General features: G+C 39.2%; 6 protein-coding genes and 1 long non-coding RNA gene across 9 annotated transcripts; 2 read left to right on the top strand and 5 right to left on the bottom strand.

Moving 5' to 3' along the window:
• Positions 1–64,061: 64,061 nt before the first annotated feature.
• On the bottom strand, positions 64,062–65,760 carry LOC122020660 (venom phosphodiesterase 2-like). The gene has a single exon (XM_042578671.1). The coding sequence runs from the start codon at positions 65,702–65,704 to the stop codon at positions 64,226–64,228; it is 1,479 nt and encodes a 492-aa protein (XP_042434605.1). The 5' UTR covers positions 65,705–65,760; the 3' UTR covers positions 64,062–64,225.
• Positions 65,761–89,845: 24,085 nt separating this feature from the next.
• LOC121996864 (villin-3-like) lies at positions 89,846–90,969 on the bottom strand. The gene is made up of 3 exons (XM_042551021.1): positions 90,876–90,969; positions 90,534–90,662; positions 89,846–90,097 (listed from the first exon to the last, which is right to left on the bottom strand). The coding sequence occupies exons 1-3, from the start codon at positions 90,888–90,890 to the stop codon at positions 89,846–89,848; spliced, it is 396 nt and encodes a 131-aa protein (XP_042406955.1). The 5' UTR covers positions 90,891–90,969.
• A 23-nt stretch (positions 90,970–90,992) lies between these two features.
• Positions 90,993–91,316, bottom strand: LOC122001028. Its single transcript, XR_006117269.1, has 3 exons — positions 91,270–91,316; positions 91,121–91,189; positions 90,993–91,009 (listed from the first exon to the last, which is right to left on the bottom strand). It is a non-coding gene; the product is annotated as an uncharacterized LOC122001028 (long non-coding RNA).
• Positions 91,317–91,642: 326 nt separating this feature from the next.
• LOC121996862 (heat shock protein 83-like) lies at positions 91,643–93,653 on the bottom strand. The gene is made up of 4 exons (XM_042551006.1): positions 93,516–93,653; positions 93,233–93,433; positions 93,094–93,167; positions 91,643–91,646 (listed from the first exon to the last, which is right to left on the bottom strand). The coding sequence occupies exons 1-4, from the start codon at positions 93,651–93,653 to the stop codon at positions 91,643–91,645; spliced, it is 417 nt and encodes a 138-aa protein (XP_042406940.1).
• Positions 93,654–98,602: 4,949 nt separating this feature from the next.
• LOC122020643 (putative transcription factor bHLH041) lies at positions 98,603–101,423 on the bottom strand. 2 transcript variants are annotated; one of them, XM_042578659.1, is made up of 8 exons: positions 101,057–101,423; positions 100,842–100,967; positions 100,662–100,767; positions 100,557–100,571; positions 100,402–100,467; positions 99,703–100,326; positions 99,246–99,620; positions 98,603–98,881 (listed from the first exon to the last, which is right to left on the bottom strand). In XM_042578659.1, exons 1-8 carry the CDS (start codon positions 101,161–101,163, stop codon positions 98,768–98,770), a joined length of 1,533 nt encoding a protein of 510 aa, XP_042434593.1. In that variant the 5' UTR covers positions 101,164–101,423; the 3' UTR covers positions 98,603–98,767. The 2 variants fall into 2 exon arrangements, with proteins under 2 accessions (XP_042434593.1, XP_042434587.1); XM_042578653.1 differs by having other exon boundaries at positions 100,842–100,973; positions 101,057–101,413.
• A 4,376-nt stretch (positions 101,424–105,799) lies between these two features.
• LOC122020629 (serine hydroxymethyltransferase 3, chloroplastic-like) lies at positions 105,800–110,814 on the top strand. Of its 2 annotated transcripts, none has more exons than XM_042578643.1 (12): positions 105,800–105,958; positions 106,621–106,849; positions 106,964–107,159; positions 107,253–107,427; positions 107,514–107,631; positions 107,724–107,836; positions 107,990–108,112; positions 108,207–108,311; positions 108,442–108,528; positions 108,674–108,781; positions 110,110–110,182; positions 110,278–110,814. In XM_042578643.1, the coding sequence occupies exons 2-12, from the start codon at positions 106,636–106,638 to the stop codon at positions 110,550–110,552; spliced, it is 1,587 nt and encodes a 528-aa protein (XP_042434577.1). In that variant the 5' UTR covers positions 105,800–105,958; positions 106,621–106,635; the 3' UTR covers positions 110,553–110,814. The 2 variants fall into 2 exon arrangements, with proteins under 2 accessions (XP_042434577.1, XP_042434570.1); XM_042578636.1 differs by having other exon boundaries at positions 105,801–105,960; positions 106,624–106,849.
• Positions 110,815–122,346: 11,532 nt separating this feature from the next.
• Positions 122,347–123,914, top strand: LOC122020619 (zinc finger CCCH domain-containing protein 2-like). Its single transcript, XM_042578625.1, has one exon. It carries the CDS (start codon positions 122,425–122,427, stop codon positions 123,565–123,567), a length of 1,143 nt encoding a protein of 380 aa, XP_042434559.1. The 5' UTR covers positions 122,347–122,424; the 3' UTR covers positions 123,568–123,914.
• The last annotated feature ends 20,265 nt before the right edge of the window (positions 123,915–144,179 follow it).

Raw genomic sequence — 144,179 nt, 5'->3', positions numbered from 1 at the left:
TCTTTATTAAGCAGGAAGTTCATGTTGGCACAGTAGAGGCTGGCAAGAGAGGATGAATTGCTTGAAATCAAAGTTAGAAAATTATCTCATGCTTTTTGCTTAGCAAGGATGCACAATTTAATTAATCAAAATAAACTGTATAAAATAAAATAAACAACTTATAAAATGAAAAAGGCACAAGAATTACTTTGCTAGATGATTGTTAATCCAAGGCGGTTGAAAAGCTCACTAAAAGTACTCCTTCGTTGAAGGAGGAGTAGCATCTTACACACTTTTAAACTCAAAAAATACTAGAAAAATGAATACAAGAGTTGTTGTTCAAGTTGTATTAAATTCTTAGTTCCAGGGATCTTTTTATAGTCCTTGAAAAAATATAGTCATTGCTCGAAGGCGCCTCTAAAGAGGTCTAGAGCACCTTGAAGAGGAAAATGTCTTATCCTCTTCACAACAGTAGCCTAATGTCTACTGGAGGCGCCTGAAACAGCTTGAGGGTGCCTCCCATAAAGGTGTTAGGGTGCCTTGAATACTTTGAAGACACCTTAGTTGTCTAGCCTGGGCAGGGCACCTAGACAAGCAACAACGTCTCCATTTGCTCTTCCGTTGTTCCTTTCGTTTGGGTGATTTCGTCCATCCTAAATTGGGATCACTCGGATTCATCTTCCGATATTCTCCTCGAGCAGGTTTCCTCTCTGACTTCTTGTCCCTTGAACTATTGTACACATCTTTCTCGTCCACCCGTGTACGCTTCCGTAACACCTCGTCCCTTTGACGCACCAAACCCGTCGACTTCCTTCTCATGCCATCCATCTCGCTAGTTGCGTCTTCAGCTCAACTTCTTGTGTTCCTAAGCTTTTGCACACTTAGACATAAGGATAAAAAATAGCATGACCTAACTTAACTTGCTTGATCATATCAAAATCAACCTAGGTTACTTACAATCTCCCCCTTTTTAATATGCATAAACTCAAATTAAGTTAGAGTTAAATCAAAATAAAATAATTAGGGGTTTGTGAACAGATTTAATAGTAAATTGATGTTTTTCAAAAATATCTTAATTTTACTAATTAATTCTTTATTTTGAAAAATATAATTTTAAAAATTATTTTTTGATTTTAAAAAATCCTAAAAAAGTTTACCAAAATCAAACAGAAGTAGTTAAATCAATAAAAAAATTATTTTATAAAAATTATTTTTTTATTTTAACATAAATAAATTATTTTATCATAAAACCCTATTTTTAGATAAATAAATTTTAAACGTAGATTTTTATCTCTAAAAATTCCCTTAATTTTTTCAAATATATAAAATAGAATGTATAACTATAAAAAAATTTTAAAATTTTCAAAATTCAATTTATAATAATTTTTGATATTAAAAATTAATATTTTCAGTAAAAAAATTCATGAAAAATTTATTTTTAATAAAAAATTAAGAAAATTTTTATTTCAACAAAGAAGTTATTGTTCAATCGATATTCAAAATTTCAATAGTAAATTTTAACAGAATAATTAAAAAAAATATTTTGCTAAGTTAAGAAATTATATCCTTATAAATCATTAAAAAAAAATAAAGATTTAATTTAAACATGTTTTTGGAATCTAATAAAGATTTTTATCTATTAGATTTAGCAGGAATTTTGGTAGAACATAATTTCTCATGGATTTTTTAAATTTGACCCCTATAGTGCTTAATATACCAACCAAGTCTTTCGTATTTTTTAAATTTTGAATTTTAAGAAACACTTGTATTTAAGCGTATATAGTCATTTCTTAAATTTTCTAGTTGATCTTTTATCTTTTCATTTTCCACCTTTAGATTATCATATATTTCTAATGGATATGTTTTTGTTAAAATTAATTTGTTCTTGTATTCTCTTTATCTAACTTACACATATTTCTAAAAAAGCATTTTAATGAACTCAAATAACTATTCAGGATATTAGGAACGTATCTTACTTATCATGATGATTTCATTATCTGATGCTTCCCTTTCATCGTTGCTTTCTTCCGAAGACTCTCTTCCTTCGTCAATGTTCATTTCTGAGGTACTTTCTTCATCCCTCTGATCGTTTGCCATTAGTTCCAGTCCGACATAGGCTTCGATCTCGGACTCAGAAGACGATGATTCATCCCACATAGCTTTTAAGTTTTTCTTCTTTGTTCGTTTTGGCCCTTTTTCTTTTTCTTTCTCCTTCTTCTTTAGTTTAGGGCAGTCATCCTTGATGTGCCCTTCATCCTAGCAGTTGCAGCATTGAACATTCCTTTTGCTTTGAAGGTGTGTCTTTGCATGCGACCTATGAAATTTGTTAGATTTAAGAAATTTACTGAAATTTCTTACCATAAGGGCTGCTTCGTCTTCGTCAATAGAAGCTTCAGATTCTGGTTTGTCCATTTTTGCCTTTAGGGTAATATTTTGATTCAGCTCCTTCCTTAGTTCTGCATATCTAGATTCGTGAAGTTTTAAAGTAGATAATAAACTTTCTAACAAACTTACCTCTAGATCCTTGGAGATATAATAAGAGTCAATTATGGATGTCCATTCGAGTGTTCTTGGGAAAGCATTTAATGCATACCTCAGTGAATCTCAGTTTGTTACCATTTCTCCAAGATTCACGGATCGATGTGTTGGTGCAATCTGGGTACTCTAGGTTTTGATGTTTGGGTAAAGGTTTAAGTTAGGTTTATTGTTGTATTTAATATACATTATGAGTGTGCAAGATATAGGTACAACAAGGAGAGTCCAAGTGTGATCTTGGCAAAGGAGGAAAGTCTAAGGGTGAGTCTTGGTAGTGCAAGTCCAAGAATGTAGTATTGGCAACGTAAGTCCAAGTGTGACTTGATAATGGATAAAGTCCCGGAGGCGCGACCTCTTGGCAAAGGAAGACCTGACAACAATGACAAGGCCGATAGAAGCTTCAAAAGGCAAAGCGTGAAGGATGAGGAGGCATCTAAGGGACGTGAGGCTAATGGAGGAGGCTAGAAGGCTAGGTTTAGATTATGCGAGTAAGGACGAGTGCATGAGAGATTATGCTTAGGATAAAATTTTAGGTTACTGTAGTAGATACTATAGTGTTACTGTAGTAGTTACTATAGTGTTACTATAGCGTTATTGTAGTATAACTATAGCAGTCCATTGGTATTTTCATCAGTCGACTGGTATCGAGTCATTAGCCTGTAACTATCGAAATCCATGAATGCCAATCGACTAGTAAGTATGGCAGTCGACTAGTGGCAGAAACATTGTTTGGATGTTTCTATCCGAGCTCTATTTAATGGAGCTTGGGATGCTTGAGCAAGGTGACGAAAATAAAGGTGGTTAAGCCCTATTAGAGTCTTCCAAGCTCTCATGTGATTAAGCGTACTTGTGCGAGGTTGTGGTGAGGTTTCTCCACCTATAATGAGTTACTTGAGGTAGCCAAAGTTTTTCGGGGAGTATCCACTGATGGATCGAGATAGTCCACTTTATGGATAGCTGTGGAGTAGGAGCCCTAATCTCCGAACTATGTTACATAAACGTGTCATTGGGTTTGTGCTTCTTGTCTTTGTTTAGGGTTTAGCTTCCTTGTTAGTATTTTATTTTATATTTTCGTTGCGTACTAACGAGTATAGGAAGCAACAATTTAACTGATCGATTATTCACCCCCCTCTAGCCAGGCATCAAGATCCCAACACGATGATCAACTCCTTCAGTTTGTCATGTAGTTAAGCGACCAATTCTCCTTCTTTCAGCCGAAGGTTCGTTAGTTGATTCTAGAGCAGGTCCCTTTTTATGATCTTGGCTTCAAAAGTCCCTTTGTGCAGCTCTAGGAATTTCTCCTAGAGTTATTTTGTTGATCCATAGGTGCCGATCTTGTTGACTTCCTACGACGACAGCACACTTAGGAGGTGGAATTCCGCTTGTCATTTTGCTACGAAATCAGCTTCTTCCTTTTTTTGGTCCACAGATATTCTTCTTTTTCTTCTCCTTGTTGATCTTTCGGAGTTACAAAATAGTATTTGATTATTGGTAAAATTTTAAAATTGATTTTGAAAAAAATATCTCCATTTTCTTTTTCCATATCACGAACTCCTCGTTAAATTTTGGTGGGTAAATTCTTGGTCCGACCATTATTTAGTACTTCAATCGACGGTTAGTCCTTCTGAGGATGTTCGACTCTGATACCAATTGTTGGCGCAACAGAGGCTGACAAGAGAGGGTGAGTTGCCTAAAATCAAAGTTAGAAAAATATATCTTGCTTTTTTACATAGCAAGGATGCACAATTTAATTAATCAAAATAAATAACATAAAATAAAATAAAAACTCATAAAATGAAAAGTGGCACAAAAATTAATTGGTTACAACCTAGAAGGTTTTTAATTCAAGACGGTTGAAAAACTCATTAAAAGTACTCCTTCGTTAAAGGCGGAGTAGCCTCTTGCACACTTTTAAGCTAAGAAAAAACTAGGAAAATAAATACAATAGTTGTTGTTTAACTTGTATTGAATTCCAAGCTCCAGGGATCTTTTTATAGCCCCTAGAAAAATGTTACCATTGCTCAGAGGTGCCTCTAAAGATGTTCAAGGCGCCTCCAAGAAGACAAAGTTTTATCCTCTTCGCAACGGTAGCCTAATGGCTACTAGAGGAGCCTCAAACAACTTGAGGGCGCCTTCAATACTTTGAAGATGCCTTGGCTGTCCAGCCTAGGCGGGGCGTCTGGATTGGATCGAGGCAGCTGGAGTCCGGGTGCCTGGACCCTGTCTAGGTGCCTAGATAGACAAGAACATCTCTATTTGTTATTTCATTGTTCCTTTCACTTAGATGATTTCTGCCATTCGGAATTGGGCTCACCCAAACCGATCTTTCGACTTTCTCCTTGAGTAGGCCTCCTCCCCGGCTTCTCGTCTCTTGGACCGCTGTGCATGTCCATCTCATCCACCGGTGTACTCTTTCACAACACCTCATCCATCAGATGCACCAAGCCCTCGACTCCCTTCCTGTATCATCCTTCTTGCTAGTTGCACCTTCCGCTTGACTTCTTGTATTCTTAAACTCCTGCACACTTAGATATAAGGATCAAATATAACAAGACTTAACTTAACTTATGATCCTATCCGAATGCGAGCTCACTGGACGCTGGGCACGTGGCGCTCTCCTAGTCGATGACGTAGGTCTCCTCCTGGTCGCACGAATCTCCAGCGAACCTGCACAGAAGTCGGGCCGGGGAGATCTCCGGCGACGACCCTCCGACGCTCAAGTCAGGCAAGGGGACAGACGAAGAAGGTGGCTGCAGGATGAAGACTGGCGTACCTCCGATGAAGAAATGAGAGGTCTTATATAGAGCACCCAGGGAACACCAAGCACCTACATCGGGAAGTCCACATGCCCTGGGCCATACCGCGGTATGGTCCTGTCAGGGGAGCATGTCTGAGGCCGCGGTATGGTCCTGTCAGGGGAGCATGTCTGAGGCCATACTCCTATAGTTTAGACCATTCCCTTGATGGGACGGTTAAACCTTTCTCCTCATGAATATAAATAATACCTAGCCATGGAGCATGTGGGCTTCTTCCTCCCGAGCCGAGAGCTCACCCGCCCGGCTGAAGCTCTTCTCCCGACCGGACATATGTGCCGGCCTGGCTTAGGAGACCTCTAGTGCTTGAACACCTTTTCCCCTGTTTCCCTGTGGAACGGCCAGGCGGTCTAATCGCTCGGCCTCTGCCTCCCTTCCCTGCCTCGGCCGGGCGGTTCTTCCGCTCGGCCACTCGATTCCTTGCGTCGGAAACCCGGTCGGGTCAACCAGGCCATTACTCGATCGGCTTACCTTTGGATTGACCTTACCAAGGACCCTCCTTAAAGCGGGGCCCCCTCTTCTCAACACCGGATCAACTTGATTGACAATATCAAGACTAACTTGGGATACTTACAATTCCAATCAGACCGACATTCGAGTCATACACCATGTCTCCAATCTCTAAAGCATTTGAGTCATATATTGTGCCTCCAAAATCCAAGGCATTTAGGATCATATACTGTTCCTCCAATCTCTAAGACATTCGGATCATATGATGGTGGTTTGAGGTCGCAGAGGGGAGAGAATTAAAACTTCTCTAGAAATACACATAAGTTATTTTAGTTAATAAAACATAAACTAAACCAAAAAAAGCTTTGAGTTTTCTTGGTTTGCAACCGGAGAGGTTGCTAATTCAAGGTAGTGAAAGCTCTAATAGAAAGATCTTTGTTAAAGGCGAAGAAACCTCTTACAAAGTTGAGAGTACAGTAATTGAAACTAGAAAGATTACAAAGTTATTTTTCAAGTGTTGTTTCGAAAAGGAGAACAACCTTTCCTTTTATAGTCCTCTGGTCATATTTGACCATTGGCTGATGTGTCATCTCTGGGCGCCTAGAGCTAGTCTGGGCACCTCCAATAGTGCACCTTATTTGTTTTGCAACATCTCTTTAACAGTTCGGTGATAACTTTTTATCCTCACCCGAGCGCTTGGATCAGTTCGGGCGCTTGGAGTGTTGCTGATGCTGACTCCTAGAGTTATCCTTGTCGTAACAGCAAAGGGATGCCTATTCGATACCAGGGTGGTTGGGGAGCTTGGACAAGTCAACACTGAGTTGATTTGTCCGACTACTGCTCTAGTGGCTTGGGTGATTCTCTGACCATTTAGAGTTGAGCTCACCCGAACCCAACTTCGGTCTTCTGCTACCAGCCTTTCACTCTATCTTCTCGTCCCTTGGAAGCATCGCGCACATACTTCTCATATGCCAGTGTACTCTTCCATATCACATCATCCCTCGGATGCACTAAGCCCGTCGATTCGGTTCCCGTGTAATCCTTCTTACTATACGTCTTCTACTTAACTTCTTGTATTCCTAAGTTCATGCACACTTAGCCTCTGTTTGGATGGGGAGAGCAAAGGTTTATTAACGGAAGGGGAAGAGAGGGAAAGTAAAGTATTTATATTATCTTTATTTAGGAGAGAGGAAAGTGACATGCATTACCGTGTTTGGGAGGAAAGTGAGGGTAATGAAGGTTAAATATAAAAATTACAAAATTATCCTCACTTTTATTAAAAACTTACGTGTTCAAAAACCTAGTGCATCTTGCATACATTTATTAGTTAAGACTTATACATTCAAGCAATTGTAACTCATTTGTTGAAGTCGACATCAGCGTTGGCATCGGTGACGGTGTTGAAGTCGGTGTCAGAGTCGTTGTCGAAGTCAGCGTCGACATCGGCATCGAAGTTGGTGTCAGCATCGACGTTGACAGAGTGTGGGCATTGAGAGGTGCGAGTTGGGCGGTGCAAGTGTTTTTCGTTGCGACACAAAGAATATCTAAAATAATGATTTTTGAAATTAATATAATAAAATAGGGATAAAATTATAACACAAATTTTTTTTAGTACCCCTTACCCTTCCTTACACCCCAAATTGAGGTGTAAGAAATTCTTTCGTTTCATGAGTAAGGAAGATTAAACCTTATCCTTCCTTACCTTTCCTTTTCGTAGCCCACTTCCTCCCAAACAGAGTTTCAAGTTTCCCTTCGCCTTCTTTATCCTTTCCTCCTCTTCCCTCACCTCCTCCCAAACAATGTGTTAGACACAAGGATTAAACACAACATGACATAACTTAACCTAATTTTCTATATTAAAATTATCCCGAGGTACTTATAATTACTTCTTTTTTTATGTGCATCAACTCGAGTTAAAGTTAAGATTAAAGGAAAAAGTATGAAAATTAATATAAAAAATTTGAAAAAAAATTCTTACTAAAATAGAGTTTCAAGGATTATTTCTTTTGTCAAAATTAACATAATTAATTTAAGTATGATAACAAAAATTATATACAAAATCTTTTTATTTTGCCCGTAGAAAATATTTTAAACACAGAATTTTTTTATTAAAAAAAAAATTACAAATAGAAATCATCATCTAAAAATCTTACTGATTTTTCTCACAATCCAAAATACAAGGTTAACTTTCCAAAAAAATTAGGTTTTCAAAATTAATCTTTAAAAAATTTTAAATTTTAAATTACATATTTCGATTAAAAATTTATAATAAATCAGATAATTATTAAAAATTTTGAAAATATTTATTCTAACAAAAAACATAAATTGTTATTAAAAAAAATTATGTTTTTGAAAAATAATTTTTTTAAACATTTTTAATCGTCAAAATTTATTTTTCAAAGAAGAATTTTAAAAATAAACATAACAAACAAAAAATTTTAAAAATATTTTTGTGTGTAGATGATGCTTTTATTTTTCACAAAAAAAAATTCAACCTAAATTATGAATAGAAAGTATACAAAACTATTAATTTTGTAAGCAATGTTGGAAATTAAAATAGATTAAATCTAAAGCATGCATGGAAATTAACTTAATCATGCTAAGCATGATTTAAAAATCTAATATAAATTTCTATCTACTGGATTAATAAGATAATTTTTTAAAATATATTTTTAGTTATTTTTCTAATTTGGCCCTTATAAAATTTAAAATACCAATTTAACCCTCTAAAATTTTTAAAATTATTTTGTGAGGCATATAAGCTTGAATATGAAAAATCTTTTTCTGATTTAACTTTTCTATTTGTTCAGTTAATTTTATATTTTTATTTTTAATTCTATGAAAATCTTCTAATGGACATGCTTTGGCTAAAATAATTTTCAAATCTATATTTTTCTTTTTAAATTTGATATTCTTAGTTTTGAGTTTACATAATGATTTGGACATTAATTTTATACCTTCATAAAGTTGGTTAGGAGGAAGAAAATATACCTCACTTACCATATTGGTCTCGAAGTTTGACTCTCCTCCATCGTTGCTTTTCTCTGAATAGCTCCCACTTCATCGATACTCTCCTCTTGGTAACTCATCATTAATGCTAGTTCGACATGCTCCTCGAGACATCTCATCCCAAGTCGTCTTGAGGTTCTTGTTCTTTAACCGACTTTACCCTTTGTCCTTCTCTTTCTCCCTTTTCTTTAGCTTCGAGTTGTTGTCTTTTACGTGTCCTTCTTCATTGCAATTATAGCATTGCACCTTTTTTTTTTGTTTTGTTGAAACTTCTTAGCCTGAAACTTGTTGAATTTGTTAGTTTTAAAAAACTTTGAGAATTTTCTTACTACATAAGCCTTTTCATCTTGATTGAGGGATGTGTCGAAATCTGATTCATCCTTCTTGGCTTTCAGAGTTTCAGGGCAATGTTGTTATTTGACTTCTCTATATTTTTAAGACTTGTATATCGAGATTCGTGAAGTTCAAAAGTTAAAAACAAATTCTCTAGCGTACTTATCTCAAGGTCCTTGGAGATATAGTAGGAGTCTACTATAAATGTTCATTTCGGTATTCTTGAAAATACATTTAGGGCAAACCTTAGAGAATCTCTATTCATTACCGTTTCTTTGAGGTTGGTTAGTCTGGTGATCAACTCTTTAATCTTCGAATATAGTTGAGTGAATGACTCTCCATTTTCTAGTCGTAGATTGATGATCTTGTCGCGGAGCACATCTCATTTCGCCAATTGGGTTTTTGAGGTTCCTTCTTGCAACTATAAGAATTTTTTCTAGAGTTCTTTTGTTGAGTTGAAAGTGCTGATTCGGTTGACATCTTGAGATGGTGGTACACTCAAGAGGTGAAATTCTACCTTACCGTTCGCCAAAAGCTCGGTCTGATGCTTTTTGTTCCAGTGATGCTCTTTCTTTTCTTCTCCATTCTCATTAATAGGCAATTCAAAAATCATATTTCATAGTTAGTAAAATATTGAAATCAATTTTAAAGTATACCTCCATTTTTCGCTTCCATAACGTGAATTCTCTCTTGAATTTTAGCGGGTGGATGCAAGATCCATCCATCATCTTCTTGCTTTAGCAAGCGGTTAGTCCTTTTGAAGTGATTCAGACTCTGCTACCAATTGAAGGTCCTGATAAGGCCGACAAGAGGAGGATGAATTGCCCTGCAATAAAGAATAGGCAATTCAAAAATCATATTTCATAGTTAGTAAAATATTGAAATCAATTTTAAAGTATACCTCCATTTTTCGCTTCCATAGCGTGAATTCTCTCTCGAATTTTAGCGGTTGGATGCAAGATCCATCCATCGTCTTCTTGCTTTAGCAAGCGGTTAGTCCTTTTGAAGTGATTCAGACTCTGCTACCAATTGAAGGTCCTGATAAGGCCGACAAGAGGAGGATGAATTGCCTTGCAATAAAGAATTTAAAACTTCTATTGTTTTTCAGCTTAGCAATGAACACATGTTAGTTAGTTAGTTAGAAATAAAAACATAAACTAAACAAAGAAGAGTCTCTGAGTTTACTTGGTTTGCAACCGGGGAGGTTGCTAATCCAAGGCAATGAAAGCTCCAATAGAAATATCTCTTTTGTTAAAGATGGAGAAGCCTCTTACAACATTGAGAGTATAGAAATTAAAACTAGAAAGATTACAGAGTCATTTTTCAAGTGTTGTTTCAAAAGGAGAACAAGCTCTTATTTTATAGCCCTCTGGTCAGATTTGATCATTAGTTGACATGGCATCTTCAGGCGTCTGGAGTGGATCCAAGTGCCCCCAACGATGCACCTTATCTACTTTTCAACGGCTCTTTAACGATTCGATGATAACTTTTTATCCTCTCCTAGGAGCCTCGACCGGTTAGAGCATTTGGAGTGTTGTTGACGTGGACTCCTAGAGTTATCCTCATTGCAACGAGCAAAGGAACACATATTCGAAATCAGGGTGGTCCGGGTGTCCGGACTGGTCTGAGCGCTTAGAGTTTGGGTGTCTGGAATAGTTAACACTTAGTTGACTTGTCTGGGTACTACTCTAGTCGCTTGGATGATTCTCCAGCTATCCAGAGTTGAGCTCACCCGAACCTAACTCTGGCTTTCTCCTTGAGTAGTCTTCCGCTTCGGCTTCTCGTCCTTCGAAAGTGTCGCACGCATCCATCTCGTCAGCCGATGTACTTTTCTACAGCACTTCGTCCCTCAGATGCACCGAGCTCGTTGGCTCGCTCCCCGTGCCATTTTTCTTTCTAGTTGCATCTTCCGCTCAACTTCTTGTATTCTTAAGTTCCTGCACATTTAGACATAAGGATTAAATACAATAAGACATAACTTAACTTTGTTGACCACATCAAAATTATCCAGTGGTATTTACACAATCTCTAAAGCATTCGGGTCATATACTGTGTCACTACTCTCTAAGGCATTCAAGTTATATACCATGCCTCCAACATCGTGCAACTACTCTGTAAGGCATTCTGATCATACACTGTGCCTCCAAAACCATGCCTCCAATCTCCAAGGAATTTGGGTCATACATCGTGCTTCCAAGCTCCAAGGCATTCGGGTCATACACCGTGCCTCCCATTTCCAAGGCCTTTGGGTCATACACCATGCCTCCACTCTCTAAGGCATTTGGGTCACACGCCGTGCCTCCAACGTCGTTCCTCCACTCTTCAAGGCATTCGGGTCACACACTGTACCTCCAACGCCATGCCTCCAATCTCCAAGGTATTCGGATCATACATCATTCCTCCACTCTCTAAGGCATTCGAGTCACACACAGTGCCTCCAACGTCGTGCCTCTAATCTCCAAGACATTTGGGTCATACACTATGCCTCCAATCTCCAAAGCATTAGTACACTGTACCTCCAAAATCTAAGAGATTCGGGTCATACATCACATCTATGTCCCAGTCTCTCATGCCACTCAGCCGAGTTATAAGTAAGCTTGCTCTCACGCCTGTCCTAGACTCTCATGCCACGCGGCTGAGTTATAAGTGAGCCGCCCATCCGAGTTGTAAGCGAGTCTGCCCTAGCACATATGCCCCATGTTCTCACACCACCTGACTAAGTTATAAGCAAACTTGCCCTCGCGCTTATGTCCTAGACTCTCATGCTTCTCGATCGATTTATAAGCGTGCATAGCTCACGCGTACAATGACCATCTGATCGGCTATCCCAGACTCTCGCCTCATCTACGAGTTATAAGTATGCATAGCTCATAAGCACAATGACCATCTGGTCTGCTATCCCGGACTCTCACCTCAGCTGAGAGTTATAAGCGTGCATGGCCTTAGTTGTGAGTTATAAGCATGTATAGCTTACACACACAATGACCATCTGATCAGTTGTCTTAGACTCTCTCCTCAATTGCGAGTTATATACGTGCATAGCTCACTCGTCCAACGACCATCCAGTCGATTGTCCCAAACTCTCGCCTCAACTACGAGTAGTAAATGTGCATAGCTCACGTGCCCAACGACCATCTGATCGGTTGTCCCAGACTCTCTCCTCAGCTGCGAGTTATAAGTATGCTGTTAGAATGTATACTAAAAGCCTAGCTTTTGGTATAAAACATTTATCTAGAAATAAGAATCACATTGGTCAAATGTCTACATTTGTGATAAATGTAGTTGTTCAATTAATTTATATTGTAGATAACATGGTGTGTTGTGTCACACACAGAAGATCATGTTATCAGTACCTTATAAATTATAAACAGTAGCTCACGACCAAGATGGAAAGGAACAAACCATTGGAAGGTCATAGTGTAATTAGGTATTAGTTTATCTTAACTATATAATTATACTAGTACACTTAGAGTGTATTGAGTAGAACCATTTGAGGTCGTTCCTTTTATACTGACTTTATGAAGGAACAAAGACCTCAGTTATTATGGAAGTGTGTGCTCTTAATCTTAATATAATAACAAGCACATATATTTGATATTTATTTCTTTAATTTATCAATGGGTGAGATTTAGTTCGATAAATCAATAAGCCCGATAAGTTGGGAAATGATATCACTTATAGTGTGTGTTGTTGATTATAGAAGGAAACTAGTAATCTAGGTTGAGAATGCCCCCAAGAGGAGCTCATAAACCCTGCAGGTGGACTTAGTCCGACATGACAATGAAGTTGAGTGGTACTACTAGCTAGATATTAATTAAGTGAGTTGTCGGTAACTTACTTAATTAGTGGACATTGTTATCTTAAACACGGGAGACTAACACACTCATAATAAGAAGGAGCCCAAAATGTAATTTGGGATTGGTGCGATAGATCAATAATAGTTCTCTAGTGGAATGAATTATTATTGATAAAATTAAGTTGTGTGTTCGGGGCGAGCACGGGATGCTTAATTTTATCGGGAGACCAAAATCAATTCCTCCTCTCGGTCCCTATCGTAGCCTCTAGTATATAGAGATTTATACCCACCACATACCCACCTTCTTACCCATCCAATGGGGCCGGCCAAAGCTTGGGTCCCAAGCTTAGGTGGCCGGCCACTAGAATATTAAAAAGGATTTTTATTAAAATTATTTCTTATGTGGATATCATGATTTTAAAAGAGAGTTTAAAAATTTAAAAAATTTCCTTTTATAGCTTTTTACAAAAGATGAAGAGAAGAGATTAATCTCTTTCCTTATTTGTAGTTTAAAAGGATGGTTTTAATTTTTGATAAAAACTTTCCTTATTTGTAAATCATCTACATGTTTAAAAGAGAGTTTAAAATTTGAAATCTTTCCTTATTTGTTGATTAAAGGAGGATTTTAAATTTTAAGAAAATTTTTCTTTTTAACCATGTTCATGATTTAAAAGAAAGTTTAAAAATTAATAATTCTCTTTTATTAGTTTCTACAAAAGATTAAGAAAAGACTTGATATCTTTCCTTATTTGTAAATTAAAAGAGATTTTAATTTTTAGAGATAACTTTCTTTTTATCCACATGTTTAAAAGAAAGATTTTAATTTATTAAATTTCTTTTTTATAAACCAATCATGAAGGTATTAAATTATTAGAGAAATTTTTATAAATTTCCGGAAACAAATTAGGAAGTTTTAATTCTTGTTTTAATTAAAACTTTCCTTGATTTGGGGCTTGAGGTGGCCGACCATTGTATTTGAAAAAGAAAATTATTTTTAATTAAATAATTTTTCTTTTCAATGGAAAAAGAATTAAGGAATTTTTTTTTAAATTTTCCTTATTTGCCAAGACCAAGGATTATAAAAGAGGGGGTAGAGGAGGCTTCAAGGTGAACGACTCTATTCTATTTTTCTTCCTCTTTTCCTTGGTGGTGTGGCCGGCCCTTCCTTCTTCTCTTCTTCTTCTCTTTGTGGCCGAACCTCTTCATGCTTATGGAGTTTTAATTGGTGGCCGGATCTAGCTTGAGGAAGAAGGAGAGAAAGCCTACATCCCTTGGAGCTTGGTTGGTGGAAAAGATCTTCATCTTTTGGAAGCTTTGTGCTTGGCCGAAATTTGAAGAAAGGAGAAGGTGCTTTGGTGGTTTCTCATCTCGGAAGATCGTTGCCCACACAACGTCCGAGGTTAGAAGAGGAATACGGTAAAAGATCAAGAGGTTTTTCTAAAAGGTATAACCAGTATTTTTTCTTTTCGCATCATACTAGTTATTTTTGGAAATAATACTAAATACAAGAGGTATACGATTCTAGAGTTCGAATTTATTTTCGATATAGTGTTCTTTTGTTTTTCTTTTCCTTGTGATTTGATTATTCTTTTCGGTTAACCTAAAGTTATTTTAGGAAATTAAATATTAGCTTTCCATAAAAGGTTTTGTCTAGTCGGTGGTGGTTGCTCCCATATCCAAGAAGGCCATGTGCCTCGCCACGTCAGTACTGGGAACCAATTATGGAAATTAATATTTAATGGAATTAATAACTTAAGGTGACTTGGGTCGAACGTGTTAAGTTCCGCAGGAGATCCAAGTCAAAACCTAAAAGAACAAATAGATTAAGTTTTGGATCAAACGTGTTAAGTTCTGCAGGCGATCCAAAATTTAATTTAAAAGAACACATGGTAGCTAGGAAAAGGTTCAGACCTTTGTACAAAATTTTTGTACAGTGGAACCTCTAGGTTTTCCGAGTAGCAACCAACAAAGGAATCACGATTTGTTACTATTTCTTCAAGTTGTTGAGCTGGGTAATCAGATCTTTTATCCCTGCATGAAGTTGAGCTACCTTTTCTCCCTTATTTATCTGGAGGCTCGTTAGTTAACTTCGGAGGATGTCTCGCTTTGCAAGTTTGGATTTTGACGTACCTTCGTGAAGCTTAGGGATGACAATTTTCTCCGCGAATTTGGGGCCCCGCGGGGAAAACCCGAAATGGGGATGGGGATTCCCGATTTTTTGGGGATGGGGCGGGATCTAGTTATATGTACATTCCAATATGGAATATACAGGACTTATGGATGTAAATTTATTTATTGCTCGATCTAGTTTATATGTACATTCCTTCGAGGAATATAGGATCAAATGTAAAATTCATTTATGTCATGATCAATCTTTGCAAAGGAACCTCTAAGGACCAGAGGCGCAGCCGAACTAGAGCAAGATGGACGTTATGTTTGACCTTGTGGTGTACACAAATATTATGAAGAATTTTGGGATGACAACACACGAGGATAACTAGAGATAAAATAGGTTTTGAAAAATTGAGATTTCGATTATCGGCTTTTGAGATTGGTGTCATGTTACTATGGATATAGGATATTTAGTAGGCTAGCATAGTTAAAATTCCTCATTTATAAATAACTAAGTGGGAGAGGGATTTTAAGTAAATTCCATGGTCTCCATTATTGGTTTGTAAGTGATGCAAACAAGCTTGCGCGTTGGCTCTGAGTGCCTTCCTCCATAACGATGAGCTTGTTTGTGGATCACTAGAATAGACTTTCATTTTGAATGACTATAAGAAGTTAATTAAGAGCGTGTGATCTTCCCAATGGAAGGGCATAATCTTATTAATGGACTTAGTGTCAAGTAATGGTATACACTTAGACACATCTAATAGTATCCTCCCATCGGAGTTACTTTGTGTGACCAAATGATACCAACTATTAATTTTATTTGTCAAAAGTTAGGTTGACAAGATAATAAAATTAATGTGTTAAACCCCTCCTTTACAAATGTTGAATATGTCCACACTAACGTGGCATGCAAAATCACACGGTGTTTGAGGTGTTGGAGAATTTAAATAATATTGTTTGAGGAATCAATATTTTTTATTCAAAAGTTTTGACCAAATATTTGATCAATGATCAACTATTCTATTAATTTTATTAATAAAGTAAAGTGACGAGATATAATAAAATTAATGAATAAATCTTCGATTTTGTATACTCCACACTATCGTAGGCATACAAAATTCATGGGGATTTTTAAGGAGTTGATCTTGACCAAGTAGTGATTTAGGTTTTAAAATGTTTGTCAATAGTCATACTATAAGAAAGACTTAGTAATCCCAATTGTAATGATTGGAAATAGGACTTGGACAGTCTTCTTAGAACTAAGAACAATATAGGTGTATTTAATTCATTAGTTGAAACATGTTTAGTTGGTGTTATCTCCGTAACCCGGAGGTAGATACAAATACCATTCATCAATTATATTGCAGAGTTCCAAGAAACCCGACAACTAAATGAAAATTAAAACACCATCTACATGGCACTCTCAATAAAATAGATGTTGCAGTGGGAGATGTTTATCTTTGATAAGAATAAAACATGGATTTTTGAGTAATTGTCTTTACGCACCAAGTTTAGAGAGAACTAGTTTTCAGTTTCTAAACTATTCGAAACATTATTACTTTTAAATAACAAATATTAAGAAAAGAGAGAGAAGTGATGGTACGTTGGTTGGCAATTTATAAATCCAATAACTCTCACGATGCAACAAATGGAAATTAGTAACACATCTACTAACTTTAAGAGAAAGTAACCTTCGAAAATGAACCAATTATATCTTTGGCTTCTAAGGCTAGGTTATATTAACTTGAGTAGGATTCATTGGTAGCTGATAAACTTTTGGGTTCATTAGTAGTGCAAATCTTTCCAACCTACGAGTCTTACTTGGAAGGAAAAATAACCAAGAAGCTTTTAAGTCTAAGAGGTATGGAGTCAAAGATATATTGGAATTGGTTCATTCTGATTTGTGTGATCCTATGAGCATCCAGGCAAGAGGTTGTTTCAAATATTTCATCTATTTTATAGACAACTATTTGAGATACGAATATATTTACTTGATGTGCCGCAAGTCTAAGTGCTTTGATTAGTTTAAAGTGTACGAGGCTGATGTGGAGAAACGACAAAGTAAAAGTATCAAGACACTACGGTAAGATCGTAGTAGCAAGTACCTCTTGGGAGAATTTAGGAGTCATTTATCAGAAGTAGGGATTCAATCCCAACTAGCTGCACCTGGTACACCCCAACAGAATGGTGTAGGAAAAGGAAGGTACAGGACTCTTATGGAAATAAGTAGATTGATGAGTTATTAAGAATATTATCAAAATCATTTTAAGGATATACTCTGGAAACGGGAGTAAATATAGTACCTTCTAAAGTCAGAACTCTCTACTCATATAGAATTGCTGAATAGGCGTAAGCCTATTTCGAAGCATATTCGGATTCGGGTAGTCCAGCACATATGCAGAAGAGAGACAATGATAAGTTGGACAGGAATTCACTTGTTTGTGGGTTATCCTAGTGAAATGAAAGTAGGTTTATAGTCTTAAAAATTAGAAGGTCATTGTTAGCATCAATGACCGATTTTTAGAAAAGGACTATGTAATAAACCATCTGCCCATAAGAAAATTTGTTCTTAAGGAAGTAATAAAAGGCATGTCTAATTTAGTACCAACTGTACAAGATGAGATACCACAAGGAAACTGCAACACGTATCACAAATGATACACAATTGCAGAAAGTGCCTTGTCGTAGTGGGAGGGTTGTTAGACAACCTAAAAAGATTCATGTTTTGGGAGAGTTTTTGGACTCGATCCCTGGAGGACATGAACCTGATCTCTGGACATATGACGAAACACTCCAAGATAAAGATGCAACATCTTAGCAAAAAGTAATGAATAACAAAATTAGAATATATGTATTCTAATAAAATCTGGAAGCTTGTAGAACCACCAAATGGTGTAAAAGCCTTTGGGTGTAAAAAGGTCTATAATAGGAAAAGAGAGATAGAAAGGAAGGTAGTAACTTTCAAAGCAAGGCTTGATGAAAAAGAAAACTTTTTCACTGGTAGCCATGCTTAAGTCTATCCGGATTCTTTTATCTATTTGGCAAGTGGATGTCAAGACAACATTCCTTAATGGAAGTCTTGATGAAAGCATCCATATAAAGCAACTAGAAGGGTTCATTGCAAAGGCTAAGAGCATCTTGTGTGCAAGCTCAGTCAGTCTATGGACTGAGGCAAAGCTTCAAGGTCTTGGAATATCCGGTTTATCAAAGTAATCCAGATCTATGGATTTATTGAGTAAACGGATAAGTCTTGTATACAAAAGGTGTGATGGAAACGTGGTGGTATTTCTTGTACTATACGTAGATAGCATTTTTGGTAGTTGGAAACAATATCAAAATGTTGTCAGAAGTAGGGGTATGGTTGTCCAAATAATTCGATATAAAGGACTTGGGAGAATGTATATATTCTTGAGATCAAAATAATAAGGGATCACAAGAAAAGAATATTTTACTTATCCCAAGCTTCATACATCGGAAAAATCCTTGCTCGTTTTAAGCATGCAAAACTCCAAGAAAGGTTTCTTACCTTTTCAGGATGGAGTAACTTTATCTAAAGATATGTCTCTGTAGACATCAAAGGAGATAAAGGAAATAAAGGCAGCTCTTTATGCTTCGGCTGTCGGAAGCTTAATGTATGCTATGCACGAGATCAGAAATCTGTTTTGCCAAGGGCATAGTTAGCAGATATCAAAGTAACCCTGGACAAGGACAGTGGACTGCAGTAAAGCATATATTGAAGTACCTTAGAGGCACTAGAGATTATATGCTAGCTCACAAGGCAGTTAATTTGGTTCTTGTGGGTTGCATGGATTTTGACTTCCAATCGGATAGGAACAATAATAAGTCAACCTCGGGGTTTTGTGTTTACTTTAGGAGGAAAAGTCATAACTATGGAAGAGTGATAAGCATAGGTGTTTTTCTGGACTCCACCATCGAAGCTGAGTATATGGCAAGCCTCTGAGGTAGCCATAAAAGCTGAATGACTTAATAACCTCAAGATAGACTTAGATATAATTTCTAGTTTGTCCAAAGATTATTACAATTTATTGTAATAATAATGGTGCAGTAGCAAACTCGAAGAAACCATGAGTCTATAAGGCAAGTAAACACAATAGAGCGCAAGTACTACCTAATACGAGAAATTGTATAACGAGGAGAAGTTGTTGCCGCCTAGATTGCATCAGATGATAACCTAAGGTCCTTAAGGCAAGAGCTTTTTAAAAGGCATGGGAATCAGATGTATGGCAGCAGATATGACAGCTTAGTCTTTTAGTATAAGTGGGAGATTGTTAGAATGTATACTAAAAGCCTAGCTTTTGGTATAAAACATTTATCTAGAAATAAGAATCACATTGGTCAAATGTCTACATTTGTGATAAATGTAGTTGTTCAATTAATTTATTTTGTAGATAACATGGTGTGTGGTGTCACACACAGAAGATCATGTTATCAGTACCTTATAAATTATAAACAGTAGCTCACGACCAAGATGGAAAGGAACAAACCATTGGAAGGTCATAGTGTAATTAGGTATTAGTTTATCTTAACTATATAATTATACTAGTACACTTAGAGTGTATTGAGTAGGACCATTTGAGGTCGTTCCTTTTATACTGACTTTATGAAGGAACAAAGACCTCAGTTATTATGGAAGTGTGTGCTCTTAATCTTAATATAATAACAAGCACATATATTTGATATTTATTTCTTTAATTTATCAATGGGTGAGATTTAGTTCGATAAATCAATAAGCCCGATAAGTTGGGAAATGATATCACTTATAGTGTGTGTTGTTGATTATAGAAGGAAACTGTGTCCTAGTAATCTAGGTTGAGAATGCCCCTAAGAGGAGCTCATAAGGATTGTCATGTTAAACCCTGCAGGTGGACTTAGTCCGACATGACAATGAAGTTGAGTGGTACTACTCTTGGAGCTAGATATTAATTAAGTAAGTTGTCAGTAACTTACTTAATTAGTGGACATTTGTTATCTTAAACACAGGGAGACTAACACACTCATAATAAGAAGGAGCCCAAAATGTAATTTGGGATTGGTGCGGTAGATCAATAATAGTTCTCTAGTGGAATGAATTATTATTGATAAAATTAAGTTGTGTGTTCGGGGCGAGCACGGGATGCTTAATTTTATCGGGAGACCAAAATCAATTCCTCCTCTCGGTCCCTATCGTAGCCTCTAGTATATAGAGATTTATACCCACCACATACCCACCTTCTTACCCATCCAATGGGGCCGGCCAAGCTAGCTTAGAACCCAAGCTAGGGCCGGCCAAGACCAAGTGGATGAGCCATGTAGGTGGCCGGCCAAAGCTTGGGTCCCAAGCTTAGGTGGCCGGCCACTAGAATATTAAAAAGGATTTTTATTAAAATTATTTCTTATGTGGATATCATGATTTTAAAAGAGAGTTTAAAAATTAAAAAATTTCCTTTTATAGCTTTTTACAAAAGATGAAGAGAAGAGATTAATCTCTTTCCTTATTTGTAGTTTAAAAGGATGGTTTTAATTTTTGGTAAAAACTTTCCTTATTTGTAAATCATCTACATGTTTAAAAGAGAGTTTAAATTTTGAAATCTTTCCTTATTTGTTGATTAAAGGAGGATTTTAAATTTTAAGAAAACTTTCCTTTTTAACCATATTCATGATTTAAAAGAAAGTTTAAAAATTAATAATTCTCTTTTATTAGTTTCTACAAAAGATTAAGAAAAGACTTGATATCTTTCCTTATTTGTAGATTAAAAGATATTTTAATTTTTAGAGATAACTTTCTTTTTATCCACATGTTTAAAAGAAAGATTTTAATTTATTAAATTTCTTTTTTATAAACCAATCATGAAGGGATTAAATTATTAGAGAAATTTTTATAAATTTCCGGAAACAAATTAGGAAGTTTTAATTCTTATTTTAATTAAAACTTTCCTTGATTTGGGGCTTGAGGTGGCCGACCATTGTATTTGAAAAAGAAAATTATTTTTAATTAAATAATTTTTCTTTTCAATGGAAAAAGAATTAAGGAAATTTTTTTTAAATTTTCCTTATTTGCCAAGACCAAGGATTATAAAAGAGGGGGTAGAGGAGGCTTCAAGGTGAACGACTCTATTCTATTTTTCTTCCTCTTTTCCTTGGTGGTGTGGCCGGCCCTTCCTTCTTCTCTTCTTCTTCTCTTTGTGGCCGAAATTTGAAGAAAGGAGAAGGTGCTTTGGTGGTTTCTCATCTCGGAAGATCGTTGCCCACACAACGTCCGAGGTTAGAAGAGGAATACGGTAGAAGATCAAGAGGTTTTTCTAAAAGGTATAACTAGCATTTTTTCTTTCCTCATCATACTAGTTATTTTTGGAAATAATACTAAATGCAAGAGGCGTACGATTCTAGAGTTTCGAATTTGTTTTCGATATAGTGTTCTTTTGTTTTTCTTTTCCCTGTGATTTGATTGTTCTTTTCGGTTAACCTAAAGTTATTTTAGGAAATTAAATATTAGCTTTCCATAAAAGGTTTTGTCTAGTCGGTGGTGGTTGCTCCCATATCCAAGAAGGTCATGTGTCTCGCCACGTCAGTACTGGGAACCAATTATGGAAATTAATATTTAATGGAATTAATAACTTAAGGTGACTTGGGTCGAACGTGTTAAGTTCCGCAGGAGATCCAAGTCAAAACCTAAAAGAACAAATAGATTAAGTTTTGGATCAAACGTGTTAAGTTCCGCAGGCGATCCAAAATTTAATTTAAAAGAACACATGGTAGCTACGAAAAGGTTCAGACCTTTGTACAAAATTTTTGTACAGTGGAACCTCTAGGTTTTCCGAGTAGCAACCAACATATGCATGAGTCACGCACCCAATGACTATCCGACCGACTATTCTAGATTCACTTGGACATGACTCCCTACATCAATTCACTTGGACATGACTTCCTATATCAATTCACTTAGACATGACTCCTAGCACTCATTCACTTAGACAGGGCTCCCAATAGCAATTCACATGGGCATGACTCCCGACACTCATTCACTTTGGCAAGGCTCCCAATAGTAATTCACATGGGCATGACTCCCACCCGATTGGCACTCATCATCAATCACCACCCGCTCGACATTCCTTACATATCACCGCCCACTTGGCACTCAAATATCATCGCCCGCTAGGCATCCCTTATATATTGCTGCCCACTCAACATTCCTTAAATATTGCCACTAGCTAGGCAATCACATATCGCCTCCCGCTCGGCATCCCTTACATATCGTCACCCGGTCAACATCGTTTTCACTAACTCACTCGGCACCGTTACAGTCGCTTGCTCGGTCTCGCTACAACTACTAGTTAAATGTTATGAAATTGGCCCAATGGTCTGGACCGATTTAGTCTTACGATAAATTGTTTAGTTAGTTGGACTCACGTCTCCTTCGACTAAACTTGAAGGAGAGACTTATGATACGACGTGTTGTGAGTAACCCCAAAGGTAATATGGGGTTGATAGTCAAGATGATATTGTAGAATCAAAAAATGCTAGAAGGGGGAACATAGTGCTTGTGACTTTTTCATATTTTTTACAAGAACTCAGAGAGAATAATGCAGATAATAAATGTAGCAGAATAAAATAAAACTTGACACGAGTTGATTTTACTTGGTTCGGAGCTTATGACGACTCCTACTCCAAGGTTCGCGATCGTCGATTACTTTTGTTGAGAAATTCACTATAAGCTTGAAGAATTACACTGAATATAGAATTTAACTTGTATGAAAATAAAATAATATACCGACAACTTAATGAAGAAACTTGAGCGTAGTCGTTGAAGAAGCGTTCCGGTGTCGTAGTAGTTTCCGAAGCAGCTCTCAAGTATGAAAGTAGTATGAGTTGTTGCTCTTGAGGTGTTGCTTGAACCCTCCTTTTATAGCCCTGTTCAGACACCTAGACTGGTCCCAGGCACCTCCACAAGGTTGACGTGGAGTCACCTCAGCGAAGCTCTATCCGGTAAACTTTATCCATCTCCGAGCATCTAAATCCATCAGGGCTCCTGAACTGTGACGTATGCTGGCCAATTAGCGTGCGCTACCTCAGCTCTTGCTAGTCGCCCATTCAGTCCCTTCCTTGGTTCCTAGACCAACTCTAGGCGCTCGGACCTTTGGGCGCTTGGATTGTATCTGGGCGCCTGGAGCTCCTTTTTCAGCTACATGATTTCTTGCATCACAAGGTTAGCACAACAAGAAATATTATGGAAAGAAGAGTAATAAAATATTTGATAGTCTCCAAACTATCTTGTTCCGACTTTCGAATTTTTGTGAAATCTTAGGTCTAAACAATGTCTAATGTTCCCTCAATGGGGAATGCGTCCTCACCTACTCCTCTTAGGAAAGTTTACCCGATGTCAAATCGGTCCTCCAGACCATTTGGACTTTTGCTTAGCATCCAAGACTTTAGAACTTTCTGCTAAACATCTGATCCATGACCCATCCAGACTTCTATCTGGTGTCCACGACTTCCAAGACTTTCACCTACTGTCCTTGACCCATAGAATTTTTCAGTCGATGTCCTCAACCTACTAAAACTTCTGCTTAGTCCCTCAGACTAAGACTTCCTTGCCTAGTCGCAACTAGGGCTTTTCACCTACCTAGTATTCACTAGGACTTTTACCTTTCCTAGACTCACTTAGGACTTTCCTACACACTCAATCAGACTTATTATAACCATAATAATTTTTAACTTTAAACCCTTTTCCATTATCAAAATTTGTGTTCAATCATCTGGTGCTTCCAGTACCAACATATGTGGCAGTCAAAGTCAAGATGAGGTTGTAGTAAAAGTTCGGGTGTATGTATTCGAACGAACCACCTCTCAAAAGCAGGGCTCCCAGCATAAACTCGGATGGACACTTAGCCGGTAGGATCTACGGGGCTTAGCTCCTTACTCATGAGCAGGACTCTCGGCATAAACCAATGAACATAGAGCCGACCGGATATATGGGTCTCAATTTCCCACTCATGAATACGGCTCCCAATATAAATCCGGACAAACACAGAGTCGGCCGAATCTACGGGACTCAACTCCCCACTCATGAACAAGGCTTCCAACATAAACATGAGAGGCCACAGAGCCAGCCGGATCTACAGGGCTCAATTTCCCTCCTCACTCCTCATGAGAAGGGTTCCCAACACAAATCCGGGCGACCCTAGAGTCGACCGGACATACGAGGCTCAGCTCCCTACTTCTCATGGACAAGACTCCCAGCATAACAGGGTTCAGTTTCCCACTTCTTATGGGCAAGACTCCCAGCATAACCCGGACAACCCTATAGTCGGTTAGACATATGAGGCTCAACTTCCTACTTCTCATGGGCTTAGCTCCCAACATAAACTAGGGCAGACACAATGTTGACCAGAATCCCTCTAGGAGATACCATTGTCAGAGAATTGCAATAATATGTTAGGGAATAACGACTGCTTACTAGAGAATATTCCATTCCTCTAACATATACTCGCAAGGGAACCTTAATTCCTTCACCTAGAGGAATGTTGTTATACATCCTCCATCACCTGACATATTCTGACATTTGAAATTCTTTAACACCTCATTATTACAGAGGTTATTAGAAGTGGTATAGAAGAGAGTTCTCTCTGTTTAGAAGATACACGGACATACACATCTATACTAGAGTTTACTGGTTATCTTTTTCCACACTTTTTCACTAGGACTACTATTCTGACTTAAATGTCAAAGTGTATGCGGCAAGGATCCCCTCCTTGATTCTCACTTTAACGTTTCAATTTACTCTGTCTGTGGTATGTGCAAGCCCGTGATTTTCCTCCCCCAATCCCTCCTCCGTCGACATTCCTACCAGCTCATCGGTGGCTCATCTACTCAGCTTCTAGATGGTTCAATATTATTGATCTTCTTTGTGTTGTACTGTTGTCAAGATTTATGTAGTAAAAATATAAAGATTCTTCACATCATCCTGCATAATAGGTATGAACTTATATGGAATCACCCTCTTATATATGAAGTGTATATATGTATGTAGATACATTTCATGAGTTTATGAATATATTTAAGGTATATTTGATTTAAATTAGCATAATATTGATTATATAATTACCCGATAATCACAAAATTAAAATTATAAGAATAAAAATTAATCTAATATTATTTTGTTCCATGTTTGGAATATTAATTTTGGGAAGAAAAAAATTAAATAAAAATTATTAACCTTAAAATCACATACAATTTCACATTTACAAAGTAATCATATTCCATCTTATATCCCTCGCTTGCTTATATGACAAACATGCTCTATTACTTGGGCATCACTTATTATTACAATCAAACAAAATTAAATAATATTATCTTAAACAGATTATCAATAATAATCTTCAAGTGATTAAATTAGACGGATAATCTTCAACCAAATATACTTTAAATTAAATATTTTAAAATATTCATACAATAATTTTAATTAAAATTAACTAAATGACTTAAAATTAATAAAATAATATTTGAATAAAAATTGCTACATCATATTTAAAATAAAATAAAATATATAATGCATCACTAAAATGAGTTATATATCAATTTTTTACTCATTTTGTTAATATAAGATATTTCAATTAAATTTGTTTAATTTAGATTATGAATTTTTAAAATAATTAAACTAATAAAACTTTTTTAATTCAATATTAAAATATTAATATTTTTATTAAACTAATTAAGTTTTTATTAAAAAATTTACTATATATTTTTTTAAAAAAAATAATTAATTCGGTTACCTGTCAAATTAATTATTATTTTTATTAATTTAGTTTATTCGATTTTAATTATAAAAAAAATCAATGGTGTTGATTGATAAAAAGATTATTTAATTTAATTTTAACAAATTCAATTCCATCTATTATATTTTAACCCATTTCCTAGCTATGGCATTATATTTTGACATTGATTCTGTAGTTAATTAAAGTCTACAAAGTTATATCTTAACCTTTGTAATTGTTTTAGATTTTTTTAATTAAATACATGTGGTTAACTGACTACGACACTTTAGTTGACCGTTGTCGGCAGACAACAAGACACTTGGACCACCCAGCCAATAAGCCACCAGCCAGCGATGGGGGCCGGCCACTGACGGAAGCACTTCAATGTAGCATGATGTCACATTAACATCACATATTATTTTATGGGAAAATTCACATGCAACCCCCATTAGTAAATAACTCTTTACATACAATCTTCATTCATGAAAATCTTTGTTTTCACTCCCCAGTCAAACATATTTACCTAATTATCCATGATATTTTTAGGTACAAAAAATCCAAAAATCAGTATAAGTTCTCTTAAATTCAATATATTAAATTAGAATTTAGTATATTTTCTATCAAATTGAATACGCTTCTTTTTTCACCTCAAAATATACTCAATTTTAATTTAATGTGTTGAATTTAATAGGAATTATACTCATTTTTAAACTATTGTACCGAAAAATATGAGGATTAATTTCGATAGAAAATATACTAGATCCTAATATAAAATATTAGATTATAGTGTAAAGTGCTGAATTTAACAAGAATTATACTTATTTTTAGACTTTTTATACCTAAAAAATAAGAGGGACAATTTTGATAGAAAATATACTCAATTTTTAATATAAAGTACTGACTTTAAGAAGAATTATACTTATTTTTGGAATTTTTTACTCAATTTTGAACTTTTTGTACCTAAAAAATCTGAGGGCAATTTAGGTATCAATATTTGCATGAGGGAGTTGAGACAAGTAATACTTTGTATGTAGGAAGTGGAAATAAAATTTTTTAGACATGGGATTGCATATAAAATTAACATTGTGATTAGATATTTTTCTCTAATTTATCATTATTTTATTCATTTTGTCAGTCATAACATAAAATCCTTCGACAACTAAATTATACTTTTTTTAGCGTTGAAACTAAGAGTTTTTACGTATTACAAATCTTTTATATTTGTTATTGGTCGCGTCCTCATATGGGATACCGATGACGAGAATATTAATCGAGAGAAATTTGGGGTCTGGAGATATGTTGTAGTCCCTTTTTGTTTTTTTTACGGAGCAGAGGCGACAGTGAAAGATGATGCCGATGCTGATGCTCATGAACCAAACACTACAGGATCAATTATCCGAAAATGTTAAAGTGAGAATTAAAGAAAAGGTCCTTAACATAGGTCTTGAACACTCAAATCAGAAAGAGGGTCCAGCGGAAAAAAGTATAAGAAAGTAGAACTATAGTAGATGTAAGTATGTGACTATGTCCGTACGTATTTAATCAACGGAGATGATTTTTCTTTTTATATTATTTTTTGTAACTTCTGCAATCATAAGACATTAGAGAATGTCGGGTGTCAAGGGATATCAGGTGATAGAGGATGTACAACGGACTACCATTAGATAAAGAAAGGTTCCACGGTTTGCATATGATAGAGTATTAGAATATTTTCTAACGAATAACCGTTATTCAATGATAAGTTGTTGCGATTCCCTGACAGCGTTATCCCTTGGCGAAAGTCTGTCTGAGAGTAGGTAGTGCCCAGGAGAAGTGAGGGGATTGAGCCCCGAGGGTCCAATTGGCTAAGATGTCGATCGGGAGTAGACTGGGGCGGTGCCTAAGAGAAGTGAGGGGACAGAGCTCCGGGGGTTCAGCCAGCTAGTAGGCTGGGGCGGTGCCTAGGAGAAATGAGGAGATTGAGCCCCGAGGATTCAGCCGACTAAGAAGCCGATCAGAAGCAGGTTGGGACGGTGCCCAGGAGAAATGAAAGGACTGAACCCCTAGGTCCGGTCGGAAGAAGCTGACAGGGAGTAGACTGGAGTAGTGCCTAGGAGAAGTGCGGAAACTGAGCTCCGGGGGTCCGACCGGTTAAGAAGTCCAACAGGAGTAGGTTGGGACGATGCCCAGGAGAAGTGAAGGGACTGAGCCCTGGGGTTCGGCCGGTTAAAAAGCCGACCGGGTGTAGGCTGGGAAGGTGCCCAGGAGAAGTGAAGGAACTGAGCCCCAGGGTCCGGTCGTCTTCCGAGGGTTCGACCAGCTAAGAAGCCGACTGAGAGTAGGCTGAGTAGGTGCCTAGGAGAAATGAAGGGACTGAGCTCCGGGTGTCCGATCGCCTTCTGAGAGTCTGACCAACTAAGAAGTCGACCGGGAGTCAACTAGGACGGAGCCCAGGAGAAGTGAGGGGATTAAGTCTCGGGGGTCCAACTGACTAAGAAACCGACCGAGAGTAGGGGTATAGGGTAGTGGCCTGCGTCCGATCGGCTAAGAAGCCGACCGAGAGTACGGGGCATAGGAGAGTGACCTGCTTGGACATATAAAAATTATTGTTTTCTGATTTTTGACTATGACGTCCTCTTGATTGTCGTCCCGCTCTATCACTGGGGTTGCCCATTATTCCCCGTATCAGTTATGTAAAATTTAAAATCGTTCACAAACTGGTACACATGAAGCTAGACATATTTCTTCGAACATACTTTACAGTTTTTGTCCACTTTTAATTACTAAATTATTAATGGGTTTGAGCTCGCAATGAACAATTCTAATCTACAACCAACTAACTAAACTTAATAAAACTAAATTAACTTTTATTTTGTTTCCGATTAAAAGTAAGTCAGCATGATCACCCAGTGCATGATACATCATGCATTGAAGGGGAAAAACAGTAATAAAGAATCAAAAGGTCTTGAACGGATGGGGATGGAAATCTAGGAATCTTCAAAGAGAGAGCTCTTAGATCTCCTCACCCTTCGTGGTCACAGACACACACAGAATGGACCCTGCCAGGCATCAGAAATCCAAGAAACCAAAAGAGGAAGGTTCTCAGATTTCGTTCCCTTTTCGCAGTGACCGGATCGGTTGAACACAATGGAATTTAAAACTTACAGTCAAACTTGGTTCTCCACCGCGACAGGGTAATCCGGCGCCGGCTCTCCAGCCACCGGAGTGTTGCTTTCTCCCACCTTCAGTGGCAAGAAACAGAGCGCCGCCACTGCCACCGCAGCGAAGCAGAGAAACAGGAGACTTATCAATTCCATTGAGCCATTGAGGCCATCGACAAGAGGAGGAGGATCTGGAGGACGAAAGCCACGAGCAGGACCCCGACGGAAAAAGCCATAGCCTTGTGCTCGGTGGCCTCGACGGCGGCGTCGCCGTTGTGATTTTCGAGGGCGTAGATGACGGCGGAGAGGCTGACGAAGACGGCGAGGCAAATGCAGGCGACGAGGGGGTCGTCTAGGAGGAAGGTGCGGTGGTCAATGGTCATGCTGGATGCTGCCGTATATATGATAATTTTCGAAGCAGGATTTGATCTCCCTGATCCAGCAGATAAATGATAAATCCCATGGTTCCTTTTCTTAATTTCATCTCAGATATATGCGGACTGATCGTTGTTCCGAGCAAGCGTGGAGACGAAGAAACTTAGACCTACGAGGGACGTGATCAGCTGTCACCGGCTTCAAGAACGGAAATATATTATTTAGCAAATTGATGAATAGGGGTTGATTTGAAAACGGAAATACGGAATATTCCACAGTGGAAAAGCACCCAGACACGCAAAGTCTTTCGACGGTGGCTTTCACATATGATTTTGGACGGTGCTCACCACGTCAGATCGAGTTCTCAAGCAAGTGACGATGTCGCCATGGTCCAGAGGATTATTTGTTCCATATATAATATGTGTGTGTACAAAGTGAAAGGAAACAATTTATTTGCAGTGCGTAGCAATTATCCACCCTCCCAACTCTTCCCACGCCATTCGCCTGCCGGAAGCAGTCTTCCTCCTCTCCAATCCCGGAGTCGAAGGGAAACAAAGATTTCGGGAGGTTCTTGTCGGAGGGCTTCCGGAACCTCCCGAAATCGTTAAGCATTATAGTAAGGACATGTTCAACCAATTAACTATGAAAATAAAGGGGTTGAAAAATAGTTATTTATAACCAATTAACTATGAAAATTATTTTTTTTTAACTAAAATAAAAGTATAATAATAAATTGGTAATAATAAATAATGAGCCATTATTAAGCATATAACACATTTCTGGTTTTGATCTTAGTTTTCTTCGATCAATTGAACTATTTTCCTTTAAATCCATTTTTTTTTAACTCCTTTAATGCCACATGATTTAAAGGAGTTAAAAAAAATCGCATGTGATTTAAAGGAGTTTAAGGAATTAAGCCCCGAGCTATATTGTTATGGTAAGATATTCAAATTATCATTTAAATACCTATGATTTAATCCTTAATTATAGTATATTTGTAAAATTTTTCTTCTAAATAGGGGAAAAAACCAAAGAATACTGGGTTGATCATCATGCGTGCTTCCCGATTTATTTTGATGGTCAGTGAGAAATTTTCGTGGGATCGAACTGATCATCCCAAGGATAGTCAATAAGGCTAACTGGGTTTATCATATTTTATTTAAAGGAATTAAGTCCCCTTGGAACGATACAGTGGTTAAGACATGGGATGTTGCCATATAAAATTTTGGGATCGAAATTCAATGAGTCTGAATATATACCTTCTTGATCCGACGGTACGAGGGGGCCCCCGCCCTGCAGAAAGTCCTGAGCCACGTAGGAGGTCAAAGTCAACGGCTAACGCCGTGAGTATCCAGTCGAGCGGACGTGTGTGTCCGATTCTGGATTATAGCTCGGCCTGATGCCGAGCTTCCGACGCTCAGAAGACTCAAGCATGACTCTAACAGGAAGGAACGAGGGTCGAGCGCCCCCTGCTTGGTCGAGCGGGGAACGCAGCCTCGGCCTGGCAGATATGGTTTCTTCGCTCGACAAGATGGAGCCAAGACAATAGAATGATTAGCCGAGCAGGAGGCCGCTCGGCCCGACCAGGAGGCCGCTCGGCCCGACCAAGAGGTCGCTCGAAAGGCACTAGCCGAGATGTTCCTCCGCTCGGCCCGGTAAAGGACAAAAGAAGCAGCTGGCGATATCTTCTTAGGGACCAATGTCGCCGAAGGTATGCTCACTTCTTTACTGTAGCTACAGTTTCGCTTCCTCTTTGCTCTACTTCTTTCCGCCGAAAATCTTACTTGAGCGTCGGAGGGCCATCGCCAGGGAACCCCCTCCCCGACTCGATATTGTGCTTGCAGGTCCACGGCAGCGGAAGATCTACACCTTCTAAGTCTTCGACCAGTCAACAGGAGCGCCATATCCCCAGCGTCCATCGACTCAGCTCTCGGATAGGATCAAATTTGACGTCATCTGTGGGAACGCACCTAAATCTTAGCTGAAGAGATGGAAGAAGCTGGATATCAGCACACTGTGACGCTCTCTCAGGAAGAACTCGACGCTCTCATCCAGGCAAGAGCAACCAAGATAGTAGAACAACAATAGAAGGCATTAGCCGATCAGCTAGCGCAACAAGCAACATCAGTGTTTGGAGGCCAAGCGGCGCATGAAGACTAGTCGGAGCTACTCTCCATATGGGGACAGAACAAGATGCCAACCAACACTCCTGGAGAAGTTCCGCCAACGCCCATTCCATTTCATTAGGCGTTATTTCAGACGCCCTAAGAGATTGCTCAGGCCAACCAGGATAGGGGTTCCTCAGATGAGGCCCCCGCTCAGGACAAAAGAAAAGGCAAAGCGCCCCGAGCTGATTCGTCGCCCGAGCGGATCAACCGATAGTTCTCTGAAGCCATTTTGCAAGATCCGCTGTTGAGGCACTACGCTCCCTTGGCGATCGAGGAGTATAACGGGTCGACTGATCCAGACGACCACCTCAGTAAGTTTGATAACGCCACCACTCTTCATCAGTATACAGATGGAGTCATGTGTCAAGTGTTCCTCACCACTCTCTCTGGCTCGGCTCAACAGTGGTTCCGAAGGTTGCCGGACGGGTCTATCCGAAGCTTCAAAGACTTCCGAACGACTTTCCTTCACCATTTCGCGAGCAGCAGACGCTATCAGAAAACAAGCGTCAGTCTGTTTTCCATAAAGTAGGGTTAGAGGGAAACTCTACGAGCCTACATATAACGCTTCAACCAGGTGGCGATGGATATCCCCTTGGTCTCGTCCAAGATCATGATGAGCGCGTTCATGTAAGGGGTAGTGGACGGGGACTTCTTCCGATTGCTCGTCAGGAAGCCGCCTCGCGACTATGACCACATGCTAATGAAGGCTAATGAGTACATAAACATGGAAGAAGCACAGGCGGCCCGGAGGAAGGAGGCTCCATCTGAACCATAGGCGCCGACCGATCGACGGTCGCTGTCCAGCCATCAACCTCTAAGAGGGCCCCGAGTTGAGGGAGTACGCCCACACCAGGAAACAAGGCCACATGCCGTCCAGCATGTTGCAACAGAACGACCGAAGCTCAAGGGGAAGGTATGGACCCCTTTGTTCTACTCATTCCACCAGTCTGCATCTCACAACGACTATCGCGGGTTCGATCCTGTCGCCCAACCGACGCCTAGGAGTTATCAGCGCCGATCCCCTTCACCCGACTGGCGACACGAGCATCATCAGGCTGATCGACGAGAAGAAGCAAGGCGATCACCAAGGCGGCCTCATCATAGAAGCGCGGAGCTGACAAGAGCCGGGCGCGAACGAAGCAGGCCGTCCGCTCGGGAGGAGGAAAACTGGAGTAATGTTGCTCGAGGCGAGATCAACATCATAGCCAGTGGGCCGACCGACGGGGATTCCAACCGGGCCCGGAAGTCACACGCTCGGCGGTTAGAAATTCATGCGGTGGGTTGTAGTTGGGAGCAGGCCAGCGGACCCGAGATCAGCTTCGGTCCCCGTGATCTCGAAGAAGTCGAAGTGTTGCATGACGACGCACTCATTATTCGACCAACTCCAAATTGACAGAGGCGAACTGTTGCCAATGACGACCCCTCTATACGGGTTCACCGGTAATGAAGTATTGTCGATCGGCCATATCAAGATGGCCATCTCGCTTGGGGAGGAACCACTCCGGAGGACAAGGGCCATGAACTTCATCGTAGTAGATGCCCTCTCAGCCTACAATGTCATTTTGGGCTGCCCGACCCTCAATGAATTCCGAGCAGTCGTTTCAATCTTCTACCAGAAGATTAAGTTCCCGGTAGAAGATCGAGTTGGAGAAGTAAAGGGGGATCAGCTGGCTGCTCGAAGATGCTATGTCGAAATGGTCAAGACTGAGGCCAAGACCGCTCAGAAGACACCCCGGATGGAGGTAAACACCATAACCGAGAAGCCCCCTACTTTAATTTATGAAGAAAAGGAGGAAGTACAGATACATCCGAGCCTAGCGGAGGCGGCGACTTTCATAGCGTCTGACTTGGAGGCCGAACAGAAGACTGACCTGATCAGATGCCTTCAGCAGAATCATGACGTGTTCGCTTGGTCTACCCATGAGCTGCCCGACATTTCCCTGAACGTCGCACAACATGAGCTCCACGTCTGACCGGACGCTCGGCCGGTGAAGTAGAGGAAGAGGGACTTTAGCACCGAGCAAAACTTGATCATTCGAGCGGAGATTGAGAAACTGTTGGAGGCTGGCCATATACACAAGGTCCAGTTTTCAAGCTGGCTCGCCAATGTGGTGCTGGTCTCCAAGACGGGCAACAAGTGGAGGGTCTGTATCGACTTTCAGGATCTTAACAAGACATGCCCGAAGGACTTCTATCCCTTGCCCAGGATCGATCAGATGGTAGACTCCACGACCGGGTGTGAGCTGATATGCATGCTGGAGACCAAGAGAAAGTTAGATTCATCACCGCCGATGGCACGTACTTCTACAACGTAATGTCGTTCGGCTTGAATAATGCGGGAGCCACCTACCAGCGACTGATGAACAAAGTCTTCCGGCAACAGATCGGTCGCAACATGGAGGTATATGTCGACAACATATTAATTAAATCTCTCCGAGCCGCCGATCTCTGTGTAGACATCAAGGAGACCTGCCAGATCCTTCGGACGTACAGAATAAAGTTAAATCCTCAGAAGTGTTTATTCGACACTAAAAGCGGGCGCTTCCTAGGGTATATCTTCACCGAATGGGGCATTGAGGCAAACCCCAGCAAGGTAAAAGCACTCCAAGATATGCCACCACCAAGAAACTTGAAGGAAACGCAACACCTTATCGGGCGGATAACAACATTGTCTCGATTCATCTCCAAGTCATCCGACCGGAGCCTTCCCTTCTTCAAAATTCTGCACCGAGCCACCAAGTTTCAGTGGGACGAGGAGTGTGACCGAGCTTTCGAGGAACTCAAAGTATATCTGAACTCACTACCTGTACTAGCTAAGCCTACTGTCGGTGAACTGCTCCGGATTTATTTGTCTTCAACCGAACAAGCTGTCGGCTCGACGTTGGTTCGACAGAACGACGAAGAACAGCCAGTGTACGTCTTGAGTCATATATTAAAGGATGCTGAATCTCGCTACACCAGTCTTGAGAAGCTAGCATTTGCATTGGTACTCACCGCTCGGAGGCTTCGTCCTTATTTCCTCGCTCACACTATCGTAGTGCTGACCAACAACCCTCTGGGAAGAGTCCTTCTTAACCCAGAGGCATCCGACTGGCTGATCAAATGGACAACGGAACTCAGCGAGTTTGATATCCAATAACATCCCCGATTGCTATCAAAGCGCAAGCCTTAGCCAACTTTGTCACGGAAGTGCAAAACCCTGAGCCTGACTCAGTATGGCAAATATGTGGATGGGTCGTCCACACGGCAAGGTAGTGGGATCGACATACTGCTTATCTCCCCACAATAAGAGCGGGTGCAGTTGTTCGTTCGGCTAGAGTACCAGGTAACTAACAATGAAGCCGAGTATGAGGCTCTCATAGCCGGCCTACAAGTCGCTCGGCATGTCAATGCCGGCAAGGTTCTTATCCACTCGGATTCTCAATTAGTTGCTAAACAGCTGACTGGAGCATTTGAGATCAACAACACGCGACTCAAGTTGTACGTCGAAGCCTTTGAAAAGCTGAAGGCAAGCTTTCAGGAGGTAATCATCCAGAAGATCCCTCGAGCGAAGAATCAAGCAGCGGACGAGCTGGCCAAATTAGCGAGCTCACTCTCACCGATCATCATTACTCAACCAATCGAGCAAGTATCCTTGGTAGCACACATTGATCGGATGGAGGAGCTCACTTTCCCCGGCGATTGGAGAACAACCATAATAGAGTTCCTACGATCGGGAGCTATGCCTTCCGATCGGGAGGAAGCTCGCTTACTGAGAAGAAGGGCCGGTCGCTTCACCTTAGTCGGGGACCAGCTCTACAAGAAGGCCTTCTCCAGGACATTGCTTAAATGTGTCGGATCAGAGGATGCCGATTATATACTACAAGAAGTGAACCAAGGCTCCTGTAAAGGGCATCCGGGCGGTCGATCGTTAGCAAGGAAGACCCTGCTGGCCGGGTATTTCTTGTAGGGACCTTTGTGCCTGCTAGACGGGGGAGGGGGGGTGAATAGCGGTTCTTCGCGCTCTTGCGTCGTTTGATTTGTCTTGATGGTTTGCAGCGGAATACAACTCAAAGACAGACTATACAATGCTAACAAGTAGGATTTACTTGGTATCGACCTCAAGAAGAGGTGACTAATCCAAGGATCCACACACCGACTCACTCCTCTGTTATGAAACACTCCTTCTCGGTCATAGCCGGAGGTGGAGAAGGCTCGTACAAACACACACAACACCACAACACTCACACATGAAGAAAATATAAGAATACAACTGAAATACACACTTCTTCTTGCTTACTTGTTGCTTGTTGTTGTTGCCTCTTGAATCTTGGAGATGCACTCCAAGAACCCTCAAGAACTGGCAAGAATCTCGGAGGAGATCGCTGGTGAAAATCGTAGAAAATCACAGGAGAAGAACACAAAGTTCTACGGAGAAAACGCTCAGCCCAGGCTTTAAACAGTGCTCCCAATCGATCCAATCCATCCCCAATCGATTGCCACATCAGCACCGCTCCATCGCAGCCGTCCATCACCTGCATCCTGCCCAACGGTCGAATCCCAATCGATCGGCCAATCGATTGAGACAATCTGAATCGATTGGCCAATTGATTGGGATAGTCTGAATCGATCGGTGGATCGATTTAGATGCTTTCTGTGTTCTCGCGATCGCGCGAGAACTTCCCTGCCCAATCGATCGGCTGATCGATCGGTAGCTCCCAATCGATTGCCCGATCGATTGGGAAGGCCTCTGTGCTCGCGAATTATGGTCCTAATCGATCAACCAATCGATTGGGTTATTCCTTCCTTCGCGGCACACTCCAATCGATCAGTTGATCGATTGGACCCTGGTTCAATCGATAACCCGATCGATTTGTTAGTTAGAGCCCTAGAGCCAATCATTTGATGATTGTTGTATGGACTCGTTGTATCATATTCTTGTATATAAATAAATACATTTATTTTTGGTTATTATACTTACTTGTATTGGTGCCAAATAACTAAGTATAATAGTGTCCTTGAGTAGAAGGTTCTTACCTATATCAATCGATTGGTTGAATCGATAGTGAGATGATATAGGGAACACTACTCTTAATCATTCCTAGTCAAGTATTAGCATTCAAGGACAATGTTAATGTGGCGAGACTAGCATGTAGGTCAACTCGATGACTTGATCTCACAAGTTATGGATATGGAGATATCAAGTTGACACATGGGTATGTATTGGAGAATGTATACTGAATGACCCGCCATGAGAAAGTATCATGGATCGTTATATGAGTGTCATATACTTTTTCATGTGGCTATTATTATGACTATTAGTCCTTGGACCTGAAGTCACCATGGTTCCCTACATAAGGAGTTACATACTTTGGCTTCATCAAATGTCACCCGTAACTGGGTGGACTATAAAGGCGATTACTGGGTATGTAATAAATTATGCGGAGGGATGCGAGTGATGTAGATGGGATCTATCCATCATATATGACGGGAGTGACATCGATATTCTTGATAGAGTGAGACCACTAAGCGCATGGCCATGCCCAAATGAGTCAATATGTGATATTGAGCTCATTTGATTGAGTGAGTCTACTTGGGATTCAAGATTTAGATTAATTAAAGGATGACACGGTCTATGCCTCACATTGATCAATCTAGATGTCAAGGATAGAAGGACACTTGTCATATATTGTGAGGGGTCACAATTAGTAGTCACAAGGTGATGTTGGATCTCAACATTCTTGTAACTTGGGTAGTAATGATGTGTTGCTAGATACCGCTCATTACTTATGCTTCTAAATGGGTTTAGGAGCATTGCCAACGTTACAAGAACATATAGAGTCACACACAAAGGATAATTAGATGAAGATTAGGTTCATTTGATGTACCTAAAGGATTAGGTTCATGTGATGAACCAAATTGGATTAAGAGTAATTCAAATTGAGCTAATTGAGTTGGACTCAATTTGGTTCATGTGTTAAGTGAGTCTAATTTGGACTTAGACTCATTTAATTAATTTAATTCAATGAATAGAGATTCATTAAATTAAAATTGACTTGAACCAATGGTTAGATTAGATCAACCAAGGGAGAGAAGTGGTCAAGTTTAACTTGACTTGAGAGGAAGATGAAGAGTTAAGTTTGACTTAACCATTTGCCACCTCATTGGTGAGTTGGCAAAGAGTGGACCAATGATAACGCTCCACATCATCATGGTTGCTTAAGTGGGATGCCACCTCATGGGAGTTACCAAGAGTTGTGACTCTTGATATCCCATGGAGTTAAAACTCCTCCATGAAGTGGCCGACCATTTTAATTCTTGATTGGGTGTTTTCATTTTGTGGAGTAACTCTCATCTTCTTCTCCCTCTCTTCCTCCTTGCCGTGACCATCAAAGGTGCTAGCACACCTTTTTGTTTGGTTTCTCCATCTCTTGCTTGTGTGGATACACATAGAGGAGTATCTACTTTGATATTCTCGAGATCCGACGAACCTTGGACGAGCGGGATTAAGCGAAGGGCTTCACATCAAGGGTAAATTCTTATCTTGTAGATCTAAAGTAGATCTAGGCTTAGAAAACTCGTACATGAATGTTTTATGAAATTTTATTTCTTCTCATGGATCCGGTGGCGGGGTTTCAGGGTTTCCGCAACGCAAAAAGCGATTTTTGCGGCCCGAAAAATCCAACAGTGGTATCAGAGCCACGTGCGAATTTTATGAAATTCTACAGATCTGTAAGTTTCTGTGTTTTTATTATTTTTATAGATTTTATGGGTAATTTTCTTGTAGAAGTGAAGCACAAGTGTTTAAACACTTGTAGTCTTCGACTACCGAGAAAATATTTCCGAAATGGCAAGGTTTCGCCCCAAATCGTTTTGGGACAGCGGACTAAGGCGTTGTAGGATCTCTTAGGAACACTCGCAATGGTTATATCGCGGGTAGGGGTGCTGCCCCTGACCCCGCAAGGAGCTTCGTTCCGCGATTGCGCCCAAAAATTGCTAAACGGGACCGCCGGGAATTTTTACTCATAAAAATTATAAAAATTGTAAGAAAAATTACAGAAATTTATAGAAATTGCATAATTTAGAATTATGTATTATTTTGTGATGGTCATGGCCCAAAAGACCCAATTTGATTGGATATTGTGTGTTGTAATTCATAATACGACCTGCGTGCCGTCATGTGATTGTGCGTGTTGTATATTTGATTCGCGATCTGCGCGTCGTGCCCTTCTATTTATTTATTCCTGTTGTAAATAGTTTAGACTCGAATATAACTCAAGTTTCACTTTTGTAATGTACAAAATGGAGCGGTGGAAGGTCCACTCGAGACGGAGTTATGAGGAGGGTGCGAGCAACACAAGGTGGTCAAAGGAAGGAGCTTGAGAAGTTGTTGACCTTAGGTTGACCATCTGATCTTCTCATTGGCTTGAGAAGATCGTAGTAGGGCCATGACTAATCACAAAATATTTAATTAATTGCTTGTGCGTGTATATGTCATGCATGCTAGAATAGTAATTAATTAGCGCCTTAACGATTAGATTAGATATAAATCGCGTATATGATACACCTCAACTATTAGATTAGATCTAAATCGCATACATGATGCGCCCTAACGATTAGATTAGATCTAAATCGCGTATATGATACACCTCGTCGATTAGATTATATCTCAATCGCGTCAACTCGTAATGTCTACCATGCCGTGATACCTATCACTACCTCAATCGCATGTTGTTGTTGAATCTGCCAAAGCAAAGCAACACATATTATCTTGGTAGGGTACGGAGGGACAATCTTGGTCCCGCCTATCAACGCATGGATGAGTACAACTCAATTAGTTTGAGTAACTAGTTAACTCAATTGGATCGAGTTTAACTATAGGCATTTTCCAATGGTTGGAAGATAGGACAAAATCACGTTTATATTAACTCTTGGGCATATTAGCCAAAGCTAACTCGAGTTTTAATATAAATGCGGATCTTGATCCTATAAACAAGAGTTGTATAGAGATGTAATTGGTAATTAGTTACCTACCGATCATGCTAAGTCTTGGGCGATTTAGCCAAAGCTAACTCAAGGCGTAGTATGATGTGGATCTTGTCCCACAAGAATTATAGCTAGTTGGTTGGAATCGAGTAAGTGTGGTTTGACCACATCCATGACTTGATTCTACAAAAGTTCTATAATTCAGTGGGAGCATCGTTTAATTAAAGGCCTAATTAAATGATTACTAGAATATGATGTTTATTTATTTTTTGTAATTTCTGTTGTAGATTGCCATGACGTCAAATACGAACTCTTTCTCCCTGCGTTCTGTCCTTAAGAAGGACAAGCTCAATGGAGCTAATTTCCTAGACTGGTGCAGGAATCTGAGAATTGTTCTCACACAAGAACGTAAACTGTACGTTATGGAGCAGCCCATTCTAGAGGCACCTCCTACCACTGCCACGCAAGCTGACCGAGATGCTTACAAGAAGCATCAAGATGACGCATTAGATGTGTCTTGTCTCATGCTCGCAACCATGAACTCTGAGCTTCAGAAGCAACACGAGTTGTTGGGTGCTTATGATATGGTTGAAAATCTTCGTCAACTGTATCAAGGACAAGCAGGGCACTGGAAGAGGAACTGCATAGGATACCTGGAAGATCTTAAGAAGAAAAATAAGATTTCTACTTCAGGTATACATGTTATAGAAGTCAACCTCTCTATTTCTTCATCGTGGGTATTAGATACCGGATGTGCTTCTCACATTTGTACTAATATACAAGCGCTGAGAAATAGCAGAGCATTGGCCCAGGATCAGGATACAATTTGGTATGAATTTCTATTGCTTCTATCTTTGTACTAAAATTAGATGAATGTTGTTATGTATGTGCTTGACTAAGAACATTATTGTTACTCCTTTTTAACTTTTTTTATAGAACAAAAATTCTGATGATTGCTTAAATTATTTATCCTATTGGATTAGTGCTCTAAGATGAATGGACTCTATATATTCTAGACCTTATTATATCATATATAAGTACCAAGAGGTTCAAGTCAATGACATCGACCTATACCTATCTCTCGCATCGCTTAGGTCATATAAATGACAAACGCTTATCCCAGCTCCATAAATATGGTTTGCTGGACTCATTTGATTTTGAATCATATGAGACATGCGAGTCATGCCTTTTAGGCAAGATGACCAAGACTCCCTTTAGTGGACACAGTGAGAGAACGACTGATTTGTTAGGTCTTATACATAGTGATGTATGTGGCCCTTTCAATGTCACTGCTAGAGATGGTTATAGGTACTTCATTACATTTGCTGATGACTTCAGTAATTATAGTTATGTGTACCTGATGACATATAAGTCAGAATCCTTTGAAAAGTTCAAAGAATTCAAGAATGAAGTACAAAACCAGCTTGGCAAAAGTATTAAGATACTTCGATCAGATCGAGGTGGTGAATACCTTAGCCATGAGTTTCGTGACTATCTAGCTGAGTGTGAGATTCTATCTCAACTCACTCCTCCTGGAACACCATAGTGGAATGGTGTATCCGAAAGGAGGAATCGTACCCTATTAGATTGGCAAAAAGCGATTTTTGCGGCCCGAAAAATCCAACACGATTGACCAGCCTGGACTTGACTCAAACTCAAGTCCAAAGTCTCTAACCCAACTTTCAGTTAACCGTGACCTGTTGGGTCTCCATGCCTAGTATTTGGTCACACCCGACCAACCTCGAACTAGCCTTCTAGCCTCCTCCATCAGCCTTGTGTCCCTCGGATATCTCCCCATCCTTCACGCCTTGCATTCAAGAGCTTCCTTCGGCCTCATCCTAGTTGTCAAGTTCTCCTTGCCAAATCACACTAGGACTTACCTTGCCAAGACCACATGCTTGGACTTACAACCTTTGCCAAGATCACACTTGGACTTTCCAATTACCTGGCTCCTCACCAGGACTTTCTCCTTTGCCACTTGGACTTTCCAATTGCCTGGCTCCTCACCAGGACTTTCTCTTCTACCAAGATCACACTTGAACTTTCCAATTGCCTGGCTCCTCACCAGGACTTTCTCCTTTGCTAAGATCACACTTGGACTTTCCAATTGTCTGGCTCCTCACCAGGACTTTCTCCTGCCTAGCTCATCATTAGGACTTTCCCGTTACCTTGTTTCTCACCAGGACTTTCTCCTGCCGAGCTCCTCACTAGGACTCTCCCGTGGCCTGGCTCCTCACCAGGACTTTCTCCTACCTACCTCCTCACTAGGACTTTCCCGTTGTCTAACATCCAGTTAGGACTTTCCTAGTCAAGTCTCCTGTCAACCTTGTGTTGGTGCAATCATGCCCTGGAAGTTCAATGTGTTGACAATTATTTAAGTTTAGGTTAATACGATGGAACTAGCATGCATTGTGAGTTTGCAGGAGGAGTTTCTTGCAGGTCAGAAGACCAGATGCAAGAGAAGTCCAAGAAGGTCGAGGACTGAATTCTTGGCAAAAAGAGTTCTTGCGGGTCAGAAGACCAGATGCAAGGCAAGGGAAGTCCAAGAAGGTTGGGGACCGGATTCTTGGCAAGAGAAGCTCCTGCAAGTCACAAGATTATGTGTGTGTTAGGCTCACTATCAGAGATCGACTGGTAACTCGATTCAGACATGGCTGTGCGGCAGATTGCCTCTGAATCGATCAGCCGATCGATTGAAGGTAAGTCAATCGATCGGCTGATCGATTGGTAAGGTTCTGCGCAGCACAGACTGCGTCTGGATCGATCAGCCGATCGATCCGTGAACATTCTGTGCGAAGCACAGAATCATTCTGAATCGATCAGCCGATCAATTCAAGGGATTGAATCGATCAACCGATCGATCCATGAACATTCTGTGCGAAGCACAGAATCATTCTGAATCGATCAGCCGATCGATTCACAAAGCTGCGATTTCACGAGCAGGTGTCTGGATCGATTCAAAATCTGCTCCAATCGATCCAAGCTCAATGAAAGAATCTGCGTCGTTGATCTTGACGCTATAACTTCCAACGGATACTTGTGAATCGATTGGGATATAATCCCAATCGATCCACGGCGACGGCGGCGTGAAAAACGGCTAGTTTTTCTCAACGTTTAAAGCACGAAAGAAACTGGAAAACATATTATAACGAAAAATACACTGTTCCATTGCTCTCCAAGTCTTTTGAAAGCTCTCAAGTGATCAAGATTCAAGAAAAGGGTTAAAGCTCCTCTCCACTACTTACTGAAGTCTCACCTGCAAAGAAGAAGCCGATTAAAGCTTGTAATCCTTCTCTTCTTCTTCTTTTGTAGTGTCTGTGATATTTACTTTGGAGAGAAGGGAGAGCTGTATTTCTGTTAAGGTTTCTCCACCTTCAGTGTGATTCCGAGAAGGAGGATTTTTGATAGTGAAAGAGTGTGAGTGGTGTGGATCCTTGGACTAGTCACCTCCTTGAGGAAGTGGATACCAAGTAAATACCGGAGTTAGCATTGCCTTCAGATTTCCGCTGTGCAAAACAAAGTTGGTCAGAAAAGAAGTTGAGCCATTCACCCCCCCCCCCCCTTCTAGCTCAACCGATCCTAATAAGTGGTATCAGAGCAAGGTTTGCTTTTGAGGATTCATCGTCAAGAAAGCACAAGTTAAAGAGCTACAAGATGTCATTGAAGGAGGGACTTAGCACTTCACGACCACCATTCTATGAAGGCAGCAATTTTGCTTATTGGAAGAGCCGCATGGAACACTATCTCATGACCGAAATTGATATGTGGTTCTCAATCACGGAGGGATTCATGACGCCAACTAAAAATGGAAAAATGCTTGAGTCATCAAGGTGGACTGTTGAACAAAAAATGAAGGCTCAAGCAAATGCAAAGGCGATTGTGACTCTTCAATGTGGATTAAGCTCGGAACAACTCAACAAAGTTGGACCTTTTAAGAGTGCCAAGGATTTGTGGGATAAGCTTATTGAACTAAATGAAGGCACCAAGGATTCAAGAATTGCAAAGAGAGATTTGTTGATAAATCAACTTCAAAACTTCACCATGAAGGATGGAGAAACGGTAAGCTCACTACATGGGAGATTCAAGGAACTCCTAAATGGTCTTTATTCAGTTGGAGAGAGTGTGGAGAATCGAGATCTCATAAGGTATGCTTTGAAATCTTTCCCAAGAAACTCTTTATGGTCATCCATGGTGGATGCTTATAAGGTTTCAAGGGATTTGTCAATAGTGAAATTGGATGAATTATTTTGTGAACTTGAATTGCATGAGCAAGCTAACACAAGCCATAAGGAGAAAGGTATAGCTTTGGTTGCAGGTGAAAAGAGCAAAAAGAAGCACAAGGAAAAGAAAAAGGAGAAGAAGGAGTCATCTTCAGAATCCGAACAAGATAGTGATAGTGATAGTGATGAAGAGCTATCATCAAGTGAAATGGCAAACTTCGTTCGACGAATGATGAGACATTCAAGGAAGTTTGACAAGAAGGATGTTAAGAAAATCTTCAATGATGAGAAGAGAAAAGGTAAATCTCTTGTGGATTCTAAGAATAAGACTGATGTAATTTGCTATGAATGCAAGAAAAAGGGGCACTACAAAACGGAGTGTCCAAAGTTGAAGAAGCAAGAAGAAAAGATCAAGAAAAAGAAGAAGGCGTTGAAAGCCACATGAGATGACTCATCATCAAGCTCATCGGAAGAAGATGAAAGGAAGAGCTCAAAGCACATAGCTCTCATGGCCTTAAGCCATGTAGAAGATAGTAAAGATGAAGATAGTCATGGAGAAGATGTGGAGTCTTCAAGTGAGTCATCATCTAGTGATGATGAGGTAATTTCTCCCAAGCTTGATAAGATGTATGCCACCATTGCATGCTTAACCAATGCACTAGCTAAATCAAAAGGGAAGGTTAAAAGATTGCAAAATGAATTGAAATCACTCAAAAATGAAATTGTGCCATGTGAAAATTGCATGCTCCATGAAAATGACAAAAATGATGTTGATGATCTTGAAAAAGAAATTGCATCGTTGAAATTACAAGTAGATGATCTTAGAGGTGCCCTAGTAAAATTTACTTCAAGCTCAAAATACTTAGACATGATTCTAGGAGCTCAAAGAGGCGTGTACAACAAAGCGGGACTAGGTTTTAAATCACAAGATAAGGAAGTTAAATTCATGTCTCTAATTAGTAGAACCATGCTTTAAGGGTTAAGGTTGTTCAAGCTTGGGTACCCAAGCAATTTGTTATTGATGCTACCGGACCCAAAGTGTGGGTACCAAAACATTTGGTTCATCGTGTTTAAACAGGCATGCGCAAAGGGGGAGCATCCAACAACATGGTTCGTAGATAGTGGATGCTCTAAGCATATGACGGGGGACTCATCAAAATTTTCATCATTTAGACACAAAAGTAAAGGTACCGTTTCTTTTGGTAATAGTGGTGAGTTAAAAGTTATAGGAATAGGAGATATTAGAATTTTCGAAAAATTTGTAATAAAAAATGTGTTACTAGTAAAAGGCATGGCTTTTAATCTTTTGAGTGTTAGTCAACTATGTGACTCGGGGTATAGAGTTGAGTTCAACTCATCTCAATGCCTAGTCAAGCATAGTGAACTAAACACCAATGTTCTCATAGGCCATAGAAAAGAAAATATTTATCAAGTTGAACTATTTGGTGCTACTAATGTGTTTGCTAAGTGTCTCATGTCCAAAGAAGAGGAGACGTGGCTTTGGCACCAGAGACTCGCTCACACCAACATGAAGAATATCAAAAATCTTTCAAAGAAGGAGTTGGTGCACGGATTGCCAAAGTTGAAGTTTCAAAAAGACAAAATATGTGATGCATGTCAAATGGGTAAGCAAACCAAAGCTACTCATAAAGGTAAAAATGTTGTAAGTACCTCAAATGCTTTAGAGCTCATTCACATGAATTTATTTGATAGTAGTAAATATATTTCTTTAAATGGTAGTAGATATTGCTTTGTGATTGTGGATGATTACACTAGATATGCATGGGTGTTTTTCTTGAAACATAAGGATCAAACTCTAGATACCTTGATTGCTTTTTGTAATAGAGTAGAAAATGAAAAGGTTCATAAGATAAACAAAATAAGAAGTGAACATGGAGGTGAGTTTGACAATGATAGATTCACAAGTTTTTGTATGGAAAAAGGCTATAAACATGAGTTTTCAACCCCTAGAACACCTCAACAAAATGGAGTTGTTGAGAGAAAAAATAGGGTGTTGCAAGAGGCCGCTAGGAGCATGTTAAATGAATATTCACTACATAGTTTCCTATGGGCCGAAGCAATTAATACGGCTTGTTATGTCTAAAATCGAACTTTAATACATAGGTTTCTAGGAAAAACACCTCATGAATTGTGGTTTGGTAAACAACCTACAATTAAGCATCTTAGAGTATTTGGGTGTAAGGTCTATATTCTAAACACCAAGGATCACTTGGGAAAGTTTTCTGCTAAGGCGGATGAGGGAATTCTTGTAGGTTACTCAAGTCATAGTAAGGCATACCGAATTTACAACAAAAGATCAAAACTAGTTGAAGAATCACTAAATGTTGTATTTGAAGAAAATCCTTCTCTAAACTCTATAAGAACAAACGATGAAGAATTACAATTTGAGTTAGAAAAACTAACACTAAATGAGGTAAATCATCAAGGAGAAGAAAATCAAGAAAGTGATGGTGAGAAAAATGAACCTTTGCCACTTGAACCCGAAATTATAACAAATCAAGATTCAAGACCTACTAGGACTCATGTAAATCATCCCTTAGATCAAGTAGTAGGAGACATTACTCAAGGAGTGAGAACTCGATCTTACTTTAGAAATAAAGGAAGTCAAGTTGCCTTAATATCTCAAATAGAACCAAAAATCATTGATGATGCCTTGTTTGATCCGGATTGGATTTTAGCAATGCAAGATGAATTATCTCAATTTGAGAGAAGTCAAGTTTGGGATTTAGTTACTAGGCCCGCCAACAAATCAATTATTGATACAAAATGGGTCTTTAGGAACAAACTTGATGATAAAGGGATAGTGGTGAGAAACAAAGCTAGATTGGTCGCTAGGGGTTTCAATCAAGTAGAAGGGTTGGACTATGATGAAACTTATGCACCCGTATCAAGATTGGAGTCAATTAGAATGATGTTGGCCTTTGTCGCCCACAAGGGGTTCAAATTGTACCAAATGGATGTAAAATCAGTATTTTTAAATGGTGTTATAAAAGAAGAAGTCTATGTTGAGCAACCACCGGGATTTGAAAATTTGGAGTGTCCAAACCATGTATATAAGCTTTAAAAGGCCTTATATGGGCTAAAACAAGCTCCCCGGGCTTGGTATAAACGGTTGTCAACCTTTCTAGTATCGAAAGGTTTTTATAGAGGAAAAATTGATCCCACTTTATTCTTGAAAAATAGTGGTAATGATATATTTGTGGCCCAAGTATATGTAGATGACATCATTTGTGGTTCCACAAATAAAGATTTTCTAAATGAATTCATTAATCACATGGAGAGTGAATTTGAAATGAGTTTGGTTGGTGAGTTGACATTTTTCCTAGGATTACAAATTAAACAAACAAAAGAAGGGATTTACATTCATCAATCCAAATATGTCAAAGAGTTATTTAAGAAATTTAGGATGGAAAATGCAAAGGAAATATCTACCCCCATGGCCACAAATACTAAGTTGGATAAAGACATTGAAGGGAAAGAAGTTGACTCCAAGGTGTATCGTAGTGCTATAGGAAGTCTTCTCTATCTCACGGCTAGTAGACCAGATATACTTTTCGCCGTAGGTATATGTGCTAGGTATCAATCTTGTGCCAAGGAGTCACATTTGAGTGCCGTTAAGCGAATTCTTCGTCTTTGGTATCCTAGAACCGAAACTTTTGACCTAGTGGGCTATACCGATTCCGATTATGCCGGATGCAAATTGGATCGCAAAAGTACTAGTGGTAGTTATCAATTTCTAGGATCTTCTCTAGTAAGTTGGTCAAGTAGAAAACAACATTGTGTAGCTCTCTCCACAACCGAAGCAGAATATATTGCCATGGGAGAGTGTGTATCACAATTATTGTGGATGACTCATACTCTAGAAGACTATAAACTTACCTATAACAATGTTCAAGTTCTTTGTGATAATGTGAGTACAATCAACTTAACCAAAAATCTCGTTCATCATTCAAGAACGAAACACATATAGGTTAAACATCATTTCATTCGTGATCATGTAACTCGAGGTGATATCATTTTAAATTATGTTGGATCAAAATCAAACTTGGCCGATATCTTCACCAAACCTCTTCCCGAAGTTGAATTTAGCTTTCTTAGAAGAGAATTGGGAATGTGTTGTATTGATTAAATCAAATCCTCCATGGTCACTTTATAGGTAAAGCTTTTAGGTTCTTCACCTTAATTTTTGCCTCTCACAAACACATAGGGTTGCCCTCTTTGTATGATTTAGATGGGGGTGAGAGGTTAGGAACATTTATCTTGGTCATAATGCTTGTTATGATGCATTAAGTTGGTCAAGAAAAATGATTTTCATATGAAACATTCATTTGTCCAATCATAGGGAAAGCAAGTGTACAACTCATGTGCACGTTGCTCTACGATTATGATTGGAAATTTTCAATTTACCATATAAAAACTCACTTCTGAAACATTGGTTGAAGTGTGTTATTGGATGGGGATTATTGTGAAACAGGTAGATACAACCTTCCTCATATCTTTGAAGTTTTCAATAATTTTTGATTTTGTGTAAGTTTTCACTAAGACGAGTTTATTTTTATTAAACTTTATTTTTCATTGATAATATGGGACATATATAGTGTCTATGCAAAATTTCATGATTTTTGGATTAATGTACAATTTTCTGTTTTTGTTCGAATCTGGGTTCTGAAAGTTCTTCAGAAGTGCAGAACTATCAGGCTTCTCAATCGATTGGTCAATCGATTGGGAGGCTCGCACTTGGTCACAGAAGGCATCTGAATCGATCCATGGATCGATTCAGAGCACCTCGATCGATCAATGGATCGATTGAGACGCCCTTTTGGTTTTCCACAGAAGGCATCTGAATCGATCAATGGATCGATTCAGAGTACCTCGATCGATCAATGGATCGATTGAGACGCCCTTTTGGTTTTCCACAGAAGGTGTCTGAATCGATCTATGGATCGATTCAGCCGTTTGTTCGATTTTCACAGAAGCATTGTGAATCGATCGACCGATCGATTCACTTACTCTCAATCGATCGGTCGATCGATCGAGACCTCAAAACCCGTCTTAAACCCTTAGATCCGAATCGATCCCCCCATTCTATTTCTTCCTTTTTCTCTCTCTCGACGCGGTCTTGCCCTAGGCGACTTCCCAGGCGACGTTTTTCGTCTGTCTCGATCGTCACTCCGGCGTGCTTCTCCGGCGAAGGGGAGCTATTCCACTTCTCTTCCAGTTCTCTCTTGACGCACTGGGCAGCTCCTTTCCTCGTCTCCGCGTCCTCACACAAAATGCGGACTCCAAACCCTAACCCTAAGTAAAGTTCTTAACATTTTTTTTCTAAGTGTTTTTCCTTGGTTATTGCTCTTATATTTGACCTAATCCATGCGTATCTTGTGTGTTTTTGTTTTCTCCTCATGCATTGCATTCGTATTCTGTTCTTGCATTTGTCTTCCCTCTATGTTTCGTTGCAAACCCTTGCTATCTCTTGTTCTTTTGTATTTCTTTTTCAATAGAAAGAAACGCAAAGTGGGTGAATCGGGCGAAGGATCGTCTGTACCTCCCTCACATCCTCAACCTCCCACTGATCCTAGGTTTCCAAATGCTGCAATGCAACAAGCTTTCACCAAAAACACTTTCAAACTTATTCCCCCTAGATCAGTGGATTTGCAATACTATAGAACATCTTGTTTTGATACCTATAATAGGTTCAAGCATTATAAACTTGACTCTCTGTTGACTTGTGAGAGGGACATCAATATAGGTCTTGTCTCCGAATTTTATAATAATTTACACACTTCAGATGGTGTAAATTATCGCACTCGTGTAGCAAAACGGAGCCTAGACTTCTCTTATGAGATTCTTCAATCTTATCTTGAATGTCTACCTTCAAATAATGATTTTGTCTTTTATCCCAATCTTCCTGATGAGCTCCCTCCACCTTTTGAGCATATTAGCATTGCATCCATGCATCAATTTCTCTTTGGTCGTCCGCGTCCAGATGGGTCAGATGCTCATATCACTAAGTTCTCTTCTCTTGAGTTATCGGCTGAAAATGCCGCTTTGTTTAAAGTGATCATCAACTGCCTTTTCCCGATTGTCTCTCGTGCCCTAGCCGCTCTACGACCATCTCATATGTTTGCCCTCTATGTCATTCGTCATTCCCTTGACATCAACATCCCTCTGAATATCTTTCATTGCATTATTCATTTTACCCAACCCGTGCAGCAGACGATACATATGCCTTTCGGGCATCTTATCACTGATTGGCTGGAGTCCCAGAAGATCGATGTCTCCCGGGGACGGCTGGAGCATATGACCGTGGCTTACTCTCGGATTTCTTCCCGCTCTTTCAAGAAGACGGGCCTGATTGGTGGTCCAGCTGGAGTTCGATGGATCGATGGCCGTGCTTTTGGCGAGGGATTGAGGGCTCGTCACAGGGGGGATGTACAGGCAGTGGCTCCTGCGGAGGATGAGGCTGAGGAGCTGACCTTGGAGGTAGCCAGCCTGCGTACCACGTTGGATACCGTGGTCCAGCAGCAGACTTCGATGCAGACGACTTTGGATACCGTGGTCCAGCAGCAGACTTCGATGTAGGCGACTCTGGATACACTAGTGGACTTAGTGGGCTCGTGGGTGACAGTTCACCCGTCTCAGTCTGGTCCATCCACCGCCCCTGTTCCCCCTGCTGAGGATGCCCCTGCTCCTGACTCTGTGGCGGTTCCGGCTCCGGCTACTACATCCGCTCCTGCTGTTGATCCTGATCCCACTCCTCCGGGAGACGAGCTTATCAAGTTTTATATTCCTCTGTGATATGTTTTTATGTGTAGTATGGATGGTTGTTCTGGAGTCCTTTTTGTGAACTCTCTTTCATTTTGAATGTATGATATACTTTTATGATAAGCTCTCCTTTTGGTTCTACATTTCAGTGTTGTTATGTTCTGTTGATATATGTGTGTTTTAGGGGGAGCACTCCTCGGATTTATCGTATTTGCTTTGTGCACTTATTGAGGGGGAGTTATTTGCTTTTGATTTTTGACAAAGGGGGAGATCTATGTTGAAGTTCATGCTTATTGCTTATGCTTATCTCAGTAAATTAAAATCAAGCTTACTGCAATTATGCAATTATTATTTCAGCAAGCTACAATCATTATTTATCATTGTTTTGGAAATTAGCCTAAACTTAAATAGATTGTCAAACATCAAAAAGGGGGAGATTGTTGGTGCAATCATGCCCTGGAAGTTTCAATGTGTTGACAATTATTTAAGTTTAGGTTAATACGGTGGAACTAACATGCATTGTGAGTTTGCAGGAGGAGTTTCTTGCAGGTCAGAAGACCAGATGCAAGAGAAGTCCAAGAAGATCGAGGACTGGATTCTTGGCAAAAAGAGTTCTTACGGGTCAGAATACCAGATGCAAGGCAAGGGAAGTCCAAGAAGGTTGGGGACCGAATTCTTGGCAAGAGAAGCTCCTGCAAGTCACAAGATTATGTGTGTGTTAGGCTCACTATCAGAGATCGACTGGTAACTCGATTCAGGCATGGCTGTGCGGCAGATTGCCTCTGAATCGATCAGCCGATCGATTGAAGGTAAGTCAATCGATCGGCTGATCGATTGGTAAGAATCGTTCTGAATCGATCAGTCGATCGATTCAAGGGATTGAATCGATCAACCGATCGATCCATGAACATTCTGTGCGAAGCACAGAATCATTCTGAATCGATCAGCTGATCGATTCAAGGTATTGAATCGATCGGCCGATCGATTCACAAAGCTGCGATTTCACGAGCAGGTGTCTAGATCGATTCAAAATCTGCTCCAATCGATCCAAGCTCAATGAAAGAATCTACGCCGTTGATCTTGACGCGATAACTTCCAACGAATACTTGTGAATCGATTGGGATATAATCCCAATCGATCCACGGCGACGGCGGCGTGAGAAACGGCTAGTTTTTCTCAACGTTTAAAGCACGGAAGAAACTGGAAAACAGATTATAACGAAAAACACACTGTTTCATTGCTCTCCAAGTCTTTCGAAAGCTCTCAAGTGATCAAGATTCAAGAAAAGGGTTAAAGCTCCTCTCCACTACTTACTGAAGTCTCACCTGCAAAGAAGAAGTCGGTTAAAGCTTGTAATCCTTCTCTTCTTCTTCTTTTGTAGTGTCTGTGATATTTACTTTGGAGAGAAGGGAGAGCTGTATTTCTGTTAAGGTTTCTCCACCTTCAGTGTGATTCCGAGAAGGAGGGTTTTTGATAGTGAAAGAGTGTGAGTGGTGTGGATCCTTGGACTAGTCACCTCCTTGAGGAGGTGGATACCAAGTAAATACCGGAGTTATCATTGCCTTCATATTTCCCCTGTGCAAAACAACGTTGGTCAGAAAAGAAGTTGAGCCATTCCCCCCCCCCCCCCCCCTTTAGCTCAACCAATCCTAACACCTTGACCTACTTGACTTGTATTCTCATCAACCTGGTCAACCCTTTGACCATCTCCATAATCGGACGATTGCTCCAGCATGTCCTTATATTGTCAATCTCCTTATATTGTCAAACATCAAAAATCAAATCCTGACTCAACCTTGACTCAATTCAAGCTTAGTCAAACTGGTCAAACTTGACCAAAGGAAATTACCCCAACAATCTTTCCCTTTTTGATGTTTGACAATAACTCTAAGTTAGGCTAAATCTCATAGCCTTAACCTCTTCTTTATACTAAGGCTAAATCCCATAACTTTAACTTCTTGTTTACACCAAGGCTAAATCTCATAGCCTTAACCTCTTCTTTACTCCAAGGCTAAATCCCATAGCCTTACCTCCATGATAAAGCATGGATGAAGGTTTCCTTCATTCTCTCCCTTTCCTAGAGGGTAAACTCCCCCTGCTTGAGATGAAGGCCTAACTTAACCTCCAATTCTCCCCCTTTGTCACACATCAAAAACTGAAAACAAACTCTTCTCCATAAGAGTTAACACTACGTTGTTTACAACCTCATATGTTGTTAACAATCCCACAATGAAGATCTCATACTCTTCATTGCCGCCTAAGCTCCCCCTTGAGCTCTACTTCACTTTATAATGCTCATCCTAGAGCATGCATCAACTTCCCAATGAAACTCCCATTCATTGAATTCAATGTTCCCCCTTGAGCAATAATCTTCTTCTCAATGCTCATACAAGAGCATTTTTCACTTTACCAATGAAGGTCTGATCCCCTTCATTAACCCTATGCTCCCCCTTGAGCAGTAATCTTCTTCACAATGCTCATCCGAGAGCATTTTTCACTTTACTAATGAAGGTCTGATCCCCTTCATTAATCCTATGCTCCCCCTTGAGCAGTAATCTTCTTCACAATGCTCATCCGAGAGCATTTTTCACTTTACTAATGAAGGTCTGATCCCCTTCATTAATCCTATGCTCCCCCTTGAGCAGTAATCTTCTTCACAATGCTCATCCGAGAGCATTTTCCACTTTATCAATGAAGGTATGATCCCCTTCATTAATCCAATGCTCCCCCTTGAGCAGTAACCTACTCCAAAATGCTCATCCGAGAGCATTTATCATCCTAGAAATGAAGATAACCAATCTTCCATTGCTCCCCAATACTCGACCCTGAGTATTAATTCATCACGAATATTTAACCTCCTTCCAAGGTCTTTGAAAATATTTTTATGTTTTCAAAGAGTAACTCCCCCTAAAAACATGGTCAAACTTCTATCATTGCACCAACAATGACTTGGGGTTCCTAAATAATTAGGAAAACCAAAACTCGAAGTTTTGAGGTTCAAAATTCAATAATGAAACTAAACCTCAACCTAAACTTCACCTAAGTCGACATTAACCAAACCATGCTTGTTTTCATCATGAAAACTCCCCCTAAGTGTATACAAATATATATTCCAAAGGGTTAGGAATAGTTAATGACCCTTGAAAACCAAAATTTGAAGTTTTAAGGTTCCAAAATTCAGAATTGAAACTAAACCTTATCCTAAACTTCACTTTGGTTTCTCTTAACCAATCCATACTTGTTTTCATCATAAAAAACTCCCCCTAAATGTATACAAATGTATTCCAAGGGGTTTGGAGTGGTTAATGGGACTCAAAGTGACATGAAATACTGAAATTAGGCTTTTTAGGCCAAAATCAGACTTCCCAATCGATTGAAGTTAGGACTCAATCGATTGAAATCACTTCAATCGATCCATTGATCGATTCCGCAAGCTACTGCACGCAGAAATTCCCTCTGAATCGATCGACTGATCGATCCAGACTGGGTCAATCGATCGGCTGATCGATTCACTACCCTTCTGTTCATGGGAATTGGCTTCCCAATCGATTGGCTAATCGATTGAACCCAATCCAATCGATCGGCTGATCGATTGGATTTCTGATTTCTCTAAAATCCAATTTCAGCGAAATTCAGAAACTCCCTAAAAATTCTACAAAAATCTAAAAATCATGAAAACTCATGTAGACATTATTTAGGGTATACTTTATCAAGAAAAAATAGTTTTCTATGAAAATACTTCCTATTTTCAAAGATTGACACAAATTTGAAAACCCTTAAAAACTTCAATGTTTTCTCCTAGTTTGTGTCTAACTTTCCAATGATGATTACTATCAAAAGATAGTCTTCACCAAAGTTTTTCAAAAATATTTTAAAATAATTTTCAAGACCAATATCCAACCATGTTCTTTGGGCTCACTGCACATGACTTGTACATTAGCTTTCCCAATAATTGGAAAACGCATAATTATGTGTTTTGATGAATTTAAAACTCAACAAGATGCACTAAATCAATACCTTGAGTTTTGTTCACCATTCTAACATCCCACTTGCATCTAATGTGTATTAAAACACATACACGTCACTTTATGGTCTTTTGTGAGATGTATATTTTGGTTTTGCCCTAAGCTAGGGGATCATGCATATCTATCTAGGCATTATGAAATTTATGATCATCCACCTAAAATGTCATTTGGTATAATCCCACTAATTGGGATATTTAGTATTCATGATAAATGTCTTTTGTCCTTAATTACAAGGAAATTGACATAATGCATGATGATTAATGACATACATCAACATAAGCAATTTTCAAAATAAAAACATGCTATAGCTACATCATGTATGTATGACATGACATGATATTTTGTGTTTTTCATAATAAAATGAATGCAACACATGATGTCATGACATATAATATGCAATTAATCATGGCATTTTAGCATAAATAAAATATACCTAGATAATCTATCTAAGTATCCTTAAACCTTAGCTAAAATCTTAAAATTAAGCTTAGATTACTTATCTCTTAGGAATGCCAAAACCCAACTTGGCATTTCTTTTACTCTTTTTTTTTTATTTGTGCCAATTAAAATTAAGAATTCAATCCTCAAATATTTGTTTGACACATATTACTCTCTTTAAGGATCAAACATTTAGATTGAGACTTAATTTTGCTCTTAATCCCTTAAGAACATACTAATATCTCAACTAGACATTTCTTATCCTTTCTCCAAGTGTGCCAACTTACCTTTGATGTGATTTCTCAAGGTTTGATACAACTTACTCTTCCAAAGAGTAATTAATTTTCCCTTAACCCCTCAATAAAATACCAAATTTCCAACTTGATATTTCTTTTTACATTTGTGTCATTTTAAATTAAACAAATTCCTCAAAGTATGACACATTTTACTCTTTCAAAGAGTAAATGAAATCAAATTAAGGCTTAGATTCGCCTTTAACCTTCTAAGAAAATGTCAAAACCCCAACTTGGTAGTTTTTATCCTTTTCTAAATATGTCAATTTAAATTAAGTTTAAATCCTCAAAGTTTGACACATTTTACTCTTCCAAAGAGTAAACATCTTACATTAGGACCTAGATTTTCCTTTAAATCACTAAGAAGATACCAAAATCTCAACTTGATATTTCTTATAGTTTCCTTAAGTGTACCAATTTTAGATTAATTTCAATTCCTCAAATTTTGGCACGTTTTATTCTTCTCAAGGAGTAACACTTAATCCTTCTCATTTTCAAAGGTTAGTAAAACCTTAAAAATGCTCTCCAAGTGGCAACTTCATCAAGGTTGGGTTGACTACCCTTCCGATTAGAGTTGACACTCTCTAAACCCATCTAGGGTATAGATAATATGCTCCTAGGAACCCAATACCTATTGGTGCTCCTTGGATGCTCTAGGTACTCACTAGGGATAACTTCCCTAGATACCTTCCTAAGGACCTTTCTTGGTTTCTTAGAAGCCTTGGTCACTTCCACTAGGTCACTTCTAGGGCTAACTTCCCTTGTAACCTTCTTTGTGACTTTATTTGTCCTTTTTGGAGCCTTAGTCACCTTTACTAGGTCAACTCTAGGAATGTCGAGCCTAGCCAATCAACAATACTCCGTTGTCGATGAACCTATATAAGGGAGTTGTCATGGGTTGTAGCTCGCTCGATTTACAGTTGATCGAAAGCTTTCTTGAAAATGATATTCACCGAACTGCCTGTATCTATAAAAATATGGTGAATATTGTAATTAGTGATTACCGCTTTGATGATCAGGGTGTCATCATGCGAGACCTCTACTCCCTCTAAGTCTTGAGGATTGAAACTGATTTTTGGTCATTCTGCTGCTGCTTTTGTTGCATCCAATAGCATGAATTTCTAACCATCGGCATGCGATTTCCAAGCCAAATTAGAGTCACCGCCAATCGATCCTTCTGCAATCATCCCAATGTCATCCCGATCGGCATTGTTACAATTTTCTTCCTCCCGAGCCAATGAGCGCTCTCTCTCGGTAGAAGCTCGAGTTAGCCTTTGATAGTCTTCACAGCGATGCTGTTGCCAATGCTCTTCGATCGTTGGCCTCCTTTCTTCACGTTGTTCTCCTCTCATGGGCGACATTGTCTATCAGGAGAGTGGGATTGGCGGTGGAATCTCGATTCAGTTTGAAATTGTAGCAATCTCTAGTGTTGTGCGTTACTGTCCAATGATACGAGTAGAAGAGTGGGGTCCACTGCCGAGGCTCGGTGGGCCTTCCCCACTCGACGTCTATATGTTAGACCGCATGGGTCCGGGGTTCTTGGTCTTAACCAGGGTGAGCTTTTTCTATTAGTATATTTTCCCTTTCTCTTTTTTACTTTGTCTTGATCTTTCCTTTTCTTCAGTTTTGGGTGGTAGGGTTGGCCCTATGCCAAAAGATGGTGGAGATGAGTTACACCTATCAGACCCGGGGGTCCACTCAACAGAGGCAGGAACTTCCTCTACCTCTCTCGATCAACTTCACATACAGATGACCCATCTAAAGAAGGATCTGGAGGTCTAGGCAGACTCCTACTAAGGGCCGAGAAGATCCTCACCGAGGAGAAGGAGAGAGGACTCGTGATGGTATCCAAAGTGGAGAAGCTCCAGAGAGAAGTACAGACCGTCGAGCCCTGTCTTAAGTCCGAGACTACCTGCAAAATAAGGGTCATGTCTGATCTGGACCAGAAGAATGCCAAGGTCAAGGCACTTGTCGAGAAGCTGAAAGAAACAAAGACCACCCATGCCTCTGAACTAGCTAGCAAGGCAGTCAAACTGACTACAAAGGAGTTACAAATTAAGAAGAAACAACAAGCCATGGATAGCAAGGACGTCGAGCTGGAGGTATTGAAAGCCAAGATGGCCAACTATAAGGCAGGGGAAGCTGATCGACTTGAAGACCATAGAGTGGCCTATCTCCATTCCTGTAAATTTAATTTCCTCCTCAACCGGTAGACTTCAAAGATGTTCACCTTTGCCGCAGAAGGCATGACAAAGCAGCATAGAGAGCTTGACCACCTTATAGTGGACCTCCTAGTCAACTTCATCCGTCGACAAAAGATCTTAGAAGATGTTCCGGATGATACCTTCCCGGACTTTGATAAGGTCTGTAAGAACTTTTACCTTCAGGGTTTTATCCCCTTGGTGTTATAAGAACTTGTGCTTCTTTGTTGTGAATATTTTTTATTGCCCTTTGGCTATCGTATTCTTCTATTTATGTTGTGTCAAGCTATATGCATGAATTTATACACGTAGCACTTAAACAGATGTCGCAAGACTAAGCATCGCCCTGACCAATCAGAAAATTTATGCTTTAGCTAGCACGTGCAACCCTTGGCTAGGCAGACTTCTAAGCTGCATGACTTTTACAAGGGCTTATAAGGGAAATACTGAATAAGCGAACAAAAAAGTAGCTAACTTGGTTGCCTCCACTTTATCACCATGAACACAAGATGCTTGACCCCTTAGGCATTTTTTTAATGAGCAGGAGATAGTGGAATTTTGGACTAAAACCTGAACCACACCCCGACTTTCCTCCTCCTAAGCGAGTGGCAATGCATCGTTAAGCATATGATCGAGGAATGGAGAAACTATACTAGTAATTTTCCTCTTTAACGGGTGAGCTTCTGGTGTAGTTGAACCTCCGACTAGCTAGTCGAAGGGCACGGGGAGATCCACTTATAACTCGGCACTAAGTCACAAGAGTCTGAATTGAATCTCTAATCGGATGGTCGAAGGACATGGAGAAATTTGCTTATAACTTAGTGGTAAGGCACGAGAGTTAGGAATTGAACCTCCGATTGGATTGTCAAAGGACACGAGAAAGCCGCTTATAACTTGGCGCTAAGGCATGAGAGTCTAGAATTGAACCTCCGACCGGATGGACGAAAAGTACGGGGAAATCCTCCTATAAATCGGTGCTAAGGCACAAGAGTCTGGAATTGAAGCTCTTATTGAATGGTCGAAGGGCACAAAAAAACACGCTTATAACTCAGAGCGGAGGCACAAGAGTTTGGAATTGAACCTCTGACTGGATGGTCGAAGGGAACGAAGAAACCTACTTATAACTTGGTGCTAAGGCTCGAGAGTATGGAATTGAACCTCTGATCGGATGGTCGAAAGGCATGGGGAAACTTGCTTATAACTCAGTTCTAAGGCTTGAGAATATGGAATTAAACCTTCGACCAACTGGTCGAAGGCACAAGAAAACTTGCTTATAACTCAACACTAAGGCACGAGAGTCTGGAATTTAACGTCCAACTAGATAGTCAAAGGGCACGGAGAAACCCACTTATAACTTGGCGTTAAGGGTCAAGAGTCTGAAATTGAACCTTTAACCGAATGGTCAAAGGGCACGGAGAAATCCACTTATAACTTGACGCCAAGGCAGAAGAGTCTGGAATTGAACCTCTGATCAGATAGTCTAAGAGCACGGGAAAACTCGCTTATAACTTGATGCTAAAGCTCAAGAGTCTGGAATTGAACCACCGACAGCTGGTCAAAGGGAATGGAAACCCCCGCTTATAACTCAGCGCTAAAGCACGAGAATCTTGAATTGAACCTCTGACTAGATGATCGAAGAGCACGGAGATACCTACTTATAACTCGGCGCTAAGGGTCGAGAGTCTAGAATTCAACCTCTGACCGAATGATTAAAGGGCACAAAAAAATCCGCTTATAACTCGGTGCTAAGGCTTGAGAGTTTGGAATTCAACCTCCAACTTGATGGTCGAAAGGCACGAGAAAACCCACTTATAACTTGGTGCTAAGGCTTGAGAGTTAGGAATTGAACCTCCGACCAAATGGTCGAAGGGCATGGGAAACTCGGTTATAACTCAGCATGAAGGCATGGAATCTGGAATTGAACCTTCGACCGGATAGTCGAATGGTACAGAAAAACCTGCTTATAAATCGACGCTAAGGCTCGAGAGTCAGGAATTAAACCTCCGACCGACTGGTCGAAGGGTACTGAAAAATCTGGTTATAACTCCGTGCTAAGTCACGAAAGTCTGGAATTGAATCTCTGACCGAATATTAAAAGGGCACTAGGAAACTTGCTTAAAACTCGGCACTAAGGCTCGAGAGTCTAGAATTGAACCTTCCATCATATAGTCGAAGGGCACGAGGAAACTCAGTTATAACTCAGTGCAGAAACACGAGAGTTTGGAATTAAAAATCTGACGAGATGGTCGTAGGATATGGGGAAACCTGCTTATAACTTGGTGCTAAGGCTTGAGAGTCTGGAATTGAATCTTCGACTGGATGGTCAAAGGGCATGGGGCAACCCGTTTATAACTTGGTGCTAAGGTACGAGAGTCTAAAATTGAACCTCCGACCAGATGGTCAAAGGACACAGGGAAATCCGCTTATAACTCAGCGCTAAGGCTCGAGAATCTAAAATTGAACCTCTGATCGGATGATCAAAGGACTTGAAAAAATTCTCTTATAACTTACTGCTAAGGCTCGAAAGTCTAGAATTGAACCTTCGACCGGCTAGTCAAAGGGCATAGGGAAACTCACTTATAACTCTATGTGGAAGCACGAGAGTCTGGAATTAAACTTTCGATCAGATGGTCAAAGGGAATGGGAAAACCCGCTTATAAATCAACGCTAAGGTACAAGAGTCTGGAATTGAACCTCCGACCAGATGGTCGAAGGGCATAGGGAAACTCGCTTACAGCTCAGGGTTAAGGTACTAGAGTTTGGATTTTTTTTATCTTTTGAGCTTAGTTTGCCTACATTTCATTAAGCGTGAATACTCAAAAGGATATATAAATGCATTACAAACATACTCTTAGGCCCGATAGGGTTGCAAATACCCGATAGGGTTGCAAATAATTTATGCTCCACAGCCGATCTAAATTCTTTCCTTCAGCATCTTGGAGATAGTAGGAGCCCAATAGAGTAATCAAGAACACTCAACACTTTACATCATCCGTGTATTGATAGAGGATGACTGCATTTTCAAACTTGAGCAGGTGATCCTCCGGGTCAGTTGTGCCTCCATACTCTTAAATGACAAGGGGTCAGAAATGGGGTGACAATTTATCCTCCAATATTTCCAGGGAAAATAGCATACTTAGCCATTCGGGGGATCCACTAGGGGCTGGAGCCTTCCCTTGCCGCGGATCCCGAGTGGGTGCATCTCCCAAGGATGATCCTTAGGGCCTCTCTAGGCGGCTCATGTCATCGAGAGGCATACGGAACAACATCTTGTGGTATACGATTCAAGATGGGGGCACGGGAGGAAAATTGATCGGTTGTACGGGTACCTGATTGAAACCGGCCAGAGGAGGGACAGGGGGAAACTCTATCGGCCCTTCTACCCTGGTCCTCCGCTCAGTGTGAGGTTCTGTCACTGAGAATGCTAGGTCATTCGATAAAGGGTGTCCAACAACTTGTTATTGCGCTATCTTTTATGCCTTGGCGGTCACGAGCAAATCCAGGTCCTCTTGCGATAAGGTAACTGTTGTGAATCGTCTAGCTTCTTCTATCTTTGCATTTCAGAAACAAACAAAGTTTTCACAGATGATACCAAATTTGATCCTATCTGAAATTAGGGAAAATTGTGAGCTAGTGAGGTGGCTTCAAAGTTGACGATGAGAAGACTCCGAGCAGGAAGAACCTGGTGTCGTGATCAAGTTTCCATGTCAAAGAGAAGAGCTAGAAGAAGAAAACGTCAGTAACTAGGCCAGCGAGGAGTCTCCAATGCATGCTCTCCGATGCTCAAGTTAGACAGAGGAATGAGGGAAAAATGAAGAACAAGGAATGATGATAGTGTAGTTTAATATAGCATTGCCTTGTGTACCTATGTTATTAGGAGGAGACCCCTTATATAGTATTATTTTTCCCTCTGCATGAATATCAATGCATTGCTAAAATAGGATCAACCATTTTGACACTTTATAGTCTTTCCTAAATTGGGCCTACCAGTTCTAAGCTTGCAAGGTGGAAACTTCCACCGTATGGACTGCATAGGGAATATTCCCTTGATTCTCTGACAACGGTTACACAAGATGTCAAAGAGGGATATTGGGCTTTTGGGATGACGGGTCATACTTTAATGGGTGAGCTGGCCGAGTCATCTCTGTTGTTTGGTCAGACATTGCTCTTAGACAAGTTAAGTCAGCTACGGAAGATTGACCATCTCGGGGACTTGACATTTGATCGGACAAGAGTCCGGTCAAACCTTAATTATGTCTAGAAGCTCCGATCAAGATGAGAGGACTCTGTTCTCCATTGAGGTAGGAGGATTCGATTCTCCATCGAGCTAGGAGGACTCAGGCTTCAATTGAGCCTGGAGGACTCGGAAGCTGATCAGACAATAGTTCCGATCGGCTGAAGTACTCGGTCGGCCATGTTAGTCCCGAGTGTTGATCCCTCCTTAACTTTGACCACCACATCAGCTATCCTTCTTATATTGGCCACAACTTCGGGAGTCCTACATTATTCACCTTATCAAACGTGATTGTAAGACTCATTTTATTAATAGTGAAGTGCTCTCCCCCAATAGCCGATATTATAGTAGGTTCTTTAAATGAAATTTGGGATTGGTTCTCACTTGTCAGCATCATCACACCTTCTGCCATTGTTGGTTTGCCTTTGATATTATCTTGTACACGTAACAAACTCATTGGATTTCTATGGTTAGATATGAGCAATCTAGTGCATTATCAAGAATCTCTAATGATCTACCTAGCTTCCTTCCAAAGCCTATATGCTTGTGGTAACATAAAATCAAAATTTGAATTCTGAGCAACACTTTAATATAAAAATATGAATGCATATATTGAGATTGAATTGTCTGTCCTAAAAGATTCAGACTTGTATCTGTATGATTGATTATTTTATTCCTCGTGCCGTTAAGGATGCCTAATACTATGACACTAAAGTTAAATACATTTGATTTAAATGAAAATACTCACATATATCCACTGCATTTGAAAACTTCAATAGATTGTCCAATAATTTATTATTTGACTAAGATATATATAAGAGGTAAGAAAAGAAAAGATGATAACTTTGCACATAAAACATAAATAACACAATGTTTATTTCTTTATTAATTTCTATCATATGCTACTCTTAGTCTCTTATATCTTTTCACTCGAATAAACTTTATCCTTAAGTATATACTTACATAAATTGAAATCGACGAGATATATCGTTAAGCACAGCACTATAATCCTTTTTAACATTCACACTCCTGGTAAGGTCAGTGAGTGATGATGTTATTGCTTATGGAAGATCATATATATATATATATTGCATATTTCCTAGTACATTGATCACATTCAAGCATTTGCAAGAAGAATATTGCTCAGAAATGATGTAATAGTTAAATTTTTTTAGTGAATAATCAAAAGATAATCTCAGCTCTGGCACTACAAGATCATTTCCAACTCATAACATCATATTTGGTGTAATTTTCATACTAAAATGATGCAGTTTCAATATCAAACATTATTTTAACTTTAACTCATTCATACCCTATCACACACAAAAAAAAAAAAATCTTTAAAATATTTTATTTTTCTTATTCATAATTTAATTATCAATCTACTTTTAAATTTATTAACATTTTTATATGATAATTATTATATTTAAAATTAATACTTTATTAATATTTGATAGATTAAATTTTTTAAAATTCACCATCCAATTTATATATATATAATAAAATTTAAATATGTTACTAAATACACTTAATTTAAATTTATAATAAATAATAATTACAGTTAATTATCATATAAGTAAAGACAAAGAAAATAATAATTATAAATTAATTATATAATAAAATTAAAAAACAAAAACTCTTTTCCTCACTAAATATGGTGTGAAATTTGATGTATGAATTGAAGTATTTTGATACTAATTTTATACTAAATTTGATATTTTGATAATAGATTGACGATGCTCTATGTGATTTGTCTTTCGGTGAAAAACGAGCCTAAAAAATTTTACCGTTTGAATATACATCCAAGAATACTTTTCGGTTTGCTAGGATGGTCAGTGGATAGATTCCGGATGATTGTCCCGCTATGACTTACCCACCACCAGGCGTGCCCCGCGTGAACTCATGCCTTAGCCGACATCTTTCATCGACCAGCCATCCAGCACAGTCGAATAATTAAGAGAATCTCCCCTTATATGGTGTAGAGAACAGTCGTCAAACTGTCTGGTAGTTATGAATTCATGTTATTCCCATTAGATTTTAGTCTTTTTGTGTAGATAAACTGTCGTCGAACTGTCCATATCAAGTTTTAAATAACCTGGTGGCAGATCACCCAATTTTTATAATCTGCATCGTGCACAATGGGTTCCATGTGTGTGAAGGAAGTGAAACACGAGCCATGAGGTCAGCTATGACTTTCCTGGATCTTTACAGATCTTATTAAAAAAAATGAAACTGGAGATGAGGCCTTATTATACAAAACAATCTTGATATCTGACGAAGTGAACTAATTATCAGTTATCTGGTCTTACTTGAAACTGGTGGTTGTCATGACTAGGTGAGAACATAAATCCGAGTAAGATGGTTTCTATGATAAGGATCGTTCATGTTTGTGTTGGAAATTTCGACAATGGGGACTACTGAATCCCAATCCCAAATCAGAAACAGTGACATAACTTATAATGCATTGAGTAAAAGAATTGAAAACAACGAGATCGATAAGCACTATATCCCTTTTAACGTTCACTCTCGTGGCAAGGTCGGTGAGTGATGATGTTGCTGCTTATGGAAGCTCATTGCATATTTCCTAGTACATTAATCACATTCAAGCATTTGCGAGAAGAACAGTGCTAGGAAACGATTCCGATCCATTGTTGGGAGCACCCTTCAGCTTCAGAATGGAGGTGATCACATTGTAAATCTCTATATTCTCAAAAGATGGAATCTTCCTTCCCCTTGCAAACTGAGGACCGTGCGCAATAAAAATTGTCCTCATGGAGAATAATGCGTTGTCATAGCCATGAGCGCCACCGCACTCGCAGTCTTTCGTCTTCTCCAGTTCCACCTTGTAGCCTTCCGCCAGCAATCCAATTATGGGCGGAATCCTGTAGCTCGCCGAGTAATGGAGCCTCTCTGGCAAATCCTCTTTCAGGTACATCTTTAAATAATTTCCGTGTTCCACCTTGCCTGAACTCAGTGCCTCGTTCATCTTCGCCACCACTTCCGACGGCGCCACGTCGGCAGGCGGGCGAATTGCCAACAAAGGACTAGTGGACTCGACCCAGTCTCGGGGAATTTTGATCCACGGAGACAGAGCATCAAGAAAGATCAGTTTTTTATCACAAGTTCCCACCATTCCATGATCACCTAACAAGATTATGGTCACGTCCTCGAAGATCCCCCTTTTCTCCAGGCCGACGATCAATCTCCCGATCATGTCGTCGATTCGAGTTACTGCAGCGGTGATCTCTGGATCGTCCGCACCGACCTTGTGCCCTTGCTTATCTGGGTCCTCGAAGTAAAGGGTCATGAACACGGGTATCTCATAGCTTGGGAGATCGAAGTAGCTCAAGATGGTGTCCACGCGATGCTCGAACGGCACCGAGCCGTCGTAATGCCTGCAGAATCTGGGAGGGCAATCCCAACGCCCCTTTTTGACTTGGGATCCGGGCCAGAAGAAGGTGGCGGCGTGGAACCCGTGGTCGACGACAGTCTCCCAGAGCGGCTCCCCGAGCCACCACTCCGGTTCGTTGCTCTTCATCGTGAAGGAGGCGCCAGAGATCGGGTCGATGAAGTGATTGTTGATGATGCCGTGGTAGGGCGGGTAGAGGCCGGTGACGATGGAGTAGTGATTTGGGAAGGTGAGGGTGGGAAAGACCGATATGAGCCCGGGCGCCGCCTCGGTGCCATTGGCGATCAGGCGGCGGATGTTGGGCGCGTCGGTCTTGAACTGGTAACCGTAGCGGAACCCGTCGGAGGATACGAGTAGAACGACGGGGCGGGAGAGCTTGGCGAGTGGCCGCGCGGCGTGCGACAGATCAGAGGCGGAATCTTGGTCTGCAGCAGCGGGGGAGGAGGAGGGCAATAAGAGGAAGGCGAAAGCGGCCGCGACAGCCACGGAGGCGCAGGTGACGACCACGAAGGCAGAGACGAGGTAGGTGGTGTTAGATCGGCGGAGGCCCGAAGAGGAATCGGAGGCGACGGCGGAGAGAAGAGCGGTGGTCTGGTTGGAAGGATCATATTCAACTCCTATGGGCTGGGCAGGAGAGGGAGGAGTCGATATTGAAAAGGGAACAGAACCCATCGTAGAATATCAAAAGGTCCCTCCTTTAATAATAATAATAATGTCATCTGTTCTCTTCTGTTTTCTTCTGTTCTGCGCTGTGTGCTTTATTCCCCGAAGGGAGAAGGAAGAGAAGACAAATTTCGGTTCTTAGAAGTCAAATAACTGAGACAGGTTGGCCTGTGACTTAGGATTGCTAATGGTCAAAGAGCTGAGATAAAATCCAATTAATTAATTTACTGAAATGAGTTAAATGCCAATTAATTTCCTTTTTCATTTACGATAAATAGCAAATGCCATGCATACAACCAAAATTAGTGAGGCAAACGTACAGATAACATCTTACTATAAAATATAAATCCTCACAAACTTTGTCGAGTAATTATTGGATGGTCAATTATTAAAAGAAAATAAGAATATTTTTTTAGAATAAACTTAGGCCTCTCAATTATATTGTTGTGAAGCCGAGGATGAGAAACGTTTGAGATGAAAAAGTTATTTTTTTACCACATGTTAGGTGAATTAATTACTGAAAACTTGTTAAATGAAATTACTCTTCGCTTAAAATTTATTTGGTGAGATATTGATGATCTCCTCTTGCAGTTACAACCTCTCCTATAAATGTAGTTTATTATTAATATTTTTAAATAATATGGTTATCGAGTAATCATGCTGGGATAAAAGAAGATCTATTTATCAACTAAGTTTATCAATATATATATTTGAAGGTGATGTTTGATTAAATGATTAAAATAAATATGAATATGTGTTTGATAGTAAAATAGAATAAAAATAAAAATAAAAATAAAACTTAATTATTTAAGTTTAATTGAATTCTATAAATTTAAAATTATTTTTAAATTATCATTCTTAAATTTATCATCTAAACACTTTCTTTTATAATTATTCTATTTTCTCAGTTTTTAAATCCACCAACCAAACCCCTGTTAATCTTTCAACTCTCGACCCTTACGTTCAAAGAAACATTTTTCTCACGTGCATTTGCTTTTTGTTTTGCCTTTCTTATCCTCACACCATTATTAATAAGTCCACTTTACAGGTACCCATTAAACTCACCTAATCATTGTCTCCACTTGGTCGGTTCCAAACTTGCGCCACTTGCGTGTGCTTTAAATGCCATTATCTAATATTAAAATTCCATTTTTCTTATTGGTCCGCAAAAGAAAGGTCACAAGAATTTTCACGTGGCTTGCTTCAACTGCCTCTCCACTCGATTTCATGTTGATATTCATAAACATGCCTTCTCAATTCCAGCCGGAGAAGCCTATTACAAGCTGCTTATTGGGCTTTTTAGCCCAACTGAGGCAATATTTGAACAGTCACCTCCTTATTGGGCATGTTTTCAAAAAGTAAATAATATGTTGTTTGGTAAAATGGGTTAGGGGTAGAATTAGGATGGATTGAGAGTGGGATTCATAATTCCTAAGCATGGGAAGTGATTATTAATCCTACCTCCAATTCTATTCTATCAACCCATTTCTAATCCTATCATCTCTACCAAACGGAGCCTTAAAGTTTAATTTGATGGATTGGCTACTTATTCCACTCAAGTTAATGAAATCAAATTATGTAATAGGCTAGTGCACTTGTCTATGATTTAATAGATATGTTGGCAGGTCGGATTTTTGCGGTCCAGAAAATACTCTCTTTACTTGTATTAGTGAGGATGCATGATCCCCACTTATAAAATAGGTAGGAATCATATATTTCCACCAATACATAAAAAGGGAACATCCTCTAGATCGTAAAAAGTGATCTAGAGGATCTCCTCTCGTATGTTGGACTGATTAAAGTAGTTGGTATATGTATAAATTGTTATTTCAATACATCTTTAGATCAATTCTAAGAGGATTTAAAATATTGTTGGATATTGGGGCCTTAAATGGACCAAAACGATTTAGAGGAAGGAAGCCATCAATTGTTGAAAGTCGTAATTGACTTCAAAATTGAAATCTACGATTCGTGTAGATAGATTTAGACTATTAATTTGCTCAAAACCGATTAAGGGTGAATGAGAAATTAATGTTTAAAGTCAACCCAAAATAACATTTGTTATTCATTAATAAAGTGCATAGGAGAATAGTCCCACATCGGAAATTCTCGATGTGTATTCTCTACTTATTAATGAAGATGTGTTAATGGAGTTAACACAAAAAAATAAAAGGACAGGTGACCCCTTAGCCCAGGGCGAGCAGGTGCTCACACCAATGGGCGCTTTGTAGGCGCACTTTGCACTTCGCACGTACGCATCATCGCGAGGAGCTTAAATTTATGCTCCAGGTGACATTGCAGTGCCTGCGTGGCACTCGGGTGACGTGTCAGGCTCTTACCTGACGTTGATCAAATAGATATGATGGATCGCTTGTGATGCGATCTAGAGCGTTGGATCGCAAAGAGTAACAATCTGACGGCCTGGGATGAGGCTTGATCTGAAGCATCGAATCAATGGATCCAGATCCGATAGCTGATGACAATAGGCGGGATCTGAGGGTCACAACTCCTCAGATTTGATGGATGAGATTGAAGTGGGCTTGGTGAAGGGTTACAACCCTTCAGAATAGATGATCTAGATCGATCCAGCCCAAGGAACACATCCACTCACCCAAAGGACACTCAACCTCTTCGTTCAGTATAAATAGAACCCTCCAGATGATGGAATACTCACTCAATCTTCTCTTCTCTTCCTCAAGCATTCATCTCATCTTGTGCATTCAAGAGTCCAAGAAGTCTACTAAAAGGTTCGCTGGTCTCGGACTACGATTTCGAGACGTCGTCGTTGTATCTTGGGAATGAATTGCAACAATCCGTTAAGCAATATCGGAGATAGTGTCGAACACTAGCCTCGACGATCAACTCAGTTTGATATGGCTACCAACGACATTCCGACGGCCGTTCCGACCGCCATTCCGACAACCATTCCGACAAAAGCCGGAGAAATTCACCGGAACCGACTTCAAAAGATGGCAATGAAGATGTTGTTTTATCTAACAACGCTAAACCTTATACCCGCTACGGAAGGAAGTAAGGCTGCTAGCGATGTGTGGTCTCATGGAGATTTTCTGTGCCGCAATTATATACTCAACGCCTTGGACAACACGTTATATAACGTATATTGTTCTCTGGAGACGGCAAAATCTTTGTGGGAATCCTTGAGAAGAAATACAAGACCGAAAATGCTGGATTGAAGAAATTCATCGGTCGATTTTTGGATTTCAAGATGGTGGACTCAAAAAGCGTCTCATCTCAAGTCCAAGATATGCAATTAATACTGCATGATCTGGACGCCGAAGGCATGAAGCTGAACGAGACATTCGCAGTTGCTGCGGTAATTGAGAAGCTCCCTCCGTCATGGAAGGATTTCAAGAATTACCTAAAGCACAAGCAAAAGGAGATAGGGCTGCAAGACCTGATCCTGAGGCTACGAATAGAGGAGGATAATCGAAAGTTATCCGACTCCAGAGGAACCAAGCGGACTATAGACGAAATGTCCAACCTGGTCGAGCCGAACGCCAAAAAGCCGAAGCAGTTCAAAAAGAAGGCTCAAGCAAAGAAGTTCAAAGGCTCCTGCTACAACTGTGGAAAGGCAGGACACCTGTCCAAGGACTGCAGACGCCCAAAGAAGCCAACCAAGGGGCCAAAGGATGCTGCGAATCATGTCGCAACCTCTCTTGAGGACTTGGATCTCACTGCGGTTGTATTTGAAGCCAACTTGGTGGATACCAATCCGAAGCAGTGGTTCATTGATACTGGAGCAACTCATCATATCTGTTCCGATAAGGCGATGTTCTCCAAGTGGCAGGAAGCTCTATATGGGTAATTCCACGACGTCGCCAATTGTTGGACTCGGAAAGGTTGTTCTGAAGATGACGTCCGGAAAGGAGCTAACACTCATTGATGTACTCCATGTTCCCGACATCAGTAAGAACCTAGTTTCTGGAGCGGCATTGGTCAAGGCCGGATTTAGGCTAGTGTTCCAGTCAGACAACTTTGTACTTACGAAGAATGGTGTCTTCGTAGGAAAGGGGTACCTAGAAAAGGGTCTATTCAAAATGGTTGTAATGCCTGTACTCCGAAATTTTGATGGTAATAAAATAAATGCTTCCAGCTATGTTGTTGAGTGTTTTAATTTATGGCATGATCGACTCGGACATGTGAATAATAATACTCTCAAACGTCTCGTCAAATTAAATTTATTACCAAACGTCAATGTTGACGGAACACTCAAATGTGAAGTGTGCGTGGAAGCGAAAATGACGAAACTACCTTTTCATTCGGTGGAAAGGACGACAACTCCTCTAGAGTTAATACATAGTGATCTATGTGACTTGAAATTTGTGCAGACTAGAGGAGGTAAAAAATATTTTATTACTTTTATCGATGACTGCACAAAGTTCTGTTATGTCTTTCTTTTAAGAAGTAAAGACGAAGCCCTAGAGGCGTTCAGAACCTATAAAACAGAAGTTGAAAACCAACTTGACAAACAAATTAAAATAATTCGAAGCGATAGAGGTGGAGAATATGGTGCACCGTTTGATGAATTTTGTACAGAATCTGGCATTATCCATCAAACAACGGCACCTTACTCACCTCAATCAAACGGTGTTGCCGAACGTAAAAATCATACACTAAAAGAAATGATGAATGCCTTGTTGATAAATTCAGGCTTACCTCAAAACTTGTGGGGGGAAGCAATATTATCGGCAAATCACATTCTCAACACTCATAAGAAAAATGATAAAACTCCATATGAACTATGGAAAGGCCGCGAGCCATCGTACAAATACCTGAAAGTGTGGGGGTGCTTGGCAAAGGTCGAAGTACCTAAACCAAAGCAAGTAAAGATCGGACCTAAAACGTTCGATGCGATATTTGTCGGATATGCCCATAATAGTAGTGCATATCGTTTCCTAGTTCACAAATCAGATATTCCTGATATACATGTGGGAACAACCATAGAATCTCGAAATGCGATATTCTTTGAAAACGTATTCCCAAATAAAAGGGAACGTTGAAAGTGATAACAACGGAAGTTCAAACAAAATGACGTTACCGAACTTAGTGTTATAAAAAGACTATTGACGATCAGTGAAGAGCCACGTCGTAGCAAACGGGCGAGTTGAGAAATCGTTCGGGCGATTTCATGACTTTCATGTCGAAATGGAACCAAGAACATTAAGTGAAGCTCTCTAGACCCGATGCTCCAATGTGGAAAGAAGCATCAATAGTGAAATTGAGTCTATCATGAATAATCATACTTGGGAATTAGTAGACCTTCCTTCGGTAATAAACCATTAGGTTGTAAGTGGATACTAAAATGTAAGTATAAAGTCGATGGATCAATTGACAAGTATAAGGTCAGACTTGTAGCCAAGGGGTACAAGCAAGAGGAAGGCCTTAATTACTTGATACATACTCACGGTGACAAGGATTACGTCCATACGAGTGCTAATAGCCATTGCAGCATTGTATGACCTTGAAATACATCAAATGGATGTTAAGACGCATTCTTAAATGGTGAGTTGGAAGAAGAAATTTATATGGAGCAACTCGAAGGGTTCATGGCTCTGGAAATGAGAAAAAGGTGTGTCGACTTGTTAAGTCGTTGTACGGACTTAAGTAAGCGCCTAAACAATGGCACGAAAAATTTGACAAAGTAATTGTCAAACGAATTCAGAATAAATGAATGTGACAAATGCATTTATGTCAAAAACACACCTGAAGGCTATGTAATTATCTGTCTATACGTAGACGACATGCTAATAATGGGCGTAATCATGATGTAATCATGAGTACAAAGAAAATGTTGACCAAGAATTTCGATATGAAAGATATGGATCTAGCAGATGTTATATTAGGAATTAAAATTCTCAGGACATCTGATGGGATAGTTTTGACACAATCCCATTATGTAGAGTCAGTGTTGAAAAGGTTCAATGCGTACGATCTCTCTACAATAAAAACGCCTATGGATGTAAGTCAACACTTAGCAAAAAACCATGGTAAGCTTATATCATAATTGGAATATTCTCGGTTAATAGGCATCTTGATGTATCTCTCAAACTGTACACATCCAGATATTGCTTATGTGGTAAACAAACTGAGTCATTTTACGAGTAATCCAAACGACACACATTGGAAAGCACTTATGCGAGTTCTTAGATATTTAAAATATACTATGAACTACAGATTACATTACGGAACGTATCCCGTTGTCTTAGAGGGATATTGTGATGCTAATTGGATATCAGATACAAAAGATTCCAAATCCACTAGTGGGTATGTATTCACAATCGGTGGAAGAGCGGTATCTTGAAAATCCATAAAGCAAACATGCATTGCCTGGTCAACTATGGAATCCGAGTTTATAGCACTAGACAAAGCAGCAGAAGAAGCTGAATGGCTAAGAAATTTCTTGGAAGATATTCCGAGCTGGACGAAACTCGTGCCCGCCGTACTTATACACTGTGATAGTCAATCGGCGATTGGAAGGGCACAGAATAGTATGTATAATGGTAAGTCTCGACATATATGTCGTAGACATAAGATCATTAGGCAGTTGATCTCGAACGGAGTGATTGCAATCAACTATGTCAAGTCCAAAGATAATTTGGCAGATCCTCTTACGAAGAGTAAGTCGAGATCAAGTATACTGCTCATCGAGAGGAATGAGATTAAAAATATACAACTAAAAATGACTGTAGCGGTAACCCAACCTTGTTGATTGGAGATCCCAAGATCTTGGTTTAATGGGACAACGAAGTTACAGAAATTGTGTTACAGCACACGAGATATATTATCATTATCTCTATCCCAATCCTAGGATGAACTTGTGTTGTCCTAGCACATGTAGTGAGGATAAGCTTATGCTTTTAATGACTTCTATACCTTTATAAGGTGGAGTATGGTAGGATACTCTTGATAGAAGTGTCACCTATGTGAGTGTGAAAACTGGCCGTTTTAATGAAACACTCATGAATCCAAGATGGTATCCATGGCCAAAATGGAACCAACCATGAGAACCCAAAGTATGTGAGATAAATCTTTGTGCGGGTATTATTGTCCTAGTATACATAAACAGCTGAGCAGTTCAAGACATCACGTTCACTGCGCAGCCTAGTATACTCGATAGCATTTCACTACGGAAGGTTCAAAGCCACAAGCTACCTCTCCCGATGCAGTAACTTATCGATTGGACTCTTGTAAAATGTCAGCATGCATACACGCATTGCATTAATTTCCATTCATGTGGGGGATTGTTGGATATTGGGACCTTAAATGGACCAAAACGATTTAGAGGAAGGAAGCCATCAATTGTTGAAAGTCGTAATTGACTTCAAAATTGAAATCTACGATTTGCGTAGATAGATTTAGACTATTAATTTGCTCAAAACCGATTAAGGGTGAATGAGAAATTAATGTTTAAAGTCAACCCAAAATAACATTTGTTATTCATTAATAAAGTGCATAGGAGAATAGTCCCACATCGGAAATTCTCGATGTGTATTCTCTACTTATTAATGAAGATGTGTTAATGGAGTTAACACAAAAAAATAAAAGGACAGGTGACCCCTTAGCCCAGGGCGAGCAGGTGCTCGCACCTGTGAGCCCGCCACCCGCCACGTGCGCACGTGCGCAATGGGCGCTTTGTAGGCGCACTTTGCACTTCGCACGTACGCATCATCCTCGTGGGCAAAGGGAGATGACTGGACAGTTGACTTAGGGAATGGATGGCTACCGTTGATCAATGTTGATCAAATAGATATGATGGATCGCTTGTGATGCGATCTAGAGCATTGGATCGCAAAGAGTAACGATCTGACGGCCTGGGATGAGGCTTGATCTGAAGCATCGAATCAATGGATCCAGATCCGATGGCTGATGACAATAGGCGAGATCTGAGGGTCACAACTCCTCAGATCTGATGGATGAGATTGAAGTGGGCTTGGTGAAGGGTTACAACCCTTCAGAATAGATGATCTAGATCGATCCAGCCCAAGGAACACATCCACTCACCCAAATGACACTCAACCTCTTCGTTCAGTATAAATAGAACCCTCCAGATGATGGAATACTCACTCAATCTTCTCTTCTCTTCCTCAAGCATTCATCTCATCTTGTGCATTCAAGAGTCCAAGAAGTCTACTAAAAGGTTCGCTGGTCTCGGAAGTCGGAGTGCTACGATTCCGAGACGTTCGTCGTCGTTGTATCTTGGGAACGAATTGCAACAATCCGTTAAGCACCGTAGCGGAGCAATATCGTTTACGGAGATAGTGTCAAACACTAGCCTCGACGATCAGTTTACATACTCCAGAAGCTACCCGGAGATAACAAATATCTCATTAGATGTTTAACTTTCTCATGTAAAAGATTATTATGGTAGAATAATATCCTTTATAATTTATTTCTTTCTAGAGTGCATGGAATCGTTCTGATTTTTACATCAATATGTATGTTAGAGTTGTCCATGGAATTACCAGAGGAAAAGGTTAGAGGAATCTGAAGTTTGGAAAGTAAGTGACTCTACAAAGTTGAGTATTAGTGATGATGATTTAGCATGACAAATCGATATGTTTAGTGATTTGGAGGTTTATAAAAATTTAAAAAAAATGTTGAAAGCAAATCTAAAGCAAGAGGCGACTGATTTTCCTGAACGATAGTATATTGTGCTAATTAGAATTCGACTACTAATTTGAAAATTCTGAAATTTTATCAGATTTTATTTGGTTTTTAAAAGAAGAAAAATCTTCAATATTAAATTTTCATGCTTGGTGTAGAATTTTTCGGATATTTTGTTTTTTCTTTCAAGGCTTTTATTTTTTAAAATAAAATGTTATGACTACAACGTTAAATAAATTTTATTTATTTAATTTATTTTATACATTTAAAATACAGTCAATATTTAAAGTATTTAATACTTAATTTGCTACTCTTTACAAACTATGAGAAAAAAATTCGTTTAGGGACGGAATTAATTTTTCATAGCTAAATTTAGCAATGGAATAACAAGTATTCTTCGTTAGTTTTAGCGACAGAATATTTATTCTATCACTAAATTTAGTGGTGGAAAATTAACTTCCATCGCTAATTATCGATGAAACTACAATTCCGTTGCTATATTTGTAAACAAAATTTACTGTTATGTCATAGTTCTAGCAACAAAATTTTAATTCCATCGTTAACCGTAATGACGGATATTTAAATATCCATTGTTAATTAACAATGGAAAATTAAATATTCTTCTCTATCTCTTTGTCATAAAAAATTTGGTATCACCTCTCTATTTTCACATTTTCCCTACTTGCGCATTTTTCCTATTTACATATATAGAACCAACCAATACACCATCTGTTGGGACTTTCGAGTCGCAAAAATCATTTTTTGTGTTGCGGAAACTCCGAAGTCCCATGGCACCGGATCCGTGCGGAGATTAAAAACATAATTTCGTGTACAAGTTTCTCTAATCCTAGATCTACTATAGATCTACTTGAAAGAGAAGTATACTTTTGATGCGAAGCCCTTCGCAAATCCCGCTCGCCCAAATGTTGTCGAATCTCGAGTGTGTTCAAATGTACACACCTCTAGTAGTATTCACACGAACAAGAAGTACTTCTCGAACCACTCTAGATGGAGAAGAGAGCACCACAAGTGTGCTAGCACACCCAAGGGCTCTCGGATGGGATTGCAAGAAGAAAGGAGAGAAAAAGAAGAAGAAGATTCTCATACACTTCTCTAAACTCTCTATGTGACTTTCACTTACCCTTTCTTCTTGGATTAAACTCACTCACCTTCACCCTTCTTGCTTGGAACTCTCGGCAAAGAGGAGAATGAGAACAAGAAGGAGCTAAGGAGGAAGAATAAAATAAATCACCAAATCAATGTCAATGAATCTCATATTCATTTGGCCGGCCACACATGGAATGTTAATAAATTGCATTCAATGTTAATGAATCTTGCATTCAAATGGCCGGCCACACATGGAATGTCAATAAATTACATTCAATGTCAATAAATCTTGCATTCATATAGCCGGCCACACATGGACATTCCATGCCTCTTGCTCTCCCTTGATGATGTGGAGATGATGTGGCAAGAATGTATTTGTTGGTCATGCCATGTAGGATGAGTCATCCTTCATGAAGAGGCATTTAGTCAAGTCAAACTTGATGTTTCAACTTCCCATTTAGTCAAGTCAAACTTGACCACACATCTTCCTTGTTGAGTTAAATCCAATCTTTAATTCAAGTCAATTTCAATTTAATGAATCACAATTCATTAATATAAATTGGCTCAATGAATCAACTCTAAATTAGACTTATTCAACAATTGAATCTAATTGAGTCTAACTCAATAAGTCTAATTCGGATTACTCTTAATTCAATTTTGGTTCATATGAACCTAATCCAATTGGTTCATCATATGAACCTAATCTCCATCTACTCGTTCTTTGTGTGTGACCCAATAGATTCTTGTTACGTTGGCAATGTTTGTAAATCTTATTTAGAAACATAAACATTGAGCGGCATCTAGCAATACATCATTACTACCCAAGTTACAAGAATGTTGAGATTCAACATCACCTTTGTGACTACTAATTGTGATCCTTCACAATATATGATAAATGTCCTTCTATCCTTGACATCTAGATTGATCCATGTGAGGCATAGACCGTGTCATCCTCTGATCAATCTAAATCTTGAACTTCAAGTAGACTCATTCTAATCAAATGAGCTCAATATCTCATATTGACTCATTTAGGCATGGTCATGCACTTAGTGGTCTTACTCTATCAAGAATAACGATATCACTCCTGTTATATAGGAGGGATAGATCCCATCTACATCATTCACATCCCTCCGCATAATTTGTTACATACCCAGTAATCGTCTTTATAGTCCACCCAGTTACGGGTGACGTTTGACGAAGTCAAAGTATGTAATTCCTTATGTAGGGAACCATGGTGACTTCAGGTCCAAGGACTAATAGTCATACTAATAACCACATGAGAAAGTATATGACACTCATATAACGATTCATGATACTTTCTCATAGCTGGTCATTCAGTATACATTCTCCAATGCATACTCATGTGTCAACTTGATATCTCTATATCCATGACTTGTGAGATCAAGTCATCGAGTTGACCTACATGCTAGTCTCGTCGCATTAACATTGTCCCTGAATGTTAATACTTGACTAGGAATGATTAAGAGTAGTGTTCCATATATCATCTCACTATCGATTCAACCAATCGATTGATATAGGTAAGAACCTTCTACTCAAGGACGCTATTATACTTAGTTATTTAGCACCAATACAAGTAAGTATAATAACCATAACAAATGCCTTTATATACATAGGAATATGATACAATGAGTCCATACAACAATCATCAAATGATTGTCTCTAGGGCTCTAACTAACAATCTCCCACTAGCACTAGTGTCAATCAGTGTAGGCTCTAAGCCCCAATGACCTAGTGTGACCACCATTCTTTCTCTGTGCCAAAGCCTTGGTCAAGGGATCTGCGATGTTAGCCTCGGTGAGTACTCTGCAAATCTTCACATCTCCTCTATCGATGATCTCTCGAATGAGATGGAAGCGTCGTAGTATATGTTTGGTCCGCTGGTGTGAGCGAGGTTCCTTAGCCTGCGCAATTGATCCATTGTTGTCACAATAGAGCTCTATGGGATCTGCTATGCTAGGAACCACCCTAAGCTCAGTAATGAACTTACGGATCCAAACTGCCTCCTTTGCTGCTTCTGATGCAGCAATATACTTGGCCTCTGTTGTAGAATCAGCGATTATATCCTGCTTCGAACTCTTCCAGCTCATAGCACCACCATTTATGCAAAACACGAACCCAGACTGCGATCTATAATCATCCTGGTCAGTTTGGAAGCTGGCATCATTGTAACCCTTTACAACTAGCTCGTCATCGCCTCCATATATCAATAAATATTCTTTAGTCCTTCTTAAGTACTTAAAAATATTCTTGACCGCTATCCAGTGACTTTCACCTGGATCTGACTGGTATCTGCTCGTCATGCTCAAAGCATACAAAACATCAAGACGAGTACATAGCATGGCGTACATGATAGATCCTATGGCTGAAGCATAAGGGATCTTATCCATGCGATTTCTCTCCTCTCTAGACGAGGGACTTTGAGTCTTCGAAAGACTCACACCATGTGACATAGGCAAGAATCCCTTCTTGGAATTCTTCATGGCAAAACGTTTAATCACCTTATCAATGTATGTACTCTGACTTAGGCCAAGCAATCTCTTATATCTATCTCTATAGATCTGTATTCCTAGAATACGGGATGCTTCACCTAAGTCCTTCATTGAGAAACAATTCCCTAACCAAGTCTTTACAGACTGCAGCAAAGGGATGTCGTTCCCAATGAGTAGTATGTCATCCACATACAACACAAGGAAAACAACTATGTTCCCTATAACCTTCTTTTAGACACAGGGTTCATCTTCATTTTTGATGAAACCAAACTGTTTGATTGCATCATCGAATCGAAGATTTTAGCTCCGAGAAGCTTGCTTTAGCCCATAAATCGACTTATGCATCTTGCATACTCTACCAATATACTGTGGATCTACAAAACTCTCAGGTTGTGTCATGTACACATCCTCGAGCAAGTTTCCATTCAGAAACGCGGTTTTGACATCCATCTGCCAGATCTCATAATCGTGGTATACTGCAATAGCAAGCATGATCCGAATGGACTTAAACATCGCTACTGGAGAAAAGGTTTCATCATAGTCAATATCATGAATTTGGTTGAAACCTTTAGCTACTAGACGACCCTTATATATAAGTCCATCCATGTCAGTCTTTCTCTTAAAGACCCACTTACACCCAATGGGTTTTACCCCTTCAGGTGGATCAACCAAAGTCCATATTTGGTTGGTGTACATGGATTCAATTTCGGATCTCATGGCCTCTAGCCATTTCTCAGAATCTGATCTTATCACAGCTTCCTGATAGGAGGTAGGCTCATTCTCAATGAGCATAGCGTCATCATGGTTAAACAAGAGAAATGAGTATCTCTCAGGCTGACGACGTACCCTATCAGACCTGCGAAGAGGTATGTCTACTTGAACTGGTTGTTGTTCCTCAACTCTTTGTGGAACAATCTCATCATCCACAACACTTTGTGGTTCCAGTTCAACTTCCATCAAGGCTTCAGTGCTATGATCCATATCTTGAACTTCTTCAAGATTGAACGTACTCCCACGAGTTTTTCTAGAAACAAAGTCCCTTTCTAGAAAAACTCCAGTCTTAGCCACAACTGTTGGGACCTTGACGTTCGCTAGAGGGGGGGTGAATAGCGTCTCACCCAAATCGTCGCTTCCTACGCTTGTTAGTGCACAGCGGAAACAAAAATACTAACAAATAAAAGCAAAGCTAACCCTAGAAAACAATAAACAATAAGCAAATCCAATGACACGTTGTTTAACGTGGTTCGGAGATGAAGCTCCTACTCCACGGCTGCCCGTAAGGTGGACGATCCCGATCCGTCGGTGAATGACTCCCTGGAAAACCTCCGGCTAACTCATGTAGCTCCTTGTGGGTGGAAAAACCTCGCCACAAACTCTCACCAAGGACTCTTGAGAAGCTAGGGCACTAGTAGACTACTAATAGGGGTTAACCACCTTTATTTCGTCTACTTTAACCAAGCTTCCAATGCTTGGTTATATAGGTCACGGGTTGGAAAACTCCGCCTACCAGTCGACTGCCAAAACATGCAGTCGACTGCCCTTTGTGGAAATTCGACCGTTGCAGCCCAACGACTCGATACCAACCCTCTGTTCGCTCTCAGTCGACTGCACTAGTCGACTGCATCAGTCGACTGATGAAACCACCAGTCGACTGCTACATTACTGCTACAGTACTGCTACATTAACGCTATAGTAAACCCTAATTCTAGAATTTTACTCCAAGTACATTCACTCAACACTCATTCTCGCCCGACTGACCTAGACCTAGCCTCCTCCATCAGCTTTGCGTCCCTCGGATGCCTCCCCATCCTTCACGTCTTACCTTCTGGAGCTTCCATCGGCTTTGTCATTGTTGTCGGGTCTTCCTTTGCCAAGAGGTCGCGCCTCCGGGACTTCATCCATTGCCAAGTTACACTTGGACTTACGTTGTCAAGACTACATGCTTGGACTTACACCGCCAAGACTCATCCTTGGACTTTCCTCCTTTGCCAAGATCACACTTGGACTTTCCTTGTTGTACCTGTATCCTGCACACTCACAATGCATATCAAATACAACAATAAACCTAACTTAGACCTTTGCCCAAACATCAAAACTTAGGGTACCTAGATTGCTCCAACAATCTCCCCCTTTTTGATGTTTGACAACCTGTTTAAGTTAGGGAAACAATATAGCAATAATAATGCAAATAAATATACAATCTACACATGCATAAATCATGGAACCTAATCCTAGACTCCCCCTTCACCTAAGCTCCCCCTTGAGCTAGGATTTCTTGCAAAGATAAACTTCTCCCCCTTTGCTAATAAATGAGCAATCACTGTTAGGATCGATGATCGCGGCTAGAGAGGGGGGGTGTGAATAGCCGACCCCAAACCGTTCGTTTCTTCCTACGAATTAGGTTAGCGCAGCGGAAATAAACACAAGAAACGAAAACAAGAAGATCAAACCTCAACGCATCGATGTAACGAGGTTCGGAGATGATACTCCTACTCCTCGGCGTGTCCGTAAGGTGGACGAAGCCTACCAATCCGTCGGTGGATGAGTCCCCGGAGAATCGGCTAATAACTACTCCTTGTGGGTGGAGAAATCTCGCCACAATACTTGTAACAACAAGAAAGGAGTACAACAGATACAAGAAAGCAAAAGACAATATGAAACACTTGCTTGCCTTTCTTGTTGACTGGAGTGATGAAGCAGCAACCTCACACCAGCGGCAGCTGACGAGAATCCAGTCGAGAAGCTCACGCGAAGCTTCAAGAATAAGAGCTCAAGAAAGCTCGATAGGCGTAAGAGGCGAAACTCTAGAGCACCGTAACAGCGCCTAAGAAGGAAGCGATGAGCAAGCGAAGCCACGTAGCTTCTTTTATACCGCGAAAAACGAAGAAACACGGAAGAAATCTGGCTGTCTCACACGGGCAGTGCTCGATCGATGCGTGGACCGATCGAGGCTCCATGGATCGGTCCACGCACCGATCCATTCCTAAGCTCGCTTTGTTCCGCTCGATCGGTCCACGCAATCGATCAGACCTCCGATCGGTCCGTAGACCGATCGAGGCTCTCTTCTCCGAACTTCTTCTCGCCTCGACGTCCGATCGGTCCGGCCTGCATCGATCGATAACTCCAGAGGGCTACTCGATGGTTACTGATCGGTCCGTGACCGATCGCTATCCATGTATCAGCGATCGGTCCCAGATCGATCCAAACTCCCGCCCCTAAACCTCGGCTTCTACACCAACATCCGCCAACCTGACATGTTGGTTCATCATTCCTAGCATCCGGTCACCCCTCGACTGCTAGAATTCTCCACCAAGTGTTCGGTCAATCCCTTTGACCCACTTGGCTTTCCTCTTCGTGCCAAGTATCCGATCACCCTTGATCTACTTGACTTCCCAACACCGGATGTCCGATCACCCTTGATCTATCTGATTTTCCCTGCCCGCCACTCACGGGACTTTCAAACCGCCTCGCTTCACTCACCGGACTTTCCAATGCCCGGCTTCACTCACCGTGACTTCCACTTTCACCTAGCTTCACTTGCTAGGATTTTCACCGCTTCACTCACCAGATTTCCAACGCCTGGCTTCACTCACTGGACTTTTCCCGTGCAAACTCCTGTTTGGACTTTTCCGCGCCAAGTCTCCATACTTGGACTTCCGTGCAAGCTACCGCTTGACTTTTTCCCGTGCAAGTCTCCGTACTTGGACTTTTCCAGGCAAGTCTCCATACTTGACTTTTCGCGCCAAGCTCTCGCTTGACTTTTCCCGAATCAGTCAACCAGTCAACCTTGACCTAAGGTTGCACCTACAATCTCCCAAACACCTATTCTTGTCAAACATCAAGAATACAACTCTTCCACATTGTCAAACATCAAAACACAACTCGAGTCAGGTCAACTCGAGTCAGGTCAACCAGGTCAACTATGACCTAAGGTTACACCAACAATCTCTCCCTTTTTGATGTTTGACAAAATCCAAAATCAAATTAGGTTAACCCGATAACCTAACTTAGGTTTTCCAATGTTCTTCCTTGAACATTCTTCCAAAACCTACACTCTCCCCCTTGGGACATCTCTCCCCCTTTTTGACACACATCAAAAAGAGGGAATCAAGGTCAAGAGTTTCTTCCTAATGAAAGTCCCATACCTTTCATTGAAACCCTTAATTTCCCCCTTGATACTAAACTCAACACTCAACTTAGTGACAATCCCATATCACTGATCCTCAAAAAGTCTTAAAAACTCCCCCTAAAAGTCAACTCCCCCTTGACAATTAGTTAAGACTCCCCCTTGACCATTGCACCAACAATGTCTTGGAGAGTTTCAAACCTTTAGAAACCCGAAACTCAACTCCCACAGCTGAAATTTCAGACCACAGTCGAAATTCAGCAAATTCAGCGCGCCTGATCGGTCACCGGACCGATCAGAACTCCTCTGGATCGGTCCAATGACCGATCCAAGTTCAGATCAGGCGGTTTCTGATTTCTTCTCTCCCGAAATTCAGAAACTCACAACAAATTCCAGAAAATTCGAAAAATTGTGAAATTTTGAGGATACATTCCTCATACCATATACTATCAAGGAAAAATAGTTTTCTATGAAAATAACTTCCATTTTCAAATCTTGATACAAAGTTCAAAAACTTTGAAATAGTTCAAAGTTAAGTCAACTTTGTATCAATTTGCTCAATGATGAATGCTATCACTAAAATGGCTTCATCAAGGTTTTTCAAATCAATTTCAAAATGATTTTAAACCTTTTAATTTAGGACCATAATCTTAGGGCTAAATGTACATGACTTGTACAAAAGCTTTCCCTATGATCCCCAATATCGAATTAGGCTCATCTAGGTACAAGAACTATGCACCTTGATCCTAACTCATGATCCTAATATCTCACACACATCTAAGGTGTATAAAACACATCCAAGTCAATTTTGATGTGAGATATGGGTTTAGGTTATCTTAGGCTAAGTTTTCATGCATTTTCTAAAACAACAACTTGATCTCCATATCAAATTGTGTTGTTTATCCTTAGATCAATTTCATTGAATATAGATGCAAGAGATGATGACATGGCATAAAATGATGTCATAAATAGAAGCATGTTCCAAATTCATGATGTCATGGCATAAAGTATAAAACTTAAAATAAGCATGACATATAATTAGCCTAAGCATGATCATGATATTTCAAATGATAATAAGTTAAACATGATGTCATGGCATGGTATATGGCAAACAACCATGGTAAGTTAGCACAAATAAAATACCTAGATTACCTATCTAAGTATCCTTAACACCTTAGCTAACTTAAAATCTAAACCTAGATTGCTCAAAGTGCTTCAAGAAAATGCCCAAACCTAAATTGGCATTCCTATTTTTCTTGATTAATTTATGCCACTTAACATTAAGTATATCCTCAAATATTGGCATATTTCATATTTCCTCAAGAATAGCACCTTTTTAATTAAGGCCTAGATTGTCTTAAATTCCTAAGAGAGTACCAAGACCCCAACTTGGTATTTCTCTAGGTTTTCCTAACTTGTGCCAATAAAGATTAAAGTCGATATTTTTTTTCAAATATGGCACAATTTACTCTTCAAGGAGTAAATGATAAATCCATTTCATTTTCAAAGATTCACAAAACCTTGAAAATGTTCCTTGAGTGTCAATTTCCTCAAAGTTGGCTTAACTACCCTTCTAATCAGAGTTGACACTCTCTAACCCATCTATGGGGTAGAGAAGATGCTCCTAGGAACCCAATACCTATTAGAGCTCATTGGGTTCACTAAATATTCACTAGGAATAACTTCCCTAGCAACCCTCCTAATGACCCTCTTAGGCTTTAAAGCCTTGGCCATTTGGGACTCATCAAGATCAACTCTAGGGGTGACTCCCCTTGTGACCTTGGTGTTGGTCTTCCTAGCCCTAGGTGTTGTTCCATAATCGAATGGAACATTATGATAGGTGGGCTTGACCATTTGGGACTTAGGTTTGTGACCCAAACCTTTCTTGTCCTTGGGCTTTGAAATTTGACCCTTAGACCCTAGAGTTGACTTCTCTAAATTCTTTAGGGCCTTTTCTAGAGTGTCAAGTCTTGACCTCAAGACTTGATTTTCTTTTTCTAAAACCTCAAGTTTTAATTTATCATTCTTTCTTGAGGTGTTCCTAGGCATATGTCTAGTTGTCTTGGGGTTTCTACCTAGATTTTCCTTAGCCTTAGATGAGTTGATCCTAGGGTTGGCTTTCCTAGTGTTATCCTTATCTAGGCTAACATGTTTAGCACCTAAGCACATATATTGGTTCCTTAAGTTAACATGCTTATCATTATTAGCAATTGCAATAAAACTACTAGCATGTGTCTTATTAGAATTGCAATAATGAGCTTTAAATGTTACCTTAGGGTTTGCCTTCGCTCCCCCTATTGACGTGCTCGGTCTCTTGTCCTTGTGAGGTTGCCTCCCCCTCGGACATTGACTCCTATAGTGTCCCCTTCGCTTGCATTGGGACTCCGGCTTCCTTGACCTTTGGCGCCGGTGGAGACTTTCTAATCCTCTTTGGACACTTACTCTTGTAGTGCCCAAACTCCCTACACTCAAAACACATTATGTGTAATTTGCTTGAAATTAAAGTGCTTGAGTTACCTAGGGTTGAGGATGAATGTAGGCTCTCTCCTTCATCCCTTCCGGAGGTAGATGCTTCTTCTTGCTCCAATCTTGAAGAAGTGCTCTCCTCCTCTTCTTCCTTAGATGTTGAGTAACCTTCAACTTCTAATTCCTCTCTTCCATGGTGTGAGCTACTTAGCTCACTTGACTCCTCTTCATGGCTTGAAGTGGAGCTCTCCTCATGGAACTTGGCCAAGTTGTTCCACAACTCCTTGGCATTGTTATAACCACCTACCTTACACAAAATAACATTAGGTAATGAAAATTCAAGAATTTTCGTTACCTCATCGTTGATTATGGATTGGTGGATTTGCTCCTTTGTCCACTTTTTCTTCTCTAGGGTTTCTCCGTCTTTATCCACCGGATGAGTAAACCCTACCTGCACACAACTCCAATTTTCAAGGTTAGTCATAAGAAAATACCTCATTCTTACCTTCCAATACTCGAAGTCGCAGCACTCGTAGAATGGTGGAAACGTGATGTCTTCTCCGAGTCGGTCCATTCTCTAGCTTGTGCTCCCCCCGGGTGTTAATCCGACGAAGAGCAACCTTGCTCTGATACCACTTGTTAGGATCGATGATCGCGGCTAGAAAGGGGGGGTGTGAATAGCCGACCCCAAACCGTTCGTTTCTTCCTACGAATTAGGTTAGCGCAGCGGAAATAAACACAAGAAATGAAAACAAGAAGATCAAACCTCAACGCGTCGATGTAACGAGGTTCGGAGATGATACTCCTACTCCTCGGCGTGTCCGTAAGGTGGACGAAGCCTACCAATCCGTCGGTGGATGAGTCCCCGGAGAACCGGCTAATAACTACTCCTTGTGGGTGGAGAAACCTCGCCACAATACTTGTAACAACAAGAAAGGAGTACAACAGATACAAGAAAGCAAAAGACAATATGAAACACTTGCTTGCCTTTCTTGTTGACTGGAGTGATGAAGCAGCAACCTCACACCAGCGGCAGCTGACGAGAATCCAGTCGAGAAGCTCACGCGAAGCTTCAGCAGCGAGGAGCTCAGCAAAGCTCTGATAGCAGGTAAGAGCAGAAGCTCTAGAGCACCGTAACGCAGCGGTCTAAGAAGGAAGCGATGAAGCAACGAAGCCACGTAGCTTCTTTTATACTGCCAAGAAAACGAAGAAACACAAGAAATCTGGCTGTCTCGAGCTGGTAGTGCTGGACGGATGCTGGACCAATCAGTCTATGTGGATCGTCCACGAACCGATCCATTCCTAACCTAGCCTTATTCGTTCGCCTCGATCGGGTCCATGGACCGATCGAGGAATCTCGATCGTCCGTAGACCGATCAGCCTTCTTCCCGAACTTTCGCGCCTCGATCGGTTTGTCGATCGGCTCGGATCCGATCGATAACATACATCTGGGGCTATCGATACCGATCGGTCCGTGACCGATCGTGCTATCGAGTCATCGTGATCGGTCCCCGGATCGATCCAAACTCCCCCCTAAACCTCAGTGCTTACACCAACATCCGGTCAACCTTGACTGTTGGTTCATTATTCCAGATCCGTCACTCCCTCGACCGCTAGAATTCTCCACCAAGTGTTCGGTCAATCCTTTGACCCACTTGGCCTTCTCTTCAAGTATCCGATCACCCTTGATCTACTTGGACTTCCCAACACCGGATGTCCGATCACCCTTGATCCATCTGGATTTTCGCCTTGCCCCTTCACCAGGACTTTCAAACCGCCTGCTGCTTCACTCAGACTTTCCGAATGCCCGGCTTCACTCACCAGACTTCCACTTTCACCTAGCTTCACTTGCTAGGATTTTCACCGCTTCACTCACTGTGATTTCCGGCCTGGCTCCTTCACCACGGGACTTTTCCCGTGCCAAACTCCCTCCTGTTTGACTTTCCCATGCCAAGTCTCCATACTTGCAGACTTTTCCGCTGCCAAACTACTCTTTGACTTTCCAGCCAAGTCTCCAGACTTGGTTTCCTCGCCAAGTCTCCATACTTGGACTTTTCCGCTCTCCTTGACTTTTCCGAATCAGGTCAACCAGGTCAACCTTGACCTAAGATTGCACCTACAATCTCCCAAACACCTATTCTTGTCAAACATCAAGAATACAACTCTCTTCTTGTCAAACATCGTCAAACATCAAAACACAACTCGAGTCAGGTCAACTCGAGTCAGGTCAACCAGGTCAACTATGACCTAAGGTTGCACCAACAATCACTCCCCCTTCACCTAAGCTCCCCCTTGAGCTAGGATTTCTTGCAAAGGTATGTAGGTTTCCCACTTAAACCTAAATTTCTCTCCCTTTGCCATACATCAAAAAGAGCTCCAAAAATATCCCAATTATTGGACTCTTTGACCTCTAATGACCATAAACATCATGTATTAATCCCCCAAAAGATTACATACATGTTCACCACTATTTTGGTCATTTTCTAATGCTGAAAAATATTTTCAGACCGTATCAGTCGACTACTATAAGTATCAGTCGACTGACATCATCAAAACGAGCTTACATAGACATTCTATGCTCATGAACAGTGCTACCAATCGACTGGTAAAATCATCAGTCGACTGGCCTCGTCAAAATGCTGAAAATTACTGTTACCAGTCGACTGATAACTGTACCAGTCGACTGGTACTCTTTTTAGGCAAAAATCAGTCTTTTTACCCACTTTCAGAAATACGCCACAAATTCCACAAACCTCTAAAAAAACCCCAAATTTTGTGGAGAGATCTATTTTATCTATGTCTACTTGGGAAAAATATATATAAAAATATATTTATCACACATTTCAAGATTGACACAAAATTCAAAACTAGCTAAATAGTTCAATTGAACCTTAACCTAAAGTCCTAGTTTTGACTTCCTCTTGATGTATTTGCCCATACTAAACCATAATGCATTCCTAGCATTAGTTTATATGGCATCTATACATCAAAAACTATTTTTCATGCAATATGAACCCAATTCACATTTCAATGCATGAAATACATCTCAATTGTGTCAACCCACTATGTTAGAGACTTGAGTCTGTCTCCTAACCACTTGGTACATTTGATAACCCATCTACCATGAGTCCCAAAGGCTCTTCCTAACCTTAGGAATCTTAACCTTAGTCACTTCCCTTGGTGACTCATCCACTATGGCTAGGCCACTTTGGTGCACCTCGGGTGACACTTGGCCTTCAAAACTCACCTTCTTAACCTTAGACACATTGTCTTTGGTTAATTTCTTCTTGTCCTTAACCTTGGACATCCCATCCTTGCCATAATTATATGTCACCCTAGCATATTCCTTCTTATTGGCCTTGGATGACCCTCCCTTGTCCTTGGTCACACCTCCCTTACCAATGTCATGTGCTACCTTAGCACTTGACCTCCTTTTGGTCTTGGAGGGACCTAATTTGACATTTTTGGGTCTTTGACCACCCAAATACATGTCAAGTCCTTTAGGTCCAATAATGAACCTCTCCAGGACTTTCTCCATTTCCTCAAGCTTTGTCTTCAAGGCTTGATTTTCTAATTCTAGGGTTCTAACCCTAAAATCAACATGTCCATCATGGACATTCCTAGACCTACCCTTCCTAGGCATGTGTCTCCCCTTCTTGAGATTAATGCTTAGGTTTTCACCCACTTTCCTTCCCTTAGGCAAAGTGGTTTGGGTCTTATTAGGTCTACCCTTGGTGTATGATTTCTTAGGGTTATCTACCATGTTAACCCTATTTCTATCATTATACCTAAATCCATGATTATGCTTAGGTAAATAATCTACATTATTTCTAACAAGCATATAAGAATTGGAGATTGGATTAAACTTCAAAATAGGAATTACCTTCCCTTTTACCTTTGAAGCTCCCCCTTGACTTGTGCTCCTCTTCTTTTCCCATTCACTACAACAAAAACCCTCATAGACATCGGTTTTCCACCGATGTCTATTACATTTTCGACCGATGTCTGTCATTTTAGACATCGGGTTAAAACCGATGTAGTATCACTTAACGACATCGGGTGTAAAACCGATGTAATATTATATGTTAATAACACCAATTTTGGCAGCGGTATATGACCGATGTAATATTAGTTAATGACACTGGTTTTGCAACGGTGGAAAACCGATGTAATATCAAGTTTGTTTAACGACATAAATTCAATTTCTGAAACAGTGAAAAACCAATAAAATGCACCAATATTATTCTTACAACAGTATCCATAAAATATATAAATATTCACAAATTAGGCATATTCTTCTTCAACAGTATCCATAAAATACACAAATATTCACAAATTACATAAATATTTTTCTTACAACAGTATCCATAAAATACACAAATTCTTTTTACAACATCAAAAGGTAATAAATATTGTACACATCAAGGTAATATCCGCAATTTACGTTCCATGCAAATGCATGCATCATCCAAAGTTTTCAAAAATCAAATACCTTTCCTACTCAAATGTAATCTAGCATGCATTCAGCTCACTCGAACCGCACTTCATCAATTTCAACTTTGGAGTACTTGAGATTTGTAAACTGTAAAAACACATAAATAATATATTAGTCCCATGACGGGTACTCGGCATAACCATCTCATTTCACTGTAAAACAATGGCATTTTCTAAAGCATAATGGTTGCACCTGGTTAGTCCCAAGACATCTGTCCATGGACTCATGGCATAAGAGCATGGGTGCATTTGGTCCTCAGGAGTATTGAATTTTTTTTATTGCTGACTCATTATCATGCAAACCAAAAAAAATCAAAATAAGGAATGTAACAACTATCATCAAACATACCACACAAGATATTCTTGATGATTTACCAAACTTGACTGCTTCATCCTGTATTTGAGTGGCCAGCTCCCTCGTTGGTGACAAAATTAGTACAGTAGGACCCATCTTAGAATTATTATGATTGCGTTTGAGAACAACAAACCCTGGCATTAGAAAGCCTACTGTTTTTCCTGATCCTGTCTTTGCAATGGCCACAATGTCACGCCCCCTTAAGACAATTGACTATGACTGAGCCTGAATTGGTGTAGGAGCCGAGAAGCCGGCATGATGTATCTATGAAAGCAACAGACAAAAGAAGTTCAGTACCAAGAATGTGCAACACCTCGTCACAAAAACAAATGTTGCATCATTACAGGTTGATATAAAACAAACACATATGGAACCAGGATTTCACCATACACCCTTTTCCTCTGTTTCCTTTGACATAAATGAGGGAAGAAGGATTGGGGGTTATATTTCCTCAATTTTGAGCCAAATCATTGTTGATCACAAATGAACACAGTTGTTAGAACTTTGAATGGAGGAAGGATAGCATAGAAGGTAACAATGACTTGGAAATTGGAAAAAAGATATGTCCGACCTTGCTTAAATGTAAAGGTATACAAGTGAGGATCTCTAACAACATCTTGAGTGCTCTTTTTGCTGGAAAAATTTTGCTTCCCACCAAGAGCAAACCAGAAAGCCGAGCTTTCTGTTCCCTCTTTGCAATGCTTTAGTGTAGCACCTGGCTGTAGGCGAAAGAGAAATCTTGTAGAACCATGACGTTGGATAAAGAATCACTCTTTAAACTGTATGGAAGCAACAGATCTAGGAGTACATCATATTTCTCTGAAAATGTATAGAAGGATTATTTGCACCTGAGATATTGCTGACAACTTTTAAAATCTTTACCAACCTATAATTGTGCCTCGCAAGTTCAATCATTCAATGATTAACCTATATGGATGCTCCACAATGGAAAAGATAACAAAGATAACTCGCTGACCGAAATATGTTTATAATTCAAAGTTGGTAACCATAATATAAAATTGTTGTCTCGTTTATATTCTATCTTAATTCAATTAACTAATTATATGAATGTCAAATGGACTAACATGTTAGCACAAAAGAAATAGAGGATGATATTTAGGCACAAAATCTTTTTAACATTTTTACTTATTATACCTTCAAAAATTCTGCTGTCTGATCAACCCACTGTTGCTGTTCATGAGTACTTGAACTTCCATTCCACATGAAAACTGTATTCCCAGATTGCAAAACAAAACAATCATAGGAATTTAAGGATGTCGCCACCTAAAAAAACAGATAACGTCATTGTAATTGTAGTACTCAAGTCTCTAAATGATAATTATGTTTTTTTTTCTTAATTACAAAAATGAAGATGATAGGTGTCATGTAGCTCGATTGGTGAGAGCTTTGATGGCTCTTTCTCCCATCTAATTTTAAATACAAGAAGATTGTAGATAAAAATTAAAGTATGAATAACAAAAATGTGAATAGCCATACCGCATCAACTTGCATTGCCTTACGGTTGTGGGATGATGTACCAGATACTTGGATCAGCGCAATGCCATCGGGAGCATAAGTTTCATCACTCAGGTTTTTTAAAATTAAGCTTTTATACCCGAACCGACTCCACCCTATTTAAGAGAAATAATTGTAATATAACAGTTAACAAAAAAGACTGTGAAATGTTTTTCCTAGACATGCTAGATCAAAGTGGTAAATAATTAATAATTAGTAGGTGGTACCTTCAAAACAACCATGGGATGGAAAAGTGCGATGAATTGTAGCGGCTCTTTCCCTTGAAATATGCATCCCTGCAAGACATGAATTTCATGAAGAAGTTCAGTTTATCAAGTTCATGGATAAAGATTAGTAAATTTAAACTTATAAGAACCTGCACTGGTCTCCTTTTCAAGGAGATCCACATTTTAGTAGCCAGTTGTAGAGTCATCCTGGAAATAAGAAATTCACATTGTGATGATAAACCTAATTAGCAGCTCATTGAACTATAAGCAACTATGCATCATAGAGCTGCGGGATAGGAGTATAACTACTACTCTTTTGGTTCCTTAAGAGGACACTTGGTTATTGGTAGTTACCTGAGTGCTATCCTTTCCCATCCAACAAGTCAAGAAGTAGTCCTCTTTCTTTTCACCAGAATGATATGTTTTTTTTCTAGCCACATAGAAAAGCATTGTCTTTAAGCTTTTTTTTTTTTCTTTTCTTGTAGTGATAGGGCTGGTAAACTTGAGTTCTACAAAGATAAATTACCTGTATGAAGTCAATGAACGCATTAAGAATGACCATAAATCTTTCAACTTTACTATAGAAATTGCTCCCAACAGTCACAGTATTAGCTAATTTGTCATCCATCCTTGTCGAGTTTGATCACTAAGAATTGTTGTAAACTACGTAAACAATTACAAAAGAAACCCTATCCATCTTGATTTGATTTTAAAGAATTATATAAAAACCCTATCCATCCTATCCATCCTTGTCGAGTTTGATCTGAAGCTTATTGATAGCTTTCAGAATTGTGAAAGAGACACATGATTAACAAAAATTCAAATATTACATAATTGATTACATCCATTCTAGTTGCAAAATCGCACAAAGCACATGCAATCAGAAACCCAACCACAAGCATCCACATGTCAGCTAGTGGCACATAGATGGCAATTTAATTCAATGAAAAAAGAGAAGAAAAAAACATGTAAAAGTGTATGAAAATAGGACAACAATGCAAGAAAATCACAATTTGAAAGGTCAAGATTCAAAATTCATGTCAACAACCATCAGAAAAAACCCATCAAAACAAAGAGCAAATTATTTACAAAATGTGCAATACTATAATCTAAAAATGTACAGTCATATAGAAGCAACTGATGTAAGAATTATATAGAGTAACTGGCTAAGAAGCATAGCACTCCGCAACATATGTAGGCGATTCAAAAATCTAGGGATCTCGCTTCATAATAAGTTTAGATTATTTCTCTTAAAGGGAGATAGGCTTACTCACTTTCATTGATCCTCCGATGAATGTTTTGAAGATTGGGCGATTGCAGTGCTTCTTCTTTGAGTTCCAATATCATCACTCATATATCAGTACAAAAAGCTCATACACTTGTACATACAGTGAGAAAGGAACTGCAAATTCTATGAGTACATGATTAGAGTGTTAGTCCTTCATTGGCAATAATAGATAAAAGCTCATACACTGATAACCGTTAGTGTGTGTTTGCAAAGAACTCACTGTAGCAGTTCGCCTCTCACTGAAGCATTTGGACTTCTGTAGTTCCTTGTAGAGTTCACCTTTAGCTGCATATTCCAGTATCAAGTAAACTCGAGTCTGTGATACAAAGGAGAATCTAGGTCAACTGAGGTGGCATAAACAAAATTTAGAAAAATTGATAAATAAAATAGAAGAACACAAGAACTGGAGGAAAACAGGGGAAAATGAAGCTGCAAGTTGTAAAGCAAGGAGATCAGCAACATTCGGAACTATTACACTGCTACATGCTTCCTACTGTTAAGAAAAAAAACCCTTTCTTCTCGTCATATCAAGGAAGTCGATAATGGGAGGAAAACAAAACGACAATTTTCTCACCATGGAACTTGAATCAAACCGAGTGAGAGACGAAAACAAGATCATAAATAAACCTTAACAAGAAAATAAGAAGAAGAAAGAACAGACGTCACTATATAAGCCATTCCCTACCTCTTGCTCAAGCTCTCCGCCTCTTCTGTCGACAGCTGCGCTCCGAACATCACGAGGCTAATGTCGCCTACGGGCTGCCAGGAAAAGCGATCGTAAGCGTGAGGAGCCAAAAATTAGGGCATTTCTCGGACTACATTACCTTGAGCGTTCGTCGGGACGGCGGCGTCATCCCAACAAGGTGCGGAGATGAGAAATTACCAGCTTTGGTCATGTCGATACCGCTGTCAATGATGGAAAGCGTCTTGTTCGCCTTGTCAGGCACGAGGCGGATGAAGAGCTTCGGCTGGGCGTCCAGCTTGCTCTTGTCGGTGAGACCCTCGAACCGGATTTTATCGAGTGCCTGCAGTCACACGATTTGCTTCAGCAACGACAACACGGGAAAAAAAATGAGAGCAGCAACATGGAAAGCAGCGATGTCTCACATCTGAGGCATTGCTAATCAGCTCGCACAGGAAGATCTCCTTGTTGGAGTAGAAGGTGTTGATGATGAGACTCAGCAACTGGTTGATCTCCGCCTGGAACGCGAAGGTCTCTGTCTCCCCCATCTGCACGTCCGTCATCACCTCGATCGAAAGAAACTGGTTTCGCGAATGGGAACCGGAATCGAATGAATCAAGTGCTTCGATGCGATCTCGTCGGCCCCTACCTTAGCCGGGAAGAGGGAAGAGAGGAAGGAGGAGGAGGAAGAGATCGGAGAAGAAGGGCGAAGAGTCGTTTTCTTCCTGCTAGTGTGGGTGTGGTTTTGATCCTAATCGGGAGAGGAAGGGGCGTCGATCCAGGAAGGGGAAGAGGGAGATGAGGTTGAGAGAGATGGTCGGAGGTTTAGATTTAGGTTTAGGCTGAGAGAAGGGGCGCGATATTGGTTTAGGTTTGGAGGGAACTTTGTAAAGTGTTGTAAATTTTGGCTGGTGGAAAAATTAAATTATTTTTTTTTGGTTCATTAACACCGGGTTTTAAAAACCGCTGTTAAAATAGGTGTCTATTAATAAAAAAAAAAGGCGCTCATAGACATCGGCTAAAAAACCGATGTCTATGAGCGAAAATTTGCGCTCATAGACAAAGGTTTTTGTAAAAACCGGTGTAAAATATACTCAAAGACATCGATTTTTGCTTAAAACTGTTGTTGTTCCACCGATGTCTATGAGGGTTTTTCTTGTAGTGATTTCTTCAAGTGCGCCAATTTCTTGAGCTCTCCTCTCCTTGGCTAATTTCTTGAGCTTACCGAGTTAGCTGCCACAAGTTGTAGCAGCTACTTGGAGAGTTAGCTGCTATAAAGTGTAACAGTTATTAGTCAAAGTAGTTGCTTCAATGTGTAGCAGCAAAGCAAAGCGAAGGCGCTGCAACAGCAGAAATAATTTTAAATCATTTTTTAGCAAGTTGAAATACAGCTACAAAAATATGGCTACTAAAAAAATGACTTACCGAGTTAGCAGCCACAAGTTGTGGCAACTACCTGGAGAGTTAGCTGCTACAAGGTGTAGCAGTTATTAGTCAAAGTAGCTGCTTCAACATGTAGCAGCAAAGCAAAACGAAGGCGCTACAACAGCGGAAATAATTTTAAATAATTTTTTTAGCAAGTTGATATATGGCTACAAAAATATGGCTACTAAAAAAATGACCTATCGAGTTAGTTGCCATAAGTTGTGGCAGCTACCTAGAGAGTTAGCTGCTACAAGGTGTAGTAGTTATTAGTCGAAGTAGTTGCTTCAACGTGTAGCAGCAAAGCAAAGCAAAGGCGCTGCAGCAGTGAAAATAATTTTAAATCATTTTTTTAGCAAGTTGATATACAGCTACAAAAATATGGCAACTAAAAAAATGACTTATCGAGTTAGCTGCCACAAGTTGTGGCAGCTACCTGGAGAGTTAGCTGCTACAAGGTGTAGTAGTTATTAGTCGAAGTAGCTGCTTCAACGTATAGCAGCAAAGCAAAGCGAAGGCATTGCAGCAGCGGAAATAATTTTAAACCATTTTTAGCAAGTTGAAATACAGCTACAAAAATATGGCTACTAAAAAAATGACTTATCGAGTTAGCTGCCACAAGTTGTGGCAGCTACCTGGAAAGTTAGCTACTACAAGGTGTAGCAGTTGTTAGCCGAAGTAATTGCTTTAACGTGTAACAGCAAAGCAAAGCAAAGCGAAGGCGCTGTAACAGCGGAAATAATTTTACATAATTTTTTTAGCAAGTTGATATACAGCTACAAAAATATGGCTACTAAAAAAATGACTTACCGAGTTAGCTGCCACAAGTTGTGGCAGCTACCTGGAGTGTTAACTGCTACAAGGTGTAGCAGTTATTAATCGAAGTAGTTGCTTTAATGTGTAGCAGCAAAGCAAAGCGAAGGCACTGCAGCAGCGAAAATAATTTTAAATCATTTTTTTAGCATGTTGAAATACAACTACAAAAATATGGCTACTAAAAAAATGACTTACCGAGTTAGCTGCCACAAGTTGTGGCAGCTACCTGGAGAGTTAGCTAACGTGAGATTATCAGCTCAGGTCATTTCAACAGATAAGTGGATTAAATTCGATGAATTTAAATTCAGCTAGTACCCGTAAATCTCCAGCAACAGATTGTGTTCACCATCATGTGGCTCAACAACAGCTTTGGTTTTGTACGAGTTGGTTGCTTATGCAGTTGCACGATTCAATCGAAGTAATCTGTCTCTTCAAAAAAAAAATATTTATATCAAGTTTTTTTTGAGGTATATTAGGCCTAGTCTATGGCTCCCTCTTCTGGTAAGAATAGGGCCTAGAAAATGACTTCTTATGTTATTTGCCACGATAGTTCTAGTTTAATGTATACATGACCTCTCTCAATTATAGAACAAACCCGTATATAATTTTTTAATTATTTTAGCAGTTGATAAAATATCAAAATTTTAATATATCATATCTATCATACTAAAATATATTAAATCATACCGATTTAACGATACATTCAACATTTTGATATAGTGTAATATTGTAGATGCAAAGGAAAGTCCAAGTGGCTGCAGGCGGTTGTTGCTGCCGTCGCCCTTCCACGTCGTAGCATAAATCCAGCCGACCTCCGACGACGACTAGTCCAAGTTAGCTGCTACAAGTTGTAGCAACTACAAGGACAGTTTCGTGCGAAGTAGTTGATACAACGTTTAGAAGCAAAGCAAAGACGTTGCATCTTTAAACAATAATTTCAACTATTTTTTTACCAAGCTGATATATTTCTAGGGGTAATATATGCTAGCAATTGTAGCTGCCAAAAAAATGACTTACCAAGTAGTTACTCCAACATGTAGCAGCTACGCTGTAGCCCACTTGGCTGTAGCCTGCAGCCGTTTGTACAAAGCATCGTCCCTGAACGTTATAGCAATAATCCTTCTAATATTTGTAGGCTATAACGGTGTGGATTATCAAATTAAATTGAAACGACTTACCATTGCGAATGGAGAGAGGCGGTAAGCTCTCGCAACAGCTGTGCGATTGAAGACGCCGGTGGAGAGACGACGACCGACGGACTACGGAGGACGGAGGACGTTGACGGAGGGAGCGAGCGAGTGAGAGAGAGAGCGGCGAGGGAGAGATTTTAATATTAAACTTTCCTGACAGCTTGTGAGGTCGGCCAAACAACGGACGACATAGACGGAGGGAGCGAGAGTGGGAGATGGAGGGAGAATCAAAAATTAATTTGGGTAATTTCCCAAGCCATGGTTTTGAACTGCATGCGGGAGGGGACAGAGAATAAATGATATATTTTATTTATAGAGAAATCGAGATGGCAACGCTACATTTGTGCGTCGCTCATGATCGTGCACAAAACGTCACCCAGGATATCAAATCTTTATATATATATATATATATATATATAATATGATATTAATTATAATATACTTTAGTTGAAGAATGATAGTAGGATGAGGATGAATATGAGTATGGAAATGATTGTCCTTTGCCGACTAGTTGTTTCCTTCTTTTTTTTTTCCTCTTAATGATTGTTGGCAAAGACTATTAAACTTAGAACTAAATTACGCTCATGGAAATGTAAGATACCGGAGCAGTAGATTCTACCATGAAAGTCCATAAAGACAAACAAATAAAAGACATAATCCTGGACACTAGCCTTATTATTAAATCCTCATACCTAGCTTTTTAACCTTAATAACTAATTCATTTAAGAGAGAACCAAGATTATAAACTTCTTTTATGGCCGGATTAAGATATCCTCAGAAGATGAAGACAATCTCTGAATATAAGGATGAAAGATACAAAATCTCACCTGAGTCTAACCTATTATCCTACTATAGCATCTTGACTTTGACCCCATCTCCCCCTCATATAATTAAACTTTTTCTTAAAAGAATAACAACTAATTCATTAAAGTCTCCACCACATATAATTAATCTAATTACAAAATCACATCGTGGATGCATACAATACCATGAAATATGTTTTATAAAAAATATAGAAAAATTCATTTTTTATTAGATTAATCACTCTTTCTTCTCCAATACTAATTTTCAATAGCACATGTGCCCATAGACTTTCAACAAATTTTCCTAATTCTTTAAACTCGACGTCAAGTACTTCATTAGCAAGCTTTATATCATTTTATTCAAATACCTTGTGAAAGTAATGTTTGTTCGTGCCTTGGGCATGGTGCAGTGATAAAAACATTAGTTTGAATGCTAGCTACGATACAACGTACTGTAGAATATTTTTTGCATATGAAAAAATCTGGTTAAAGTTGATTGTTAGGCGTGGATTTATTTAGGTCTCCAATGGTTGATTCTAAATGATTTTTTTTTTATAATTTCCAATGTCACATACATGAAAATTTATTACTCTCTTCAATCAAGAAAACCTCCCTATAAACTTCAAATCTCGTTGTTAATTAATTACAAGCTCTGTTCACATGATTAATTTTGAAAGAAAAAAAATAAAATTTAAATTTTTATTACTGCTCTTAAACTAAAATCTCAAACATCATGCCTATAATAATTTAAACTTTTTAATTTGACAAACCTCTCCATAAATTTTGCATCAGGTTGTCCATTTTCAAGGATGAAGGATCATATATGTTGAGCCAAAGTTCAACATCTGAATTATAAAAAAAAAATTGAAGGTAATGTTTGTACCAATGGTTTTCCAGCCCAAAAACCTTATTGCCTGGAATTCTACGCCAACATTTTATGGATGAGATCGTCTCTTATCCCGACATCTCCAGATCATCTTGAGGCTATTCTTACCTTTTACATAAAAAAGGAAAAATATATATATATATTTCTCTTGCCGTTGATATGAAACTTCCTCAGCAAAAAGAAGACAGCGAGGTAAACCAACAAAAGCAATCGTCAATATACATGCAGTCCAAAAGCTGTTGCTGTAATTTTCTTCCATGTACAGTCGGATCAGCACATTGATCTTTGTTATGCACTTTAAAAATGGACATGGTGCCATGATATTGACACGGGAAGGAAAGAGGAAGTGCAGACAAAGAGAAAACTAACACACAAAGAAGTGACACAGAAACCCGTAGTTTCACATCGATAAATTAATAATAATAAGTGTAATCTATTCTTGTCGTGATGAAATCTAGATTATCTAGTCTCCTCGTCAAAAAGAAACTAGGAATACAAAATCTAGGAAAAAGAATTGTTAATTTATGGTCAACATCGACGGGCAATCAGTGAAGAAGAAATCAAAGAATGTTAAGGGAGCGGTCGTCATCGCCTTTGTTGTCGTCTACATGCAGCACATCATTGACGGCTCCTTTCGCAGCTTCGGTGAAGCTCTCCTCGTCCCAATCGCTCGCCTGTCGCAGCCATGCACACACTTTTGGAATCAGCATGCGTTCATTAATTATTTACAGCTTTAATTAAAGGAAGCTTCCAGCAAGCCCATTGATCATTCAGAAGGCATACGGAAGCTACGTAGACCAAGAATTTTATCAGTTCATGCATGCATGCTGTAGGTGAACAACACGAATTAAAACATGACACATGAACGTGTAGAATAGAAAATAATGATCGGACAATTTGATGAAGTTCAAGGTAAGAGACTCTCGTAAGCTGTTCTACGTCATAGTTGGAAAAAATAAGAGAGTAAGATGTTCAACTTTCTGATGCATTCTTTTGAAATTTCAGTTATTATGTATGAATTTTGATTAGGATTCATACCTTCACTTGTAGCCCAACGTTGATTCTTGCAAAAATCGCACCAGCTTGAGATGCTGTGCTTGTCTCCATGGCCACCAAATTCGTGATGCCTCTCTCTTTCAAGCATTCGAGGAGGTGAACGACCAAATTCATCATCTCGCATTGCTCCCTTACAATGATAACCAGCTTGAAGTTGATGAACTGTGAGCCTTCTGGTGCGGATTCAGCGGTTCGGATTATCCGAACTTCTACTTTCTCTTTTGACTCGCCAATTCCCTCCTCGATTAGCTGTCGCATCGGTTCCAACATTTGGTTCCTCTCCTCCAGCTCTTTTATTTGAGCTTTCAGGGAAGTCAAGTAGTTTTTGGTGTTTGCAAGCACAGATGCCTTGTCCTTCTGTGAGTAGCAAGATAATTTTTTAAAAAAAAATAAAAAATAAAATTATAATTTAAATTAATTTTAGTTAATTAATTAATACCTTGGATCCTGGTGGAAGCAGTAATCTCAGAGCATGAAAGTACTCATTGAGCTTCTCCCTGCGCTTGCGTTCAGAAATCATATGGTGCAATTGGTTGTTGGTTGGTCGGGACTGTTCCTGCAGTTGGGCCTCCATCCTCATCGCGCTCACTCTTCTCAAAATCTCAATCCCTGCCTTGATCATCTTCTGTCCCCCGCCCAACTTGTTCGACACCGATTTCTCCAATTCCTGAGCTAGATTTCGATCGTAAACCATGAATCCTGATTTAGATCTATAGCCCTGATGCTGCTGTTGATGTTGCTGCTGCTGCTGCTGCTGCTGCTGCTGTAATAGTTGATGGTATAGCAATTTTGGAGGAGGGGAAGAAGGCGAGGCCTTACAAATAACAGCAAGCATCGCTCTTGTCACTGCTTCATTGCCACAATATCTAGAAGTTGGATCTTGGAATACTAGACTCTCGGGGCTTCCGATAGACAGAGATCGAGATCGAAGCGAGGACGATGAGGAAGAGAGATGAGATGTATCGGGGTTTGGCGTTAGTTGAATCAAACTCCCTTCGCGTAGCTGGGACTGCTGAATGAAGTTTTTGCTGAACACTTGATGAATGCTCATTTCCATGTTCGTCTGCCAAACTTAAACAATTATCCGACCAAAGTAATTAATTCATCATTTTTAAACAAGTTTCCATGATAAACTCACTGCATTTGGTGGAGTTGCCATTCCCAATTCGACTTCTCCTTTTCCTGATCCCAAAAACATTATTGTCTGTGAGCAAGAAAGCAATGCGTAGCTGCTTTAGTTTAATTGCAATCGAGAATTAGAACTGCACAGCAAGAATGGCTTAAATTACAGACCTTTATCCCCGCTTTCTGAAATAATCAAACGGAATTCAACATTAATTAACTGTTTAATTACATACAAAAACACATTTTTATTCCTTAAAAGACCAGTAAACGTACCTGATAGAATTGGCGTTGTTCGTTCAATGCAGCTAAACTCATTACATCTGCATCCTTTATCTCAAGATAATTGAATCCAGAGCTGAAGGTAAGCCCAGGAATACAACTGCGATCGAGCACAAAGAATAACACATATCACTATGAACTATTGGCCGTCTCTTGCAAGTGCACCCAACTTACCCTCTCAGAATGCTGCAGATGGATCGCCGGTAGGCATCGAAGAGCCTCAAGGACATGATTCCGGACGAAGAGCCTGGAACGTTATTGTCTTCCTCGTGATGCCATCCCTCCATGGAGATCAGTTGGCTGCCACTAAACAGGAGATTAATTCAGAATACATCAGATTCAATTTCATGCGAGCAGGAGTACTCGAGGCATCGTGATCATGCACATACTTAGCTGCAGGACACCAAGTGCAGATATAAGAGCATCCAAGAACCCGACCGGCCAATTGCAGAAACCGTCGGCGATCGTCGGAGTCGAGGAGGAAAACATAGTCCATCTTCGCTCAGTTTGTGAACTCAGGCCGAGAGATGTGTCAAGCAGACATGAAAAGGGAGGGAGTGAAGTATAGGATGAGGATCGAGGTTGAAGATTTTGTTGGCGTGATGAAAATGGGTGAGACCCGCTAGTTATGGGATGCGTTCGGGACAGATATACGAAGGGAAAGGGGAAGTGTGCTGAAAAGTAGGGAGACAGGTTGCGGTGTGCGCAGCCAGACAAGTCTCAGGATGAGACAAGTTGGCGTTCAAAGTCGTCCGTGGAAAAAAACAGATTCTGCTGAGGAAGAAGTCCAACTCGGAGGGCAGGTTCATTCATGTATTTGATTCCATTATATATGTTATAATTTAAATAGTATCCCTAGCTACGGTGCAGATGCAAATATATCTGGGGGTTCAAAATTTAGGGACCATGTGGACAGTCACTTGTATTTACATATTTATTCAGATGGTAACTATAAAATTTTAGTGGAATTGTATCGATCTCTAGAATTAGTAGAGGTAAAACCGGGATATTCGAATTAAAAAAATAAAATAATATATATATATATATTGACCCATCTAGAAAGCTCAATTATTCATAGGTTTCATTAGGTTTATCTTGTTCCACCAACCAAGCAATTTGACTAAAAAGAAATGTGTATTTCTAGAAATTTAATAAATAGGACTAGACAATTCTTGGGATAATGTTAGAAATAGCTAAAAATATATATATATAAATTAGAATTTTAAATTCTTTTTATAATCAAATACAAATCATTGGTTCTGCAAATTTATATGGAGTATAATAGTTAAATCAAATGCTGTGTTGGATAATTGGAAGATGTAACCTTTTTAGTATGTATTTTTCATATCATTAAATTACATGTGTCTTTATCACAACTTAAGTTTTTGCCTTCAAAATGAAGATACTTGCATAAGTTTGGACCAGATTTGTAACAGCGGCAAGCAAAAACTATCATAGACAAACAAAGGTCGCAACATTATTCAATAAGACACCATCAAAATCTACGTAAAATAAAAGTCGAATTATTGAAGGAAGCCAAGCCCTTATAGTTAAGATGCAGTGATAGTGTGTGCTGATAGTTTTAAGTATGAAAAATACAGAAATATAAAATCTGTAAAAATTTATAGTGATCTCTCGTAGATTTATAATCAGTGACAAAATATAATCTTCGGATTTATTGTCGGAAGAACGATCACGAACAAATCGAAAAGTTCTTCATAGTTCACAAACCAAATCTCTCTTTCGAGATTAGATAAACCAATCTTGAATGTTCTTCATGTCTCTTTCAATCTTATGCATATGGACGAACCTTGCATAGAGATCTTTCATATGGGACAAACTCATTCTCTTTGACTTTGCACAAAACTCGCACATAGCAAGCCCCTCTTCCTTTCTCTCTTGTGCTCCTCATCCCTTTAGATGGCTTAAACGACCTTATATATAGGTGTAGAAGGTCTCTTCCCCTTCCTTCATTTATGGAGGAAGGTGATTGGATTGGAAGAGGAAAGGGCACTTGTTGGTGCAATCGACCTCCAAGGTTTTAATGTTAGACAAATATGTTTAAATATGCTTAAGTATGTTTAAGTATGGAGTTTGATCTAGGGAAGTCCTAGTTGTAGGCTAGGCAAGGGAAGTCCTAGTTGGAGGCTAGGCAAGGAGAGAAATCTCGGTATATCGTGGAAGCCAGGTGGATAGGTCTAGAGGACATAATCCCTGGGTAGCCGAATACTGAGTCCTAGTTGTAGGCTAGGTAAGGGAAATCTCGGTATATCGTGGAAGCCAGGTGGATAGGTCTGGAGGACTTGATCCCTGGATAGTCGAATACTGAGTCTTGGTGAGTGAAGCCAAGTTGAGAAAATCCTAGTGGTGGTAACCTTAGGTCCTGGTGAGTGAAGCCAGGTTGAGAAAACCCTAGGGGGTGATAACCTTAGGTAACGAGAAGTCTTGGAGGAGTGAACTCCAAGCAAGGTCATCGCGGTCGACCGGACCAGCGGATCTCGGTAAATCTAGGTTTAGGTTTACCATTATTTTCTGTATTATTATTGATGTTGGCTATGGTATTGAGGAAAGTCTTAGTGGATCAAAGCGATCGGAACAGCGGCAGACAAAGACCAAACATGTCCGAGGATCATGTTTGGTAGGTAAAGTGAGGTATGAAAGCTACAAGAGCGGACGAAACGAGGTCGGGTTCCTAAAGGAACAACCTATACGCGATCCAACTAAAGAAACCGGAATGTTTCCAAGTTGAGATCAAACCTAACTATCATACTCATGCATTATATATTCATGCTAACATTTGTGTTGCAAGGATATTTGCGAATCGGTTGGTACCGTAGGTCACTCGACGGCAGGATCAATCAACCAAGATGACTAAGACATGATCAGCTTAATGCCGATCGACGCAGAAGGAAAATACACGATCGGTTGGCGACGAACCATCAATATTAAAGCGCAGAATGAATGCAATCAGCAAATCTCGACAAATAGGGAAGGAACCTGTTCGGTTGACCGAACAGAGAGATCGATCGACCAAACCATCAAGTCGTTAATGCGAATATCGAGCTAGCGTTCGAAGGATCGGAAGGATCGGTGATCGATCGAACGGAGAGGATTTACGGTCAACATCCATCATACCTATAAATTGAGGCTCGTCGAGAGGCAAAAGGACTTTCGATCAACTCTTGTTCTCTTCGCTGTCAGCTTATGCTACTGCGTCGTCATCAAGTTTGCGACTTCATCCAACGGAGCCAAGCAATTTACTACTTCTTGTCGGTATATATTTTAGTATCGCATAATTTACGTAAGATAGTAGGAGTGTTACTATCTAACATATTTGTAGATCGATTCACTTTCCGAGGATTTGAAGAAGGATTATAGTGTCTTTGCCCTCCGGCAGGCCAAGCTAGACCGTAGGAGTTTGAGCTCCGAACGAAATAAATACGTTGTCTCTTTTTCTTATTTCCGTTGCACGACTTTGATTTGAAAGAAAAGAATAGTTTTAAAAAGCGCGATATTCACCCCCCCCGCTATCGTTTCAAATGATCTATCAGCACCTTCTCACCTTCCTGACTCCAACAGCGTGCTCACACAGTCTCCTAAATATTGACGTTTTCATTCTTGACTACGATGTATAGGAGTGTAATCGAGCTGAGCCAAGCTGAGCTATGCCGAGCCGAAATCTTGAATATTTAAATTTGACTCATTTATAATCGAGCCGAGTTCGAACTTTATTTAACGAATATTCATAACTTACAAGTTTATTCAAACTTTTATCGAGCCTAAACAACCTTAATAAATATAAATTATAAATTTAAATAATCGTTAAAAACTAAATTATATATTTATAGAAAATTATATTTTTTTATTAAAATTTATAATTTTATTCTAATAAATAAATATAATATATTAATCTATATTTTTTGCAGAGTAAATGAGTCTCTAGATGTGGTATTTCCCTAATAATTCTTTCAAATTCTTGGCTTATCATATGAGTCTGAATTTTATATTTCCGGATGTGAAAACAAGTATAAATATCTTCAAAACGTTCACTAATTAGTATCGCGTCTTTAAAATTATAAGCTTTCTCATGGCATATAAGCTATTTCTACATTAGTCGAGTATAAAATCTATAAATTTAATATCAAAATTATTATTATTTTTATTTAGAATTGATTTATGGATTTACTAACGAACATATTCATAAATTAACGAGTCACGTATTTTGAAATTTGAGTTTGATTTATTTATCTTAAGAAGGCTCATTAAATAAGGTCAAATAAATTTTTATCAAATTGAACTTCAAATAGGTGTTGCCACCAATGAGGTATGGAGTTTGAATCTTGACAAAATCGAGGTAAATGTCTCCCTTATGTGCTAGTCACTATTCCAAAGGTTAGTAGCCGTCCATGATTTATCTCCTCTATGTTGATCTTTGAGCAGATTGATAGAGACATTAGGAGCGAATGTATTCATCTTTTACGTGGAATGAATGATTTAACGAATTACTATGACATATTACAGACTCTAGACGTACCTTCTCGAGGCGGAACTGGCAGACCATGGGGCATTGTCCACCATCAGTGTCCTTATTAAGCTATAAAATGGGCCGGCCCAACTTTTGTGCTTCATTTATCATGATAACATCCATAATAAATTGTTAGACAAGTAATACAGAATTAATAATTGTGCCAAATTTGAATAATCTCTACAGATATCCACAATCTGAATAATTGTAACTAGATTGCAGAAAGAGGAAACAACCTTTGTTGGTGTTTGTGCATAATATTATCGGACAAATAAAAAAAACAAATTGCTAAATTTCTCTGGTATATTTGGGAGGAAAATCTATCTGGAAAGAATTTAACTCTATTAATATTTTTTTATTTAATTTCTCTCGCATAAAAAACTCTGATATTATTTATTTTATGGCAATCATTGAAAAAATAGAAATAATTTGGTAAGAGGCGGTTTCAGTATATTTAGATACCATGAAATAAATACATTTGGTTTTAAAGTAGATTGAGGAATAGCTTTGCTTTACCAAAGATTTACACAATCAACCGTCTACTACCGGTCAGGCGGTCACGGTTTAGCCGTCCGTTAGAGCTCGCCCGCATTCCGTTGCACCTCTTCGTTTGTCTATTTCCCACTCAAAAAGGCGGGATCTTTATCTTCTTCGCTATCCGCCGTTAGGGTTTTTTTGTAGAACAGCAAGAGCGATCGAAGGCCAATTTTTTCTACTTGTAAAAGGTGTAAGAAGAGGCGAAAGGCATACAGAAGCGAGTTTTTTTAGGCGAGTCTCTCTCTCCCTGTCTCTACGGCGTGATTCTCTCTCTGATCATGACCGGTTTTTTCGAGTTCTTCTACAATCTTTAGCTTTCAGTTGGCTCCAGTGCAGGATCTGCCATGGCGGACTAAGGATCTTTTCCGGAAGCTTAATAAATATCAACTTTTTCTATGCGTGTTGACAAAATGTTTTTTGAGCGAGCTTGTTTTTTTTTGCGTTTGTTCCTTTAGTATCCCGTGAATGTTTTTCTTAGTTCGTTGGGGAATGAATCGAATTAGATTCCCGAAAAGAAGTTTCGAAATAATGGTTGTACTTCAAATTTTACTTTATACAAGTTTTTAATTAGCCGCATGATACTTGAATAATGCATTTTAATTATTATTCATGTGAAACGGGTAAAGAAAAAAAATCAGTGGAAATATGGAACTGTACCAGTGGTGCTATTAGTTTCTGCTAATAAACATATGTTTTTTCTTATATCATTTTTTGGTAGCCTTTTTGCATGATAAGTAAACTAAGTAAACGATTTATTCTTCTTCCTAATGCAAAGCAAGTAGTAAAGAAAGACAGTTAGAGAAAATATAGAACTTTGATTTTAGCTGGTGCTGTGGGTTTATGTTGACGAACATCAGTCTATTGTTTTTTCAAGAGAATTATCAAATTGTGCAGTTAATACCAAAGATGTCCGCTTATGGAGTAGCTGTATCTGGTACATTTCACCAGACCCTTAAGACGAAGTGTTATGGATCAGATCCCAAGATTCATAGGGCAGATATGCTGCCAAATCATATTACACTCAACAATAGGAGACCTTACAATGCTCTTAGTGCCCGAGGAAGCTTAGTGGCTGGAAGACCATCTCCATCTGTGTCAGTAACTGATTCCAATTCTGGAGGTTTGTCTGCATTCATATTGTTCAAGGAAGAAAATATACCATTTGAATTAGCTTTTCAAGCACAAGTTACGAGCTTAGCTAACTTTTCCATAAATTTGCATGTCTTATTCTCAGGAAAAACAAATAATTTGAAGGATTACCCACTGAAGGAAGCAGATCCTGAACTGCATGCTCTTATTCAGAAGGAGAAGCAGCGTCAATTTAACTGTTTAGAGCTTATAGCTTCTGAAAATTTTACTTCTCGGGCAGTGATGGAAGCATCTGGTTCTTGTCTAACAAATAAGTACTCAGAAGGATTGCCTGGTAAAAGGTAATATCTATCAGTAAAATAATTTATCTAGAATATCACGTTATGTTTTTGAGCTAGCTATAAAATTTATTGCTCAATTCATATCTGATTCAGATACTATGGAGGAAATGAGTATATTGATCAGGTTGAGATGCTCTGTCAACAGAGAGCATTGCAAGCATTCCACCTAGATGAAAATAAGTGGGGCGTAAATGTGCAACCACTCTCTGGATCTCCTGCTAATTTTGAAGTTTACACTGCTCTTCTTAGTCCTCATGACCGAATAATGGTAGCTATTTGTCATTGAGTAGTTTTAACATTATATTGATTAATCTATTTGCAGTGACTTTTTTATGTCTAATGTTCATGAAATAGGGGCTTGACCTACCTCATGGAGGCCATCTGTCTCATGGTTTCATGACACCTAAAAAAAGAGTTTCAGGCACTTCTATATTTTTTGAATCTATGCCTTACCGCCTTGATGAGTCAACAGGTTTTGTGTATAGATTTCCTTATCTCTCTTGTGAAGTTGAAACTTAAGAAATATGTACACTAAAACTTTTTGCTTCATGGTTTCTCTAACAGGCTACATAGATTATGATATGCTTGAAAAAACAGCTGCTCTCTTCCGACCTAAGATCATTATTGCTGGAGCAAGTGCATATTCTAGAGATTTTGATTATCCTCGTATGAGGAAGGTGATGATATCATCCTTTTATTTACAATGCTTCCAGCGGATAACATTGAAAAAAAATTCTAAAATACATGATTGCTATTCGATCTGGATTATACATTCTTGAAAAAAAATTCTAAAATACATGATTGCTATTTGATCTGGATTATACATTCAGACAGCAGATGCTGTTGGTGCATTTCTAATGATGGACATGGCCCATATAAGTGGGCTTGTTGCTGCTCAAGTAGTTGCTGATCCCTTCGAGTATTGTGATATTGTTACAACGACCACACACAAGGTGTTCATCAAATATTTGAACAACAGAGTTTTGTTGACTTTTTTCAGATTTATTTTTTAAAAGTCTTAATTTCTCTGCATCTTTATCATTTCAGTCTTTACGAGGGCCTCGTGGCGGCATGATCTTTTACAAGAAGGAGCCTGTTTTGAATGTTGATTTAGAATCCTCTATCAATAATGCTGTCTTCCCAGGCTTGCAGGTATGTAGCATTTAGTACATAAATCTATCCTTGCTGGTTGTGATGCAGAATATTCTCCAACTGAACTTTTAGCATGCTCAAGGTATGATTTATAGCAGCTACTAGATTCTAACCAGTAAAGTTTTTTCAGGGTGGCCCTCATAATCATACAATTGCTGCTCTTGCTGCATGTTTAAAACATGCCCAATCACCTGAATTCAAGGCTTATCAAGTTCAGGTACCTAATATTTACTTGGTATAATCTAGTCAGTTCTTGATCTTGCAATTGTTGCCCTTTCTGCTTTCTTAAAACTTGTTTAAATTACTTAAACCTAAAGTATTCCATATTATTATTATGTCATCTAATTTGATGTTTTTTATAGGTTGTAGCTAATTGCAAAGCTCTTGCATCAAGGCTGACTGAATTGGGTTACAAGCTTGTTTCTGGGGGAACTGATAATCACCTTGTTCTGTTGGATTTGAGACCACAGGTCTATTCATGATTGCTCTGCGTTTTTCATCATGTTGTTTTCTTATCAAATTTGTTTGCCATAAACAATAAGTCATCCAAATTGGCTATTTTGGTGCAGATATCTTCTAAAGTAATGGACCATTTGGTTCTGGATTCACCTACATGTAGAAACACAAACTTTTATTTGGTGCAACTTATAATAGGATTTTGTTTCTCCGTCTTATTCACTACCTTGCTGAAATTTTAGCACCTGTGTCCCACCTAATGCCTTCTAACACTCATCAGCATGACTTTGTCCTTGCCCAATTGCCATGGATCTTCATTGCTGTCATTTACTGTTTTCTGGCACTCTGCTCTTTCATGCCATGAATTTGTTTGAGATAGTCTATCTTGAACTACCACGTGGTTCATTGCCTACGGCCAATGCTTGGGTAGTAATAGATTTTTCTGACATACTAATGATTCATTCCCATAGTGGGATTTTTAACTGTTTTACACTCTTATCTGACCATTTAAATTGTCTGAGCAAGCTTATATTTCTTGAGTCTGCCATTATACTCTCTTCACACATTTCTCTATCTTATTGAAATGCTTTTTAGTTGTATATTTCTGCCTTGTTCTTAGTTATCATTGGGTCAGTAGTAAGAAGAAAAAGGGAAACAAAGTTCACAAAAAGGTGTGGCAATGTGCAAAAATGACATACTATGCAAAGTGATAAAAATGCTATTCACATTGGATAACAATGGACGAAATATTATTCATTGTTAATCCTAGAGTGTTATATGGCTGTGACTCTGGCTGGTCGCCACATAGTATGACCAGTTCAGTAATCCTCCAGCTAGACAGTTTTTTTTCCCTCGTACCTAAGAAGGTGAGTGATTAGGGAAATGACATAACATTATTTTGCTATTATCCTTTCTCTTTTCTTGCCCAGATGAAATATGCTGATGTGTCAGACATTAAATTGTTGCTTCAATGATAATTTTGATGATTTCTTAAGAAATTCATGAGTTGATGATCCTATAGCTAAATGGCCAAGTCGACCTTTCTTATTGTAGCTCTGAATCAGTTTGAGTCCATGGTGTTTTCTTTATCTTTTTTAGAAGTTGATGGTTTGATAAAATCTAAGATTTAAGTCCTTTTTCTCATTGCTACCTTGCATCGCCTGCTGTTGATGGGATCTACTCCATGTAACTTTACTTTCAGTTTGGATGTCCAAAATATTTAGTCAACTTATCCTACTTGTCTTTTTCAAGTATTGCGATCTGAAAGTTAGAAGCTCTGTTATCACAAACTTGGTGCAAGTTGCCACAAATTTCTAATTCTTCACAACATACCCTATGGCAGGGCATTGATGGTGCCCGGGTCGAGAAGATCTTGGACATCAGTTCCATCACTCTCAATAAGAACTCTGTTCCAGGTTAGAACATTATACTAAAAATCTTGTGGAGTGGCCACCTTTGTTTCAACTTTCTACTATTAATCTCTCCATGAATCTCGATGTGGATTCTGAAGGTGACAAAAGTGCACAAGTCCCTGGCGGTATCAGGATTGGAACACCGGCAATGACCACCAGAGGACTAAAGGAGAAGGATTTTGAAACTGTTGCCGACTACATTCACGAGGGTGTTCAGATTGCTCTGAGAGCCAAATCCTGCACAAAAGGAACGAAGCTCAAAGATTTCCTGGAGAGTGTCGAATCTCCAGAATTCTCTTTAAAAGAGCCAGTTGCAGAACTCAGGAGAAAGGTAGAAGCTCTTACGAACCAGTTCCCAATGCCCGGATTGTGAGAATCATATGCAGCAACAATCATAATCCATCAATAATTTTCACACCTGTTGGGTAAAGTTTCCATCAGTGTTTGATAGAATTGTCATAAATAAAGTTGTCGGAAAGTTTTCTATAAGAGTTTCATGAAAATTAAGTGGTTCGGTCTTATCGAGCGGGTTCGTTGGAGCCAAGTATGGTTTCACCGTTCCCCCAGATTGTTTGCCTTCAAAGTTCTTTTGTCATGAACGATAAAGATCAATGTATGAAAATGTTGTTACGGTATTCGGTTGATCAGAAGGCACAGATTTTATAATAGATTAGGGATTAATTTACAAATGTTAAGTATAAGAGCCGAGAGCTACGGATGCTAGCGCATATCAAAGTCCACGTGGTTCGCCGATGGAACAAGTAAAGTCTGTCAGAGCCGTACCGCTGGAACGGAATAAGTTAATGTGGTGCATGCACATCCAACAGCTTCATAATATGATGCTTCACGTGGCCACGCCTTTGCGTGGCTTCCCCTCCATTCCCTCCCTTGCTCTTATCTTGTCGATTCCATTCTTCTTTATAATCCATCATCTCATCGTCCACTTTATATGCAAAGGTATATGATAATGATCTACTCGAACGATGCAGTGACTAATATAAGATATTATTGCAGTTAAGGTGTTATTATCATCATAAAATTTGAAATTTAAATTTTAATACAGCCAAAATAAATATATTTTAATATATTAACTATTATTTTAAAGATTAATAATCATTCGTTGTTTATTTTCTATGTATTGATCCTAAGATAATTTGACGAGGATACTAAGAACGACGGTAATCATTTTTTTACCATCATATATCAATAATTTATCAAAAGATAATATTTAGATTTTTAAATTTATCAAAAAAAGTATGTTATTTTTTTATAGTGCTCTTTGCATTCTATTTTCTTGATAAATTTAATTATTTTTTTTTCTCTATCATTTCTCTCTCTTCTCTTTTATCTTATACAAGCAACATCTTTTCTTTTTTCCTTTTCTATTTTCTCTTTACTCTATGATAATTAAAGTTAAAAAGTTTCCTGAGAAGCTGATTCTTATAAAAATATTTTAACATCCCTAAAAAATCAAAATAAGTAATGGATAATACCGTTTGACTCCTTGTTACCTCAGAAATCTATAAGACCTGAAACGGGTCCAATCGGATATGTCTAGATCCATTAATAGATTTTGACTGAAACCTACTAACGGACCTACACAGGTCCGATTGGACTTGTTCCAGATCTTATGAATTTCTGAAGTTACAAGGAGTCAAACGATGCTATCCATTATTTATTTTGATTTTTTAGTGGTGTTAAAATATTTTTATAAGAATTAGCTAAAAAATCTCATATTATGCCCATGTTGGGCTTGATATGTAATTATATCAGACCCAATTAGGCTCACGTTGGGCCCGATATAGAATAATATTAGGCCCAATGTGGACCTAATATGATTCTATATGAGGCCCACATTGGGATTTTTGGCCGATTATTCTATTAATATTTAGCACATTCCGAGAAGTCGAAACAAGCAATGGATAACATCTTTTGACTCCTTGCAACCTTAGAAATCTACAAGATCTAAAATGAGTCTAATCATACTTATCTAGGTCTGTCAGTGGGTTTTGGTCTGATTAGACCAATTTTATATCAAAACCCACTGATACAGTTAGAAAGGCCTGATTGGACTCATTCCTATTTTTGGCATTCCTAGTGAAGGTTCAAAAGTTTTGGAAAAAAATAAATTCTCTTTTTTTCTTTTTTTTTTTAAATTTTTTTTCTCAAACCTATTATGGGAGTTCAGGCCCATGTTGGGCCTGATATATCCTTATTGTTGGTGCGAGAAGCATCCGATGATCGAACTTGTGTTTTGATTATGTCAAAGGGTCCAAATTTAAGTTGTCTTGTTATCTAATAAGGTTTGTTGAGTTTGCAGGAAAGTACTAAGTGTAGTTAGGTAAAAATCCTAGATGCGGTTAGGCATGTAGAAAACCCTAGGGGGTGGTAACCCTTGGTGAGGAGAAGCCCTAGCTGAGGTTAGATAGGTGGAAACTCCTAAGGGGCGGTAACTCTAGGTTCTAGGGGTGGTAATCCTAGGCGGCAAGTCTTGGCGGGTTGAAGGCTTCGGGCAAAAACCCTAGAGTCGGGGACTCTAGGTTGAAATCTTGGTATCGCGAACCGGGTGGAAGACTGGGCGGGTCATGGAGCGAACGTCCAGCAGAAAGTCCTGGAGATTCGGATGTTGAGCAAAAGTCCAGTTGGTCTAGAGGATCAATATGGCAAATAGGTAAACTCTCCTGAGTGAAGTAGGTGAGGACGCGTTCCCCGGTGAGAGAACAGTAGGCGTCGGTTCGACCTAGGGTTTCCGGAGGAAATCTGAAGTCAGAACTGGACAGTTCGAATGCTGTCAACATATTTGTTTGATATTATCTATTATTTGTGTAACTCTACTTTGCAGGAAACTAACAATTCTGCAGGGTCTGACTTAGCCTTGATCAGTCGACCGAACGACTAGATCGGTCAACCGAACCCCAATACAACAGAATCAAATTTCTAGATTACAGACCGGGTTTGATCGAGGGATCGATCGACCAAACCTGGGGATCGGTCGATCAAACCTAGGGATCGATCGACCAAACTGAGGATAAGAGTTGACCTGATCGAAGTCGGGGTGATCGGATCGGATGAGGAGGAGATCATTTGATCGGTCGACCGAACATGAGTTTGGTCGACTGATCCACTTCGGGTCAAACCTGATCCCGAGTTTTGAGGATTTGGATCAGATCTGAAGAGGCTATAAAAGGAGCCTCGGGCAGCACTTCGAAGATAACGGAAAACAGAACAACTTGTGCTCCTGTGCGCTGCTTCGAACGCTTCAACAACACTATGCTGTTCCAACAATCGACGACTACTTCCATCATCTTTGTATTGTTGGTATAATCTTTTAAGTTCAATACTTGTATTTACTTGTTTGTAAAAATTCTCGATCTTATAGTGATTGCCCATCGAAAGCATTTTCACGTGCGGACCTTGGAGTAGGAGTCAACACACGCTCTGAACCAAGTAAAAGAAACTGTGTTAGCGTTTGTCTCTTTTCATTATTCCGTTGCGTATTATGTGTGTTTTACGAAACGAATGAATTAGCCACGAGCGCTATACACTCCCCGCCTCTAGCGCTTCCGATCCTACAATTGGTATCAGAGCGGGGTCGTTTCGAATCGGTGAAACTACCATTCAAGCATTTCTTTTTCGTGGTAATTTTTATTTTTCAGAGTTGATCGGAATCAGTAAAATTGCTATCTTCTAATTTGTTTTATCGCAATCGAAATTTTCTCTCGAAGCTGGTGCAACACCACTCGAGTTCGCGTATTTTTTTTCTTAATCTCGCACTACTAATCCAAGACTAAGTCTTGGAACGAATTTTTTTTCGTTGTTTTTGTGTGTGCTAGATCCTTAATGGCCCATCAAGAAGGCTACAGCATAGCCCCGTCCGCCTCTTTTCTCTGTCAAAGACTTCGACTACTGGAAGGGCCGAATGAAGTACCATCTGAAGACTCAGGTAGAAATGTGAAAAATAATCCAGACTGGATTCACATTTCCCACCGAAGATGGAGTCCTCATCCCCTGCGACAAATGGGGTGCACCAACCCACAAGAAGATTGAAGTCAATGCAAAAGCAACCTGTACTCTATAATGCGGTCTGAGAAAAGAAGAGTTGAACCGAGCCGACCCGTTCTCAAGTGAGAAAGAGTTATGGGAAAAGTTGATCGAGCTACATGAGGGAACTTTCGACACGAAGGTAAGCAAGCGTGATTTGATTTTAAATAAATTGTATAATATAAAAATGCAGGAAGGAGAGTTAGCGAGCCAACTTCATGCTTATATACAAGATCTACTGAACGAAATTCATTCAATCAGACAGAAGGTGGAGAATCGAGACGTAATAAGGTACATACTAAATGCTTTTCCGAGGAATACATTGTGGGCGTCAATGGTTGACGCCTATAAAGTATCCAAGGATTTGTCATTAATTAAATTAGATGAACTATTTTTTGAATTTGAGTTACATGAGCAGACTAATGCATTGTCGAGTGAGAAAGGTATTGCTTTGATTGCAGGTACGAGCAGAACCTGAGAACCAAAAGTAAAGCATCGAACCGAACTTGAGTCCGAAGTTAAATCGGACTCAGAAGACGACGAATTATCGTCGAGCTCGTAAAATTGGTATGGAAAATGTGCAAAAATAAGAAGGTGACTCAATCAAAGATGAAGGTTAAGTCTGAAGTTACATACTAAGGCTGCAACCAAAAGGGACACTACAAGCCGGAGTGTCCGAACCAGAAGCAAAGAAGAAGGAAGGCCTTGAAAGCGACGTGGTATGAATCCTCTGAAGATTTTGACGAAGAACACGAGCAAGCCAGCTTCCTTGCTCTACCAGTATAAGCATATGTTGTCGAAAGAGAGTCCGAATCAGAAATTGAAGCCGAATTAGAAACCGAGTCCAAAAGAAGCCACGGATCCGTATCCATTTCCGAAGGGCCAAACAACGCTGTAAGTTCCCTAATTTCTGGTACTAAAATTGATGAATTACAAAATTTAGTTTCGTATTTATTAAGAAAGTTGGCCAAATCCAACGTCCGGGTTAAGTCGCTCCAAAAGGAGGTAACAACGCTTAAGGAAGTGTCTAACTTGAGTTCTTTAACTGAGCAAGTTAAGGAAGAAAATTCCAATTTAAAAACTCAAGTCAAAGAACTCAAAGACTCATTTGAATGATTCACTTTGGGTTCTAAGAATCTTGATCTAATAATTCTTGGAAAACAAAGGGTCGTATACAATCAAACTGGACTTGGATTTAAGGTTAAACCAAGACTTAGATCCTACTTATCATTAGTAAATCGATCAAATAGGAACTTAGTCCAAGCATGGGTCCCCAAGTCAAACTTGATTAATTAAATTGGATTTGGTCAATATTGGATCCTTAAGAATCAGATTCATTACCTTGATAGACCATATCGAGACTATGACCCATGGGGAGTCAATAGGAAGATCATCTTTATCGATAAATAAATTTGTTTGATGCTTGTTTTTACTGCCTTTATTAAACATGTTTAAACTAGGCTAGATAAGGACCTAGGCGTGATTTACACTTAACTAGTTAGACCTAGGGGTTTCAAAAGGGAAATTAAATATCCAATTTCTTTGAAAGACTTTATCTAGAAGTGATGGATGATCTCATACCCAAGAAGGTCTAGTGTCTCGTCATAGCCTAGAAGTCAATCTTTGAAATGAATATTTAATGGACTGATTATAAAACCTGAGTCTAACTCAAATGTAAATCAATCCTTAGATGATAATCTAAATCAAAGATAAAATTAACTATCTCACAAAACTATAATCTAGAAAAGGGCGAGATGAACCTAGATTTAAAGTAATTAACCAAATCTAAATCTAATTAATTATAAAAGTTTAATAAATTTCAAAATATTATTTACAATATCATAATTTCAAAATCTAATCAATTATAAAAGTTTAATTAATTTCAAAATATTATTTACAAAATCATAATTTCAAAATCTAATTAAAGTTTAATAAATTTAAAAAAAAATCTTAATTATTTGATTATTAATCATGTTAATTACTTTCAAATCATAATTAAATTATAATTACTTCCAAATCATAATTAATTTTAAAAAGATAATTAATTTTTTAAATCATAATTAATATGCAAGTTTATAATTTCAAACTTAATTAATTTTTAATATATTTTCAAAATCTTTAAAATCTTAGTTATTGTTAAATGTTTAAATCAAACTTATATTTTAAAATCAATTTCAATATTTTTAAATATTGATAAACTTAACTCCGTCTCACACACTCTCATAAGCTAAACATGCTTGATAACTTAGAATGAGTGAGATAGAAAATCAGGAAAGTAAATAATAACTTTTATATTTCTTTTTCATGCTTGGACTCTAGGTGTAATACTCCGGTTCTAGATTTTGGTTAAGTATGACTTTAAAAGGTCAGATGGTACTATCCATATCACCAAGGTGCACCTTCCTTTTCGGAAGCCCAAACTTGAAAACTCCAAAGTTAAGCGTGTTTGACTTGGAGAAATTTGAGGATGGGTGACCTCCTAGGAAGTTTTTCAGGGTGCGTGTGAGTGAGGACAAAGCACGCTGAAAGGACCTCCGGTGGTCTGTGGAGCTAGTCGTCAACCTGAAGGGCAATTTTGGTGACGTTCCCGGTTCGGTCCGAGTGGGGCTCGCCCGGGCCGAGGCGTTACACTAGGACTATAAATTTTTTTTCATTAATTAAGGGAGAGTGCAAAGAAGTTTAAGATATTATTTTTTATTTTGTTAAAGCATTGTTTTTCAAAGTTAAACTTTTCAAAAAGAGGAAGTTCAATTTTTTACTATTTTTTAAAAGTAAAATAAATTATTTTTTGAAAATACAGGAACTATGTATTTGATAAAGTATGTTTAAGTATTTTTATAAGAAATTATTTTTAAAATCTAAGTGTTTAAGTAAAATTATTTTTAAAAGCCAAGTATTTAAGAAAAATTATTTTTAAGCTAAGTGTTGAAGCAAATTTTTTTTTTAAAGCCAAGTGTTTAAGAAAAATTATTTTTAAAAGATAAGTGTTTAAGCAAAATTATTTTTAAGCCATGTACTTAACTAAATTTTTATCAATTTTTTTGTTGGCTAAGTACTTAACTTAATTTTTATCAAATTTTTTAAGCTAAGCTTTAATCAAAATCCTTTTTATGTTGAATACTTTTAACTAAGCCTTTTTCAAAACCGTTATAAAGCTAAGTTCTTATCAACTTCTCTCAAAAGCTAAGTGCTTAACAAAATAATTATTTTCAAATTTAAAAATTAGCTAAGTTTTTTTTTTGAAAAAAACTAAGTATTTTCAAAATATTTCTAAATTAGCTAAATATGTTACAAAGCACTTATTTTCAACAGCTAAGTTTAGTTAAGTTTTTTTTTTCAAACGCATAAAAATTAGCTAAGTTTTTTAAGTGTTACCCTTCAAGGGGAGCTTAAAATTAAATAGATTAAATATTTTTTTGTCTATCTATACGTGTATAACAACCTTCTATCTGTTTATTATTTTTGATTTATGTCAAAGGAGGAAAGAAAAGTCAAAGTTAAGAATTTAAACATAATTATTATGAAAGGGAGATCATAAGGAAAATTTTATTATTTTAGTTATGCTCATGCTTAAATACCTTAACTATCTTGTTATGTTTTACTTAACTTTGAACCATATTACCATAATCAAAAAGGGGAGATTGTTGGCGCGGGAAACATCCGACGATCGAATCTGTGTTTTGATTATGTCAAAGAGTCCAAAGTTAAGTTGTCTTGTTATCTAACAAGCTTTGTTGAATTTACAGGAAAGTCCTAAGTGTACTTAGGTAAAAATCCTAGACTCGATTAGGCAGGTGGAAAACCCTTGGGGGTAGTAACCCTAGGTCTTAGGGGGTGCTAACCCTATGTGAGGAGAAGTCCTAGCTGAGGTTAGACAGGTGGAAAACCCTAGGGGCCGGTAACCCTAGGCGGAAAGTCTTGACAGGTCGAAAGTTTCGGGCAAAAACCCTAGAGTCGGGGACTCTAGGTTGAAATCCTGGTGTCGCGAACCGGGTGGAAGACTGGGCGGGTCATGGAATGAACGTCTAGCAGAAAGTCTTGGAAATTCGAATGCTGAGCAAAAGTCTAGTTGGTCTAGAGGATCAATCTGGCAAATAGGTAAACTCTCCTGAGTGAAGTAGGTGAGGACGCGTTCCCTGGTGAGGAAACAGTAGACGTCAGTTCGACTTAGGGTTTTTCTGAGGAAATCCGAAGTCAGAACCGGATAGTTCGAAGGCTGTCAACTTATTTGTTTGATATTATCTACTATTTGTGTAACTCTGTTTTGCAGGAAACTAATAATTCTGCAGGGTCAGACTTAGCCTTGATCAGTCGATCGAACAACTAGATCGGTCGATCAAACCCCAGTACAATAGGATCAGATTTCCAGATTACAGATCGGGTTCAATCGAGGGATCAGTCGACCGATCCCCAGGTTCGGTCGACCGAACTGAGGATAAGAGTTGACCTGAACGAAGCCAGGGTGATCGGATCGAAGCCGAGGTGATCGGATCGGATGAGGAGGAGATCATCGGATCGGTTGACCGAACATGGGGATCGGTCGACCGATCTGCTTCGGGTCAAACTTGATCACGAGTTTCGAGGATCTGGATCATATCTGAAGAGACTATAAAAGGAACCTCGGGCAGCACTTTGAAGATAACGGAAAACAGAACAACTTGTGCTCCTGGGCGCTGCTCCGAATGTTTCAACAATGCTCTGCTATTCCAACAATCGACGACTATTTTCATCATCTTTGTATTGTTGGTATAATCTTTTAAGTTCAATACTTGTATTTACTTGTTTGTAAAAATGCTCGAGCTTATAGTGATTGTCCATCGAAAACACACGTGCGGGTCTTGAAGTAGGAGTCGACACATACTCCGAACCAAGTAAAAGAAATTGTGTTAGCGTTTGTCTCTTTTCATTATTCCGCTACGTATTTTGGGTGTTTTACGAAACGAACGAATTAACCACGAGCACTATTCACCTCCCCTCCTCCTCTAACGCTTTCGACCCTACACTTATATCAGGCTAAACTTCAATCTAATATCTCTTTATATCATATTCATATTGAGCCTGATATGGAAAACAATCAGCCCTAATAAAAAAAATAGACCTGATGAGTATTACATCAACTATTTATCTGGTAGAGAAGAGTTTAGTGCCCATTGCTGAGCAGTGTGCTAGGGCTTTGGGAAATGTTGTTGGTGAAGGAGAAGAGCTGAGGAATATTTTACTAGCACAAGGAGCTCTATTACACATTTAAAGGTCCACTACAAGGACAGCTGCATGGACATTATCGAATCTCCCTAAGATATGCATTCTTTAATTTTATTAAGTTGAAATGTTTCATTAACAGTTATAGATAATATAATATATATTTATATAAATATATTTGCCCTGAGCGAATTTTAGTAAATTTAGTGTCTTTTAATAAATTCAAAAATCTTAATATATCTTTTTGATAAATTATTGAAGATATCTCTTGATTCATTTTAAATGACAAAATGAGATTTCTTATAATATGACGACATCCAGACGAAGGATAGTCAAAATTATATGGTATTTTACTAAATCATCTCAAAAAGTCTCATTATTATCTATTTTTTATTTTTTTATAATTTTAAAAATACATATATATATAACATTTTTATTATATTCCTCTAGTTTTTCATGTTTAAAATTTTTTCAGCCTATTTAAAAATTTATTATTCTCAATTCATACAAACAGATATGATAGCATGAATATATCAATAAGATTTACAAGAATACATTCATTTTAATTTTAAATGATTCAAAATTATCTAAATCTATCAATTGATTTTATACGAGATTGACTAATAGAGTATTATTATCCTAATGTTTATAATGAATTTGAGATAAATTTTATTACGTTGATACAAATTTTAAAATTTATTGATTTTGATTTAAAGGACATGAATATATTAAGGAGGCTCCTAGAAATATATTGATTTTTATTTGACATGATTTAGGGTTTGTCTAAATACATTAGCCAAATAGACTGATGAATACAATTTTAACATTCAAAAATTTGTGATAAATTTTATCAATCTTACAAATTTAATATTTTAAATTTATGCTATTGAATTCAAATTTAAATTTAAGAAGATAGATATATTAAGGAGTGAAGTGAATCAAAATTTTCTAAGTTCATTAGTGATCACTGATTAATATATTATTTGAAAATTTGAAAATTTAATATGTGATGAATTAGATAAGTCCTAGAAATTTATTGATGGTATTAGTATCTACAGGGCGACCCTGACTTTTGGGGGCCTTGGCGAAAAGAGAAAAAGAGTCCGTAAAGAAAAAAATATTTACTAACATGCAATTTGAATAGAGTTTAATAGAAATTTTTTAAAAAATATATTTCATTTAAAATATGATAAACTCTATAAAAAAATATATTTCTCAATATTCATCAAAAAGTGCAACACCATACAAAACCTATTTTCAAAGCTTCTCCAAAAAGTACAATATCTACTAATATAAAAAAATATCAAATAATCATTGAAAAAAAATCTAAATCTTCTAGCATTTTGAGAAATAAAATCATTAATAAAGTTCAAAATTATGTTTTTCTAACACCTCATTTTAAGTGCATAAAATTGTCAAGTCATATAATTTTTCCTGAGATATTGAATACAAGTATGATTTTATCAATTTTAGTTTAGAAAAATTTCTTTCTGTTAATATTACAATTACTAGTATAGTTAGCACTCTTTTTTTTTTTCTTTTCGTCTCCTAGATCAATATTTCTTTGGAAACATGTTTGTATTAGAAATCTCAAGTGTAAAAACACTCAAAATTAGCAACAAACTAATAACAAAACAAATACAAGCAGTGAAAATAATAGTAAAAGATCAACAAAACATGATTTATATTTAAGCAATCAATATAATCTATTATATGATGATTAAAATTAGGATAATTTATTTAAACTCTTTCAAATCTATAAGAAAAATCATAAAATATTGAACTTCAATATAATATTAAAAATCAATATTGAATATTGATAATAAGAAAAAAATATAGATAAGTAGTTAACTTATGTTGTAAGTTTATATATTGATGAAATTAAAATTTTAATTGGATAATAAACTTTTCTGATTTAATTAAAAGAGATTTAAAGGAGAAAAGAAAAAATTAACTTCCAAAACTCAGACTTCACTCTTTAAAGTATTTTGACTTCTAACAAATTAATAAAAAAGAATTGCACATGAATAAAATCTTAGAAATGAAAAAGGTTATTTCTTTTTTTTTTTTATTTTTTTTTTATTAAATTTTAATGATAAATATTTTTTTTTGTCTTTATTAAAATAATCAATAAAATATATTTTTTAAATTTTTATTAAAACAATCTAATTATATATGTATGATAAATTTGAGACCCTCAAAAATGAGAACCTTAAGCATCATTTTTTATGACATGTTTCAAAACCGACCTTGAATATCAATGTTCTAAGTTTTATATTGAATTTATGATAAATTTTATCATGTAAATTTAAAAATTTACTAGTTTAATTTATATTTTTAAATTCAAACTAAAATATAAACATTTTTAAGAGAGTTACAGGTACATTGATTTTGATTTACGGACCTATAAAATTTTGATGACTTTAATTATTGTACTCTTATTTTTTTAATGTAGGTATATATTTATTAAATTTTTAAATAGATAAAGTAAGTATTTAAATATAAAAATATAAGAGGGGTACGATGATACTTATTTTAATTTTTCAGTTTTAATATTGAAACTTTCAATAAAATTCCGAAAATTCTAGATTACGGGGGCTGATGTGACAAACTGTCCCGAGTAAATCGAAGCGTTCGTACGCCACCACCGACTTATATCGACCCTACGATCCGTCAGCACCAATACTCGATGCCCGTGATGGATATATCGGACTACTCGAGCGAAGAGGGGCGACGCGTCACTTGACAGAAATAGCGCACGTCCACGATGCCTTTCTTCTATCTCCACGTGTCCGCCGCAGGCCACCGCGCACTAAAGTACCGTCCCCCGGTAGCTTCGAACCCCAGCCGGATGCGACTCGTCGTCGCTTTTCTTCTCCTACTGCCACGACGCCGTCGCCCACTCACTCCGATTCAGACCCCGAGATATTCTTATACCGCGGTTACATTCTGACCCAACCACGGTCGCCACCTTTGCCATTTATATAAGCTTCGCTCCGAGCGAGATGAAGACGGCAATTGACGGACAGACGGCGTTTATGATGATCGGAAGAGGGATTAGTCATCTCAATCCGATAGCCAGCGTTCCCCCGCGGACTCCTCTCGATGATTTGACGGTCGGGAACTTCGCATCCTCTCCTTTTCACGTCAGCGGCGTGATCACTGCAGGCGACTGCCCACCCTTCGACGAGGCCATGCTGGCTTCCTTGCAGTTCTACCCAACCCACGAGGAAGAAGTTGATTCCGGATCCGACGCGCCGCCGATGGTGGACGCGTACGCGTCGGACGAATTCAGGATCTACGACTTCAAGGTGAAGTTTTGCGGCCGCGGGCGGTCGCACGACTGGGCCGATTGCCCTTTTGCTCACCCGGGCGAGAAGGCACGCCGACGCGACCTGCGGAAGCACAGCTACTCCGGCACTGCCTGTCCGGACTTCCGCAAACCCGTTGGGTGCAAGCGCGGAGACGCCTGCGAACTCGCGCACGGAGTGTTCGAGTGTTGGCTCCACCCGGACCGCTACAGGACCCAGCCCTGCAAGGACGGCACCGACTGCCGCCGCCGCGTTTGCTTCTTCGCGCACACTCCCGATCAGCTCCGCGTGCTGCAGACGCCGTTTCTGAGGCAGAGCGCCGCGGTGCGGGAGTCGTACGACGGGTCGCCTCTGCGTAACCAGTCCTCTTTGCACTATAGCTTTTCCAAAGGCCTCGCCTCCTCCCCGACTTCGACACTCATCTCGCCGCCAAAGTCTCCACCGGCGGAATCTCCGCCGATTTCGCCTAGCGGCGGCAAGCTGCTGCGGGCGTCGTGGCCAGCTAGCTCGAGTATGAACGAGATAGTGGCATCGCTAAGGCAGTTGCAGCTGAACAGGGCGGAGTCTATGCCGAATACGAGGGGGTTGCAGATGGGGAACACCGGTTTCGTCTCCCCGCGGGGGGCGGCTGTTGGATTCGACACTACTTTCCGAAGCTTGCCGTCGACTCCGGTGGGCGTGACTGCCGGTTGGCCGGAGGAGCATCTGCCGACGGGGAGAGTGGAGTCGGGGCGTGAGCTACGGGCGAAGATGTTCGAGAGGCTGAGTAAAAATGGTATCTTTGACGAAGCAGAGGCCGCACCTGACGTCGAATGGGTGTCCGATCTGCTGAATTAGTTGGAAGACTCAGAGAAACAAGGTAAAGGCCAGAATTTTAAAGTATCGTAGTCATTTTTCATGAAAGGCTGAAACAGGAGACTCGGTAGCTGGAATCGTCGTCTGGTATCGGATCGAGCGATAGAAAGCCTCAATTTGCATCGCCGTTGCAATCCGTGCAAAGTTACTTTATTGTTCGTTTCAAGTCTCCGGTTTATTTACCTATTTTTGGTTGAATGCTAAATGTCTGCTACTGTTAATCTCGTGTTAATTAACTCCAAGTTGGGAATTGAGATTGTAAATATCATGTTAATTATTTCCGATATGTAGAATTACAGAAGTTTAGTTTCAACAGAATTTTGTGGTCAGAATGCGAATCAATCACAAGGTGGATAGAAAAAAACATCATTGGATTACGATTTCTGCACATTTTCCGCCTGATTTCTCAAGTTTTTTTTTCTTAATTTGTAGAATTAATTTGTGATGCTAATGCAATCATTTTTTCGTTGGTAATTGAAATTTTCAAGAACCAATCTCTTTGTTATCGTTTTGTTGAAATTTATTGTCAAATGCACGGTTAAATTCTCGGTTGTCCAGGGAACAAATATTTGTGCCGCGTACCATGAAGAGGCAAAAAGGAATTGCACCGATTTGCCATTATGTAGCGGCAAATTCAATTTGCGGAGCAGTATGAGAAATACAAATATCTAGTCATTTGTATTTCACTCGAAGCTCCAATAGTGAAAAAAAAATTCTGAATGAAAAAGCGCTCATGGATTTAATGGCTTCAAAAGATAAAGTTAGATGCCGTTGCAGAAATCCAAACTCTTTCTCATAATATAATTTTTCAGTATATTAAGATCTTCAAAGATCAACTCTGTCTGCCGAATCTACGAATAGATTCTCATGAAAACACCGTCTAAACCGACCAGAGTATGCACATAATCAAGCAGCAAGAGCATAATCAAATACCCAGAGGCCTACTGCAATGCGATCGAACAAGAAAGACGCGAGAAACTATCACGAGAGTGGGGCACAAGAAATTTCAGGAACAAAATGCATTAAGAAATAGAAATGAAGCTCAAGGCGAAAAGCAATTAAAATCACCGCAGAGACGCCAGAGAGAACCCCCGTACGCGAGAGACATGAACGGCTAGGGTTTTGACTAGCAATGCGAATATATAGAATCGTCTAGGTCCAATAATGACCCATTGCATTTAAATTGGGCCGGTGGAAAGTAGACTTGGGCTTGGTAGTAATGCTAAATAATCAGAATTTGACCATCCAGAATATATACATGCATGTAGGGGTGTAATCGAGTCGAACCGAGCCGAACTCTTGAATGTTTGAACTTGACTCGTTTATAATCGAGCCAAGTTCAAATTTTATTTAACGAATATATTCATGACTCACGAGCTTATTCAAGCTTTTATCGAGCCTAAACGAGTTTAATAAATATAAGTTATAAATTTAAATATTCATTCAAAACTAAATTATATATTTAGAAAAAATTATAATAATATTATTAAAATTTATAATTTTATTCTAATAAATAAATTTAATATATTTGTCTATATTTTTCATAAGTAGAGTGTAAAATTTATAAATTCAATATCAAAACTATTATTTTTTTTATTTAAACTTGCTTAATGAGCTTAACGAATATGTTCACGAGCTAACGAGCCGAATATTACGAAGCTTGAGCTTGGTTTGTTTATCTTAACGAGCCTCATTAAATGAGCTCAAACGAGCTTTTATCGAATCGAGTTTCGAATAGCTTGCGAGTGACTTGGTTTATTTACACCCCTACATGCATGTGTATGCATGGGTATTTTAGTAATATCATATGTAGATATTAATTACATGCATGTACATGCATGCATTATAATTGGAAGATAAAAATTTCTAGTCAGCCCCGGTCCTTCGACTCAGGAGGCCCTGGGCAAAATAATAAAATGATATCCCAAATAAATTTCTAATAATATATAATTTATCTATAATAACTTCTTCTAGCATTTCTATTTGCAAAATCTTCTATAATATTATCAGTTTCAAGATTTTCCAAGATGTCTTTCTCATTATATAAAATTGTCAATCCATTTAATCTTTCTTGAGACATTGACGATCTCATATATGTTTTTAATAATTTTAATTTTGAAAAATTTCTTTCAGCCGATGCTACTGTAACAGATATAGTCAACAAAATTCTATAAGCAATTGCTACATTTGGATAATAATCTATACTTTGAATAAATTCAAGAATATCAATTGCAAACATTATCATATTTGGTAAAGTCGTTTGTAATATTTTTAATTCAGTAAATAAATCATCTAACTCAACATCTGATGCGTTGTCATGAGTTAAAGTAGATTTTAAATTGACACACTATTTTCTCAATTCATCATCATCCAAAATTCTTAATGTTTTTGAATCAAATAAAAAGTCATATATATTTTCCAAGGTTTTCATTTGCCCAAATCTACATTTTAAAGAAGCAATTGTCATGTCCACAACAACAATAAAATAATCAATTCTAAAAGACTCTTATAATGATAATGAAACTTCATCATCTTCTCTTTCATTAAATTGTCTTTTCCTAAAAATACGACGTTTTGTTGCAAATATTGGCTCTATATTCATATCTAATACAAGACTCTTAGCAATAGTCAAACTTGTAGCATATACTTTTCAAAAAATAGGATTAACCTTCTAATTGTTTCATGGCAGATTCAATGCACATAGATTTTGATTGTAATTTCTTACTCACCATGTTTATAGCAAATAAGATATCATACCAAATGACCATACCAAGTAAAAATTCAAATTTTTCGATTGAATTAACTAAACTTTCAGCTTCAATTATTGACTTTGCATCATCATAAATATTATTTAATTCAAGTAAAGCTGCGCTCACTTTCACAATTTGAAATCTAATAGCTTGAACACTTTTAATACAACTTTCCCAACGAGTATTCGACAAAGATTTGATAGTTAATCCCTTCACATTATTAAGTAAAATTTTCCATCTCTAAGGAGAACTTGAAAATAATGTATATATACGCTGCACTACTCCAAAAAAAGAAACAGCTTTAACACAAGAATGTGTCATATCACTAAGAGTTAAATTAAGACTATGACAAGCACATGGCATATACAATGCTCTTGGATTTATTTCAAGTAACCTCTTTTGAACTCCTTGGTGTTTTCCTTTCATATTGGAACCATTATCATAACCTTGACCTCTAATATTTTCGATACTAAGATCAAGTGATTTTAACACATTTTATAATTCGTTAAAAAGTCTTAAACCAGATGTATCATCTACTTTTAGAAACTCTAAAAAGTACTCCTCTATTTTCACTTTATTACCTGACATATTAACACATCGTACTATAAAAGTCATTTGTTCTTGATGACTTATATCTAGGGTACAATCAAGAATTATTGAAAAATATTTTGTTTCTTTAATTTTATTAATGATAACACTTTTAACATTATTAGCTAAAGTAAAAATCAACTCATTCTGAATTTTATGACCTAGGTAATGATAATGAATTTCATTACTTTGAATACGTCTAATATGATCTTGCATCACATAATCAAATTCAGCAATCATTTCAATTAATCCCAAAAAATTTTCATTATTGTCTTGATAAAGTTTTTCATTAGATCATCGAAAAGCCAAACGTTTAGAAATGCATTTTACAGTTGCTATTATTCTTGTTATAACTTGTCTCCAACGCTCTTTTTCTTTGAAAATTTCTCGTTGTAAGTCTTTATTAATTGTTAGATTTTTATCTAATCACATTTTTAATTCATTCCAAGTGTTCATATTAGTTATATATTCAATAGTATTTTCATGTTCTTTAAGTCATTCACTAAGATGTTTCCAATCTCTAAATCCATCCTTTGCTAATGAACTTCTATTGTTTTCAGATTTAAACAACTTGCAACAAAAGCAATAGACTTTATCGACATATTTACTGTAAACCAACCACTTTCGGTCTCTTATTTCTCCATTACTTAAATGTCTAGAATAATGAGCACAAGAAAAATGCCTAGAAGTATCATCTAAAGGATATACAATATTCATTTCTCTTATAGGCCCTTTTTCAACTAAAATATCACGTGCATTATTATCAAAATTATTCCAATTTCTTGGATCATATATATCAAGTGAAGAAATAAATTGTTCATCAATGTCAATATTCTCATTATCTACCCTATTTATAACATTTTCATGCTCACTCAAATTTTCCCTTTCTTCATTAACATCGTGAATCTCATTACACTCATCTACATCATTCACAATCATAATTGAATTTTGTGCATTTTCATGAGAATTTTTAATAAAGAATGTATTAATAACACCTCTTTGTGATTTAGTCAATTGTTCTAATTTTTTTCTTTTTTTCCTTTTCTCACATCCAGAAAGATATTTTTTAGGCAACATATTATAATGTACAAAACCACAACAATTACAAAAAAACCAAATAATTCAAATTATTTCACTAGTAAAAGAATAATAGCACTTGGAATATGATAGTTTTCAATATTAATGGAAATGTCCTAGGTCGTTAAGTTAAGTATCTCATCAGACAACACCTGTTAAAAGAAAATTAAATCATTATCAAATTAAAACTAATTAGTAAAATTATGGTACTTAAAGAAACAAAAATACTAACTATAACAACACAAGTAGATTTTTTTCATGACTATTTCGTCGAAGCATATTGATGATAGTAGTACATTATTTCAAGTTTCAAGTTCAGTAACACCAAATGATTCAATGAATACACTACAGCATCTTTATCTGAAATATTTTCACAGATACCGTAGCAATATTCACAATGCTCTACTGCAGCAAGTTGTATATAAGACCTAAAATCTTATAATAAGATTTAAGTTAGTTGTATATAAAGAAATAGCTTATAGTTCAGTATACAAATTATAATTCACTATGTTCATACTACTACAGATTTTATCATTTTAATGAATTATAAGTTATTTCTGCAGCAAGTAATTCAATAATCATTAGAACTTTAGAAGTAGAAATAAAGTCAATTAAATCATGCTTGAGAATGAGACCTTGAGTAAAGAAAAACAACACCTTGAGAGTTGAGAAGCTCACTATTCACAATTAAATCGTTAGCTTAGCTGCATACAACCAAGAGCAATTCTTCAATTTTTTCACAACAATAAATCGACAACCAAAGCTCACAATTCACAATGAACATTCTAATTCAATGGGCTGTTGTATTTATCATCTCTGTGGATACAAAAATAACATAAAAAAAAATCTTGAGAAGTGACATAGATGTGAAAGAAGAAGAAGAGATGCGACAGATGGTCGTTGAAGACAAGCCATGAGCAAAAGAAGAAGAAGAGATACGATAGGGACAAAAAATTTCAAATAGAAAAGGAGGAAAAGACATATCTTTGAGAGTTTGAGTCCTCTTTCTCGTAGGCGTGCAGGCAGCAGGCGGCGTCGGCGCCGTAGCAAGTATTTCATTGTACAGGTAACAGGTGCTGAGGTGCAGGCAGCGGCAGAACTCAAAAGCAAAGCCCTAAATCTAATATTCATTCTTTCATTACAAATTTACACCTATTAATTATTAAACATAATATTTTAAAAAAAAATTTGGGGCCCTTTAAAAATCTGGGCCCAGGGCCATCGCCCAGGATGACCCTCCTCCAGGGCCGGGCCTGTAATTCTAGCTGGTCAGATTCTGGCCAACAAGATTTACCCTAGTAGTATTTAGGTTTAGAAGCATGTGGCTATATAAATAGTGCAAGTAACGGTAAAAAGAGGTATGTCAATAAATCCTAAATTTCTATTATCTTCTATATTTTTGTGTTTCTGTCTTAGAGCTCTGATCCGGTAATGATGGGTCCCACCAGATAAATAGGTCAAAGTCAAAAAAAGACGGGTTGATGTAGATGATAAAGTCAAGTGGGGTAGTCAAGTCGATCGAATCGGCCTAGTATGACCAAGCAAACCGAGTACTGCCGAGCGGATGGTGTTAGCTCAGGAGACAAGTACATTAGGCTTCCCTCGGTCGGATAAAATTACCTTCCGACAACAAAGAGAGCTAAGCAGCAGGTGGTTTCGTCGATCGGACTTCGCGTCCAATCAGAGGTGATAACTGACAAGGGCCAGGAAGCAAGGAAAGAGACAGGCCAGCAAACCCTAAGGATGCCAAGCGAAGATAGTCCAGCCGAGCGGACTCCGGCCGGTTGCGCATGACCCCACCAGATATCTTGTCATATCATTTTAGGAGTTTGTGTCGCTGACAACAAGACATGTTCAGCAGGCAATCGTACTTTCGAACCTTCCAGACTATCACTTTAGAGAACTGTATGGTTGCTTAAGGAAAGGTGTCAGAGACATTTTTTTAGCTTGTCTTTTCCTAGGACAATTAAGAAAATGTGTATATGCTTTGGGATACGTGCACAAACACTACAGTGACGCTATAAAAGAGGGTTCCCATATGTAAGGAGAGGTTTACACAACTTCATTTATGCACACTTACGTTATAGTCCCTGGTGTTTTACACATCGCCGGAAACTAACTTGAGTGTCGGAGGGTTAACGCCGGGAACCCCTTCTTGGCTCGGAACTGACGTTCCCTATTTTGCAGATCACGAAAAGTCTTCATCGGCTCAAAGAGAGCGCCACATTCCCAGTCCACCGTCTTTGCCGATTTTGGACTGGATCATATTGGCACCGTTTGTGGGAACTTCACTTGCATCCAAAATGTTGGCCTAGGTAGGCCGGAGTGAGGGGAGGTGAACTGACTGTTTAAGAAAAATCTTCCTCGGCTTTATACTCAAATTAGTAGTGCAAAAAATAGATTAAATAAACAACAACAAAAAATGAGGCCAAAAGAGTTATTTGGTTACAACCGGAAAGGTTGTTAATCCAAGACAAGTAAACGAACTAAAGATCTCCTTCTTTGAAGGCGGAGAAGCCTCTTACACTCGTTGGAAGCTCATAAAGTAGCAAGAAAATCAATACAGAAGTTGTTACATATTTCCTAGGTCCAGGGGTCTTTTTATTGCTCTTGTAGAATCTTATCCATAGTTTGAAGGTGCCTTCAATAGAGGTTCAAGGTGCCTTCAAGGGATAAAATTTTATCTACCGAGGATAAAACATTATCCTCGACAACGTTCAAATCAACCAAATTGAAGGCGCCTTCAATCAAGGTTGAAGGCGCCTTCCATGTGGATTGAAGGCGCCTTCCCACTAACAGGGGCAGAGGCACCTTTAAGTCCAATGAAGGCGCCTCCAGCAGCTCCTTTTTGGCTCTTCTGCTGCTACGTTTGCTAGGGTGATTTCGGTCAACCGGAATAGATCTCACCCGAACTCATTTTCCGACCTTCTCCTTGAGCAGAGTTCATCCCCGGCTTCTAGTCCCTCAGATCGTCGAGTGCGTCCTTCTCGTTCGTCAGTATACTCTTCCGAAGAACCTCGACCCTCGGATGCACCAAGCCCATCGGCTCTCTCCCATGTCATCCTTCTCGCTAACTGTATCTTCCGCTCGACTTCCTTTGTTCCTAAGCTCCTGTACACTTAGACATAAGGATTAAACACTAACAGAACCTAACCTGACTTGGTCGATCACATCAAAACTACAACAGAGTACCAACAATCTCTCCCTTTTTGATGTGATCAAATCCAAGTTAAGTTAGGGTAAACCAAAAATAAAAAACAATTATAAAAATATTTTGCAAGTAAAAAAAAATTTTACAAGTACAAAAATTAAAATTTATTATACTACTATTCCCCTAGACTTAATCTCTTACTACTCCCCCTTTAGATCGTATTAAAAATGAGGTACTTTTAAAAGTCTAAGAGTAAAAATGAAAAAAAAAATAACTATTTTAAAAAGATAAGAATTAATTAAAAAAATATATTTAATTAATTTTTTAACCGTAAATTAAGGTATTTTTATAACTTCTAAATGTTAACAGTTAGTCAATTAAATACTTATTTCAATAATTAGCTTTCAGGTTGTGGCGAGGTACTAGGCCTTCTTGGATATTGAAATAACAACCACTTTCTAGACAAAGTCTCTTAAAGTAATTTAATATTTAATTTACTCTAAAAGTCATTATTACAAACATTCAATCCAAATATGATTTTGGAACTCAATATATGTTCCTTCCTACTAAGTTAATTAAAAGTTTCTTAGGTATGTATTTATGTGAAATTTTCCTAATCTGGCTTTTATGATATTTAAGGTACCAATTCAATCCACTATATTTTCTAATATATGAATATTTGAGCATGCACAAATTTTCAAATTTTCTATTTCATTTTCAAGCTTTCATTTTCATTTTTTATTTTATCAAATTCTTCTAATCGACAAAATTTAGTTAGAGTTGATTTCAATTCTTTAATTTCTTTTTCTAATTTACAATAATTATTTGTTAATAGTTTTATAAACTGAAATAACTTGTCAAGAGGAAGAGATCATACCTGACTTACCTTGTCGATCTCATGATCCGAAGCTCCCCCTAAAGTATTGTTTTCTTCCGATGTCACTCCCCTTCATCGAAGCTTTCGATGTTCATTTCGGACGAGCTTGCTTCGTCTCCTTCTTCTTGGTGACTTGCCACTAGCACAAGTCCGACGATGGCTTCAATTTTCGATTTGGACAATATTTCGTCTCACATCGCCATCATATTCTTGTACTTATTCACTTGGGTCGGTTTCTTGTTCTTGCTCTTGTCCTTGTCTTTCAAGTTAGGGCAGTTATCTTTCACATGCCCTTCTTCATTGCAGTGGTAGCATCTTATCCTTCTTTTTCTACCCTGCACTTGATTAAATCTTTTAGTCTTAAATAACTTTTAAAATTTATGTACCATCAGTGTTGTTTCATTATCATCGAAAGAATATTCTGAATCTTGTTCGTCCACCTTTGCTTTTAAGACAATGTTATGCTCCTTTTTTGGACCTGCACATCTCGTTTCATAGACTTCAAAAGTTGAACATAATCTTCTAAAATAGTTGAATCTAGATCTTTAAATATATAATAAGCATCTACTAATGATACTCATTCAGCATTTCTAGGAAATGTGTTAAGAACGTACCTTAGCGAATCTCGATTACTTACCTTTTCTCCAAGATTCATGAGTCCAGTGATGAGCTCCTTGATCTTGGAGTGAATGTGTGCAATGGTTTTGCCTTCTTCCAGTTTGATGTTGCTAATCTGGTTTCTGATTAGATCCCGTCTCACGAGTTTCGCCTCCGAGGTTCCTTCGTTTAGTTTCAGGAATTTCTCCCAGAGCTCTTTTACATACTCGTAGGCTTCGATTCGATTGACTTCTTGTGGCGATAAGATGCTTAGCAGATGGAACTGTAACGACCCGACCCCTCGGCCCCTTGGGCGGCCCAACTAGCGGCCCATTTGGCGGCCCCTTGTCGGTCCCTTGGGCAGCCCAACTGGCGATCCCTTATGTCGTCGATCGACGACCCTTGACCGTGCCGTTACTCACTAAGTCTTCCCATCCCTGGCCAGTGGATTTTTGTAAAACACTAAATTGTCACGCCCCGGGGAAGTCTCTGTCCGAAGAAATTTCGGCAACACCTCCCCTGTACGGGTGACAATCTGAAGCATTTCTACAGACATAATATACATCAGCCACAGGCGGCTGGAATATACACACAACCACGCAATTATATGTAAAACAACCCACTCGGCTATACCAAAACCAAAACAATAAATCGAAAAATGACAAACCAAATACAAACCAAAACACAAAATTGCTAGCCGGCTAGGCTTACACAACCAACAACCAATACAAAATACCACCTAACAACATCAACACTCCAGAAGCAAAGTCGGAGTACAGAACTAAACACACCGGTACATAAAACAAATAAAACTTAACGGAAACTAGTCTTCTGATGTGACGTGGGAATCAACAGCTAGGATACTCCCAAGCGACCATAACAATCTGGTACCTGAAAATTATAGTGTCAGCGGGGTGAGTTCAACAACTCAGCGAATACCAATGGGCATGCCTAGTAAGATATATCTAACAGTAATAAACATGGAATATAGCTTCCTAATCATATATAGGAAAAATGCAAAACTGAAAGGTAACTGAGGAAGCTGTACTCACCAGGAACTCCTATCTAGAACAAAAGGGTCGTCAAACCGAGAGTGTCATAAATCCTGTATACATGTCAAACATATGCATCCAACCAAATGCAGCAAGCACAAGCAATAAATGCATCAATACGTATGATGTCAATGTCATGTCCTGGTCACCCCTACTCTCCAGTCAGCCATCTCACACACAATGGTGAGACCGAGTGGGTAGGGCTGTGACAACCGTGCACTCTACCGTCACTGCTCCTGATGAGTGACCGAGTGGATGGGATGCTGTCGAAGTACACCTATCCTCCTACCCCAAATCATAAATGGGGGAGCTCAATGCTCTCATCTCCCGGTACACGATGACGGGGAGGGATCCCTATCCTGCTACAACGCTACGTCACACTAACCCATGAGTGGACCAACAGAGCCCTTGATAGAGCACCTGCTGCAACACACCCTGCCTGAATATACCACTAACCCATGAGTGGTCGTGTGTGCAGATACATGTAACTGGCGATGTGCTCACAATAATGGAGCTGACAATCACTCAGCATGCAATCATGATGCATGGCACTAAGCATGGCAATATCCTGAACCAAATCCATATATATACACAAAAATGTATAACCTGGTACCAGTCAGTCAAATCCACAGATCTAGGGTATACAGGTCCTCGATGGTATAACAACCTAGGTTCTGAACATATCCACCTCCATAAAATATGTACCAACAATATACATGGATCAAAGCAAAAGGGTCTAGGTACACAGATCAGACATGATATAAAAATATAGGTACACATGCCAGATCATAAAAATCCAGAATCTAGTCCTAAACTCAGTAAAGCATGGTATGTCACTTACTCTAGGAACTAAGGTACTCATGGCAATAATCACGAGGTATAAACATAGATACATAACAAGAGACAAAACAGAACATGCTATGGGTATCAAACCGTGACATACCAAAGCTAAACATGATCATTGCTTGTAACTATAAAATACTATGCATATCCAATTGACAATATCATAAAAGATAAGTCAAGAGGTACCCGCCTCCAATCGAAAAGTCCAATCTGGTCCAAATACGATGTCGAGATACTCGTCATGCGTCAAAGTCCTGTAGTAAATGGTACAGTTTAGCTAAGTTTAATTATAAACAAATAGCTAAACAAATTCCTAATCCACCGACCATCTAGGGTTAGCTTCATTAACCCTAATTATTCACAATCCAATCATACCTACTTCAACACATAAATCTAATCAATCTACACATGATTCATTATCTAACTACAACATGTAGCCAAATTCCTACAACATACCTCAAACTCACAGCCGCTGCGGAAACAAAGTGTTGTTAGATGGAATTTTGCCGAAACCAAGAAAACCACAGCAAGTCCTCCTTATTCCCCTTACCTCCTCTTCTCACAGCAAGGGTATTGCTGGTAATTATGAATGGAAAAATCACAGCTGCTGTGGAAAAATAATGACAGTACCACAGTGATCAATCCCACAATACAACACAAACATTCTAATCAAGAATAGTAGATCATCATAAAGGGAAACGATTCATCAAATTCCTTGAGTCTACAGAATTCCCAACCAAAAACTGAACCTCACCATGGATTGATCAAGGGCAGTGGCAGGTTTGGTGGCTGGCACAGAGGTGACTGCCGAAAATAGAGGGAAGAAGCAAGCTCGCTCGGCAGTGGCAGCAAGAGGAAGAACTAGGGCTTGGATTCCACACTAGGGCACACTCAAGAGGAGTGTGCTGGATTTATGTCAACGTTAGGGCACGGTGAAGTCGGTTGTCGGCGCTAGGGCTGAAGAGGAGCAGCGGTGAACACAACTAGGGCAGCAGAGGAAGACGATCAGTGCCGGTGCGGCTAGGAGCTCCCTTCCAGCGATGATTGGCCCAGCAAAGTTAGGGTAGCGCTGTTAGATGAAGAGGTGAAGACGACCGGCGGAGGAGGCAGTCGGCGGCGCGCTCTTGTGCGACTCGGGTGGCTGGCGACTAGGGCACAGAAGCAAGGGAAGAGGATCGGCTCGACGCCGACACCTAGGGCAAAATCGGTGAGGAAGAAGATGAGAAGAGGGGAGAAGTGGGGATCGGCTTATCGCGAGGTCGGCAGCGATTAGGGCACGTGGGGAAGAAGGAAATGATAGAAAATGAAGAAATAGAAAATAAAAAGAAAAGAAAAGAAAATGAAGAAAATCAACATTTCCTCGCTAAAACGGGGTAGCCTAAACAAGCTTTCTGGGGCTCCATTTTATCCCTATAAACTCGTCCATATGAGCTCCAAAAAAATTCCAAAAAATTTCAAAAAAATTTCGGAAAAATTCCCTTATCATTATTCACCATTTTTTGGTATTTTACAAGAACTCTGCTTTGTCATTTACCACGAAATCAGTCCAGTGGTATTTTTCTTTACCTTCAGGTACTACAAAACCAAATTCCATTATTAAAAGCAAATCAAAATCAGTTTTGAAAAATACCTCTATCTTTTTCTTCCAATTGGTGAAATCCCCCTCGAACTTCGATGGGTAAATGCTTGATCCGACCATTTCATATGCTTCATTCGAAGGTTAGTCCTCCTAAAGCAAACCTTGCTCTGATACCAATTGTTGGCTCAAGTAGGCCGGAGGGAGGGGAGGTGAACTGGCTGTTTAAGAAAAACCTTCCTCGACTTCTAACTCAGATTAGTAGTGCATAAAAAAATAGAATAAATAAACAACAACAAAAATGAGGCCAAAAGAGTTACTTGATTACAACCGAGGAGGTTGTTAATCTAAGGCAAGTAAACCCACTAAAGATCTCCTTCTTTGAAGGCGGAGAAGCCTCTTACACTCATTGGAAGCTCAGAAAGTAGCTAGGAAACCTGTAGAATCTTATCCATAGTTTGAAGATGCCTTCAATAGAGGTTCAAGGTGTTGGAACGCATTGACCAGCTAGAAGGGAAGGTTGAATAGCCCTGCACAAATTAAAACACAACCCTTCTCGAACTTTTAAAAGAACACTTGCATATAATTAAATAAAGAAAGCAATAAACTAAAAGAAGAGGCTCACAGACTTGACTTGGTTAGAACCGAGGAGGTTGTTAATCCAAGGAATGAATTGCACAATAAAAAGATCTCCTTCGGACGGAGAAGCCTCTTGCAGCAGTGAAAGCGTAAAAAAAAAGAGAAGTTAAACTAGAAATGGAAGCTCATAAGTGTTGTATTGTTAATTCTTGTTCTCATTAAAAGATTCTGGAGCAATGCTGTATTTATAATCTTGGTCAGGGCGCCTGGAGGGTTCTAGGCGTTTGGGAGGGGGATTAAATTTTATCCCCTTTGCAACGGATCATGGTCAAATGCGATTCGGTCAAAATCAGGTTCTGAGCGCCCGGAATCACTCCGAGCGTCCGGACCACTAAAGTCAACTTAGTTGACTTTTGGTTTGGGCCCTCTACTCTAGTGTTGTTCGCCTCGGTCTGGGTCTTCCACTCTGGCTTCGCTCGCTTGGGTGACTTCAGCCAACTGAAATAAGGCTCACCTGAACCCAATTTAGGCCTTCTCGAGCAACCTTCCGCTCTGGCTTCTTGTCCCTCAGAAATGCCACGCGCTTCCTTCTCGTCCGCCCGCGTACTCTTCCGCAACGCCTCATCCCTCGGATACACCGAATCCGTCGACTCTCTCTCATGCCTTCTTTCTCGCTAGCTGCATCTTTTGCTCGACTCCTTGTCCTCCTAAGCTCCTACACACTTAGACACAAGGTTAAAACATCACGGGACCTAACTTAAATTGTTGATCACATCAAAACAACATTGGGGTTCCAACATAAGGCGCCTTCAAGGGATAGAACTTTATCTGCCGAGGATAAAATTGTTGGGTCGTGTTGGCCGGCTAGAAGGGGATTGAATAGTCTGCCCAAATAAAAACAAACTACCCTTCATGGACTTTCAAAGAAACACTTGCATAAATTAAATAAAGAATTTGAAAAGTAGAGGCACCAGAATTTTGACTTGGTTACAACCGGTGAAGTTGTTAATCCAAGGAATGAACCACACTAGTATCTCCTTCAGGCAGAGAAGCCTCTTACAGCAATGACGTACAAAAAATAGAAGCTAAACTCTAAAAGTGGAAGCGTACAAGTGTTGCTTTGCTAATTGCTTGAATGAATGAAAAGCTTCTAGACCAAGGCTATATTTATAGTCTTGGTCAAGGCACCTGGAGGGTTCCAGGCGCCTGGGAAGGGGATACAACTTTATCCCTTTCGCATAGATCGCATTTGACCGTGATCTAGATGAAATCTCGATCTGGGCGCTCGAAAGGGTTCCAGACCCTCTACTCCGATTCAGCTCGCCTCGGTCCAGGTCTTCCGCTCCCGCTCCGCTTGTTTGGGTGATCTTGACCATCTGGAATAGGGTTCACCCGAACCTAACTTCCGGCCTTCTCGAGCAACCTTCCGCTCCGGCTTCTCATCCATCGGAAACGCCGCGCGCCTCCTTCTCATCCGCCTGCGTACTTTTCTGCAGCACCTCATCCTTCGGACGCACTGAGCCCGTCGGCTCCCTCCCGTGCCGTTCTTCTCGCTAGATGTGTCTTTTGCTCAACTCCTTATGCTCCTAAGCTCTTGCACACTTAGACACAAGATTAAAACACCACAGGACCTACCTTAACTTGTTAATCACATCAAAACAATCTTATGGTTCCAACAAAAATATTATCCTCGGCAACGTTCAAATCTGTCAAATTGAAAGCGCCTTCAATCAAGGTTGAAGGTGTCTTTCATGTGGGTTGAAGGCGCCTTCCCACTAACAGGTACGGAGGCACCTTTAACTCCAATGAAGGCGTCTCCAGCAGCTCCGCAGCTCCTTTTTGGCTCTTCTGCTACTGTGTTTGCTAGGGTGATTTCGGTCAACCGGAATAGAGCTTACCTGAACTCATTTTCCAGCCTTCTCCTTAAGCAGAGTTCCTCCCCGGCTTCTCGTCCCTCAGACCGCCGAGCGCATCCTTCTCATCCGCCGATATACTCTTCCGCAGAACCTCGTCCCTCGGATGCACCGAGCCCGTCGGCTCTCTCCCGTGTCGTCCTTCTCACTAGTTGTGTCTTCCGCTCGACTTCCGGTGTTCCTAAACTCCTGTACACTTAGACACAAGGGTTAAACACTAACAGAACCTAACCTAACTTGGTCGATCACATCAAAACTACTACAGGGTACCAACAATCTCTCCCTTTTTGATGTGATCAAATCTAAGTTAAATTAGGGTAAATCAAAAATAAAAAACAGTTATAAAAATATTTTGCAAGTAAAAAAAAGTTTACAAATACAAAAATTAAAATTTGTTATACTACTCTCCCCCTAGGCTTAATCTCTTACTACTCCCCCTTTAGATCATATTAAAAATGGGGTACTTTTAAAAGTCTAAGAGTAAAAAAGAAAAAAAAAATCTCACTGTTTTAAAAAGGTAAGAATTAATTAAAAAAACATATTTAATTAATTTTTTAACAGTAAATTAAGGCATTTTTATAACTTTTAAATGATTAATAGTTAGTCAATTAAATATTTATTTCAATAATTGGCTTCCAGGTTGTGGTGAGGTACTAGCCCTTCTTGGATATTGGAATAACAACCACTTTCTAGACAAAACCTCTTAAAGAAATTTAATATTTAATTTACTTTGAAAGTCATTATTAAAAACATTCAATCCAAATATGATTTTGGAACTTAATATATGTTCTTTTCTACTAGGTTAATTAAAAGTTTCATAGGTATGTATTTCTGTGAAATTTTCCTAATCTGGCTCTTATGGTATTTAAGGTACCAATTCAATCTACTATATTTTCTAATATATTAAATATTTGAGCATGCCTAATTTTTCAAATTTCTATTTCATTTTCAAGTTTTCATTTTCGTTTTTTATTTTATCAGATTCATCTAATCGACAAGATTTAGTTAGAGTTGATTTCAATTCTTTAAGTTCTTTTTCGAATTTACAATAATTTTTTGTTAATAGTTTTATAAACTAAAATAATTTGTCAGGAGGAAGAGACCGTACTTGACTTACTTTATCGATCCCGTGATCCGAAGCTCCCCCTGAAGTATTTCTTTCTTCCGATGTCACTCCTCCTTCATCGATGCTTTAGATGCTCATTTCGGACGAGCTTGCTTCGTCTCCTTCTTCTTGGTGACTCGCCACTAGCGCAAGTCCGGCGATGACTTCAATTTTTTATTCGGACAATGTTTCATCTCACGTCACCTTCATATTCTTGTACTTGTTCACTTGGATCGTTTTCTTGTTCTTACTCTTGTCCTTGTCTTTCAAGTTAAGGTAGTTATCTTTCACATGTCCTTCTTCATTGCAGTGGTAGCATCTTATCCTTCTTTTTCTACCCTGCACTTGATTAAATCTTTTAGTCTTAAATAACTTTTTAAATTTAGGTACCATCAGTGTTGTTTCATTATCATCGAGAGAAGATTCTAAATTTTGTTCATCCGTCTTTGCTTTTAAGGCAATGTTATGCTCCTTCTTTGGACCTGCACATCTCATTTCATAGACTTCAAAAGTTGAACATAATTCTTCTAAAATAGTTTAATTTAGATCTTTAGATATATAATAAGCATCTACTAATGATACTCATTCAGTATTTCTATGGAATGCGTTAAGAGTGTACCTTAGCGAATCTCAGTTACTTACCTTTTCTCCAAGATTCGTGAGTCCAGTGATGAACTCCTTGATCTTTGAGTGAAGGTGTGCAATGATTTCGTCTTCTTCCAGTTTAATGTTGCTGATCTGGTTTCTGAGTAGATCCTGTCTCGCGAGTTTCGCCTCCGAGGTTCCTTCGTGTAGTTCCAGGAATTTCTCCCAGAGCTCTTTTGCAGACTCATAGGCTCCGATCCGGTTGACTTCTTGTAGCGATAAGACGCTTAGTAGATAGAACTCTACTTTTCCAATTTCTATGAAATCAGCCTGCTCCTTTTTGGTCTAGTGGTATTTTTCTTTACCTTCGGGTGGTACAAAACCAAATTCCATTATTAAAAGGAAAACAAAATCAGTTTTGAAAAATACTCATCTTCAAACAATGAAGCAGAGTATGAGGCCCTCATAACCGAATTGCAAGCTGCTCGGCACGTAGGAGCCGGCCGGGTCACCCTTTACTCAGATTCTCAACTAGCCGCCCAGCAACTCTCGGGCACTTTTGAGATCAACAATGCTCGGCTCAAGCTCTACGCTCAAGCCTTCGAAAAACTCAAGGCCAACTTCAGAGAGGTTATTATCCAAAAGATACCCCGAGCGGAGAACCAGGCGGCTGATGAACTATCTAAACTTGCAAGTTCAATATCACCGGTCGTCATCTAGTCGCCCATTAAACAAGTATCTTTGGTGGCGCACGTCGACCGGATGGAGGGCCTCGAGTTTCCGAGTGATTGGAGGACTGCCATTGTGGAATTTCTTCGGTCGGGGGCAACACCGTCCGATCGGGAAGCAGCCCAGCTATTAAGGAGGAGAGTCGGTCGGTTTACTCTCATTGGAGACCAACTCTACAAGAAGGTTTTCTCCCGACCACTGTTAAAGTGTGTAAGCTCGGAGGACGCGGCGTACATCCTCCAAGAAGTGCATCAAGGATCGTGTGGAGGGCATCCGGGCGGACGATCGCTGGCCAAGAAGATCCTGCTGGCCGGATACTTCTGGCCAACCTTGCAAGCAGATGTCGCCCGGACCGTCGCGACATGCCTTTCCTGCCAGAAGTATCACAACTTCTCCCACCGACCGGCGGAGGAAATGAAAACATCTACCGTATCCTGTCCGTTCGACCAGTGGGGAATGGATATTGTGGGTCCATTTCCCATGGCGACCGGTCAGCGGAAGTTCCTACTGGTGGCGGTCGACTATTTTTCCAAATGGGTGGAGGTCGAGCCGCTAGCCAAGATCACCGAGCAGATGATCAAAAAATTTATTTGGCAGCATATAATTTGTCGATTCGGCATCCCTCGCCAACTTATTTCTGATAACGGGCGGCAGTTTGCGGGAAAGTTGCTCGAAGAATGGTGCAAAAACTATGGCATTGAGCAGCACTTCACATCCGTGGCGTATCCCCAAAGCAATGGTCAAGCCGAAGTAGCCAACCGGGAAATTCTTCGTATTCTGCGCGCTCGGCTCGACCATTTGGGAGGAAGCTGGGCGGATGAAGTGTCGGGCGACCTATGGGCTATCCGCACGACTCCAAAGGAACGAACGGGCGTCACACCTTTCCATTTAGTGTACGGTGGCGAAGCAGTCATCCCAGTTGAAGTCGGCGTTGAGTCCGTCCGGATCCAGAATTATGATGATGACAACGCCGAGCGGAGGAACTTGGAGTTGGACTTGATCGATGAGGAGCGAGCCAAGGCGTCCGTCCGGCTAATGGCGTACAGGCAAAGAATGAAGCAAAACTACAATCGGCGTGTAATCCCCAGAGCATTTCAGGTCGGAGACCTAGTGTGAAAGAAAGTGAAGCCGGTCGGGGACGTGGGCAAGCTGGAAGCTCCTTGGGCAGGCCCCTTCAAAGTCATCGAAAAGCTCCGCTCGGGCGCCTATTATCTGGAAGATGAAGACGGACGGCAACTAGATCGATCGTGGAGCGCTATCCACCTCCAGCCTTACCGGGCGGGATGAGAGGTGCATCGATGTAACATGCTTTGTACACTTGCTATTCGGTTATATTCTCTTTATGCAGGAACGAAGTGAAAACTAGAATAACATTATTCGCCGAACGGCTAATAGATCGAAGACCCTGGACCGTTCGGCCGGAGGTATATTGTACGAGTCGCACGCTCGATATCGAAGGCCCCAGACCGTTCGGTCGGAGGTATATTACCCGGAAGACCGTCGAGCTCCAACGTTAAATATCGAGAGTCGAGCCGGCGACTATAAGCCCTCCGAGTGGAAGACCGTCGAGCTCCAACGTTAAATATCGAGAGTCGAGTCGGTGACTATAAACCCTCCGAGCGAAAGACCATCGAGCTCCGACGTTAAATATCGAGAGTCGAGCCGGCGACTATAAACCCTCCGAGCAGAAGACCGTCGAGCTCCGACGTTAAATATCGAGAGTCAAGCCGGCGACTATAAACCCTCCGAGCGGAAGACCGTCGAGCTCCGACGTTAAATATCGAGAGTCGAGCCGGCGACTATAAACCCTCCGAGCGGAAGACCGTCGAGCTCCGACGTTAAATATCGAGAGTCGAGCCGGCGACTATAAATCCTCCGACGAGAGTCGAGCCGGCGACTATAAACCCTTCGAGCGGAAGACCGTCGAGCTCCGACGTTAAATATCGAGAGTCGAGCCGGCGACTATAAAGCCCCCGGACGGATAGCTTTTTGCATGGTACGACCCGGTTGTAAGTGTCGACCCATGGTCGGTCCTGCCATTAAGGCAAGAATAAGGCCATCGTACGGCCGAGCGGCTCCCTTATAAAGAATACTTAGCGTGTTCATTTATGGCCGAAACAAAGGTTAAGGATGAATGTTGTTCTAGCAAGCAAATAACAAGCAAAAACAAAGTTCATTATGCCGAACGGCGGCCAGACAAAAGTAGTAATAACAAGAGTGTTGGTCAGGCAACAAATGGCAAACAAGAACGAAGTTCATTACATGAAGAGTTTACGCCAAACGTCGGCCAAACAAAAAATAGCAAAAGACACTTAAAGAAATTTCAAAGACCCCCCTCACTCACAATCATCGAAATTGAAAAGGGTGTCCGGGATTTCGCCCATCAAGATAGCCAGTTCTTCGGGAGGAATGGATAGCTCGGCAGGAATATGGCCCTTCGCCTTCAAATGAGCCACAACAACCTTCATTGCTTCCTCGAAGGTTAGGGCCAGCTTGTTGCTGAACTTATCGCCGAACTCATCCGAGCGAACGAAGGCTTGCCGCGCCGCGGCCAAACGGCTCGGTTCTCCATCCTTATACTCCTTCAAAGCAGTACGGGAGGCTTCTACGGAGTCTTGGAGGCCTTTTAGATCCCTCTCAAACTTGGTGCGCTCAGCCGAGCGGCCATTCCGTTCAGTGGACAAGAGGGCGTCTAAGTCTTTAACGCGTTGATCCAGTCCCCGATTCTCCACTTTCATAATATCCAGGTCTGAGATGGCCTGAAGCTTCCGGTTAGTCGCAAGCTTTATATCGTGGTCGCGCTTCTTGACCACAGCTTCAAGACGAGTCACCTCAGCCGTCAGTTCGGAGGATTTTCGTCGCTCGTACTCCAAAAGCTTTTTAGTTTTCTCCAGCTCGGCGGATGACTGCCCCTGATTTTCCCCCGAAATTTTGAGCTTTTTCACCTCATTTTCCAGCTCAACCAGGCGATTGCTAATGGCAATCTATTCTACCCAGGCCTACGCAGAAGGAAAAATGTCAAGGGATAATTAAAAAGGAACACTAAGAGAGAAAGAACATACCCCGGTGGCCTGCTGCAGATTACTGTCTCCCAACTGACTGGGAGTCATGAGTGCGACACGAATTCGGGCATCCTCCCAAACTTTGGCAAGAGGCCCTGTTAGGGTAATTT

Source organism: Zingiber officinale, chromosome 1A (assembly GCF_018446385.1).
Source record: "Zingiber officinale cultivar Zhangliang chromosome 1A, Zo_v1.1, whole genome shotgun sequence".
NCBI classification, from domain to species: Eukaryota; Viridiplantae; Streptophyta; class Magnoliopsida; order Zingiberales; family Zingiberaceae; genus Zingiber; species Zingiber officinale.
The sequence above is the reverse complement of the archived record's forward strand: the minus strand, read 5'-3'. Positions and strand labels throughout refer to the sequence as shown.

Bases quoted from the DNA above. Each gene is read 5' to 3' on its own strand.
- LOC122020629 (XM_042578643.1), top strand. From the start codon at position 106,636: ATGTCCGCTTATGGAGTAGCTGTATCTGGTACATTTCACCAGACCCTT. The intron at 106,850-106,963 runs GTTTGTCTGCAT...TCTTATTCTCAG, and splicing joins AACTGATTCCAATTCTGGAG to GAAAAACAAATAATTTGAAG. The intron at 107,160-107,252 runs GTAATATCTATC...TATCTGATTCAG, and splicing joins GAAGGATTGCCTGGTAAAAG to ATACTATGGAGGAAATGAGT.
- LOC122020619 (XM_042578625.1), top strand. From the start codon at position 122,425: ATGAAGACGGCAATTGACGGACAGACGGCGTTTATGATGATCGGAAGA.
- LOC122020643 (XM_042578653.1), bottom strand. From the start codon at position 101,163: ATGGACTATGTTTTCCTCCTCGACTCCGACGATCGCCGACGGTTTCTG. The intron at 100,768-100,841 runs GTAAGTTGGGTG...GCTCGATCGCAG, and splicing joins ATCTGCAGCATTCTGAGAGG to TTGTATTCCTGGGCTTACCT. The intron at 98,882-99,245 runs GTATGAATCCTA...TGGCTGCGACAG, and splicing joins ACGTTGGGCTACAAGTGAAG to GCGAGCGATTGGGACGAGGA.
- LOC122020660 (XM_042578671.1), bottom strand. From the start codon at position 65,704: ATGGGTTCTGTTCCCTTTTCAATATCGACTCCTCCCTCTCCTGCCCAG.
- LOC121996862 (XM_042551006.1), bottom strand. From the start codon at position 93,653: ATGACGGACGTGCAGATGGGGGAGACAGAGACCTTCGCGTTCCAGGCG. The intron at 93,434-93,515 runs GTGAGACATCGC...GTGTGACTGCAG, and splicing joins TGATTAGCAATGCCTCAGAT to GCACTCGATAAAATCCGGTT. The intron at 93,168-93,232 runs GTAATGTAGTCC...TTTTCCTGGCAG, and splicing joins CGTCCCGACGAACGCTCAAG to CCCGTAGGCGACATTAGCCT.
- LOC121996864 (XM_042551021.1), bottom strand. The intron at 90,098-90,533 runs GTATAATAAGTA...TTTCGCCTACAG, and splicing joins AGACAGCAGAATTTTTGAAG to CCAGGTGCTACACTAAAGCA.